Here is a 135,913-nt window from a genome sequence, read left to right as displayed (position 1 = left end):
AATTAACCAGTAGGACCCAGGTCTGCAGCATAAACAGTTTGTTTCCCAGATTCTGCCCAGGGAGAACAGTCTCACTCCCTGATTCTCAGGGCAGCACTATGGGTGTCTCTTTAAGATCACTCAGTCCTGAAAGTGTTTTTCAGCTTAAAGTAGACTAGGAAAAGCACTCCCTCTTTTCTAAAGACATAGATGATTTTTTTTTTTTTTTAAGTTTTCGACAAGGAGACTTTCTCACTCTGAGTTGTGTTTCCCTGGTGAATAATAAGCTACCTGGCACTTTTCTTAATAAGAGAGCGTATTACCTGACCCAGAACAACATTTCTGGGATCTGAATCATAGCCCTCTCCTGCAAGCTGGCTGTCATTGTTAATACGCATGTAAAATCACCCCAGGGTGAACCAGAACAACCCACTGGCCTCTGAAAAAGGATCAATTGTAACCTGATTTTTGAGACCCTCCCAAGTTCCCACATGGCCATAAAAACTATCCAAGTAACGAAAACAACAGGAAAAGCCATCTTATGTGGGTCCAGGTGTCATAATCCCCCAAGACGGGAGTGGGGTAAGACAGGCTTCAAAGGACTCTTGCATCATGGAAGATTCTAGATGATGAGGAGAGTCTAAATTATTATGTTCAGTGCTCAACAGAGCACCTAAAAAAACGGACTCCAGGGAAGGTTTTTACCCTTCATATTCAGGGGCACTAATAAAACATTCTGGCCATTGTTCCTTCATGGATTCCACAGTGTACTTCATTCAGGTCTCATTTCGGTCTTTTTGAAATGTTTCCTCTTCTCTCTGTCTGTTAGTATGTGGTGACCCTAATTAGGCCCAGGCAGAAATAGATCTGGAACCCACCACATGTTAACACACCTAACTGCATTATTACAAAGATCCTCAGGGGTCCCAAACCCAGGTAACTCCAGACTCCCATTTCCATTTTCCACGTGTCCATTACAAGGGCTACTTGGCAATAGATCACACCAGATTTTCAACCAGAAAATCAATACAACGTGTAAAAAGTTCCATAGAAAATACACATCCAAGAAGCTCTAAGGGCAAAATGGACAATTCCATAAAAGGGAAAAACAACAACAACACAAATAGGACAGATTCCTTTTCATCTAAATGTCTTGCTGCTACCCAAAACAGCTCCCAGAATTCAAACCTACAAAGACTCCTCTCACCAGGCAGTCTACCATACACAGCTTAACCCCACCTCCCTTTCTGGCCTTCTTAGGAAGGCAACCTACTTCCTACCCCAACAAAATCCTTGCTCTTCCATTGTACGTATTTCCATGAGTGAAGGGTAAACTGTCTTCTAGCATAATAACCTCCCTGAAAAAAGAGACCCACTCTGTTGTTTATTCTATATCCCTGGTGTGCTAACTGCATCCTCGTGGACCATTTTAAATGACTCTAAACACAGGCTGATGAAGCAAGAGCGTAAACAGGAGAACACAGGAAACCAATGTGTTTCAAACTTTTCTGTGACACACAGAAACGCATTGCCTAACACCTCCTAATACACTCACACACTCACACGTGTGTATACCTGAAGCAAGTGTCCAGAAACAATACTTACCCTTACCAAGTACAATGCTCTCTGATATTTTCTATTCTACTTCATTTTTTCTTAAATGATGGCCATGATCCACTGAAGTGATTTCCAACTAACCAATGGGACTCAGTTTGAATGGGAATTCAGTTTGAACTGCATCAAAACCTTACAGCTGCATTACACAAGCTACTAATGAACCCTTGAAAAAGCCAGCAGACAGCAGAGACACTGGTCAGCCACAAGAACCAGACACACCCAGGTAGGCAGTGTCCTTCCTCTGTCCAGCAGCCCAAGTTCAAGTATCTCCCAACTTCCCAGCTTTTCCCTAGTAACCCGAGGTGACTCTGTCATATGCTCTTTTGTACGGGAGTTACACACACACACACACACACACCCTCTCTCCTTCCTCTCTCTCTTCCTTCCAGCCTTAATCCCTGGCAGGTGCAGCCTCTGATGAAATGAGAAACCAGGGAAACCCCTGAAGCCAGGGTAGCCATTCATAGGCATGACAGTGAAAGCGGTGGACTCATTCTCCACACCACAGAAGCGCCTGACAAACGAGTCACAAAGTCATCTCAAGACCCAGATTGGGAAAGGAAAGGGAGAAACAGAGTAGACAAACCCGAGCAGCCGCGCCAGAGTGACCGGCCGAGGCCACCTCGTGAGACCTAGCGGCAGCCCGCCCAGTCCCCGGGAAGACAGGTGAGCGCAGGCCGGGGGCACGGGGTCGCAGGGGCCACCGGAGCCCTCGCCGCCCTTGGGGGATGCGAGGGAGGAGGGTCCGGGTTAGAGGACTCCTTCCCCGTCGGGACCCTCCCACTGCTCCTCCACCCCCAGAGGGCCCACGATCCTCGCACTCCGGCCCTTCCTCACCCATCCCGGAGCGTGCGCCACCCCTCCTGCGGGGAAGCAAGGGAGAGAGGAAGCAGAGAGTTAGGAGAGTGACGTCCCCTCCCCCCTCCACTCCATACCGCCTTCGCCGCCCTGGAATATCCTGCCGCGGGCCCCCACAGGCCCAGGGCCGCCTTCCCCCTACGCGGCCTCTCGCCCTGCGCCTGCGCGTCGGACCCAGCTACGTGGACGGCGATCTGAGAGTGCGCCCGCTCCTTGCGTGTGCCGGCGTGGGGGGAGGGACCTGCGCGGCCCCGCCCCCTCATCCTCCCCCTCCCTCCTCCCGCTCCCCCTCCCCCAGACACTGCCGCGGCCGCCGCAGGAGCCCGGAGCTCCAGCCGCCCAGCGACTCCCCTCCCCCTCCCCCAGCCCCGCCCCGCCCCAACCCGGGGCTCCAAGCCGGAGCTGAGTCTGCGCCTGGGGGTGAGTACGAGACCCTTCCCCAGCCCCCTCTCTTTTCTTTGAGGATCCCACCACCACCCAAAGAAAAACCCCGGTCCCAGCTGCGCGTCCCCTCCCTTCAACCTCCTGCGGGACCCAGAGGTGCCCGGGCCCGCGGGACCAGGGGTGCCGCGCGCTGCCTCCAACCCCGCACCGTCCTGAGCCTATCATGTGAGTGCTCCGACCCCTGCCGGGGGTCCAGAGGTACACCTACCTCTGTCCCCACCCCTCGAGAGATCTGAGGGGTGGGACCCCCGCCCCCGGCCCCCTAGCGCCACTCTTCTCCCACCTGCCCGGTCCAGGTGCGCGTCCCCTCCGTGGTTCCAGCAGCGCCCCATCAGCCGCCGCCGCTGTGGGGAATCTGCCGCCCCCGCCCCCGAGTTTTGAATTCCAGGGTCTCCAAGTCCAATGTCCTCGGTGTCTTTTATCTTTTCTCCTGCTCCAGGGGCCGAGTACCCCAGAAGCCGGCCCGGGGCAGGGATTCGGGCTTCGGCAAGGGCAGGGTTTGCGAGGCCGGCCGCTGCCCCCGGTCCGTCTGGGGACTGGTCGGAGGACTGGGGAGGCGACTGGCCCCGGGAGTGTGTCCTCTCCTTGCGCCCCATACAGTACAGTTCATTCATGAGCCGCCCGGGCCTGCGTTGGAGGGTGCGGTGGGGAAAGGATTCGGACTCGGAACCGGAGTGGGGCAAAGGCCCTGTTGGGGGGAGGAGGGGCGGTGTGCTTTGTCCCTCCTGGCCTGCTGGACCACCTAGGGAGGACAGTCCCAAAGCTTTGGCGCCTTCTTCCCCAGAAACGAAGGATGCTTGGGAAGTGGAGAGGAGAGGTCAGAGGGGCCGGCTGCCCTTGGGGCTCTGTGCTGCCTCCTGCCTGGGTCCCCTGGGTGGAGGTCTGGCCGCTCAGCACTCCACTTTCCTGGAGCGGGGGAGGGGGGCGCACAGGCGGGAGGGCCAGGACTTCTGTACCCAATACTACTCTCTAGCCTCTCCCTGGGTCTGCAGCAGCCCAGGAAGAGTAAGGCCACCCTAGCCCCTCCTGAGGAGGGGCCCCCAGACCTGCCTCCCAGGAACATGTGAGGAGGGGAGTGACAGTGTCTGTCAGGCTTTCAGCGGGGGGGGGCTGGGGGGGTGGGGTGCTGGCAGCATGACTGTCCGCCAGGGTACCAGAGGGTCCAGGCCCTGGCATGCCCCAGGTGGCACATGCTGGGGCCTGCTGTTGGCTCACCCAGTTGGGTCTTGGCCTATGGGTGGGTGGGTAGGGATGTGTCAAGGCAGAAGGCAGGTGGTGAGTAGCTAACAATCCCCTTCTGGACATCCTACAAGTTCCCTCCAATTACAACAGTTTTGGAGACCTGGGTTCAAATTCCAGCTCCGCCGTTCTTTAGCTGTACGACCTTGACAAGTTACTTAACTTGTCTGAACCTTAGTGTCAGTTAAAGAGTATGTTTACTACCATCTCCTTACGAGATTACTCATGGGCATCAAACTAGATAGTACAGGTAAAGAGCCTGGCACCCTGCCTGTTAGTGGATCAATAAGAGCTCTCTTCCCTGAACTTCTGACCCATCCTGGCATCGCACCACCCTCCCGTGCCCCCACCTCCCAGCCTGCTACAGATGGATCAGTTTGTTTGAAGAGTTTGGAAACATTCTCTGCCACTCGGTGGCAGAGTCCTGAAAGCAGTGTAAACCCTTAGGTCTAGACAAGAAGCCCATCCGGACTGAGGGGTTCTAGCATATTAAATTCTGTTTTATTTTGCTTTTTACCAGTTCTCCTTCATTAAACCAACCCCTTTTATTCCACACTTTATTGATAACAGTAGCTAATTTTTTTAGAATCCATTTGTACCTTGAACTGTGTTAAGAGCTTTACCTAAATCATCTTGTTTCATCTTCAAAACAACCACATGACTGAATTATTATCCCCATTTACAGACGAAGGAACTGAGGCCCAGGGTGGTGAGGTAGTGTCGCCAGGTCAGAAGCCAGATCTGTCTCATCCTAGAGCCTGTACTCTTAACCACTAGGCTCTGTTGCTGGTCCCCTACACCTGCCTCAGAACCTGAAATCACAAACCCAGGGTGGAAGGTCTGGGAGCTAGAAGCAAGAGGGAAGGCAAACAGGTAGAAATAGGATGTGGCATTTTCTCCAGAGCTGTAGGTGGCAACCCCCAGCCCCCAACCACCAGTATCCTGATGGAAGTGGCTCCTCTGTTGGCTGAGGCCGAAAAGTGCGGTGGTTAAAAGCATGGGCTTGAGCCAGGTTGCCTAGGTCCATACCCAGATCTATCACAGACTAGCTGTGTGCCACTGAACAGGTGATGTACACTCTCTGTACCTCAGTGTCCTCCTAGTGTTGTGATGGGGAGTAAACAAGATAACATTTGTAAAGCACTTAGAACAGTGCCTGGCACAAAATACGAGTTCAATAGGTATTTGATAAATGCATTCTTTTCCTACCACTTTTATCCTCATTTGTGGATGCATTTTTGACCATCTCTCTGAAGTTGGTAGGGATGGAGCATTAATATTTCTTTGTTACACATTGAAAGACTGAGGCCCAGGTTACATAGTAACAGAACTAGCCTCCGTCTTCATCTCCTCCCAACAGACCACACTGCCTTCCTATGATCCCAAGCCCTAAATTAAATCTTCCCTAATAACTCTTTAAGAAAAAAACTTTTAATTTATAGCTCCCTCCCCACCCCACCCCCACCATGCAAACACTTCTTGATGATAAAGTAACCATCAGTTAGCTAGAAATAAAATCCTCCATCACTTTCCCTGCACACTTCCAGCTAAAGCCTCAGTGTCAGGCTAGAGAAATTCTGGGATACCACTGCTTAGGCAACCCTGTGGAGTGGATAAACTGCCCCTCTCTTCCCCAAACATTTTGCCTCAGTCTCTTCCCTTCTCTCATCTGCTCTCAGTGAAGGCTTTGAGAGCAGCTGCTCCGGGTGAAATTGAGCCCAGCAACCCCGCCTCCACAATTAAGAGCTTGGAGTACCCTGTCAGCAAGCTGAGCCACCAGCCCTGGCTCCACCCTTTCCTGCCCTGTGACCTCCCTGTGAGTGGCTTCTCCACTGGAGTCCCTGCTTCCTGCCCTGTTGAATGGGGAGTGTGCCCTGCCTTCCTGTTGGTGCAGGTGGGAAGAGCAGTGCAGTTGCAGAGGGGAGAGTGCTTTGTGACTGTAAAGAGGGAGGCAGCAGATGGTCCTGGTGACTTCAGTTACTAAGCACGTACCTGGACCCTCACCTACTCTACTGGGTCCCCTTATGTAGGAGCTCCCAGAATGTTCCACCTTCCTTGGAGTGGAGAGGATAGAATGGAAGGGGGATGCTGCTCCAGGGGTTTGTACCCATTACATTCTGGCCTGGTGGAGCCTTGGAGTTTTGGAGAGAAACAGGCAAGGAGTGGGTATGGGCTGGATCGATTTCTGGAGTGCATTAGAGTTGGGACTTAAGGGAGGGGGGACTTGTGTAGAGGCCCCCCAGTTACCACAGCAAGATACCTATACCTACCTTTAACCTTTCCTGGTGCACCTTATGTTTACATACCCAGGTTCCCAGACACACCCACATACACACCCCCACTTAGAGACCGATGACTCTCTTCATTTCCGTGGATTGCCATGTAGTCACCCAGCTCTCCACCTCCCACCCCCCCCACACACAGATACACATATCAACACAAGTTTACACACCTAAACACACACATTCTCACAGTGCTGTGGTGTTCTCTAGCCAGGGAACACGTAATGAGTGTTCATCGAAGCTTCTGTAGTCTGCAGAGTCCTGTTCTAGGCGCATCAGAAAAGCATCAAGGTGCCCTGAAAAGTGTTAAAGCTCTAGAAAGAAGTTGACCTAGGTTTGATCCCCAGGTCCCTTATTTTATGAGCAGTATGACTTCGGGAAACCTACTTAACTTCTCTGAGCCTCTGAGCCCTCACCTTAAAATGACAATGACATCCAACTCTGGAGTGTCAATGATTAAATGAAAAATGTATATATTCTTGAAACAGTGGGCGCTCCATACATGGCACCTGCTACAATTACTAAGTTAATGGTTTTTTTTTTTAAGGCAACTTGGGCTGGAAAGGAAGAGGGAGGCATAACACACAGGGCAGTTATTCCCTTAGCCTTCCTAACCCAGGCTTTTCAGAGACTCCCTGGGACCAAGTGAGACACACAGACAACCCCAGCTTCCCTTCCATCTGAGAGCTAGTGCATCTTGCCCTGCAGTTGAAATGTTAGGAAGAGGCAGGGGAAGGTATGGGATTGGTGGGCAGGAGAAACCTTCCGAACCACCCCTGGGGGCTGGGGGACGCTTGCTTTCCAGAGTTGCAGTCACCGATTCTATGTTTGTTGTTCTCTCTCTTTGCCTGGTTTCCTTTCTTCCCTGGGGACCCCACGCACACACACCTACAAGGCAGAGCTTCAGTGTTGTCAGCAGAAGGGGCCCCCAGGGGCCCTCCAGTAGGATGGGGGTGGGGCCATGGTGCCACGGCCACACTTCTCCTCCGCCCCAGGAGCCTCCCCAGAACCGGGCTCAGCTCGGTCCCCAGGCACTTCCAGAATCCAGGCATCCAGGCTGGCTGCCCCTTTCCTCTTCCTCCCTACCCATCCACCAGACCGTAGAGGGCTGGACAACCAGACAGTGGCAGGGAACCAGGCCGGAGGACACTACCCTGGCTGCAGGGGGCTTGGGCCAGATGAGAGGCCCCCACCCACTCTCCCTTCCTTTGCCAATGGAGAAGCTCGCTGCAGGGCATGGCATTCCCAGCCTGCCCTGCTCCAGGGGCAGGAGCAGGGCACTCTGGGAGTTGTAGTCCTCACAACTCAGGTGCAAAGAAAATTGGAAAGAGGTGAGGAGGCTGGAGGGGGGGAAAGGTGTAGTTGCTGCCGTGGCCCAGGAAAAAGAATGAGGGTAAACAGGTGTAGCTGGGGCGAGTGAGGCAGGTCACACAAACCCAGAAGTCCTGCTTTTTTTTTTTTAATCTCTCAGAGATTACTTTTTTAAATAAATTTATTTATTTATTCTTGGCTGCATTGGGTTTTCGTTGCTGCAGCCTGCACGCAGGCTTCCTCTAGTTGTGGCGAGCGGGGGCTACTCTTCGTTGCAGTGCGTGTGCTTCTCATTGCAGCGGCTTCTCTTGTTGCAGAGCACAGGCTCTAGGCATGTGGACTTCAGTAGTTGTGGTGAGGGGGCTCAGTAGTTGTGGCTCGCGGGCTCTAGAGCGCAGGCTCGGTAGTTGTGGTGCACGGGCTTAGTTGCTCACAGCATGTGGAATGTTCCCGGACCAGGGCTCAAACCCGTGTCCCCTGCATTGGCAGGAGGATTCTCAACCACTGCGCCACCCGGGAAGCCCCAGAAGTCCTGCTTTTTAATGGACTTCCCACTCTGACTCCATCCTCAGACCCCTACTCTGAGGACAGAGGGACAACTCTAAAGCTGAACATCTTATTTTGAAGCCAATTATATTGGGAAGATGATTAACAGAGTTGAAAACTGAACAAATGAAACCATGCCATTTTTCTAATAGGGGTAGAAAGAAAAGATCAGGATTAGGTAACTGGCTCCTGACCCATCCTCCTCTGGTCTAGAGACCCCTCCACTTAGACCTAAGAACCCTCCCCATCTTCCCTCAGGCTCAGCTCTGCCCCCTGCCTGAGACAGACAGAGACAGAGGCAGAGAGTTTGTGTTGGGAAAGAGAGAGAGGGAAGGGAGAGGCGATGTGTGTGTAGGGAGGTAAATGCTAGAGACTCACAGACAGCTTCCAGCTTAGAAAAACCAGTCTCCCTAGTCCAGACCTGAGCCAAGTTCTCTAGATCCAGGGTGGGGTTGCATCCCGAGAGCCAGTGAAGGTAAATCCATGTGACTCAACCCTCTCCTCCCCAGGCCCTTATCTCCAGAGGCCACAGCTTCCACCCACCCAGGCAGCCCGGGGATCTGCCCTCACTGTCCCCTGCCCACGCCCATCCTGCCGGAGCCATGAACAGAACCGTGAGGGGGACAGGGGCCGAGCCCAGCTGACTGCTCTGCCCTCTTCCCAGGAGGACCATGCGGCAGTAGCAGCCATGCTGCCCTTCCTGCTGGCCACACTGGGCACCACAGCCCTCAACAACAGCAATCCCAAGGACTACTGCTACAGTGCCCGCATCCGCAGCACCGTCCTGCAGGGCCTGCCGTTCGGGGGCGTCCCCACCGTGCTGGCTCTGGACTTCATGTGCTTCCTTGTGAGTGCCCACGTGCCACCCTCCACCCTTGGCACTCACACCCTGTACGTAGCTGGCCAACACCTGCAGCTCTAACCACTCTCCCACCTGCCCCTGGCTCCCCAGGCATGACTGCAGGAGGGAATGCCCATCACCCAGCCCAAGCCTAGCCTCTGACCATTCTCCCCAGCCAGAGTCATCCCTTTCTAAGACAAAAATTCTGCCCCTCTGCCCTGCCGTCCCGGCTAGTCCAGGGGGTGAACAGCCTCTCCTCCTGCCAACCACCCTCTCCTTCCTCAGGCACTGCTGTTCTTGTTCTCTATCCTCCGGAAGGTGGCCTGGGACTATGGGCGGCTGGCCTTGGTGACAGATGCAGACAGGTAAGGCTCCGGGACCCGCCGCTACCCCTGCACACAGGCTTGCGTGTGCACGCACATGCGCGCACAGCACACGTGCACCCACACATCTCGTCCACACTCCTCGGGGAGAGGAGGAGAGCCAGCCCGTTCTCATCCTCTTTGGTGGGGGGATGAAGAGGGACTGGTCCCAGAGTGGGCATGAGGGCCCACAGCTGGGCCTTTGTCCCTTGCCAGTCCCTGGAGACACACCCCTGCCCCCGCTAACCCTGTCTGTTCTCTGTCCCCAGGCGCCAGCGGCAGGAGAGGGACCGAGTGGAACAGGAATAGTATGTGGGGCAGCAGCCCCCTCATCCCCACTAAACCAGCTTTCCGTTTTCTTCTCTTTCATGCTTCTCTTCTCTTCCTGCCACGTTGTCGGTTTCTCTTTTCAGCTTTCTCCTCTGCAGGCTCATGTTCGGATTAACGCAGGTGGTGTGCTTTGCAGAGCAGGGGGCTCCCCAGCTTGTCTCTGCCGCACTCCCCCGTCTCTCCCTCTGGCCCCCAGCCTGGGAGAAATCCCTCCCCTTGTGCCCCATACACACAGGCCTCAGCAGTCCTGGTTCGCTGGGGTGGGGGAGCCATCCTCCCGAGAACCCACAGTATAGTCGTCCTGTTGGTTGCAGAGACAAGATTGGGTGTCTCCGGTGGCTTCTCACCCCCTAACAGCTAGTTCTTCCTATTCCAGGGTTCCCTGCTCACCCCTTCTGGAGGCCTGGGAGGGGGGCTGCCAGAGAAGCTCTGAGTCTGGCCTTCTGTGTCCATCACCGTCTCTGTCTATAGGCCTGGCATTGGAGTTGCGGCAGCTGCTGGGGTCAGGGAACAGGGAGGGTGGAGGACACCCCCTCAGCCCCCCTCCCCCCCGGGCCTCCTAGGGCTCTCCTGGTCCAGCCTGTCCTTCACCACACCCCCTCCACTGCCCTGTGCCCGGTGTGGGATCTGCGCCCCCATCCCCCACTGGTCAGCTCCGGAACTGCAGGGCCAGCTCACATTCTTCCTTCAACCTCCACGGGGTGCTGATGAACACTACCCCCTCCCTTCACCCCCATGCCCTGCATCAGTGCCCCCCAGGTCCCCCGGGTCCCCTGAAGGGAAGGGGCGGGTTTAAGGGAGGCAGGGAGAGGGCAGTCACTCATCCCCGCTTCTGCCTCTGTGCTTTCTGTGCCTTGTCTGGACCCTGGAGCTCTGGAGTGGAAGCCCACCCACTTCACCTGGCTCCCCAGGGACTCGGACTCACCAGCTCTCTGATCTCTCATCTCCCCACCCCCAGTGTGGCCTCAGCTATGCACGGGGACAGTCATGACCGGTATGAGCGTCTCACGTCTGTCTCCAGCTCCGTCGACTTTGACCAAAGAGACAATGTGAGTGCCCTCCCCCCAACTTCTTATCACCCCTTCCTCCAGGGAAGGTGGGCTCAGCAGCCTGTAGCTTCCAGCGTTACGGAGTCAGGGGCCTATGGAGTGTGGCCTTTTCCTCAGCAAGGGTAATGCTTGTCCGAGAGCCACGGGGTAGCCCCTGAACCCAGAACTCCTGGCTCTGTCTTCTATGGCAGCCTCCAAACCAGCATAGGTTGAACATCTGTGATTTCTAAACGTCATTTGCCCCGATAGAGTTCTGTGCCTGCCTCCAGTGATCAATGCTAAAGACGACTGTTTCCTTAGATGTGGTTCTAGAAGTAACAATGAGCCTTCCAGGCCCACCTAGCAAAACACACAGTCCATTGTGCTGCTCAGAGGTGGCAGGCTGGCAGCCCCTGTCTGCCTGGGGCCAGCTGACCTGCTTGTAGGTTGGAGCTGAGGGGCAGGGGCCCCTGTAGACAAGGCATGTACTTGGTGATGCAAGGGGACCCCAGACCCCTTTCAGGTCAGACACCACACTCCTGCCTGGCCCTCTGTCATCCTGCCGGGGTCAGAACTCTAATCCTGGTCAGAACCTAATCCTTAGGCCCTAGGGTGGCACTGATCAGTCCAGCTTAGGCTGTGGGCCCTGGGGGCGGCAGCTCCTGTAGCCGCCGTAGCAGAAGCCCGTCAGCTTCCTGAGTTGGACTCACACTGGTAAGTGGCAAAGCGAAGCTATCACCCCTGCCAGCCAGCGGTGTCCAGATGATCCCCAGACTCAGGTGATGTTGGCAACAGGTGGCACAGTCCTGCATTTTAGCTGGAGGGCACCTCTCTCCCTCATCCCGGTAGGAAGTTGAGGGAGGGTCTCCCTGTCCAGCCCTGCCCCGCGTATCCCCACTCTGCCCTGAGTGGGGTCTTTGTCTGAAGACAAGCCTGGGGGCTTGAGAGCAGGACGTTGCAGCTCACGGTGACCCTGGGCTGGTCCCTCTGGGGCATCCTGGAAGGTAGGTGCAGGACCTTGGGCAGCGTAGCCCACCGCTCTGCTCTTGGCAGCCACGTCGCAAACTCGCCACGTTAGCTGCAGGCCTGAGGTCCCTTCCTAGAGCCCTGAACCCCACCCATCCCCACCCCGGCCCACACAACTGCAGGACTTTCTCCGGTTCTGCCGCCCCCTTGGGTGTTTGTGGGGATCTGCACTCTGGGCACGAGCGTCCGCCGATGACCCCCTTTGGCCTTGGTCCTTTTTCTTCTCTGAGGGCTGGCACCTTTCCTGTCCCCTTCTCTGGGGCTGAGCTAGTTTCTGTGGGGACTGTGGGAGCTGTGACAGGTGAGCCACAGCCTGCAGGTGGGTACGAGGTCGGGGTTGGCTGGAGGGCAGGCTTGAGGGGGAAGGGAGGCTCGGGCTGGTGGGGTGAGGACTCTAGCCTATAGCCCTCTGTCCCCACAGGGTTTCTGTTCCTGGCTGACAGCCATCTTCAGGATAAAGTAAGTGAACGGTCTTCAGGCTCTAAAGAAAGAAAGAAACAGAGAGAAACTTCAGACCTGTCATCTCCCTACAAAGTCCAGAGACCAGCAGCTTTGAGGGCCTTAGCGCTCCTAGCCAGCCCAGTACCCTCCTGCCTGCTCCAGGGAGCCAGGCCCCTGCTGCTCCTCCAAGCCGGCCTCGCTTTACCCCCTGACAGTCTCCTGTGCACCCGCCTGCCTGGGGTCCTGCTCTGCCCTCAGCTCTCCCCACCCCTGCCACCCCATGAGAGCAGGGGCTCACGCCGCCACCTCAGAGCCTCGGGCAGCTAGCGGGTGGGGGCATCAGGCAGGCTGGGAGCAGCCAGCCCGCAGCAGGCAGGAGCCAGTACTCCGCAGGCAGAGGTCAGGAGATGGAGCCAGAGTGTGGCAGGCAGGCAGTGAGCCCTGAGAGAGGCAGGAAGCGCGGACAGGTCAGCACCACCACCGCCCTCGGCCCTGGGCCCCTGGGGCCCCTCCCCAAGTCTAAAGGGCTTCGCCGGCACCCCTAAAGCACCACTGCTTCCCAGACCTCCCTCCTCCCTCCCGCCTCTGCCTCTTCCTGCCACCATCCTCGTCCTCCCTTTCCAGATTATCCTCTTACTTCCTTTTCTCCCCATTCCTCACTGTTCTTCCTCTCTGCAGTCTTCCTTCTTCTTTTCCTTCTTTCTTTCTCCCCTTCTTTTGCTTTCTTCCCCCCTCATCCCTCTCCTCCTCTATTTTCCCTTTCCCTCCCCTTCTCTCTGCATCCTTCCTTTTTCTCCCTCCCTTTCCCTCTCTCTCTTTCCTCCCTCCCCTCCCAGAACATGGGGGACCCAGAGCCCCCCCCTTTCAACCCCGTCCTGCTGCCAGACTGGCAGGGGCTAGGGCGGACGTGGGCTGGGATGGGCAAGGGCAGGTGAGCCGAGCGGCCCCTCTGTTGCCCTGGTCCTCACCGCATCCCTCTGTCTCCGGCGCCTGCAGGGATGACGAGATCCGGGATAAATGTGGTGGCGACGCTGTGCACTACCTGTCCTTCCAGCGACATATCATTGGGCTGCTGGTGGTCGTGGGCGTCCTCTCCGTAGGCATCGTGCTGCCCGTCAACTTCTCAGGGGACCTGCTGGGTCAGCGAGGGCCAGGATGGGCAGGGCGGGGAGAGGAGGGGGCAGGAGGGGATGTGCCCTGACCTCACTGTCGTCCTCGCCCTCCTCCCACCCCCCAGAGAACAATGCCTACAGCTTCGGGAGAACCACCATTGCCAACTTGAAATCAGGGTAAGGGTGGGAAGCTGGTCAGTGAGGCCTGAGTCTGCGGCCAGGGTCTGGGTGGGAACAGGGAGGAGAGGAAAAAGGGAGTGTTCAGGGGAGAGATGCTGAGGCTGCAGAGATGGCTGTGGGTCCCTGAGGGCTTAGGATGGAAACAGAAGGAGCAGATCCCAGGGATGGCCAGATAAAGAAGAGCCGTGTGCAACCCTGGGCCAAGGAGGGCTGATTGGTGATGGTTGGAGGGCAGTATAGCCAGCAGGTAGGGCATGAAGAGATGACTTCTTGGGGACGTTTCAGTTGGAATGGAACAATCTTGGGGTCTAGAGGATGTGGGGTGTGGGGCCCGCCTTGGGAGGGCGTCAGAAGTGCTCTAGGGGCCCTGTACCAGGGTTTAATTAACAGCGGGAGGTTGCGGGTGTCTGAGAGTGTTCCCAACCCCCGTGGCTCCATGTACCCCTCTGCCCTCCAGGAACAACCTGCTCTGGCTGCACACCTCCTTCGCCTTCCTGTACCTGCTGCTCACCGTCTACAGCATGCGCAGACACACCTCCAAGATGCGCTACAAGGAGGACGACCTGGTGAGTGGAGCAGAGCCCAGGTCCGCGCCCAAGCCCAGCCCCTCCCCTTCCCTCCAGGCCTCTCCTGCCCGAGTCCTAAGGGGTATCGGCTGGCTGGCTCCGGGTGAGGCCAGCTGGCTTTGAATCCTGGCTCAGCAGCTCAGGATTCCTCCGCCCCCACCATCCTGCCAGTTAAGTTACCTCTCCCAGCCTCAGTTTCCTCATCTGTGAAATGAGAGAACAGTCCCTCTCCCGAGGTAGGTGGGGGTGAGGTGAGGCTGTAAGGCACCGGGGCAGGAAATACCTGCGGTGGGTATTACGGGAGTGATTGTCCCTCTCTTTCAATATTCACTCCCCAAACCAGTACTGAATGCCCACTGCATGCCACCCACTGTGCTGGGGCCTCACAGCCTGAGGATCTGAGAGTAGAACCTCCTCTTCCCACTGTGTAACCCCTCAGGGAGCAAGGGGCCTGGGGCTCTCACTCTGTTCACTGCCTGATTTCTATTAGAAACACTCCCCCTGCTTTCCCTGGGCCTGGCTTCTCCCAAGGCCTCCTCCTACTCCTGTCTGCTCCTCTCTGCTCACCTGTTCCCCACCCCTCCCTGCATTCTCCCGGATCGGAGCCTCAGGAAGGCCAACCTGCCCCGTCTCACCCCAGGTGAAGCGGACTCTCTTCATCAACGGAATCTCCAAATATGCAGAGTCAGAGAAGATCAAGAAGCATTTTGAGTGAGCAGCTCCTCCACTCCCACCCCTAGGACCTGTGGACCCTTCTTTGCTTTCCATCTCCAAGGGCATCCTCACACGCCTCTCTCTCGGGAGGGTCAGGGGCTGCAGTGAGGGGTGGAGGTTAGGCTAAGGAAGAATTCTCTGACTCCAGGACGGTCTAGCACTTGGGCTAGACTTCAGAGCCCTCAAAGAGCAGGAGAAATACTTGAAAAATGAGTCCCCTGGGCCTCTCCTCCTGGCTTGAACGGGGTCATGGAGTGTCGACCCCAGGTCCACGGGCCCTTGGGGGTGTGTGGCTGTCTCAGAACTGTGCGTGGCATTCCAGAGCTTGTGTGCAGACCAGCAGGGAGAAGCTCCTCGGCTTTCAGTGGATCCTCAAGGAGCCCAGGAGAGCCTGGACTGCATGTTCTCCGAGACGCTCTTTAGCTGGAAGTCTGTCTTAGTGAAGGGTGGATATACACCTCCAGGTGGCCAGAACAGTGTACAGGATTAGGAATCCTATCACACATCCATCTGTCCATTCAGCAGACATTCTCAGGTGCTGTTGAGGTCCCTGTGATGGCCTGGGGACTATGAAAATGAGTACGAGGCCATCCAGCTCTCGGGGCATCCGTTGATCTGGTACACTGTTTATGGTACACTTACTGTGTGCTTCATCCCAGGAAGACAAAGAAGAGCCGGGCTTGATCGGTGGGGAGCTCACTGTCCAAGTTGTCTGTTTCAGGGGTCAGTGGGTGATTTTGTTTAGGAAACAGTCTGATTAAAATTAGCGGTCAGCCTATGAGCAGGGGTTGGGGAAACGGCAATCCTGACTGGAGTTTTTAGGGTCGGTACAGTGAGCATTACGGAACAGCCTTTTCATTGACCTGTTCATTCCACAGCACAGTGGATATTTACTGAGCACCTACTATGTGCAGGCTGTTGGCCCAGGCCTGGGTCCGTGGTGCTGAGCAGGACGCAGCCCTTGTCCTCGTGGAGCCCCTGGCTAGCTGTCAGCATCAGGCAGGGTCTGGGGTCCAGGTCTGCAGTCTGTCTGGGTTGGAGGACTGACCCAGCACAATCAGGGGTTATCCTGTGTACAAAATCAGGGAACCTGTGTGGTGGGGATTAGGGGATTAGAGATTAGTCAGGTGAAAATGAGGGCTCAGCCTGCCACAGGGCTAAAGGCCCTTCCGAAGAGGAACCCTAAAATGGTTTGAGCAATAGCAGTGTCTGGGGAAAGGTCTGAAGCCTCCTGGGAAGTGCTTTTCAAGGACCCCGTCCCAGATTTAAGTTTCCAAATTCTCATGGGTTTGGTCCATCTTGTTACTTTAGAACCATGTCTCCTGAATCTTTAACACTTGGTATTTCTTCTTTAAAAATTAAAAAAAAAGAAAGAAAAAGACAGGGACTCAGTTTAGATTAGGGATTAGGATCAAGGAGCCCTGTGTGATCAGGATGAAAAAGGAAGCGCTCCTCCACTTAGCCTGCAAGCATCACTTGAGCCCTGCCAGGTACCAGGCACTGAGAGTCTATCTGGTCAGTCTTAGGTCAAGGTGGGGTCAATCTCGGGTCAGGATTTCAGGGTCAGTATTGGGTCTGGGTTATGGATCAGTTTGGGTCAGGGTAAAGGATCAGTCTCCGGCCAGGGTTAGAGGTCAATCTCGGGTCAGGTTTCAGGATCAACCTCTGGTCGGTCTTGGGCCAGAGATCATTCTGTAGCCCAGGGTTGTGGGTTGGTTGGGGTCAGCTGATGGTCAAGGTTAAGTATTGGACTGTAATCAGGTCTTCTAGGAGCAGGGTTAGGAGAACAAGCATGCTAGAAACAGTTTCTCTCAACTTAAAGTTCACAGCCCCAGACCAGAATCAGGCCACAGCCGTGGTGTCCCCAGCACCCCGTAGGTATACATGCCCCCGCCTATGTGCGTACACTCCCCCCACTCGGATAAGCATGAGGAGGAATTTCGAAGTTTTATTCTCGGGAACTGTCATTTTTGCAGACTCAGAAAGAGGGAGCTTGCACTGGGGCTGTGTGTCTTGAAGGTGATGGGGTCACAGGGGAAAGTTGGGGGCGGGTGGGCAGGGTCCCTGCAGAGGATGATGGTGGACTGTGTTTCAGGGAGGCCTACCCCAACTGCACGGTTCTGGAAGCCCGCCCATGTTACAACGTGGCTCGCCTGATGTTCCTTGATGCAGAGAGGTAATGGGGCTGGGGGCGGGGGCAACACCCGAGGGCCCCCTGCCCTTTGTGGAGGGCATCTTGGCTGCCACTCAGGAACCTGGCTCCCCTTCCAGGTGTTTCCCGGGACATTTGATTTTCCACGCCTCGTGGCATGCAGGATCTTAGTTCCCCAACCAGAGATCGAACCTGTGTCCCCTGCAGTGGAAGTGCAGAGTCTTAACCACTGGATGGCCAGGGAATTCCCAAGGGGCGTTTGATTTTAATTCACCCCCTGGAGTGCCTGTCAGTTCAGCTCTGGAAAGAGCAAGGCCTGGAGGTTAGAGGAAAGGGGCCCACTGTCCCCACCCTATTTGAGGACATACCCTTCCTCAGCTACAGTGTGGGAAACTTAGGCCAGACTATAGGAAGCACTTCTGCCCCTCAAGGGATGGTGGGGAGACACTGGGCTGGGGACACATCTGAACTGTGCATCCTAAACAAACCAAAAGAGTAAGGTGGCCCCTGTCCTTGGGGAGTGGACTGCGTGACCCCCGAGCTGGGCTACTACCCATCCTCCAGCCAGACCCAGTTGGGCAGTAGGTGACCGGGCACCTGGGTCCCACAGGAAGAAGGCCGAGCGGGGAAAGCTTTACTTCACAAACCTCCAAAGCAAGGACAACGTCCCCACCATGATCAACCCCAAGCCCTGCGGCCACCTCTGCTGCTGTGTGGTGCAAGGCTGCGAGCAGGTACGGGGTATCCTGGCCTCAGCTCAGGCCTCAGGGCCCCGAGACTCCTGATGGGTGAGGGGGGAGTTGGAAGGTCCCGGGGAGACAGGTCACAGTGAAGGTGGATGCACCCCACGGTGGGGCCCGTCCCACATCCCCAGGAACATGCACACGCACGCCTTGCACATAAATACCCCAAGGTGAAGAGACTCCCAGAGGAAGCAAAGCTGGGGTGTGGACCGCAAACAGGTCCCCATCTGTTCCTGGAAGCCCTAGTCCCATTGTTGGGCTTGCCCCCTATCCCTACAGTGACCACGTTTTCAAACCCCAAATCAGAAGAGGTCAGCCAAGAGGACAGCTTGCTGTATTTACTAGCTCTGTGGCTTTAGGCAAGTTTCTGGACTGCTCCGTGCCTCAGTTTCCTCGTCTGTAGGACAGAGCTACTTGTCCCCACCTCCCAGTGTAGTTGTGAGGATACGCGAGTGGACGGAGAGCTTAAAGCAGTGCCTGGGCTGCAGTCAGCTCTGGGCAGTGCCCGCTGGGGGCTGCAGGGACCGGCGGCTCTGACCAGGGCCCTGCCTCACCCGACCTGGCAGGTGGAGGCCATTGAGTACTACACGAAGCTGGAGCAGAAGCTGAAGGAGGACTACAAGCGGGAGAAGGAGAAAGTGAACGAGAAGCCTCTCGGCATGGCTTTCGTCACCTTCCACAATGAGACCATCACCGCCATGTGAGCTCCACCCACCCGCCCCGGCCCCTAGGGACTAGCCAGGGCTCCAGGTCCCAGGTAACCGTGCCCCCCTCCCCCAGCATCCTGAAGGACTTCAACGTGTGTAAGTGCCAGGGCTGCGCCTGCCGCGGAGAGCCCCGCTCCTCCTCCTGCAGCGAGTCCCTGCACATCTCCAACTGGACCGTGTCTTACGCCCCTGACCCCCAGAACATCTACTGGTGAGCAAAGGGGATTGCGGGGTGGCTTCCTGGGGCCGGCGTGGGCTCCAGTGGGGAGAGGGAGGCCCTAGGTGTCGCTGGGGAAGGATCAGGCGTCCAGCCCTGGAGTGACGCCTCCGGACCTTCCCAGGGAGCACCTCTCCATCCGTGGCTTCATCTGGTGGCTGCGCTGCCTGGTCATCAATGTCGTCCTTTTCATCCTCCTCTTCTTCCTCACCACCCCGGCCATCATCATCACCACCATGGACAAGTTCAATGTCACCAAGCCCGTGGAGTACCTCAATGTAAGGCCCACACCCCGACCCTCCACACTGTGTCCCCAAACGCAGATACCAGGCCCCAAATCCCTCCTGGCAGCGGCAGGCGGGGGGTGGACCACATGCCCTCCAGTCCAGCTCCTGTTCCGCTTTTCTAGCCCAGCCCCGCTAAGAAGGTCCCACACGACCATGGGCTGCAAACCCCTCTGTGCACTTCCCTTGGGCTCCCTGCCAGCTTCCCCCTAGGAGAGCCCTCCCTTGGGTTTACATACGCCTAGAGGGGCTCTGAGGGAAGAGAGAGCCTGGGTCCATTCCAAACTGATCATGTGACCTTGAACAAGGTCCTTCTCCAAATCCCTCGGTCTCTCCAACCAAAGAGTGAAGGGTCAGACCAGACCAGACCCTTGGCTTCCAAACTTGGATTCTGATGGCCTTCCATCAAAAGGAATCTTACATGAAACCCAATGTAGGAAAGCGAGGTCGCTCAGATGGCGATGGGTGTGGGGGCATTTCTGCTGCTCTCCCCTCGCCTCTTTTGCAAACCTCCTTGGAACCTCAAAGTTCATGAGAAGGCACTTTGAAAATCATTGAGTGTTGATAGCATAATAGATAAGCCCCAGGCTGCCTGGGTTCAAATCCCCCCACCCACTGCTTACTAGCTAATTTATTGACTCTCATTTTGCTTCAGTTTACTCATCTGTAAAATGGGGTAATATCATTCACGTAAGAATCAATACATGAAAAGTACAGGATCAGTAGGTGTTCAGAGATGCTAACTACTAATATCATTCATGCTGGGATTGTACATATGGCCCTGGCCCCCAGATGTTCTGACATGAGGTCCTGAGCGCTGGGGGGCCCAGGGCTCACTGGGGGAGGGGGCAGGTAAGCAAAGCAAGCTGGGCCCACTAGACTGCCCCCACCTGACACATTCTGCCCCCCTCTGCCCTTTGCAGAACCCCATCATCACCCAGTTCTTCCCCACCCTGCTGTTGTGGTGCTTCTCGGCCCTGCTCCCCACCATCGTCTACTACTCTGCCTTCTTTGAAGCCCACTGGACACGGTGAGACACCCCCTACACACACACCACGCCTCACTGCGGTCCTCCTGGGCGCACACCCTCTGCCCTCAGGCTCCCTGCTCTGGGCAGTCCCAGAACTGGCAAGGGAGGGATGGTGACCAGCATCCTCACCTGGGGAAGCCCCCCTCCTTCCCTCCTGGGACATCATACGAGCTGGGGGAGCAGGCATGGGGGCTGGCTCATCTGACCTCTGCCCCCCCATGTCCCCCACCCCAGCTCCGGGGAGAACAGGACCACCATGCACAAGTGCTACACCTTCCTCATCTTCATGGTGCTGCTGCTGCCCTCGCTGGGACTGAGCAGGTGGGTTTCGGAGGAGGGGATGGGAGCTGGGGTCCGGGATTGCCCGAGGGGGAGGGGGAGCTCAGGCTCCCCCCTCCTCTACAGAGCCGGGGGGGGGGGCCATGTCTGGGGGGATCCCCAGAGCTTGTGGCTGGGCCTCCCCCTCCCCTGGTGTTCTGGGCCATTCCAGCTGCCCCACACCTCCCCCTCCTCTCTTCCCCTCTCCTCTCCTCCCCTTCCCTTCCCTCTCCTCTCCAGCCTGGACCTCTTCTTCCGCTGGCTCTTTGACAAGAAATTCTTAGCTGAGGCAGCTATTCGGTTTGAGTGAGTGACCGGGGTCCCCAGGGAAGGAGACCAGATGGTGGGGGTGGCTGTTCCCCCATGGGATGGTGCAACAAAGCTCCCACGCCTGCAGCGGGGAGGAGGAGGGGGCTTATATCACAGCCAGGGTCATCCCAAAGGTTGCCCCACGGGCTGTCTTGGGTGTATACAGGGACGTCCCGGGGCCTGTGTTGGGAACCTCTCTGGATTCTGAGGTCACCCCTGAGGTGTATTTGGGGCTTTGGGGCCCACACTTGGGGGGTTTCTATGGTGGGCTTTGGGGCTTGTATCCTGGGACTAACCATGGGAGTCGAGCTTCACCCGGGTGGTTTGGAGAGGTCTATGGTGGGATCTTGGTTGTACTGTGGGAGTGACATGGGGGTTCCTGGAGGTATCCCTGAAGGTCTCTGGAGGCACACCTTTGAGTATCTATGGAAGGCTCTCGGGCTCACACCTAAGAGTGCCTATGGGGGGACTCTGAGGCTCACACTTTGGGCTGTTTCTGGGGCACAAGTTCTGGGAACACCTCTGAAGTCTCGGGCTGTCATCCAGTTGTGCCTCTGCAGTTCTCTGGGAATCGCACCTTCCCCGGGAATCCCCTGTGAGGGGGTCTTGGGGGACACGAACCTTGGCTGTTTTTGTGGGCACCAGCTCTAGGGGTCTTGCTCTAGGCCATCTGTGGTAACCTTGGGCTCACACTTGGGGTGTCATGGGTACTGACAAAGGCCCCTGGGCTTCCCCCTCTGAAGATCTCTGGGGTAGGTTCTCTGGAGCTTCAGTTCTGGAGGGGTCCGAGGCTCACACTCCGGAAGTGACTCTGGGTTAAGGTCTAAGGCAGGGAGCCTTCTGGGTATTGCTGGGGGTCTTTGGGGTCACGGGGGGGTGGGGGGAGCCTCCGGCATCACACCCTGGACACTGGTGGCCTTAGGGGTCTCAAGCACTCTCTCCGGGGGTCTTTATGGGGCACAAGTTCTAGGGGTGCCTCTGGGCTCACTCACGCTGAAGGGGTCTGGGGCTTACTTTGGAGGCATCTGTGGACCCTCTGGCGTCTGCCTCTGGGGTTCACACTCGGGGCACTGGGACACAGGTGCTTTGAGGGCTGACCTGAAAGGTCCATGTGGAAGAAGGCACGTTGGGGGTGCTGGCACGCTGGCAGTGGGCAGGGGGCCACCGGGTCCCCCAAGGGTGCAGAGCTGGAGCACCCGGTGCCCGCAGGTGCGTGTTCCTGCCGGACAACGGCGCGTTCTTCGTGAACTACGTCATTGCCTCAGCCTTTATCGGCAACGCCATGGACCTGCTGCGCATCCCGGGCCTGCTCATGTATATGATCCGGCTCTGCCTGGCGCGCTCGGCCGCCGAGAGGCGCAACGTGAAGCGGGTAGGGCCACCCGGGGCAGCCGCGGTCCGCACAGCGCCCCCTAGTGGGCCCAACCAGAGACAGTGACCGCCGTGCTAGAGTGTGGGGGCGCCCCGGGGTGCTGAGACTTGGACAGCGAGTTCCGTGGCCCTGGGTTACCCTCTTCCCGTCTGGGGCCTCAGTTTTCCCATGTGTACAGTGACAGGTTGACACAGCTAACCCTGTAGGCCCCCGCCAGTTCTGACAGTCTAGTGTTCTGTGATGGGGGTTGGGGGAGGTCTGGGTCTAGACCTAGGGTCCCTCTGCCCTAACCCCACACAAGGGCTCTGGGCATCCCATTCCCAAGCCCACCAACCTGCCAGCCCCTCCTGCCTCGAAGGCCCCTCCTAATGCCCCATCACTGCGCCCACCCTGACCTCCGTCTCAGCCACAGACCCTCTCTCCATCGGCTTTGCCCTGCCCTGCCCTGGACATTGGGTGCCTTTTCCCCCCCCCCCGGCTTCTTTCCTGGCCCCCTCCCACTTCCCACCTGCCCTGAGCCCCTGCAGAGCGCCCCGCCGCTCCCGAGCTACCCTCCCTCCCATCTCGCCCCCTGCCCTGAGCCCCTGCAGGCCGCTCCCGAGCTACCCTCCCGCCCGTCTCCCCCCCAGCATCAGGCCTACGAGTTCCAGTTTGGCGCAGCCTACGCTTGGATGATGTGCGTCTTCACGGTGGTCATGACCTACAGTATCACCTGCCCCATCATCGTGCCCTTCGGTAGGCACCGCCGCGCCGGGACCTGGGCCCTGCTCGGGGGGACCCAGGACCTCTCCCGCTCCACTCTAGCAAGGCAGGCCACCCGAGTGGACAGGGCCCTGGCTGGGAGACCGGCCCCTCGGGCCTCCCGCCCGGTCCCTGGCTCAGTCTGGGGCTCGGCCAGGGGGGAGGAGGGGAAAAGCCATCTCAGCTCAGGCTGGAATCAGCTGGTGTGCTGGGCCCCTGGGCCAAGTCTCCCCAACACAGCCATGTTTGCTCACACCAGTGCCTTCACTCGGGTGGATATACTTGGACACACATCGCACGCCCACTGAGGTGTACGTACACACACACACACACAGACACACACACACACAGTCCTACACAGAATCCATGGGCACACTTGTACACAGCCCCGTAAACTCAGGAAAGACCTTTGGGTTTCAGCGTGGTCCTTACTACTCATGGAAATACCCTGCTGTAGCTGTACCATGTGACCTGGGCAAGTCCCTCTTCCTTCTGAAGAAATTTAGCAAAGTTTCTCTTCACCCCAATTATCACCCCCACTGGTGGCCTCTCCTTTCCCCCCACTAACATCCTAACCCCTCACCACCCTCCCTGGTTACTGAAGGCTTCAGACTCCCAAACTAACTACCTTGTCCTCATTTGAAATTTCCCATCCCCTCAACCTCCAGGAAAATGGAACTCGCCACCTAATTTATACTCATCTGTTTAAGGGCAGAGATAGGAAGAACGCTATGGGTTTTAAGAGGATGCTTGCTGACCCAGACAAATGGATTTCTAATAGTAGAATTCCTAGGGAGGGGCTGCAGAGTGAAGGGGTTGAAGCAGTGGAAGCTGAGGTTCTGTGGTCCTGCGAGGGGCTTGGGGCTCTATTCTCTACTGGGCCTGGGGCAGAAGAAGGGGGACCAGCCCTTCAGTGACCTCAAAAGGCCCAGGACAACCCGTGACAGACACACAAGGGTCCGGCAGCTCGAGGTCAGGGCCCATGTGGCTTCCCGCAGGGCTCATGTACATGTTGCTGAAGCACCTGGTAGACAGGTACAACCTCTACTACGCCTACCTGCCGGCCAAGCTGGACAAGAAGATCCACTCAGGGGCTGTGAACCAGGTGGTTGCTGCACCCATCCTGTGCCTCTTCTGGCTCCTCTTCTTCTCCACCATGCGTACGGGTGAGGGCCGCCGCCCGCCCTCGGGGACCGGTGTGGGCGGTGGGCAGAGGAGACTCCCGCCAGCGTCGAGGCAGAGCAGGCCACGGGAGGCCACGAGGGCCGGGGGTCACAGGCCCGGGGCCTGGGAGAGGCCCCAGCATATGCGAGTGTGGGAGTGCGTTCAGAGGGGGCAGAAGCCCGTGGGACGGGGACCCGGAGGAGAGGTAACGGCCCTTTCTCTGCCCGCCCCGACACCAGGGTTTCTAGCCCCCACGTCCATGTTCACATTCGTGGTCCTGGTCATCACCATTGTCATCTGTCTCTGCCACGTCTGCTTCGGACACTTCAAATACCTCAGTGCCCACAACTACAAGGTGTGGGGCAAGGGGGGCAGGGAGGTGGCCGAGGGCAGAGTCTCAGCAGGGTGGGGTTGGGGGATTGGGAGCTGAGGGCAGGGATGCCAAGAGAGAGTAGGGTCGTGATTATGGCTGAGGGCCAGGGCATTCCCCCCATTGCTTGACTCGTTCTGGGCCCCTCAAGATTGAGCACACGGAGACAGATACCGTGGACCCCAGAAGCAATGGACGGCCCCCCAGTGCTGCCGCTGTCCCCAAATCTGCGGTGAGTGCCCTGCTCCGTGGCCAAGTGCGGGGAAGAGCCTCTGGTGGAGATCCAGCCCCAAAGCAGGGTGTGCCGTTAGTCATCCGGAAAGGGAAGCCTGTTCCAGACCCCGGGCCGGGAGGGATCTGGCTTCAGCAGCTGGGGGCTGCCCCACCCCGCCCTAGGAAGAGGGTGACCGCCCCTCCCCTCTCAGGCCATGAGGTCCCCCCTCACCCCTTCCCCACGAGGGGCAGCTGTCGACCCTCACCCCCACCCTTCTCCCCCTTCAGAAATACATCGCTCAGGTGCTGCAGGACCCAGAAGTTGACGGGGATGGGGATGGGGGTCCTGGGAGCTCAGGGGACGAGCCCCCGTCATCCTCATCCCAAGATGAGGACCTGCTGATGCCGCCTGACGGCCTCACGGACACAGACTTCCAGTCTTGTGAGGACAGCCTCATAGAGAATGAGATTCACCAGTAAGGGGAGGGAGGGCCCTGGAGGCCACGCCCTGCCCCCACCCACCCCGCCCCCCCCACGGACACTAAAACGCTAATAATTTATTAGATCTAAAGCCCCTTCCTTCCCCATCCCCTGCTTTCATTAAGGTATTTAAACCTGGGGATTTCACCGCTCTCCCCCACCATGGAGGGAGGGAGGGAACCCCCCCAACGTCAGTGAGGAGAGCCCCGAGCCGGCCCCGGGGCAAAGAGGGGTGTGGACAGGGTTCCCCCCAGATCAGTGCCCCCCTGGGCTAGTAGTATGATCAGGAAAGGATTAATAAGAGCCAAGGGGGATACTGGCTGGAGACCTGCTGGGGGCAGGTGGATCAGGGGCTGCCCCCCCAGTTCTTACCTCCCTCCCCCCACCAAGTCCCCCTGGAATCTTGCACTCCAGGGAAGTACAGCCTCCAGCCCCTAAGGGGTTGCATGAGAGGGGAGGGGGTGCGGAGCGGGAGGAAGAGTCAGGCCCCAAGCCAGGGGGGGTGACCTGGGGGTGGGGGGTGGGCGTGGCTGACACTGGAAAATGGGGTTTTGCACTGTTGTTTTTTTTTTTTTTCCTTTAAAATAAAAATGGAAAGAAAAACTCCAAGGCAGGTGTCTGATTTGCACTGCTGCCCTGGACACATTGGCTGGCATCCGACCACCCTTCTGTTGGTCTGGAGGACCTATGAGGTCAGCATCCCCATGTGACCTGGGCAAGAGACTTCTTGTGTGGAGCCTCAGTTTCTCCATCAGGGAGAGGAGAGAGTAGCAAGAGGGGCCTGCTATATTCACAATGCCAGCCTCTCCACCACCCTCCCCCTACGTCCCTGTCACCTCTGCCTCTACCCCCTGCCCTGAGGAAATTGTGGGACCACTCAGAATGAGGAACAGGGACATGGGCGCACACTCTGAATTGCTGAGATCCACACAAATGGGACAGAGATTCAGGGGAGAAAGGCTGTGCAGAGCCACAAGTTCCACACTGGTCCAGGAAGGCTTCCTGGAGGGGGACGATCCCAGGACAGCTGCTTCCAGAGAGGCAGCTGCTCTGGAGGGGGAGAGGCAAGAAAATAGGGCCACAGTAGTCGACCAAACACTGTCATTATTATTTGTTGTCATTGTTGATGCAATTTATTGAGTGGTTATTATGTGCCTGGAATTACACTAAGTGACTTCTATGCTTTTTAAAGCATTTACTCCTCAGAGCTGTCTGTGATGTCAGGCGTGGGTTTGCTGTGAGAGTTACATGAGATAATATATGTCTAGTGCTCACTTGGCCCAGTGCCCAGCACATGGTAAACACCCCATAAACGTCAACTGTAATTAACACTATGCTCATTAATAGTACCTACAAAGCAGGTGTGGTTTTCCTCTTTGTATGAGTGAGGACACAGGCTCAGGGAGGGTATGGGGTTTGCCCAAGGATACCAGCCTGGGAGGGATCTCGGAGAGGTTCTCCTGAGGGAGACTGGAGAGGGAGGGAGACTGGAAAGGGAGGGTCTCCAGACCCTCAAGTCTGATCCATCCTCTAACATCCAACTCAAATTCACTTTCTAAGAAATTTCCTGTGACCATTGTAGCCCACCCTCCAGAGGCCCACAGAGTATACAGCGTGTATAACAGGAGCCAGACGACCTGGACTCCAGTCCTGGTTCTGCCGCCCACTTGCTGTGCATCCCCAGGGGAGACACCTCTCCTCTCTGGACCTGTTTCCGTATCAGTAAACTCAGGGAGCATGACCAGGTGACCCCCTAAGGCCCTGGAGCATCCTCCTGCCCACCTGCCACCCACCGCCCACTGCAGAAAACAAGAAAGAGAGTCAAAGAACTCCCAGAAGGGAGGGGAGACTCAGAGGAGGCGGAGAAGGAGGAAGAAGCAGGTACCCCAAAGGCCTGCAGACGGTCGGCAAGAAACGGCCAACAGTGGGGACAGCAAACAGAAAAGCCTGATAAAAATCACCCGGATGTCCTGTGTGTCAGATCCCCAGTCTTGGGAAATGTGGACCCCAGGGGGCAGGCATCCCGAAGTCCCAGGGCTGGAGTTGTCATCCAGCCAAGGGATGGAGCCAAGGGCAGGGGAGCAGAGAGCCAGCCGGTGGATGGGCAGAAATTGGCTGAGTTTCCAGCAGGGAGCACACACAGCAGTCCCCGGAGGCCACAAACAGCAGCCTCACCCTTGATCCCTCCATCAAACCATCCTGAGGACCTACTGTGCGCCGGTGACACAGTCACAGTGAGGAGCAAGGCTGCCTCCTGGGCACCCACAGCTGAGGGCACGACAAGCCAGACAGAGATGGGAGTGCTCGCCAGGGCCAGCACTGTTCTTAGCACTTTCTATGAGTGAACTACAGGCAGGCCGCAGAGATACTGGGGGTTCTGTTCCAGGCCCACCACAATAAAGCAAATATCGCAATAAAGCAAGTCAGACGAATTTTGGGGGTTCCCAGTGCACATAAAAGTTACGTTTACACTGTGGTCTATTCATGTGCAATAGCATTATGTCTCAAAAAGTGTACATACCTTAATTTAAAAATACTTTATTGCAAAATATGCTAGCCATCATCTGAGACTTCAGCAAGTTGTAATGTTTTTGCTGGTGGTAAGTTCTAAATACTAAAATGTGACCCAAAGACACAAGGTGAGCAAATGCTGTTGGAAATATGGCCCCGGTAGGCTTGCTTGATTGACACAGAGTTGCCACAAACCTTCAATTTGTAAAAAATGCAATGTCTTCGAAGCACAATACAATGAGATGGGCCTGTAATTGAGTCCTCAGAGGTGCCCTATTGCAAATTCATAGATGAGAAGCGTGAGGCCCATGGCCGAGATGTCTCTTGCCCCAGGTAACGCAACCTGTACACAGTGGAGCTAGGACAGGGTGAAAAACATCTTAGGATGTTATGGGAGCTTAAAGGCAGGACACCTTGCCTCATTCAAACATTTTAGTGTTCAGCTGAGAAAGTTGACATGGAGACTGATGACTCAAGGGCCCACAATTAGGCCAAAATGACTGGTGTGGTACCAGACACCTTCCCCCAGGGTCATGGAGTTAAGCCAGAAACACCCCCATCACCTGCTCTGAGGCAGGCCAGTGGCCTAACCATGCCAAGAAGAATGTGATGGGTTGAATTGCATCCCCCAAAAAGATTTGTTGAAATCCTAATCCCCAATACCTCAGCATGTGCCTTCGTTTGGAAATAGGGTCATTGCAGAACTAATAAGATAGGGTCATGCTGATCCCACTACTGGACATATACCCAGAGAAACCATAATTCAAAAAGATACATGCACCCCAATGTTCATTGCAGCACTATTTACAATAGCCAGGTCATGGAAGCAACTGAAATGCCCCTCGACAGACGAATGGATAAAGAAGATGTACATATATACAATGAAATATTAGTCATAAAAAGGAACAAAATTGGGTCATTTGTAGAGACATGGGTGGATCTAGAGACTGTCATACAGAGCGCCGTAAGTCAGAAAGAGAAAAACAAATATCGTATATTAACGCATATATGTGGAACCTAGAAAAATGGTACAGATGAACCGGTTTGCAGGGCAGAAATTGAGACACAGCTGCAGAGAACAAACATATGGACACCAAGCGGGGAAAGCCATTGGGGTGTGTGTGTGTGTGTGTGTGTGTGTGTGTGTGTGTGTGTGTGTGTGTGTGTGTGTGTGTGTGTGTGATGAATTGGGCGATTGGGATTGACATATATACACTAATATGTATAAAATGGATAACTAATAAGAACCTGCTGTATAAAAAATAAATCAAAATTTTTTAAAAAGATAGGGTCATGCTGGAAAAGGGTGATCCAATACAACTGGTGTCTTTATAAGAATAGGAGACAGACACAGAGAAGGCCATGTGAAGACACAGAGATGCACAGGAAGAACGCCATATCAGTGGCTTCTGGAAACGAGGAGGCTCTCAAGATAAAGAGGTCTGGTTGGGGTGTCAGAGACAGCCCCTTCCTGGCAACCCTGGGCAGAAGAAGAGGGTCTCAGTCTTATCCTGACGGGATGATACGGTGAGGACAGCCAGCCTCGTGGTGACCTCCAGAGTGCGGGTGCTGGGTCTCCTGTCCCCACAGGGAGATGGCCCTTGGACTGGTGGGTGGGGACCAGGCAGATGGAAGGGGCCAGCTTAGCGACAGCACCAGCTTGTGGGAGGACAAGTGGGAAGGAGGCAGCTGTTAAAAACGTGCCACTGGACTTCCCTGGTGGCGCAGTGGTTAAGAATCCGCCTGCCAATGCAGGGGACACAGGTTCGAGCCCTGGTCCGGGAAGATCCCATGTGTGGCGGAGCAGCGAAGCCCGTGTGCCACAACTACTGAGCCTGCGCCCTAGAGCCCGCGAGCCACAACTACTGAAGCCCGCACGCCTAGAGCCCATGCTCCGCAACAAGAGAAGCCACTGCAGTGAGAAGCCCGCGCACCACAACGAAGCGTAGACCCTGCTTGCCACAACTAGAGAAAGCTCACGTACAGCAACGAAGACCCAACGCAGCCAAAAATAATAAATAAATTAAAAAACAAAAACAAAAACGTGCCACTGGGGCTTCCCTGGTGGCGCAGTGGTTGAGAGTCCCCAGTCTGGGAAGATCCCACATGCCGCGGAGCAGCTGGGCCCGTGAGCCACGGCCGCTGAGCCTGCGCGTCCAGAGCCTGTGCTCCGCAACGGGAGAGGCCACAACAGTGAGGCCCGCGTACCGCAAAAAAAAAACCAAAAACAAAAAAAAGGTGCCACTGACCTAGGAATCCCACTGCAGTTGGAGAGTTCTGGGTGGGGGTGGGAGTCCTCCGGCCCCTCCCCCCAGAACCTTCAACTGTCAAGCACCATGCGAGCCACCAGCATGCTGCACTCCCCAGGTAGGCGTTGATGGGGTTTGTCCCACTCCTGTCCCTGGCAGACTAGGACCTCCCCCCAGGGAAGGGGCTGTGTCCCCTTGAGGGTGACTCCTCCATCAGACTGGGTGCTCCTGAGGCGCAGGAGCTAGGCCTCTTCCTCAGCTGGTTTGGGAAAGAAAGGGCCACGGATGGTCAGACCTGCAGGAGCCCAACCTCGTCACCACTGAGAGTTTGGAGTCGGGGAGAGGAGAGGGACCAGCCACCGCACTGTCACAGCCCCCTGGGAAACAGGCTTGTGTGAAGGAAGCCCCCGTGGCCATGGCCGTGGCTGTTAGAGAAATAAGGGGCACCCTAGGCCCAGCCTCCAGGCTTCTTGGGAAGTGCAGGCCGAAGGGGAGGCCCCAAGCCCAGTCTAGACAACATCTTTGTTTGCTCTCTGCTCTGGAAATCAAGCTGTCCCTAAACCTACAGGTCCCCAGTCTGATGGGGGAAGACAAGGCACGCCCTGTCTCGTCCAAAAATCGTCCTATACATTCACGCCTTGTTTTCACATATTGCTCTAGCAACCTGCCTGTCCTTCCCACAGCCAGCCTTGTCTGTCTGTCTGTCTCAGCTTGCCCATGCCCCTGGCCCTGAGACATTCTGGGAGATAACTGTGGTGAAGTGTGTGTGTGTGTGTGTGTGTGTGTGTGTGTGTGTGTGTGTGTGTCCTCCCTGCCAGCCACTGAGTCAGAAGCGCAGACCCGGCCGACGGATGCAGGACCTTAGGCAGGTTTGGAGTCAGCACAGTGAGCAATCACTCCTCAGCTGGGTGATGGTCCGGGGACGGACAGCTCCCGGAACGTGAGGGAGGTGACATTTAACCCTCATCGCCTGCCTTGGTCTGCCCTCAGATGTTCTCCAATTTTCTTAGACACCAGCACCTTCTGTGGTCCTTCCAGAACCCCTGGAGAGCTCGGCATGTTCACTCCTGGGGGCAGCCGGGCAGAGGGCAGCCCCATGGTGGAAGGGCACGGAGGGTTCCCTCCACCATGCGGGGTCTTGGGCCATTCACTTAGTCCAGGTTTCTCACCCTCCACACTCTTGACATTTGGGGGCAGGATAATTCTTTGTTGTAAGGTCTGTCCTGTGCACTGTGGGATGTTTAGCAGCTTCCCGGCCTCTACCCACTGGATGCCAGTAGCTCCCACACCCCAGTCCCCTGTTAGGACAATGAAAAATGTCTCCAGACATCGCCAAGTGTTCCCTGGGGATGCGATCACCCCCCACCCCTTGGTGAGAACCGCTGACTTACCTTCTCTGGGCGGGCCCTGGGTCGGCTGGCAACATGGGGTGAGGACCCAGCAGTGAAACAAAACAAGTTCTGGATTCTCTTCTCTCTTAGGGATGTTCTTTGTCCTTCCTCTCAGGACCCTGTCCTTATGCTCATTAAGTCCTGTGACAGAGGGGTATGCAGGGGGCTATGTGATCCTGCTAGGAGCTCAATAAATACTAACTAGTTGACCAGCCAGATCAGCGGGGAGAAGACAACTAACATTGTCTGAGCACCTATGGAACACCTGTCTTTTTCATGTATGTTGCATTATTTAATCCTGATACATACTTCAAGATAGGATATAGCAACCTCTTCATGCAAATGAGGAAACCGAGGCTCAGAGATGTTAAGCAACTTGCCCAAGGTCACACAGCTACCCACTCTGGCTTGGTGCAGCCCAGGGCACTAGCTCTGCTAAAGAGAAATAAGCTACCTCCTGACCCCTTTTCCAACACCATCCTCAACCTCTCCTCCCAGCCCAGGGAAGGAGCTTAAGAAAGGCCACCTAGAGGCTGTAGTAAGATGGAAGAAGGGCTGGCCCCAGACCTGCTGACCATTTGTCCTTCTCTCCAGCACAGCCTCTGCCCCTCCACCGAGGCTCCCTCCCTGAAAGGCAGTAAGGGTAATGGGTGAGAGCATGGACCAGCCTGCCCAGGTGTGACCCTGACTCTGCTGCCAGCCAGGTGTGCAGCCTTGAGGAAGTTCAGCCTGTGTGCCTCAGTTTCTCCCTCTGAAGCAGGGAGACGATAATAATAAACCTAACTAACAGGGCTGTTGTGAGGATTCAATGAGTTAATGCACATAAAGTGTTTAGAGCCATGCAGGCACGCGCTGAGTCCTCAAACTCTGTTAATTACTATTACTTTTACAAATGCTGTGTAAGTGCTAGTTACTTTCATAACTGAGGGAGGATTCCTACTATCTTCTCATCACGAGCCACAGGCTTTATGGAAGAAGCAAAGGACAGGATTCCAAGTTTTTCTTCAGCAAACTCACCCTAATCCTTACAGCCAATGAAATTTTCTTAGTGGGGGCCAGAAGCCTCCAGGCCTCAGGGACCCCAAGGGACCCCAGAGAGACCTCTCTGCTGTAGCCAAGACCTTTGTCATTCCCTGCACCAACACTCTGGCTTTCCTGGGCTGAGCTGGGCCCTTTTTGGTCCCCAGCCCAAGCATGGCCTGTGGACAGTGCTGGACTGGAGTCTGCAGGTCCCACCATTTACTGGGCACCTGCTGGGGGGCTCCCCCTAATGGATGGGGGTGTCCCAGGGATGAACCACACGCCCACCCATTCCTTTCACAGATTGTTATTGGACCCTCTTCCTGTGGGAGAAACTGAGATACACCGACCTCCTCCCTACGGAAGCTGCCAAGAACATCCTTCAAAATATTTTTTTTTTTTGCGGTACGCGGGCCTCTCACTGTTGTGGCCTCTCCTGTTGCGGAGCACAGGCTCTGGATGCACAGGCTCAGCGGCCATGGCTCACAGGCCCAGCCGCTCCGCGGCATGTGGGATCCTCCCGGACCGGGGCACGAACCCGCGTCCCCTGCATCGGCAGGCGGACTCTCAACCACTGCGCCACCAGGGAAGCCCCAAAATATTTATTGATCACCTACTATGTACACAATACAGCAGCAGGAATACAGCAGCAAACAAAACAGACCAAAATCCCTGCCTGCGTGAGCATTCATTCTATGAGGGAGGCAACCAGTAAACAAAATACATGTGGAGCTAGAGTGGAACAGGGAGTTGGGGAGCGGGGCAGGAGAGAGAAAACATAGATTTGCAAACATAGATGAAAAATTACTACTGTCTGCAAAGCAGACAGTCACTCATTCATCCCCTGAAAGCGTTTCTGAGCCCCTGCTGGGTCAGGTGCAGTGTAAGACTGAGGGAACCCAGCAGTGGACAGGAGACCCCACCTCCACCCTTGAGATCTCATCACCTCGGTGGTGGGGGGGGACAGACAGGCCAGGCAGGGATGGGTGTCATAATAAAGGAGAGTGTTGGACACCAGGGCAGCCCCGACTCTGCACAGGCGTCAGGGGAGGCTTCGCCGAGCCGGTGGCATTGAGCCAGGACTTTCCCAGTGGACAGATGTGTGTGTGGGATGAGGAATGATTCCAAGCAGAGGCACCAAGGCAGGAACAGTCAATGCAGCTGAAGAACAAAGGCAGCCTGTGCTCCAAGGCACTGGGCTGGTGCGTGGCAACCTGTGTGGGTTTGTCAGGCTAATAAGTGGAGGGAACGGGAGCCATTCCTGGAACCAGAGAAGTCCCAGGAGATGCTGGTGAGGGACGGGAGAATGGGTTTGCTTGCTTGGGTAATGGGAAGGGTAAGGGGGTATCAGATAAGCTGAGCTACACATGGCCCGTGACCTCCTTAGTTGACTAGGATGGGGAGATGGCTCTGGGTCCCCAGGCCTTCCCATGGTGGAGAGGCACCTCCTTCCAGGGCAGCGTAGGGTGAAGGTCACAAGCCCGATCTGGGGTCTGCGGTCAGGCTTAGTCCACTCCAGCCCTCACTCTGTGACCTTCGACCCACTACCGACCTCCGGGCTCAGGCTTCCGGTTCCGGTCACCGTGGGCACCGCGTGGCCCTCTCTTGGGGCCCTGCACAGAGCAGGCGCCCAGGACTGTTATCTCTGCTGTTCTAACTCTTCTCCCCTGTCCGCTCGAGGGAGGAAGCGTAACTGAGACCCCCTGCTCCCCCCTCTGCAGCTGCCCCCTTCTTTTCCTCACTCTGGATTCCTCCCACACCCCGGCCCCAACTGGGCTCTGTTTAACTTAGACCACATCCTTCCTCCCTTCCCCCAAGCACTTCCTTATTCCAGAGGCAGCTGAGAATGTGGGGAGACGGGGGGACGCAGGCCCCGGGTGCCTGGGTGGGGTAGGACTGGAGATTCAGAGTGACCTCCGCTCTTCTCGCCCCTCCTCCACGCTCTCCTCCTGGGTCCCCTGCTGGTGGCAGTGGGGAGTCAGTCCCACAGAGGGCTGACAGGTGTGGGCAGGCATACTCAGGAAGGGTGTAAGAGGTTGCAGTCCCTCTGGGGGAGGAGGGATCCTGGGTCCCCAGCTGCCAGCTGACTCAGGACCTGTCAGCCGGCCTGACTGTTCCTCTCAGAGACCCAGCCACCCCACGCCCTGGGCCGTTCCCTAACTGGACCCTCCCCCGCGAGCAGCCCCTTCCCCTCTGCCCTCCTGCCCGCTGCACTCCATTATTTCCACTCTCCCCAAAAGGCAGTGTCTGTTTGCATGGTCTGGAGGTCATTTTTTTAAACAGCTTTATTGAGCTATGACTCACATACCATACAAGTCACCCATTTAAAGTGCACCATCAGTGGTTTTCAGTACATTCACGGAGTTGTGCAACCATCACCACAATCGACTTTAGAACCTTTTCATTCTCCCGCAGAAGAAACCCCATACCCTTTAGCTACCAACTTCCAATCCCCCAGCCCTCTAAGCGCTAGGCAACCATGATTATACTTCCTGTCTCTATATAGATTGGCCTGTTTGGGGCATTTTACATAATCGAAATCATACAATATGTGATCCTTTGTGACTGCTGTCTTCACTTAGCATAATGTTTTCAAGGTTCATCCATGTCGTAACATGTCTCAGTACTTCATGTCTTTTTATTGGTGAGTAATATTCCGCCGTACGTGTATTCCTCATTTTGCTTGTCCATTCATCAGCTGATGGGCATTTGGGGTTTTCTCCACTTTCCGGCTATTGCGAGTGTTGCTGCTGCTATAAACATTTGTGCAGAATTTTTTTTTTTTTTTTTTTTTTGCTGTACGCGGGACTCTCACTGTCGTGGCCTCTCCCGTTGAGGAGCACAGGCTCCGGACGCGCAGGCTCAGCCGCTCCGCGGCATGTGGGATCTTCCTGGACCGGGGCACGAACCTGTGTCCCCTGCATCAGCAGGCAGACTCTCAACCACTGCGCCACCAGGGAAGCCCTGTGCAGAATTTTTTGTATGGACATATATTTTCATTTCCCTTGAGTATATATACCTAGAGGTGAAATTGCTGGATCACATGGCAATTCTGTGTTTAACTTAGGCACTGCCAGACTGTTTTCCAAAGTGGCTGCACCCTTTTACATCCCCAGCAGCAGTGCCCGAGCGCTCCAATTTCTCCACACCCTCGCCAGCACGTGTTGTTACCAGTCTTTTGGATTAGAGCCGTCCTAGTGGGTGTGAAGTAGTATCTCATTGTGACCTGGATTTACATTTGTCTGTTGACGAAGGATGTGGAGCAGTTTTCATATGATTATTGGTCACTTGTGTATCTTCTTCAGAAAAACACCTATTCAGATCCTTTGTCCATTTTTTGATTAGGTTATTTGTCTTTTTATTATTCAGCGGAGACCGTTTTCACCAACAAGGGGATGGCGGCTCACATAAGCCAGAACCGACTCAAGGCCAAGGGCATGGGCCAGCACCACAACGCCCAGAACTACAACAACCAGAGCTTTGAGGAGCTGCGAGCACTCTGCCTACGGAAGGGGCAGCTGTTCAAGGACCCCTTTTTCCCTGCTGAACCCAGCTCACTGGGCTTCAAGGAACTGGGCCCCAACTCCAAACACGTGCAGAACATCAGCTGGCAGCGGCCCCGTGTGGGCACTGGGAAGGGAGGCATGGACTCATGGGGGGTGGGGGTAGTAGTGACGTCCCAGTCACTTGGATAATCTCCAATCCCCCACCGCCCTATCTTGGCTCTGTACTAGACTCCATTTCCATCAAGGCAGGGGACGGTTCGGGACAAGCTTAAGTAAAACCTCTCAGAAAACCCCTGGGAAAGTCACTCACTGACCTTTGCCATCCCAGCCTACAATTAGGCCAAGTTCCCCCTGCCGCACCCCCATCCATGTTTCCCCTAGAACTCCAAGAGACAGCAGCATTCCCCAGGGAAGTGGGAGGGAGCTTGGGAGGGGGGTGTCCTGGGCTCTCTGAAACTTTTATTCCTTCATTGCAGCAAATCACAAGCAATCCTCAATTCATTGTGAATGGGGTCAGCCCGACTGACATCTGCCAGGGGGTGCTCGGTGAGTGGGGGGCAGGAAAGCTGGGGGCAGGGGGTGAATTGGGAGAGTGCCAGGGTGTCTCCTGAGGCTGGGGGACTGGCAGCCCTGGGTTCAGACAGCTCTTCTGTGTCCCTTTTCCTCCCCTAATCCGGATTCCACCCCTACCTGCTGCCATCTGGGTCTGGGAGTAAGCAGGGTGCTGTTTTAGTTATCAGTTGCTCCAAGAGTCAGTGACTGAAAGCAACAACCAACATCTATCATCTCACAGTTTCTCCGGGGCAGGAATTAGGAAGCAGCATAGCCTGGTTGGTCTGGCTCAGGGTTTCTCATGAGGTGCCACAGGAGCTGAAGGATTCCCTTCCAAGATGGTGCACTCACGTGGCAGGTGGCCCCAGGTCCTTGCCACATGAGCTTCTCCGTAGGACGCTTAAGTGTCCACACATGGTAGCTGGCCTCCCACTGAGTGAGCGGCCCGAGAGAGAGAACAAGGAGGAAGCCCGAATGCCTTCACCACCTGGTCTCAGGAGAAGCAGGCGGTAACTTCCCCATGTTCTGCTGTTAAAAGCGAGCTCGCGGGCTTCCCTGGTGGTGCAGTGGTTGAGAGTCCACCTGCCGATGCAGGGGACACGGGTTCGTGCCCCGGTCTGGGAAGATCCCACGTGCCGCGGAGTGGCTGGGCCCGTGAGCCATGGCCGCTGAGCCTGCACGTCCAGGGCCTGTGCTCCGCAACGGGAGAGGCCACAACAGTGAGAGGCCCGCATACCGCAAAAAGAAAAAAAAAAAGCAAGCTCGCAATCCGGCCTAAGGTCAAGGAAAGGGAAATTAGGCTTCCGCTAACCACTGCAAGTGACACGACTTCCTCAAGTCTGGGGTATCAGGTAAAGGAGAGGCCACTCTCCCGCAGGCTCCCACGGACAGCCCCCAGAGAGAACTTCCTCCCTAAGCCTGGTCCTATTCCCCGGTTTCCTCCAAACCCCTCATTGCATCTTAAGGAAGAAGGCCAGGGTGGGCTTCCTCTGGGCTGAATTGTGTCCCATTTGTGGCAGAGAAGAGGGCAGGGTGTGGGTAGGGCAGAGGCCAAGGAGACAGCAGGTCCCACAGCTGCCACTGGGGCTCACTGAGCTGGAGGGCCCAGGGTTACCGGAGGAAAAATTGCTTCTCCCTAGGTGTCCTTTCCACAATGGTGACGAGAGTGTCCTTAACATTCCTCTCCCCCCTTCTACCCCCCTCCAAGTGTTCCTCAGGCAGCAGAAGGCCTTGGTAATCACAGAAGCTTTGCCAGTGCCCTCAGCCACAGCCTGGCCCATGTACCCCCTCAGGGCACCACCCTGCCCCAAGCCCCACCCATGGTCTGAGATTCCCCAGGAGAGATGGCAACAGATGACCTCAGCCCAAGAATCCTGCCCCTGTGTCCCAGTGAGGGTACAGACTGAGCCCCTGGGGTCTCTAGTATTACGGGGCTGATCACCACACCACTGTAATCATGGGGTAGAAGTGGGGGGCCATGGGGAAGGGGATCGGCCTTGTTCAAGGGACAGGAGACGATTGGCTGTCCCCCAAAGATGGCAGGTCCCAGAGGGAGGAGTAAGACCAAGGCCAAAAACACCTTCTCCCCAAATCCCAGAACAAGAACGTCTGGCTCTGATTTGTGAGTCTCTCGCCTCACAGGAAAGGTGGAGAACTCACCCCCAGAGCTGGCCCTTCTGCAGTGGGAGGGCATCGGGGAGGGGGCCACAGAGCAGCTCCTGATCTTCTGGGGCTTGGACTCTGGGACCCACACACATGGGAGTGCTCAAACGGGGAGCCCTTCTGTCCTTCCAGGGGACTGCTGGCTGCTGGCTGCCATCGGCTCCCTTACAGTGTACCCCGAACTGCTGTACCGCGTGGTGCCCAGGGGGCAGAGCTTCAAGAAAAACTATGCTGGTATCTTCCATTTTCAGGTGAAGGGCGATTTGAAAGCCAGAGTTGATTTGTGTATGAGGGGTGGGTGTGTGTGTGTGTGTGTGTGTGTGTGTGTGTGTGTGTGCGTGTGTGAGAGAGAAAGAATTAGTACATGCTTTGAAGTTTACCTTTTTTCTTTCCTTTTTGAAAAAAACAACATTTATTAGGGTGGATTTTTGTCTAATTATCAGAGAAATATCCTCTCACTAAAGAAATTCTGTAAGCTAATTTTTTTTTTTTTTTTTTTTGGCGGTGCGCGGGCCTCTCACCGTTGTGGCCTCTCCCGTTGCGGAGCACAGGCTCCGGACGCGCAGGCTCAGCGGCCATGGCTCACGGGCCCAGCCGCTCCGCGGCATGTGGGATCTTCCCGGACCGGGGCACGAACCCGTGTCCCCTGCATCGGCAGGCGGACTCTCAACCACTGCGCCACCAGGGAAGCCCTAAGCTAATTTTTTAAAGCCCCCAAAGGAAATAGTTATCAGTTTGTGATTCATTCTCCTCCTCCTCTTCCTCCTGCTTCTCCCTCTGTCTCTGTCTTTCTCTCGGTAGATACACGCACATATGTATATGCACGTATACGTGTGTGTATGTGAATGTGCGCATATGACATTGGGAGTTTCTGTCATGTAATTTTTGTAATCTGCTCTTCAAATTATTCAACATGTGGACAAATTCCTCATGTCATAAAAATATTTCTGAAAGTCCCAAGAGTTTTTAAGACCTCAGAAGTCCTAAAAGTCCAGCCAAGGTCAAAAGGTGGGTGGGTCCCTCTGGAGGCCATGGCAGAACCTGGAGGTGAGGCTGGGGGGAGGTTCAGGCCTTTCACTGCCTTTCTTTGGCGGCGGCGGCGGCGGCGGAGGGGTGGGGGGCCCTCTGTTACTGGTGTGTCACTGAACCTGACACCAGGAGGCGCTCGTGTAACAGAGTCTTCATGCAAGAAGGGAGGGTGATGTGCGCGCGCGCGCGCGTGCGCGCATGTATGTGTGTCTGAGCTCGGAAGGGGGCCTGGGGCATACAGATGCCCCACGCCCCGCTGAGACCCACCTTGCCGCCCGCAGATTTGGCAATTTGGGCAGTGGATGGACGTGGTGGTGGATGACCGGCTGCCCACAAAGAATGGCAAGCTGGTGTTCGTGCATTCAGCCGAGCGCACCGAGTTCTGGAGTGCCCTGCTGGAGAAGGCGTACGCCAAGTGAGTGCCCCAGCCTGGCGATTTGCCTGGCCTCCAGGCTTGCTCTGACAGTCGGCAGTGACGGGGGCTAGGGGAGCAACTGGAATCAGGGGAAGAGGCAGGGGGACGGCAGGGCATCCCTCCCTTCCCTCACCTCACCCTCTGAGGTCCAAGCTCACGACTGCATCCCAGAGCCCAGACGGTGCCCTCTCTGTGCCCACAGGCTGAACGGATCCTATGAAGCCCTGTCAGGGGGCAACACGGTGGAGGGCTTTGAGGACTTCACGGGGGGCGTGACCCAGAGCTTCCAACTCCGGAAGCCCCCTCCGAACCTGCTGAGGATGCTTAGAAAGGCCATAGAGCGATCATCCCTCATGGGGTGCTCCATCGAAGTAAGCCGTGCTTGGTCCTGCTTCAGGGCCTTTGCACCTGCTGTTGCTTTCACCTAGAAAGTTCTTTCTCCAAATACCTGCATAACTAGCTCCTTCTCATTCATCTTTTAGTTCAAATGGCCCTTCCTCAGGCTAGCCTTCTAAATTAGCCGCTCCTGCCCCCCATTTCCTCTCTACTCTGTTTTGATTTTCTCCCCAACATTTATCATGATCAGAAACTGTCTTACTTATCGACGTGTATATTCACAACAAATCTTCTCCAGACAGTTTTCATATTCCATGAAGACAGTCACTTTATTTGTCTCATTCACTGCTGGGTCCTGGGACTTAAGATGGTACTTGGCATGCAATAGATACCCAACACATATTTGTTCAAATAAATAAATGAACCCAGAGTGCTACTGTAAGACCCAGCAATTGTATTCTTGGGCATTTATCCCAGAGAAATGAAGACTTATGTCCACACAAAAGCCTGTACCCAAGTGTTCAAAGCAGCTCTATTCATAATAACCAGAACCTGGAAACAACTTAGATGTCTTTCAAAGGGTGAATAGTTGGACAGGTGCGTACATACCAGAGGATACTACTCAGCAATAAGAAGAGATGAACTATTGACACACAAAACAACTTGGATGAATCTCAAGGAAATTATGCTGCATGGAAAAAGCCAATCCCGAAAGATTCCATACTGTATGATTCCATTTATATGACAGTCCTGAAATGACAAAGTTTTTTTAAATGGAGAACAGATTAGGAGTTGTCAGAGGTTAGGGAAGAGGGTCATAAGAGGTGGATGTTGCTTACAAAAGGGCAACACCAGGGATGCTACTGGTGATGGAAATGTTCTATATTGTGGTGATGGTGGTGGATGCAGAAAACTACACGTATGATAACAATGCATAAAACATACACAAATGAGTACGAGTAAAAGTGGAGGCATCTGTATAAGACTGACGAATTGTGTCAACATCTTCATCCTGGTTTTGATATTGTGCTATAGGGAATTCCCTGGCAGTCCAGTGGTTAGGACTCAGCGCTTCCACTGCCAGGGGGCAAGGGTTCGATCCCTCATTGGGAATCTAAGATCTTGCATGTGCGTGACATGGCCAAAAAAGAAAAAACATGATATTGTGCTATAGTTTTGCAAGATGTTACCACTGGGGGATACTGGATATGGGGTGCACGTATCTCTCTGTATTATTTCTTAAAACTGCATGTGAGGGAGCTCCCTGGTGGTCCAGTGGGTAAGACTCGGGGCTCCCAATGCAGGGTCCCGGGCTCAACCCTTGGTCAGGGAACTAGATCCTGCCTGCTGCAACTAAAAGATTCCCCATGCCACAACTAAAAAAAACAAAAACAAAAAAGGAACCTGCGTGTGAGTCTACAATCATTGGAAAATACAAAGTTTAATTAAAAAAAAAAAAATGAACCCAGAGAGTTGTCACCTCACTTCAGGTGCCCCCATCCCTCTGACCAGACCTTGAGTTCCTTTCCTTCCTCTCTGTTCTGCGTAGATCAACAGCCAAAGTGACTTGGAGTCATTGACGGAAAGGATGCTGGTGAAAGGACATGCTTACTCAGTGACCGGCCTTCAGGATGTGAGTCTGACCACTACACCCCACCCAGAGGGACAGGAGGAGGACTTCTGTGACCCTACACTCCTAACCTTTGCCCACAACCCACCCAGGTCCTGTACCGCGGCAGGATGGAAACACTGATTCGGGTCCGGAATCCCTGGGGCCGGATTGAGTGGAATGGAGCCTGGAGTGACAAGTAGGTGCCCAGAGCAGCCCTCTGGGGGGAGGGGCAGAGCACAGAGCAGGCCCACGAGCAAGGCCATGCCACAGAGGGACCGACTGGCATCCAGTCACCTGCGCCCAGTGTGAGCCCTTCCCCTCTAGATTCTCCATCTAACCAGGACCCCCAGTAGGCAGACATTCAGGGGTAAGGGCATCCCTGGGGGAGGACCGAGGTGCCTCCCGACCCCCTGCCCCTCCACTGCCTGTCTCTGCTCCAGTGCCAAGGAGTGGGAAGAGGTGGCCCCAGACGTCCAGAGGCAGCTGCTGCACAGGAAGGAGGACGGAGAGTTCTGGTCAGCGCCGCTTGAGAAGGACCACCTTCTGTCCCCATACCCAGTCCTTTCATCTCTCCTGCCACTGTCCCACCTGTGCCTTGGATGGGGAGGCTCTGGGGGTCGCCTACAGATGTGGGTGTGCTGCTGATGGGCTCTGGCCCATCTAGTTGCGGCAAGTGGGGGGCTACTCTTCATTGCGGTGCGTGGGCTTCTCATTGGGTGGCTTCTCGTTGTGGAGCACGGGCTCTAGGCGCGCGGGCTTCTTGCCGCTCCCCTCCACCACAGGATGTCCTACGGAGATTTCCTGGACAACTTCACCCTCCTGGAAATCTGCAACCTGATACCCGACACGCTTTGTGGGGACTACAAGAGGTGTTGGCACACCACCTTCTACGAGGGCAGCTGGAGGAGGGGCAGCACTGCAGGGGGCTGCCGGAGCTACATTGGTGGGCGAGGGGACTCAGGGGAGCAGGGAGCAAGGGCTGGGCCACTGACTCACCGCACACCTGGGCCCCGTTGAGGAGGCGGGCACTTGGCTGGGAAGCCCGTCCACCCTGGGAAGGGCAGGGCCATCCTGACCTGCTTCCTCCACAGACACATTCTGGACCAACCCACAGTTTAAGATCTCTCTCCCCGAGGAGGATGATGCCCCAGAAGACGACGAAGCCGTCTGCACCTGCCTGGTGGCCCTGATGCAGAAGAACTGGAGGCGGGCACGGCCCCAGGGAGCCCAGCTGCAGACCATCGGCTTTGTCATCTACTCCGTGTGTGCCCAGCTGGTCCCCCAGCCACTCTTGCTCTCCCCATGGCCTCACCCCTGGGACCACTGCACACCCCACCCCACCACCTGCCCCGGGACCAGGACACCCTCCAACTGCCTCCACACCCCTGTCTCTTTCCTTTTTCCTTTTTTTTTTTAATTGGAATATAGTTGATTTACAAGGTTTATCAGTTGTACTTATACATATATCCAGTTTTTTTTAAGGAATTTTGCCTTTTTTTAAAAAAAGTAATTAATTTATTAATTTATGGCTGTGTTGGCTCTTCGTTTCTGTGTGAGGGCTTCCTCTAGTTGCGGCAAGCGGGGGCCACTCTTCATCGCGGTGCGCGGGCCTCTTACTATCGCGGCTTCTCTGTTGCGGAGCACAGGCTCCAGATGCGCAGGCTCAGTAATTGTGGCTCACGGGGCTAGTTGCTCCGCGGCATGTGGGATCTTCCCAGACCAGAGCTCGAACCCGTGTCCCCTGCATTGGCAGGCAGATTCTCAACCACTGCGCCACCAGGGAAGCCCCACTTTTTTTTTTTTTAAGATTCTTTTCCCATATAGGTCATTGCAGAGTATTAAGTAGTTTTCCCTGTGCTATACAGTAGGTCCTTATTAGTTATCTATTTTTTAAATTTTTTAAAAATTTATTTGTTTATTTATTTATGTATTTTTGGCTGCGTTGGGTCTTCGTTGCTGCGCGTGGCTTCCTCTAGTTGCGGCAAGTGTGGGGCTACTCTTCGTTGCGGTGTGTGGGCTTCTCATTGGGTGGCTTCTCTTGTTGTGCCGCACCGGCTCTAGGCGCGCGGGCTTCAGTAGTTGTGGCACGCGGGCTCAGTAGTTGTGGCCTGCGGGGTCTAGAGCGTGGGCTCTGTAGTTGTGGCACACGGGCTTAGTTGCTCCATGGCGTGTGGGGATCTTCCTGGACCAGGGCTCGAACCCGTGTCCCCTGCATTGGCAGGCGGATTCTTAACCACTGTGCCACCAGGGAAGTCCTAGTTATCTATTTTATATATAGTAGTGTGTATATGTCAATCCCAATCTCCCAATTTAATCCTCGCTGGCCATCTCGGCCCTGTCTCTTTCTGGAGTGGTGCTTTGCGCTTTTGAGGCAGGGCTGACAGTTTTCTTTTTCAGATTTGTAAAATCTAAAACACTTAGGGAGCACTTCCTCTGTGCCAGGCATTGTTCCCAAGGCCTTTCGAATAGTAACGCCTTTAATGAAGAGGGAGGAGATTGGGAGCCAGAGAGGTGAGGTCACTTGTCCTAACTCACACCAGTTCCCACACACTCGGAGATTTCTCCACGGCCCCCAAGCCTCCCCACATGGGAGCATGGACTCCGGCCAAGAGAAACCTCTGACAAGCATTTCCCAAACGGTGCTTTGCAAAATCCTAGAAATGCCCGTTTGTCCATTCATTTACATAGTCAGTGATATTCACGGAGCACGTACTGCATGCCAGGCCCCAGTCAGTCTGCAGAGGTTCAAACGTGAACAGAAGCAGACACGAGCCTTGCCCTCCTCCTAGGCTGTGAGTCCCCCAGGTTAACAGACACACCTGAAGCCATTTCCAAGGTTAGACACAGCCCTGCCCGGAAAGGCTGTATTCTCTACCCCAACCCAGAGCTCCACGGGGCCATCAGTATATTAAAGGTTCTGGTCATCCCTGGAGGAGCCCAACCTATTTATCTTGGTTTATCTCACCTTTTTACAAACTTCTATGTGCTCATTCCTCGGTTTCAATAATCTCCTATTAACTTCCTGCAAGACATGAGCGCTCCATGGAAAATGCTCTCCTAGTTTTTTATCCCAGCTCTTCAACTGTTCAGCAGTGTGAGATTGGGCAAGTTATCTCACCTCTGGGGGGTTCTCTTTCCCATCCTTAACCTGCAGTGGCAAAAATCTCCCCTTCGCAAAACTTTGTGTAAACCGTACTTTGCCATCCAAAGCAGAAGGGTTATTGTTTTTTATTGGGGTGTAGTTGTTTTACAATGTTGTGTTAGTTTCTACTGTACAGCGAAGTGGAGTTCCCTGTGCTATACAGTACGTTCTCGTTAGTTATCTATTTTATACATATTAGTGTATATATGTCAATCCCAATCTCCCAATTCATCCCACCACCACCCCTTTCCCCCCTTGGTGTCCATACGTTTGTTCTGTACGTCTGTGTCTCTATTTCTGCCTTGCATACTGGTCCATCTGTGCCATTTTTCTAGATTCAAAGCGGAAGTGTTATTAACGCTGGGACTTTTAGCTCTTAGAGCCCACGCCCCTCCCCACCACCAGCATCCCAGTGCCCTTAGCACCCCCTGGCTTCCACAGGCCTGAGCCCTTTCACCATCCTGGGGATCTGACCCTCCTCTCTCTTCCCTTCCCAGGTCCCAAAGGAGGTACAGAAGACGTGGGGCTTGATTCTGGGCAGACATCCGCCCCGCTCCTGGCATGTGGATGGGCAAGGGGTGGAATTCGGGGAAGGGTTCTGGGGCCCACTGGGTCAGAGTTCCAGCCCCCTTGGGCCCTGAGTGAGGGTCAGGGAAGGAGACGACCACACTGGGGTTACCTGCCAGATGGGCAGGGTCCAGGCCCTCCCTAGCCCTGCCCAGCTGGGCATCACCGTGGGGGGTCCCTCCCTCCCTGCCCTCCCCTGTGGGCCCTGTACCCACCTCCAGGGCACGTACAGTTTCAGAACCTCCAGGACGTCCACTTGAAAAAGGACTTCTTCGTGAAGTATCAGGACCTGGGCTTCTCAGAGATCTTCACCAACTCACGGGAGGTTAGCAGCCACCTCCGGCTGCCTCCGGGGGAATACATCATCATTCCCTCCACCCTTGAGCCGCACAAGGATGCTGACTTCCTGCTCCGGGTCTTCACGGAGAAGCACAGCGAGTCCTGGTGAGGGGCCCCACCTCACTGCTCCAAGGCCACCTGCCCCAGAGCTGTAAGATTCAAGCTCAGGGGGCAGTCAGCTGGGTCCCCCCGCCCCCGTCCCTATTGTACAGTCAGGGAAACTTAGGCATGAGGCAGGGAAGTCCCAGGTAGTAGCAGAGCCAGAATCAGAAGCCAGATCGCACGGAGCCCGTTCCGTATTGCTGCAGACACACGACACGACCTCCCTGACCATCCCACTGGAATCCCTGTCTCCCTGACCCCTGCTCACTCCGAACCTTCATCCACCTCTGCCCAGGGAACTGGATGAAGCCAACATCGCTGAGCTTCTCCAAGAGGTGAGGGGAGGCTGTGGGGGGTGGGATTTGGGGGCGGCATGTAGGGGTGTGGAAGAACTTTCTGGACTGTGTCCCTCTCCCACTCCTTTCCCTCCAGGAGAACATCTCTGAGAATGACATAGACCAGGACTTCATACGTTTGTTTCACATAGTGGCCGGTGGAGAGGTGAGAGGCAGAGGGCTGGGGGATTGAAAGGAGGTGGTTTGGGGCTGAAGGGGCCAGAGCCGGGGTTTACGGTCCCCCTTTCTAGGACAAGGAGGTGGGCATATATGAGCTACAGAAGCTGCTCAACAAGGTGTTCTCCGAAGGTGAGTCTTCCATCCCCCACTCACAACCCTTCCCCCCACCCTTAATCACCCCCCACCTCTCCCCCCAAACCCCGACCACACCCTGCTCATCCCTCCCCTTCTTCCTGCCCCTTCCCTCCCTCACAGTCAAAAACCTCAAAACCAAGGGTTTCAGCCTGGACGTGTGCCGCTGTATGGTCAACCTCTTGGATGTATCTTCCTGTCCAGTGGGCAGTCCTGTCCAGTGCTCTCCTGCCCCAGCCCCCTACCCCTGAGCCTGGCCCTAAGGTGGCCATCTCTGACCAGCCATGCCCTCCTTCCGGGTGGGGATTAGGCGCTGGGGTAACAAAAGATGCCAGGTCTTCCGGCTGTTACCATGGTTACCATACAGGCCCCTTGGGTCTTGTGCCCTACCTCGGTGAGTCCCTCTGCTTCCCAGCCCCCAGGATGCCCTCCCCACCCTCCTCTTATATCCTTGACTACCTCCCAGAAAGATGGCTCTGGCAAACTGGGGCTTCAGGAGTTCCAGATCCTGTGGAGAAAAATCAAGAAATGGACGGTAAAGGGCATTGAGGGGGCAGTTTATGGAGGTAAGAAAGAGAGGTCCTCCGGAGGGAAGAGGACTAGTAAGGATGGAGCTGGAACAGGAGCCCCTGACTAGACACACACACACACACACACACACACACACACACACACACACACACACACACACACACACACACACACACACCAGGATGGAGCCGTTGATGTGTTGGCGTATTAACTAGTCAAAATATTCAATAACCAGCACAGTCCAGGTATCAGCCAGCGTAAAGGATACAGGCAGAGAGCCCCGGGCAGGGTGCCAGGAAGTAACCCCACAGTCACCAGGTGATAGGAATACTGGAGCTCAGCGGGTGGGCCAGCGTAGGGGGCCCCCGGGGTCTTGGGTAGCAGTCGTGAAGCATTTCATCACTTCAGCCACCGTGCCATGCACACGGCCCTACCACATCTGTCCTGTTGCTTCAGGACATCTTCCGAGAGTGTGACCAGGACCACTCAGGCACCTTGAACTCCTATGAGATGCGCTTGGCAATTGAGAAAGCAGGTGGCCAGGGGCAGGAGAGGGCTTTGGGGCAGGGACGGGGGAGGCAGCGGCGGTCAGAGGGCTGGACTCTCCCCCTCCACACTCCTCTCTCTCCCAGGCATCAAACTGAATAACAAGGTGACACAAGTGTTGGTGGCCAGGTATGCAAATGACGAAATGATCATGGATTTTGACAGCTTCATCAGCTGTTTCCTGAGGCTGAAGGCCATGTTCAGTGAGTCAGGCACCTGCCCACTCCCCACCCTGGGCCAGGGGATCGCCGGCCTTCCCCACATACCCACACGAAGAGCACTGCTCCAGAACCATTCCCCTCCACCAGGCACAGATGATCTGGGCTCAGATCCCAGCTCCACCACTTGCTGGCTCTGTTGCCTTGAGCAAGTCACTTTATCTCTCTGTGCCTCTGTTGCCTTACCTATAAATATAGATAACAGTACAGCCTGCATAGAATGGAGGCGGAGATTAAATGAGATAGTATTTGGAGAGCACTCAGAACAGGCCCTGGTTCAGAGCAAGGCTGTAGGAGTCCTTACCATTAATTCCCTGCTGGGCTGGGGGTTTGGCTGGGAAGAGGGAAGGAACGGCTTCTTACACCCTTTCTGACATCCTCCCTAGTCGGGAAGGGGTCTTGCAGACCACTGACTCAGCTCCCAACCCTTCTCCCTTGTCTCCTCCTTGAAACAGCGTACTTTCTAACCATGGACCCTAACAATACTGGCCAGATTTGCTTGAACCTGAACCAGGTACATGGAAAGGATCCTCAGGCACCCACCCCCACCGCCGCGGCTCCACTGGCCCTTCTCTTTCCCCAGACGTCATGCCCCACCACCACCTCACCCATCCTCTGATGTTCTTCTTGCCCCACAGTGGCTGCAGATAACCATGTGGGGTTAGTCACTGCGGGAGCCTGGCTTCCTACCGCCATCGGCCCCGCCCCCTGCCCCGCCCCGCCCCCCCACCACCCCGCCGCCGGGTTCTGGCCTGGGGGCCGGGGTGCTCCTTGTGGCGCTCAACTCTGCGGTCTCTGCTGATGGAACGGCCGAGATGCCGTGCTTATTCCAGCAGCAGGACCTCCAGGCCCACCCTCCCAGCGCAAAGTGTTTTTCCCCCACAGTCTCCCTCCCTCTCTGAGTACATTTCACTAAAGATTAAGTGACACTTCTGCGGTGTCCCCGGCTGGGGAGGCTGTCCACGTTTCCTACCCTACTCAACGCTGGCCTGTTTCATGGCTCCTCCCTTCTCCCCCCAACTCAAGGGCATTATTATAATGAACAACACATGCCACTGGCTTCTGTGTCTCTTGTGTTTCTATGCCAGAAAAAGACTGGCAGGGGTGTAAGTCATTTCCTCAGTACCAAAGAGGGGACACCCAGGAGCTCTCAGTTGGGGTGATACCACCCCCTATCCAGGGAGCATTTGGAAATGTGTGGTTGTCACAGAAGCTAGAGGGCGCTGTTGTCATTTATGGGCAGCGGCTGGGATGCTAAAGGCATAAGAGTCCCTGTCTGTTAACCTTACGCAGCGCGGTACCCAGAGCAGCATCCGACAGGAGGGCTGAGCCGCAGGACCCAGAACCGCCCCTCCCATCTCCTTCCTCAAACTGGAGTCTCCAAAGGTGACACTGCTGGTCTAGCAAAAGTCAAAAATCCTGCACCGGCAGGAGTCAGCCAGTCATAGAAAGGAACTGGCCCTCTTAGATGTGTGGCTGAGAGGGGTGGGGGACAGTGGCCGTGGGTGAGTTCATTCCTGCCTTAAAGGTGTTCAGATTCAAATCATTCTTACTGTTAAAAAACTGCTGACTGCCAGGCTATGGTCCTCACCGGAAGGGTGGAGGGATCCTTGGTTCACCAGTCCTTGACCTTGGAGTCTCCGCCTCAGATGCCCCGTTTCCAGCCCCCAGCCTCCTGCTGCAGTGCGAAAACTGAGACCACCAGCAGTGTCCCCCAACTGCACTTCTCCTGTCCTTCCAGATCGCTCCGTGGCTTCCCGCTCTGGGGAACTGTGCCTGCGAGCTTTTCAGCCTCTTGCATACAGACCACTTCCAAATTCCCTTAGATTAGGGTCGAATAAATCTAAACCCCAAAAGAATTGGGATCCGTCCTGGGTCTGTGTACTTTCAGCTTCCCAGCGTAGCTAGCTTCGTTTCCTCCTGCAGTAAGGACTCAAAGACTTCCTTCTATTTGCACTAAACACGCCCATTCCTCTTATGCTTGGGGGCGTGGGGGGCTTCCAGCCTTCCTGGGTCTGGTGACTGATTCCCTGCACCAGCCCTGCCCCCTGCCTCCTCTGTGATAACTGCCCATCACTGTCACTCCATTGCCTCCCCCACCACCTCCCGAGGAATCATTTCCAGCCCTGCCACTCTCTTCTCCCATCCTCTCCCCTCTGCAGTCTTGTCTGAGAGAGAAGGTCACACTCTGTTAATGAGGGTCTTAAGACTGATTCCTCCACCCTAATTTTCTACCACCACCTTTTCTCCTCAGAGCAGCGAAGGAGCAAAGGTCCCTGGGTGGGTCAGGGATCCTTTGGGAGAGGCCAGAAAACTAGCAGGTCCTTTGAGTTTTGAGAGAACCCGGCAGTGCCCAGTTGGTTCTGGGGAGCCCAGCAAGATGCTGACCCCACCCCATCCTTGTCCCTTGCCCTAGCGGAAGATGCTGCCAACTTCTGGCTGGATGGCCTTGGGCAAATTATTTTATTTCTCTAACAGAGTTTCCTTTTTCTCATCTGTCAGTTGGGGGTGACAGGGAGTTCACTGGTGGCCTAGAGGTTAGGACTCTGGGCTTTCACTACCATGGCCCAGGTTCAAGCCCTGGCCGGGGAACTGAGATATCCCACAAGCCGTGTGGCTCGGCCAAAAAAAAATGGGGGTGACAGTGCCTGTCTCAGGGGGCTGCTGTATGGACGACTGAGGTTATGAGGGTGAAGTACTGTGCTTCCCACAGATGGTAAACTCATTACTGTTACCTAAAAATTGGGTTCCCCTCTTGTTGGGTGTCGAGCCAGAAGACACAACCAAGCCAAAGAGCAGGAGAAGGGACGATTTATTACTTGCGGCGAGTAAGGAGGACCCTGGAGATCTTTCCCAAAGCAGTGTGTCCCCAACAGCCAAACTGGGGACGTTCTAAACTAAGGGTACATGCATATTCATGACGGGGCTTGAGCAGAGGAGAATTCAGCATGGAATTTGGGCAAAAGTCAACAGAGGCCAAGCTTCAGTTGACTGAAGTCACAAGGGCCAGAAAAGGTCAACATCACCATCTCTTAGGTTCCAGTCGAGCTGGTGGTTGAGTGCTTCAGGCTAATCTCTACCGCTGAACCAGAACTGGGAGTCTTTACAACTGATTTATCATCTCTGCCATTCTTACTTCTCTTGCCTAAGTCATTCCGTTCCTCTGTTCCCTCACGATCATTATTACTGAGACCTGTTCAAGGGCAAGCATTGTGGCCAGGCTTAGATCACAAAACGGTTTAGGCTTAAATGGCTTCTCTGACGTCCAAAAACTATATCTGGGGACTTCCCTGGTGGTCCGGTGGGTAACACTCCGCGCTCCCAATGCAGGGGCCCCGGGTTCGATCCCTGGTCGGGGAACTAGATCCTGCATGCATGCCGCAACTGGGAGTCCGCATGCCGCAACTAAGAAGTCTGCACGCTGCAACTAAAAGGTCCCGCATGCCAAAATAAGATCCTGCGCAGCCAAAATAAATAGATAAATGAATAAAAATAAAATCTTAAGAAAAAAAAACTATATCTGGATCCCCCTACCCTTTCTGCTTATACCGTCACCACACTTAGCAGAGCCCCATGTATAGTTTGTGCTCTGAACAACTAAAAGGGGCATCATTCACCCAGATTATGATGTGAGGGGCATCCCAGGATTTTAGCACGTGACTGCCCTGTATTGGAAAAGTGAGATGAACTAGCATACACTTAATAAACATATCTACTTCATGCATGCATCCAACATGTATGCAAACATGCCTACATCACCTTCCTCCACATCCAAACTCTAAAACAAAAGTTCCCCCCAGCTACAGCCAGGCCTGGCTGCTCCCTCCTCCTGCCTGTCAAGTCTGCTCTCTGCACACACACCCTCACCAGCCCCTTCCGACTCAATCTCGTTCAACTTCACTTGCCTCCTTCCCCAGCCTAATGCTTGGGAGACCTTTCTCGTGACGTCCTTGCCGTCTCCCAGTGGTGTGTAACCACATTTTCTGCTCTGCTCTTCTGGTCCTCAGCATGCGGCGTTTCCTCTGTTCACAGAGGTGGGGTTCTGCTGGGCAAGGGCACTAGACCATGCTGCCTGCACCCTGCACAACCCAAGCTGGGTGCCCTTGACTGAGGGCACATGGTAATCTAGAGCTCACCTCTGGATGACTCACTGCCACTGTCCACAGCAGCTGCCCCCGTTTCCTTTAGACCCCTCTCTACACCCTCCACCTGCACTGCAAAGACGAGGCCACATCAGGGAACGGAGGTCCCTTAGAATACATAGCTCCAGAGCTTCGTCCTCTGGTCTCTGAGAAAGTGGGGTCAAAATGTACTAGAAATCTTGCCATTTGCAACAAGACGGATGGACCCTGAGGGCACTATGCTAAATGGAATAACTCAGACAGAGAAAGACAAACACTATGATCTCACAAGTGGAATCTAAAAAAATTTTTTTAATAATTTAAAAACAACTCATAGGACTTCCCTGGTGGCCCAGTGGTTAAGAATCCGCCTGCCAATGCAGGGGACACGGGTTCGAGCCCTGGTCTGGGAAGCTCCCACATGCCACGGAGCAACTAAGCCCGTGCGCCACAACTACTGAGCCTGCGCTCTAGAGCCTGCGAGCTACAACTACTGAGCCCACGTGCCCGAACCACTGAAACCCACGCGCCTAGAGCCCGTGCTCTGCAACAAGACGAGCCACCGCAATGAGAAGCCCTTGCACCACAAATGAAGAGTAGCCCCCGCTCGCCACAACTAGAGAAAGCCCGCGTGCAGCAACGAAGACCCAACACAGCCAAAAATAATAAATAAATTAATTAATTTAAAAGAACAACTCATAGATACAGAGGACAGATTGGTGGTTGCCAGAGGTGGTGGTGAGGGCTGAGTGGAATATGTGAAAGTGGTCAAAAGGAACAAACTTCCAGTGATAAGTCATGGGGGGAATTCCCTGGCAGTCCAGTGGTTAGAATTTCGCGCTTCCACTGCCATGGGCCTGGGTTCAATCCCTGCTCAAGGAACTAAAATCCCACAAGCTGCGTGGTGTGGCCCAAAACAACAGCAACAAAAGAAGTCATGGGGATGTAATGTATGTGGCACAGTGACTATAGTTAATAATACTGTTTTGCATATTTGAAAGTTGCTAAGGCTGTAGATCTTAAAAGTTCTCATCACAAGAAAAATGAGAAGGAAATGTCTGAATCTAGGACTGGGGCAAGAAATATACGGGATGAACCTAGAGCGTCTTGTAGTGCCGGAAATGCTAAAAAAAAAGTAGTAAAAACAAAAAGCATGATGAGATTATGTCAAAGGTGGAGTGTAATTCCCCTCCCCTTAAGTGTGGGTAGCACATAGTGACTTTCTTCCAAAGAGAACAGTGTGGAAATCGAGAGAAAAGAGTAGCTTCGAGACAGAGAAACCTGGGAATTGCCTGGTGGTCCAGTGCTTAGGACTCCACGAGCAGTGAAAGCTGAGGGACCGAGTCCAATCCCTGGTCAGGGAACTAAGGTCCTACAAGCTGCGCGGTGTGGCCAAAAAAAAGAAAAAGTAGAGAAACCTGACAAACACGACTTCAGGCAGGTGATCAAGGTTAACACAAGAGAGATAAACCATGTGGATAGAATATACCCTTGGTATGATGTGATGAGAATGGCATTTTACTTCTGTGGTTTCCTTCCCCAAAACCCCAAACTCCAGTCTAATCATAAGAAAAACATCAGACAAATCCCACTTGAGGGACATTATACAAAACTCCTGACCAATACGCCTCAAAACTGTCAAGGTCATCAAAAACAAGGAAAGTCTGAGAAACTGTCACAGCCAAGAGGAGCCTAAGGAGGTAAGACAATTAAGTGTAATGCGGTGTTCTGGATGGGATCCTGGAACAGAAAAAGGGACATTAAGTAAAAACTAAGGAAATCTCAATAAGTGTGGGTTTTAGGTAATATTATTGTATCCATATTGGTTCCTTAATTGTAACAAATATACTGTACTAAGATATGATATTAATTACAGGGGAAATTGGGTGTGGATATACAGAAATTCTCTGGGCTATCTTCACAATTTTCTGTAAATTTAAAACTATTTGAAAATAAATAGTTTATTTTAAAAAGTAATTAAAAGCAACCCAAGTGCCAATCAATAAATGAATGGATAAAGAAGATGTGATATATATATATATGTGTGTGTGTGTGTGTGTGTGTGTATGTGTATACACACACACACACAGTGGAATATTACTCAGTCACAAAAAAGAATGAAATCTGGCCACTTGCGGCAACATGGATGAACTTAGAGGGTATTATGCTAAGTGCAACAAGTCACACAGAGAAAGACAAATACTGCATGAGTTCACTTATACGTGGAATCTAAACAATAAAACAAATGAACAAGCATAACAAAACAGAAACAGATGTATAGATACAGAGGACAAACAGGTGGTTGTTAGAGGGTAGAAAGGTGATATACCTACCTTGGAGATATTTTTCTATTAGTATACAGAGAGCTTCCTTATGATTTGTTATAGCTGCAGAGTATTCCACTGCAGCGAAGTCTCGACATTTATTTATGAGCTCTTTATTGAGTTGTTTCCAATCTTTTACTACTGTAAGCAATGCTAGAGTGAATAACACTGCACATATGTCATCTCATATAGTGGAAATATTTCTATAGGATAAATTTCTGAAAGTGGGATATTGAGCTAAAGAGTGTATACATCAGTAATTCAGATACATATTCAATTCCCCTCCATAAAGGTAATCCCAATTTACGCTCCCACTAGCAATATAAGAGTGTCTATTTCCCCATCAAGGCAGTGTGTCGTCAAACTTTTGCATATTTATAATGTGATAGAAGAAAAATGGTTTCTGACTGTCCTTGTAATTTGCATTTCTTTTTTTGCATTTGAAGCTGAGCAAATATTCATGTTTTCCTTTCATTTCATTTTCTGTGAGCGCATCATATTCTTTGCTCATTTTTATACTGGGCTTTTGTGTTTTTTCCTTATAAAATTCTAGGAGCTATTTATATTTTAGGAAGATTTGACCTTTCTCTGCATAGGGGCTGCAAATATTTTCCTTTGTCATCTGTGTTTCCACTAGGTTTTTAACGCTTGCCCATAGACTCTGCCCTTCGCCCCAGCAGAACCTCCCTCTCCAGGCCACCTGGCCCCTCTCACAGCCACATCCCAAAGCCCCTTTAGTTCCTCACTCTTCCAGGTGACATCTGACTCTATACTGAAGACTCCTCTTGTGTGTAAATAACATTTATTCTGTCCTTTATCGACTTTAGGGGTTACACATTCTCAGTAGAACGTAGAAAACACAGAAAAGCACACAGGAGAAAATCAAAACACCTTATATTCCATCCCTTAGGATAACCACTTCCTGTTTATCAGTGCCTATGCATGTTTTTAATTGCGTATATGTTTATTTATTTACAAAATAAATTTCTTACATTTACCCAGTTCCTTTGGGAGTGTATAACCGCACTTTCCTCCCTCTTGGATATCTCCTTGTCCCTATTCTGTCTCCACAAGGAGGTAAGCTCGAGGAGCTGACGTGGGGGGAACTTTTCCCTCCTGCCCATCCCCACAGCAGCCTCACTCTCTCTCCTGGACCCCTGGCCACGTTTCTCCTGCCCCATCCCCCACCCCCTCCAAGCTTAACCACTGCCCTCACTCCTGCCAGAGACGTCAAATTCCTGGTCTCATCGGGTCTTCAGACCCACCTTGGTGGAAACCTCGGATCATCACCCCATCACCCCAAAAGATGCTAGTTTCCCTCCTTCTGCTGGTGAAACCAGCCAAGTGGAACGTCCAAGACTCCCCCAAGCATTGTTTCCGGCCCACGTCTTGTCTCGCGTGCACCAAACATCTCCCGAATTCGCCGTGCTCTGTTTGGTCTCCTGTCTTTACTCATGCTCTTCCTCGCCGTCCCCTTCCTGCAGCAGGTCTCCCCACGACCTGTTCGTCACATTCTGCCCATCCTCTGCCCCAGCGCAGCCCCGCCTTCCCTTCCCTCCTGAATCTCCCCCTGCAGTCCTCCCCCTTTCCTGGCTCTGTGTTCCAGGAGGCCTCCTCTGAGAAGCTGCACGCACACACCCAGGCCACTTGCTGGCCAGGTGCCCCGGACTCCCAAGGTGCCAGTCACTTCCCCTGGCAGACCATTTATCTCTATTGTCATTTCCTGTTTATTCCTACTGACCATACGCTGGGGGCAGGACTGTCATTTTCATTGACGCATTTTGAATGCCCGCACGTATGAACATTAAATAAGTTTGTTGACCAAGGAAAGGAGTGGCTCTCCCAGCTAATGTGACCGCTCCCACATTGAACCTTCAAAGCTCTCCATCCAGGATGCCTCCTGGAGGGCCAACGTGGCCCAGCTGGAATTGGCATCCTCTTAGGTCTGATGTGCAAACTCCTCCATCTCGACTGACAGTCTTCCTATCACCCTTTTCTGATTGTCACTGAGGCCATCTCTGAACCTCAGTTTACTCATCTGTCTAGAGAAGAGAACGCTCGGGAAAACTGTGAGGACCAAAGGAATGACATACTTTGTAAATGGCAATGTGAGGCATGAATACGAGGTGTGGGTACATCATAAAAAAGAGTGCTACCGTTCACTCAGCGTGTTTTCTATACCAGGCACTGTTCTAACATCTAACTATTAATGCCTTTCATGCAAACAAATTAGCTCCCCTTTCACAGAGAAGTATACTGAGGCACAGAGCGGTTAATGACTTATTTGCCTGGGATTCCACACTAGCAGTAGAGCAGCTGGGATTTGAATCCAGACCACATAGCTCCACTTGCCTAACCACCACCCTATATTGTCTGTCTATTAAATAATAGTATCATTTGGTCTGACAGCTGCCCTATTCAATTCATTAATTAATTGGGTTTTGTGACCCAATCATACAACCACGTTCTCCCAGCGTGATTCTAACTCCAATGGTAAATCTGTAGATAGATCTTCGTGTAGATAACCACTTATCTCCCAAGGATGGAGACATGTTCAAAATGTAGCTCTTTAAAAAGCACCATGCCTAGGGGCCTCCCTGGCAGTCCAGTGGTTAAGATTCTGTACTTCCACTGCAAGGGGCATGGGTTAGATCCCTGGTCGGGGAACTCCCACATGTTCCACGGTGCAGCCAAAAAAAAAAGAATCACGCCCATATTTTTTGTTCTTTGACATTTGTATTATCAGATTCAAATAGAATAAATACTCATCAGCTGAATTAAACACAGAGAAGTTTAAAGGCATCTGTTTTGTCATACTTGACATGGACTTACCTTCAGTGGTACTGACAGATATATATCCCCAATCCCACCATTCCAGGCCCTCCAAGCATTCTGAGGATGAGGTTTCCATTCCCTTCCCTTGTTTTCAGAATCTCCTCACCAAGAGAGAGATGGGGATGAAGAAGGGGAGGGAAGAGGCCACCCTGGGTACAGGAGAAGAGAGACAGAGTTTTGGTGGATCCTTCTGTGTCTGTGGCTCAGGGGACAGGCTCTGCTCCCCTGGACTGCCTGGGGGGGCGGGCATAGCAAGGTCACATCCATGTACGTAGTTTCCCTGGCCCTCCTCCTTTGCCCGTCCTGTTCCCCCTCCCCTGATGCCAGCCTCATCCTTGACACAAAGCACTATGGGAGCCAGAGAAAGGAGAGGGGGCAGAAAGAGCCCAGCGCTGGATACCCAAGGAGAGACTGAGGACAGAAAAGAGGATGCCCGCCCCCAGGTGACAGCTAGAAGCAAGAGGCCTGCCTCCTGGCACCATGCCCCCTAACTGCCAGGACGCACAGCCTTTACTTCTGGGGGGCCAGAAACTTGTGGGAGGTTGGGAGGGAAAGAGAGGGCAAAAGATGGAAGAGACTTAGAGAGGTCCAGAGAAAAAGGGTAGAGGTGAAGGGGACCAATGTATGTTCCATTATTAAATGATAGATATGGAGAATAAAAAAAGATGCAGAGGACAGCAATTCTGTAGTGTAACAGAATTCATCCATGTACTCACCACCAAGATTAGACAGTGTTAACATTTTGCCGTATTTCCTTTAGCTTTCTTCATTTTTAAATTTTTGTTTGTTGATTTATTTATTGGCCGCACTGTGCAGCATGCAGGCTCTTAGTTTCCTGACCCGGGCTCGAACCCATGCCCCCTGCAGTGGAAGCGAAGAGTCTCAACCACTGGACCGCCACGGAAGTCCCTAGTTTTCTTCATGTTTTTTTTTTTTAAAGGGATAATACATTAGAGACACTGCTATAATCCCCTCCCCACACCTATCATTTCCTGTCCCTTCTCCCCTAGAGGGAGCTATTCCTCTGGAGTCCTGTCTCTCCCATCTATGTTTTTACTTTTACTACACGGGCATACGTAGGTATGTACCCACAAGAACATATCCTATTGCTCGTGTGTCCTGCATTTTTACATACCTGGTATGATTTGACCCATATTCTTTTGCCACTTGGTTTTACCTTAACATCACATTTTTTTTTTAACATCACATTTTTGAAACATATCCCTGTTGATACATGAGTTAGTGCATTCATTTCATCTGCTGTATAGTACTCCACTTTGATTACGTTTGCATTTCTGTTCTCCTGTAGGTAGACATTGAAGTTGTTTCCAGTTTTTGTTGTTGTTATTACAAAAACCATGAAGGGACATCCTCATACATGTCTCCCCGTGCACATCTGTGAGAATTCCACTAGAGTCACACCTAGAAGTAGAATTGCTGAGTTCCAAAGGAAATGTGTGTTTCCAGCTTTACCAGATATTGCCAAATTGCCCTCTAAAACAGTTGTGTCCAATACTCCATGAATTTCTGCTTCTGAGGGGTGTGAAATGAGAGCTCTTTCTGGATATATTTGAACTTTCCCATGAGCTAATGTGGATAAGTAGCTTTTCACATTTACGGACCACTCATGTTTCCTCTTCAGGAAATGACCTGCCCATATCTTCCGTTCACTTTTCTGTGGGGGGTGTGTGTGTGTCCTTTTCTTACTGATTATAAAAGTACTTTATTTATGATTGATACTGAATCTTTTTCAGTTATGTGGATTGCAAATCTCTTCTCCCAGTCTGTGGGGGACTGTCTTTCACTCTGTGGTGTCTTTTGTTATTTAAAAGTTTTTAATTATTACTGAAGCTGGGTGATTGACACAGGGGGGTTCATTATACTGTTATCTCTATTTTTGTATAATTTTGAAAATTACCCTAACAAAAAGATTTGTAAAAATCTATAGAACAAATAATTCCCTATCATCCCAAATTCCTAAAGATCATGTCCTATATTTCATAGTTCTACTTTCCGCATTCAGGTCTCTAATGCCACTGGAATTTATTTTTGTAGTCGGTGTGCCAGAGTCAAATATTATCTTTCCCTCATAGATGGCCAACTGTCCCAGTTCTATTTCTGATCCTGTATTTCCCTTCTCCTCTGACCAGAAATTTCTCCTCTGACCAGAAATTTCTCCTCTGCACCGTATATCCTTAGGTCTGTTTCTATGCTCTCTATTCTGTTCCTTAGTCACTGCGTCGATTCTTACATTTTGCCAGTTTTAATTCCCATATTACCAGATTGGCCAGAGTAGTACCTCTCAGGCCAAATTGGTATCCCTTCTTTTCCTTCTTCACATCACGCGGCTCTTCTTGGCCCTTTTTCTTCCCATATAAATTTTATGATCAGCTTACCCAATTCCAGAAAGGAAAAACACAACACTGTTGGGTTAGTTGGAATCGTGTCGAATTTCCAGATTCATCTGGGGGAGAACCAACATCTTTTTAACCCAATACCTTCCTGACCATTACCTTGGCATGTCCATGTACGAGGTCTTCTTTTTTGGTCCCTATGTAAGAATTTGTATCTGTTTTCTCCATGAGGGTTTTGCTCAGTCTTTGTTAGATTTGTGCCTGGGGCCTGGGGGGTTTACTGCTCTCCCCCTTCACTGTGCCCACATCAACTACGCCAGGCACGTCTGTCCTCACCCCCTACCCCTGCCCTTTGGTCCACGCCCTCCCCTCCCACTGTCCAGGGGGCAGCTGTCCTGCTCCAACAGCTGACTAGTCCTGTGAGGGCTTGCAAAGTGGACACGGCTCCCACCTCCCACCTCGGGGCCCGTCAGCTGAGTCTGGGGCAAGGCACAGTTGTTTCCGTGGGGGCAATGAGCTCCATTCTGTCCGGGCCCCTCTCTGGGCTTCCCTCTCCCCGGCCAGAGCAGCTGTTCTTGTGGGTAAGGAAGGGCCCCACCTGTCAGCTCTAGTTACTCTTTCAGGCAACATCCAACTCCCTGACCCCTTTTCTTTGTGTCTTATGAGCCTGTCTAGTGTGCGTCTTATGGCCCAATTGCCTGTTCATGGGTCTGTCGTTGCCTGGAACTGGTGGGCAGCGGAATGGTGGTCATGGGAAGGGACCGTCCCTCTCTAACCTCAGAGGACCTGCCGTTCCCACAGTTTTCTCTTAGTTGTCACCATGTTCAGGCCTCAAATCCTAAAATTGCCCCACTCAGGTAGATTAATGACTACAGTTCCAGGGAGAGAGGTGTGGTGATAGGGCTGGCACTCTGCCCTTCCCCACAGACACGTTCTATACCTGGCTGGCCTCCACACCTGCTCCCCGGCACCTGCTCCCCGCAGTGCTGCCTGCCCTGGATGAGGCCTCCCTGGCCTCTTCTCAGAACCTTTGTTTGGGGGTCAGCACTGCCCTCAACCTCCCACAACAGGGAAGGGCTGCAGGCCAGTGCTGATCCCCCAGGGGTGATGACAGGGCACTGGAACATGTCAGAGCCAGAACGCACACCTCCATTGCTTCTTCAGGCGTTACCTGAGCCCCAGCACCCACTCTCAGTAGCTGTTCATGAGTGTCAGGGTGCCTCATAGCAGGTCTTCAAGGAGCAGCCAGTAGGGCTGGGCTCAGACATAGGATGTGCTGGGAGGGACAACCCAAAAATATGGAAGGAAGGCAACTTGTTTTCTGTAAATTTTTTAAAAATCTTTGGGATTTCCCTGGCAGTCCAGTGGTTAAGACCCCACACTTCCAACGCAGGGGGTGTGAGTTTGGGGAACTAAGATCCCACATCTTAGTGTGGCAAAAAAAAAAAAAAAAAATTATGGAAATATAGTTGATTTACATTGTGTTCATTTCTGCTGTACAGCAAAGCGATTCAGTTATACAGTACATATATATATATTCTTTTTCATATTCTTTTCCATTATGGTTTATCACAGGATAGTGAATATAGTCCCCTGTGCTATACAGTAGGACCTTGTTGTTTATCCATCCTATATATAATAGTTTGCATCTGCTAATCCCAAACTCCCAATCAGGAAGGAAACTCTTGTTTATTGAACACTTTCTAGAAGCCAAGCTCTGGACTTGGTAATCTCCCATCTCTTGATCCTGTCAGAGGCAGGTTCTATGATGATTCGCATTCTAGGGAGGAGGCCCGCTGCACAGCACAACTCCAGGGGGGTCACTCCTGCCCCCAGTTGCACAGCGTGCAGTCTGTGCTCCAGCCTCCAGAGTAGCCCGGAGAGGGTCGCAGAGCTGGCACGTGAATCCAGATTGGAGTGACCATCAGAAGCACTCTTCACCTCCCTGCTTGGGTCCAGGCAGAGTGAGTGGCTGTGCGGTACAATGGTTTGAACCCCTGGATGGAGACAGCAGAAAGGGGCGGGAGGAGTGGAAGGCCCAGTGTTCTCAGGTCTCGCGAGAACCTATTAGCTCTATTAACAGCTCTCACCACCGCCTCCTGTTTGCCCATCTGTTTGTCTGTCACGCTGCTGACTGCTGGTGTGTGAGTCCTGTGTCCTCGTCACCAGGTACACACTTGTTGTTGACATGAATGACCCAATTAAATGATGTCTATGTATGGAGGGGGGGTCCCCAGGACACCTCTGTGCGGCCCTGAGGATCTGGGGAGAGGACCATGAAGGAGGACCTCAGGGGTCACTTACTGCTCAGCCCACAGGCCTCAACTTCACAAGTTGGCGCCCAAACACATTTTTTTTTTTTAATTGCCTTTGAGGAACAGGAGGTTTGACCAGTTTCCTCCCTGGCCAGCAGAGTGTTGGAGGCAGGGGTCAGAACCGTGCGTGAAAGATCCATTACACAAGGCTAAGTCAGGAACTAGAAGGAACTGCTGCTCTCTGGTAGCTTTGTTGCCGGAAGGGATGGTTATCTTTCCAGCAAAGGCTGAGGAAATCCTTTTCTGCCTTGGGGCGGGCCGGGGGATGGGATTAATCCCAGGTGAAGGTGGGAAGGAGATGAAGAAGTGAGTTAATCCCAGGGGGGGACGAGGGGTAGAGAATAAACTAAAACCAGATCCAGGCCCTGGACACAGCCGCTGCCCCTCCCCCACCTCCCTTCCCAACTCCCTCTGGGGTTTCCTATTGTTACCAGAGACGACATCCTGTTTCCTTTACCTGCCTTACTGTCCCAGGCCCCTGGCGTCCCCTACTGTCTCAGGGAGCAGGGGTGGGACAGAGGTCTGGCCCCAGACGCAGAGTCCAAGGATCTCACAGCTGGAAGATCTCACAGCAATGGAAACTGACCTGGGAGGTATGGGGTGCAACTTACCCAAGGTCACAGCATTGCAGATCTGGGTCAGCACTTGGGGGGGGCCTCCGCGGTTCTCTCGAGATTACATACTTTGTAGGTTCCCAGGGGGAACCTGACTTCCCCTCCCTTAGGCTCAGTGTGGTGGTCAGTTCCTCCTCTCCAAATGCCTCTCTCCAGCTGACTGTGGCCCACAGGACTCACACACATCCTAGGAATGTGTTTGGATCCACAGAGTTCTGGGGCTCAGTAGCACAGGCTCTAGGACAAGCAGGCCTGGGTTTGGATCCCATCACAGAACCTTTATTTATTTATTTATTCTGACAAGGAATGTTTATTGCCGAGCACTAGGGACAGAGCAGCAGACAAAATAGACATAAGTCCCTACTCTCATGGAGTTTACATTCTAGTGAGGGAGGCAGATAATCAGCAAGGTAAGGAAGGAAGATACACAGCCTGTCAGAAGGATTTGCTGAGGAGATAAATAAAGCAGAGGAGGGGATGGAGAGAAGGCAGCAGGAGATGGGGTGGAGGGAATGTACTGTTAAATAGGATGGATGGGTAACATCTGGGTGAAGACTTAAAGGAGGTGAGAGGTGGAGCCACATGTGGATACCTGGAGAAAGCTTTGTAGGCAGGAGCAATAGTACGTGCAAAGGCCCTGAGGCGGAAACACGTCTGGCACAGTTAAGAGCAGCAGGAGGCCAGCGGGGCAGGCAGGGTGAGAGAGGAAAGGACTAGAAGTTGAATCAGGAAGCCAGGGGGAGGTCAGACACCGAGGGCCTTACAGGTCACAATTAAAGCCTTTGGCTTTAACTCTGAATGAAAAGGGAGCCAAAAGGACAGGATCTGACTCATGTTTTAGAAAGATCATTCTGGTCACTGTGTGGAAAAGGGAAACAGGAACACCAATTAGGAGGCTAATACAATAATTCAGATGAAAGATGACAAATGCTCAGTCGAGGGTAGTCAGGGCAGCACTCGTGAGAAGTGGGGAGATTCTGAATATTTTGAAAGCAGAGCCACCAGGATTTACGAATGTGGGTAGTGAACTGTGATAAGAAGAGAGAGGTCAAGGATAAATTCCAGGATTTGGGCCAGAAGTAACTAGAAAGAGGCAGTTGCCACTTACAGATAAGGGGAAAGCCTGAGGGAGGGGCAGGTCTGAGGGGGAGACTCGGCCATTTATTTGCTGTAATTCTGGGTAAGTTGCTTAACCCCTCTAAACCTCAGTTTCCTTATCTGTACAAAGGTCATAATAATCATTCCCCTGCAGAGTGATGGTGAGAATTGAGTGAGATCATGAACTCACAGGCGTGACGCACATACATACTCAATACACGTTCCACCCACAGCCCAGGGATGACCATCACAGCTCCTCAGGAAGGGACAGGAGGGAAAGGAAGACCAAACCCACACATCTGTACTTTGGCTCCTCTCCCGGCCCAGCTTCCTCCAGGAAGAAGGGGGACAGACCTTTTCGACAAAATTGAAAGTTTTCTTTCTTCAAGGCCTTTGATGGTTTAGGAGATGGTGATGATGCTAATGGGGGATGGTGGTGGGTTGATGATAAACGATCATATTCCCATGTCCTTATTCTTATAAAACCCTTTCATGGCCATTATCTCATGTGAGTCCATCAAGGCAGAAATTATACCCATTTTATGAAGTAGAAGAATGAGGGTGTGGTTAAGACTCTGTGCTTCCAATGCAGGGGGTGCGGGTTTGATCCCTGATCAGGGAACTTGGATCCCACATGCTGGGCGGCCAAAAACAAACAAACAAAAAAAAGAGGTATTTTTAAAAATTTATTTATTTTTTTAAATTTTTATATTATATTGGAGTATAGTTGATAAACAATGTTGTGTTAGTTTCAGGTGTACAGCAAAGTGGTTCATTTATACGTATACATGTACCCACTCTTTTTCAAATTCTTTTCCCATTTAGGTTATTACAGAATATTGAGCAGAGTTCCCTGTGCTATACAGTAGGTCCTTGCTGGTTATCTATTTTATTTTGTTTTATTTTAAAATATTGATTGATTGATTGATTGATTGATGTACTGTGTGGCATGTGGGATCTTTGTTCCCCGACCAGGGATCGAACCCGTGCCCCCTGTATTGGAAACGCAGGGTCTTAACCACTGGACTGCCAGAGAAGTCCCTGGTTATCTATTTTAAATATAGCAGTGTGTACATGTCAGAATGAGGTATTTAAAAACAAAATAAAACAAACCTGGGCCATCTCTCCCTCACTATCTCATGGAACTCCATTTAATCTTTGGGAGAAAACGTGGGTGAAGAGGGTCCTGACGTGGGTATCTCTCTTCCCGTCCCTGAGTGGGAGTGCTGCCCAGCTGTGTCCAGCTATGATATGGACTGTGACCTCACGCCTCTATTCCAGGAGAGGGCCCACAATGCCTGCCCCGATCCATTCTCCATCTCGGCCACTCTGAGCATGCCCGGTGTGTGGGTTGCAACCTTACTGCTTCTGAGGTTTGGGTCAGTGGGTCTCATACATTGTCTCATTCCAGTCACTCCTCCCAATTACTGAGGTAACAGACGAGGGGACTGGAACCCAGAAGAATCAACGTGCCTCAGATCACACCATTAGAAAGTGCAGTGCAGACTCTGAGGTCTGCACCCAGCAGGAGGAATTCCTGCATCACTTCTTCCAGCCCAGCTGCCCCCATCCCTCCACATACCAGGTGCCAGAACACAGCTGTCTCTTCCTTGCTCCCCCAACCCAGGCAAGCTGTCCTGGGTGGGGCTGAGCTGGGTGGGGCCGCCCTGGGTAGTGTCCAGTGAGACTGTAGCCCCTGCAGGCAAATTCAGCTGGACACTGATGCTAAGCGGCAGTCCCTGCTGGTGAGAGCTGGGCTGCTGTGGGCGGTGGGGCACTGGGAGGGTAGGAAGTGTCTGGTTTGGGTGGATCAAGGTCCCTGAAAAGAAAACTTAGAATTGCCCAGGGAAGAACTCCTGTTGGATTGAGGGAGAGGGGTTAGGGAATGTCAGGTGACTGAGAGTGCACAGGAGGAGGGGGTGACTAGAGGAAGGGAGGGTTTAAGGGACAGTAAGAGCCCCTGGAGGCTGGGAATGGAGAGCTGTAGGTCCCAGCCCCGAATTTACTCTTGCCTTCGCTGTTTGTCTCCATCTGGGCTATGGTGAGTGTCCTCCTGACCCAGCCACCCTTCCCAAAGCAAGGGCATCTGGAAAGCAAAAATGACCCGTGAATTGGTATCTGGGGGCAGGAGGGTATAAACTGAAGTGGGGGTTAAATCCTGCCCACCTCATGTCTTTGCCAGGTGAGGAGGGAGCAGGAAAGGCAAGCCTAGAGTCCAGATCGCCTTGGAAGTCACTGGCCATGCCCACTCTGCTGCTCCCGCTGCTGCTGCGGACGCTGCTGGCCCGCCTGCTGCTGCCTGCTGCCCGCCTTGCCCGCCGGCACTTCCTGCCCCTGCTGCGCCGGCTGGTCCACCGCCTGGGCTCTCAGGATATGCGAGAGGCTTTGCTGGGCTGTCTGTTGTTTGTCCTCAGCCAGAGACACCCGCCGGATGCTGGGGAGGCCTCCAGAGTGGCCCGCCTGGAGAGGAGGGACAGGCTAGCCTCCCAAAAATGAGGCCATGAATCCTGGTAGCAGCTGTATCCACTGAAACGCTTTCTTTTGGAGTAAGACAGTCCTGGCCCCATCACTGACTGCAGCCTGCCCAGTGGGCAGAAGACATGGTGGGGGACAGAGCATGAGAGGGGTCCGGCCAGGACATGCCTCCCCACGCCCCCGACTCCCAGCAGAGATGATTGGAAGGATGCTCTGCATTTAGCAGAAAACCCATCATTATCCCTCCCTCCCTGCCCCTGCATTCTTCCCAAGAACTTTTCTTTTCTTTTTTTTTTGGCCACACAGCATGTGGGATCTTAGTTTCGGACCAGGGATCGAATCTGCACCCCCTGCATTGGAAGTGCAGACTCTTAAACCACTGGACCGCCAGGGAAGTCCCATCTTTTTAATTTTTTTTCCAAGAACGTTTCTAATTACCTCTGGCCTGTGAGGGGAGAGGAACTGACTCTCCTCCCTCTGCCACCCCCACCCGCAGGCAAATGGGGACATGAGGTCCAATGAGGGACAATGCTTAACCTAGCTAATCCAGACTGTCTGTCTTTGACTCGTGATTTACCAAGTAGTAAGACCTTGGTTCCCTAGGGAGTCAGTCCTGCCTCCAAAGCCCAGCATACATACAGCAGGTGCTCAATAAATATTTGTTGCTTTGAATGCCTGGGATGTCTTTGACAGTCTTTGTCACACTCCTGCACTGCATGACAGTCGAACCTGTCCAGAGGGTGGGATGGGGAAACAATTCAAGGCTTCCTTTTGCTACCTATTCCATTGTCCCTCTCGGTTTGTACGTCCACTTGCCTAATTTGAGTATATTACACTGTAAACCAGCAGTCTTGGGTCTGCCTGGCCAGCTCAGGGTAAGGAGGTAAACGTCCTCCAGCAAGCGTGGACACTCTTCGCAGCTAGTGGTGTGGGAAGAGGGAGATTTGTTTGCTGAGGGACCCTGTGGGCAGCCGCCCAGAGGAGCAGTGTAGAAATGCATACCCCTGAGGGGTCCTCTGCTCAGGATGGGATCTAAGGGGTAGCGGGTGGGTGGGGTGTGATCTGAGGAATTCACCTATTTCCCCTCCCCAGTGGGAGGCCCCTCGGGGATCAAATAAGAGCTGTCAGAGGTATTTGCATGCCAGCCTCCGGATAATTTGCTTACGGTTCCCATGCAATACTCCTCCCTCCCACCCTCCTCCAGCGAGTCCTGGGCTCTCGGTTCAAAGTGGGAAAGTGAGGAGTACAGGCTCCTTTCAGGACCCTCACCCCGTTAGCATACCCCTCAGAAGGTTGGCCTGGGGGAAGAACCGAGACCAGAGCTGTGGGCCCCCAAGCCGGCCCAGCGGGCTTTTCCGCCAGACCCCCGCCTCCCCACACCCCGGCACCATCTGCTTCCTCCCGGAGTCCTGAAAAGCCAGTGCACGTGCTCGACCTCTTCGGGAAGGTGGCCCGGGGGAGGGGCGGGGTGAAGGGGATTCGAACCCCTGGTCCCCTCCAGGGTCACGGGCGCCTTTATTTATTTCGCCCGCTCCGGGCCTCCCCTCCCGCCGGCCTTCCGGAGCGCTCCTCACTCCCGAGCGGCGCCGGCGGGACCGAGCCAGCCGCGAGGCGCGGGGCTGGCGCCGGCATCGCCCGTTGCAGCCCCTTTGCCGCCCGGCGGTATAGACCGGTCAGACGCGGCGCGGACTGCGGTTTCCGGCCACGACGACGGCCCCAGTCCCGAAGTGAGGAGGCCAAATGGAGGCCTGTGAATTTCCGTCCGCGCTCCCTGACTCTGGATGAGCCCTCCGCAGTCCCTGCAGGTGCGCTGGGAGCAGAGGCGGGGCCGCGGCGAGGGGGCGGGGTCTGCGCTGTGGGGCGGGGGAAATCAACGGAGTCTGCAACTGAGGTTTGTGGCGGAGGAGATCATTTTCCCAGACTTTGGAGGCCGTGGTGAGATGACTACCCTACCCTAACCACATTCAGTTGTCTCCAAGGTCGGAGACTTTCCCAGAGCAGAGGATAGGGGCAGAGGTCTGAGAAATGAAGCTGGAAAACCAAGCCCAGTCTTCCTGAACCCTGATCCCCGTACACACCCACAAGAAAGGTGAGGGACTTGAGGGTGTCCGACCCTGAGAGGGCCGGATTCTGGCTTTAGTTTAGTTGATGTTTTGTTCATCATGGATTTTTTTCTCTTTTTTTTTTTGTATTAACTTTGATTTAAAAAAATATTGCCTTTAAACGTTATTTATCTGGATTCTGGAATACTTGGGCGCCCCCTTAAATATTGCAACTCAGGCAAGTTGCCTCTCTGGCCTCTCCCTAGTCCCAGCCTGCCAGAGGGCCACAGAGATAGAGTCGCAAACAGGACTAAGAACATAACAGTCACGAGACGAGTTGGTGACAAACTGCGGAGCCAAGCAAATCCACTTCCAGCAAACACAGATGGAGGCAGGGCTGGGGAAGGATAGGACTGGTTGTGTGAGGTGATGAGGAAGGCTTGGGGCCTGGAAGGGGGAGGAGGGAATCAGGGCAAGCCACAGGCTCAAATAGGTGGGGGATCCAGTGGGGGTGGGGTGCAGCTGGATCAGCCCTTCACACCCTACCCCTGTACCCGGGACCTGAGGGAGCCAAAAGATTGGGCAGAGGGTGACAAGGACTGGCTGGGCCTGGAGGGCACAGGCCACTGTGAGTCGGGGCTGTCCAGCAGAGGGCCCTGGCACCCAGCAACCATCTCTGCGTAGGGAGGTGGCTCTGGCGGGGTGTGGGTGCTGGCTGGGGGCCCAGGCAGGGAGAGTGCCAGACAGGCTTCTGTCCAGCAATAACAGCCCTGGCTGTTGCCATCTAGCGAGCAGGCTGAGCTTCAGCGGGGGTGGGGAGGGAAACCAGCCTTCCGCTGTCTGGCCTGTGACCCTCACCACTTCCCTCCAGTTTCTTTCCACTTCCAGCCCCCTTTGCACACAGCTGCAGCCAATGGCCACCAGCCTGGGGGATCCATTTGACCACGAAGGCCTGCCACCTCCACAAACTTAGAGACGGGAAGTGAGGATGGGGAGAGAGACAGGGGCCGAGCAAAAGGGGAGAAGAGGGCCAGGAGAGGAAGAGAGAGGCTGGACAAACACAGGGTAGGAATGGGGGGAGGGAGACCCAGACATGAAGCTGCCCTCAAGGCATGGGGCAGTGCCTAGAAAAATACCACTCATACCCCTCTTCCTGCCCTCTGTTTGGTTAAGACCAGGAGATGTTGGTATGTCATGTCTCTGTGGGTCCCTGAGCCAGTAGGCTGGGAACAGCCCTTCTGAGTATCTTGGGGTGCATCCACGGATCAATCCTAAGTAGAAAAACTACCCTTCCCGTCAGAGCCCAGTCTGTTCTCTGCAGAGAAGGCGTGACTCTGCCTTATCCCTACGATGTTAGTACTGCTAATTGTTAATTAGTGCCTATGGCTTCTCCAGGGTACAGGCCTCTTGGGTAACTGGGGCAAGGGTGTGGGGGGTGAATTGGATTTTCTGTCCTCAGCATCTCTCTAGCCTTTGGATTGTTCTCCTATAGTGAGGGCTGCTGTAGGGGCAGTGATCCCCCCATCCCCTAGATTTACTGACCAACGAAAAAGGAGAGAATCCTTCCCCCTCCCTTGGAGGTACAAGAAGGACTGATCATTCCTCAGCATGCCCACCCCCTTCCTCCTCAGCCAGGGAGGACATGGGGCTCCGCAAGGCTTCCACCTCTGAGTATCAGGACCATAGGATTCACTCAGGCTATAAAGCTGTTACGGGCTTTTTCTCTTCCCGTTGCCAGCTGTGCCTCAGCTTTTCCAATGTTCTGGATTTAGAAAGGGTGAATCATGAGAGGGCTACAGGGCTGTGGCTCCCCCCACCACGCCACACACATCGCTAAGTCAAAGTTGTCGGTGAGCGGATCTGTGTGGGAAAACCCAGGTCACACATCATGCTGATTCCGTCGGAGGGATCCCCGGCGTGGGGTCTGGGGAGAGGAAAGGAAAGTCTGACTCGAAGAAAGTGGCACTGAAAAGGGAAGGGGGCGCTGGAAAGGAAAACGGTGCAGTGTGAAAGAGATGGTGTGGGAGGGGGCTTGGGGAGCCATAACAGAACGTCTGAGATGGTGTAGGGGCGACGCGGGGGCCGACCGGATCTGTCTGAGCGGGTTTGTCGCTGGGAGAGTCTCGAGACAGCTGTGTAGGAGTTTGTGTAACCCCAGCGCGGAGACCGGGGGTACCCAGTGTGCTGCTATACCCTCCAGCCCCACGTGCTCCGTGATGGGGCAGGGTTTGGCGTGGCAGCGCCCCCCAGAGGTCCTATCTACAGAAATAGTGCAAGGTGTAGGCCAGGCGGCGGAGGGTCTCGGGTCGGGGGTCCCTCTGAGCCGGCAGCCGGCGTGCGGGGGGCGGGGGCGGGGGCTGGGCCTCGGCGGACGCCGGAGAGCGGGCGCGGGCCGGGGCGGGGCGAACGGAGGGCGGGTTTGAATGTGCTTTGGCGGGCGCGGGAACTGGCAGGGAAAGCGCGCAAACCCCACGCGGGAGGACTCCTTCCCAGCAGGTGCTACCCGGGGACTGGGGGCCGGGGAACCGGGGGCCGGGGGTCGCCGGGGTGGAAGGCGCCGCTTGCCGCCTGCCACGAGAGCAGGGAGGCCGGGCCTGGCAGCTGAGCGGCCGGGGGAGGGGACGCGGGGTGGGCCCCACCTGAGCCCCACCGCGCCCCCGCGCTGAGCGTGCGGAGCCGCGCAGCACGTGGCGCGCCGAGGCACGGGCGCAGGGGCACCTTGCGGGGACCCGGACCCGAGCGGGCGTGGACGACTTGGCTCCCGGGCCTGAAACCGGTTGTCGCGGAGCTGACCTCTGCAAGGGGCGGGCGAGTTGAAGGTTAATCTCGATCAATTCTTGTCGTTGGTACTGGGGAGGGGCCGCGCCGTTAACTGCGTTGGGTGCAGGGAATGGGAGTGGAGGAGCTGTCTCTTTAACCACCGCCTTCTATTGGCCGAACTCGTGTACCTGGCCTCCCTTCCTGGGCGCGTCCTCATTTATTCCCGGAGAGAGGACCCTTGCTTCACTCAGAGAAAGAACAAAGACATACCCCAGATTTTCTTCCCAGGGGAGAGCTGTGGTGGAGGAGGGCTGGTCCCACCCCTGCCCCTCACCCCTCTTGGGGCCGTCCCTTTGCCCATTCCTCTCAATCACCTCCAGACCTTCCTGCCTTGTCCTCCTGCCAGTGTAAGCTCTCCTGGCCAGGATGTGTGTGTAATGGGGTGGGGGAGTGCCTTACAGCTGACACTTAGTTCAGGCTGGAGGTGACCTCGACCCCTACCTTATTTTTAATCCCTTACTTGGAGTAGAGTTACCCTGTCTCCCAGTATAAGAGGCTGGCTGGGAAACAGCCTTTATACCTTCCTCCCCACCCAGGAAGGAGCCTAGGGTAAGCTGCACATTGAGTTTGAATTCCAGCTCACCCATTCACTAGCTCTGTTACCTTTGGCAAATGACTCAACCTCTGTGAACTTCAGCTGTCTTCGTCTGTTCTCGTGGAGACAGTCTTGTACTAGCTTGTGGTGGTTGCAAGGGCAGCCGAGGGCAGGAGAAGGTATCTGCAGGTGGTGGCCCCATGTGGGATCCAAGGAGGTGGTGAATTTGATGCCACCACACGGGTGTCTCTGGAAGCTGGGGTCATGAGAGGTGTTTGGGGCCTGGGGTTGGGGAGGTGCTCAGTTTGGTGGCTGCTGTCAAGGCCTCATCTCGGCAGGCCAAGGCATGGCTGAGGAGCACCAGATGCTCTGAGCTGGTCTCAAATCCCCAATTGCTGCCGGGCAAAGGCAGACAAAAACAAAATACCTGGGCTGGTGGGCTGAACGTCAGGATGTGGGCAGGGGCAGCGGGCTGCCCCTGGAGTTGAATTGTGCCCAGGACTGGGGTGAGGACAGTTGAGAACAGAGAGCAGGGGTGTAGCAGAAAGAAATACTCCTCTGAGCCTAGAGAGATTTTACTGAGGAAGGGGAGATACTCTATTCTCCGCACCCCCCCCCCCCATCTCCCGCCTGCGCGTTGAAGCTGCACGTGCTCTTTACTGCCAGGAATCTTGCCTGTGGAGGGTGAGGATGGAGCACAGGTTAGGGTGAGGTGAGAAGCTGGGGATTCCCCTCACTTCCTCTGCCCACACCCCAGTGTAGAGCCCTCTCGTCCCCATCCTTCTGGAAAATGTATAAACTGTCATTCACCACTGTCCCAAGTGCCTAGAACAGTGCCTGGCTGGCATGCAGAGGTCTTCGGTAAATATTTGTGAAAAGGAAGAGCGCCTCCATCTGGAGCTATGTGGGTCTGCCCCTCCCCTCCTTGTCCTATGGCCCAGATGTGGGCTGTGGGGCTGAGGAAGGCCTTGGAGAGGCTGGAGTTTACCCAGGGAGGGGTTGAGAGGAATTATTGGAGGGGGGGGTAGAAAGGCCCATCGCGGTCCTTTCTTGGGGTCCCCAGGGCTGTGGTCTCAGGCTGGGGCCTGGAGCACTGGCTGCACCTGTGAGTTGACCCACCCCCTCAGCTCCCTGCCGAGACTGCTGGCTGTCTTATCTCCCAAGCTACAGGGCTGGGTTTTATCTCCCTGGTTGTGTTTGTGGGGAGGCTTCTCAGAATGGGGCTGCTCCCTCCCACAGTGAGGCCTGGGGGGTTCTCTCCTGATATGCCCTGTGCCGCCACGTTCATTCTAGACCCTTACTCTGGAGGAGCCCATGGACAAGGCCTGCTGCCTGAGCCTGAGCTAGGACCACCTCCCACAGACCGCCCGGGCCCCCTCTGCCCCCACCCTTCTGCTGGCAAGTCTGGGCAAGTCTGAGTGCTGGTCCTGGTGGGCAAGGAAGCCAGTCCTCGCCCAGAACGGTAGAGCTGGCTCCAGAGCTAGGCCCACACGTTGGGGACACACCAGCACACGCCTGCCTGGCTTTCTATGCCATCCGAGGGAAAGCTGTTTCCTCTGCTGGTGCCAGGGAGCCTCTCCCTGCCTGAGCAGGGAAGGGATACTGAGGGAGGAGGCTGGATGCCTGGGGACTAGGCAGCCTCTGCTCCCATCCCTCCAGTCTTCCCTCCAACTTTGTTCTCAGAAAGGGGAAGAGGACATGGGAGTGAGTCAGAGAGGAATCCGGGGGGGATGGGATGACCCTGTGGCCAGGACTGGGGGTCAGGGGAGAGGCTGGGTCCCCACACACATCCTGAAGTATGTTCCTGGAAGACTGGCCAGGAACCAGGGAGCCTCTGGGCAGTGGCTGGAAAGGATGGTTAGGGTGCCACCAGCAGAGAGGCTGGAGTCTGGGGTGCCCCCAGGAGGGGACAGGCTCTCCAAATCCCACCCTAACCATGAGCCCAGGGGCTCCCTGGGAGTGCAGAGAGGTCAGACTTGCAGAGAGAGCTGGGGAGGGAGGCCTCGCTGGTTTGGCCTCGGTCGTCACCCCTGAGGCTGCTGCTTCTGCGGATCTGTTTGTTTTGTGTCCTCCCTCTTCCCTCCCCCTATCCTCTCGCTCTTATCTCCTTTCTGTTTCCCTCCTTCTGTCCCCACTTCATTGTCATCACTGTCCCTGACCCCTCCCGCTGTCTCCCCTGCGTTTAGCTGTTCTTCTCTCCCTCTCAACCATACCTCCTCCTCCTTCCCTCCTGCGCTCCACCCTCCTGTTTCCCTGCTTACAAACTGCTTCAACTGCTGGATAAAAATAGCGGTGGCAGCGGCCAGGCCAGGCCGGGAGCCAGGTAGAGCCTGAGCAGGCAGGGGGGCCCAGCGGGCCAGGCCCAAGGGGTCAGAGGGAGCAGTCCTGAGAGGCAGGGCCGGGAGTGGGGCTTTCCGGACTCTTCAGCCTGCCCGTTCTGTCTGCCCTGCCCTCCTCACCCCCCAACCAAGAGTCTGAAGAGGCCTGTGGGGAAGCAGGGCCGAGACAGGACCTCATACTGCTTCTGCCCCCAGCAAGCACCGAGGGAGGAGGCTATCAGCCAGGCATAACCAAGAACACCGTCACCATGACAACCAGTCACCAGCCTCAGGACAGGTACTGGGGGACCTGGGCTGTGAATCCAGGGGAGTGGAAAGGGGTCTCCAGGAGGCTGGATGCCATATGCCTTGGAATTTGGGGTTGCCACCACTGGCGGGCCTTCCGGCTATGAGGTAGCTATGAGTCGGGTCTGCATCAGGGGTGGGGGCCCTTCGTGCTGTGGCTGGGTGCTGATGGGTGCTGATGGGGGCAGCAGCCCCTCCCTGGCCTGTCAGAGTTTCCAGTGCTCAGCAGCTTCCAGCTCCTGCCAGCACCGTGGGGAGACATCTGGCAGCACCCCTCGTTTCTGAGCTGGCCTCTGCCTCACCCTGATCCTCACTCTGACCTCCCTTTCACTTCCCCACCTCCGGAGCCGAGGAGTTCCCTCCGGTTAGACCTGCATCCATGATCACGCATGTGTGTTTTGGGGGAAGAGGTTGTAGCTGGATGCAAGTTCTCCCAGGAGTCTAGGCCCCCAAAAAGTTGATGAAGCCGTGCCTGGGGTCCAAAACAGCCTTCCACCCGGGCCCCCCAATCCTATCACCGCTCCCCTGCCCATCCTGTCCCCCTGTGCCAAAGGCCATGGAACTAGGCCACTTCTAGCTGTGGGACCTTGGGCACTTAGCTTTATGTCTCTGAAACCATCTCCCACCTGTAAAAGAGACGTGAGGTTTACTTGGGTGGGAGGGAATTTAAGGACACATAGTAAGTACAGGCCCCAAGCTGTTTGGTTGATTCCCTCCGCAGTGTCTTTTGTTCCCAGGCTGCCTGCCGCCCTATCCCAGCACCCCCATCTGGTGGCAGCTCTCTGAACCCCTTCCCCTTCTCCACTGGCCTTGTGGCACTCACCCAGCCCCACTCTGGCCCTCTGTCCTCTGGGACCTTGGCTGGGAATGCTCCCTTCCTTTGGGCCTCTCGATCAAGGCCTCACCTCTCTTCCTCAAGGTGGGGAATATATGAGGGAGTTGGGGGGGCTGAACTTGTCAGGGCTCAGACCTGCCCACTTGGAGTGCCTACCCAGGCCTCCAGCTGGTGCGGCCAGGCCCTGCGCTCTGGCTAGACCCGTCTGCTCGTTGCCTTGGGCTTGTCCCTGCCAGCTCTGTGAAGAAAGCGGGTGTGGGCTCTGGGGAAAGTATGGCAGACACAGGTGGAGACCACAGTGGGAGCGCCCAGGGCCGTCTGGGGAAAGCTGTCCCCGTCGCAAACAGGCCCTGAGGGGTGGGGCTTGGGGCAGTGACCTGGCCTAGGCTGGGTGGTGCTTATTTACCCTCGGGGGCCCAGATGATGTCCAGTGGCCTGGTCCCTCCTGGCCTCTCCTACGTGGTGCAAACTACAAAGCTGGTCCTGTCTAGGCCAGGAAAAAACAGCTCCCTCACTTCCCAGATGTCCCAAGGCTCCCTGCCTGCCTGCCCTCCTAGATCCAGAATGGTCTGGGAGTTTCCTGACCTCAGAATCCTCTTTGGAGAGCCACGCAGCCCTGCCCTGACAGTGTAATCACTTCCAGCCTGCCTGGCGGGGGTGGAAGAATTGTGTTTGCTTTCTCACTCACCCTCCCACCCCTAGCCTTTAGCAGGATTTCCAAAACCACCTCCGGATGTGTGGGTCACACTGGTTCCCAAGCCTGCAGCGTCCCCTGAGTCTTTGGGGCTGAGAATGGTCCTTTGGGCCATGCCCTTCGGTCCTATGTCCCTGGTCCCCTTCCCTCTCGGGACTCATCTGTGCCCTCTCCCCCATCCCAGGCCACCTCTCGCTCCACATACATACACAAATAGGAGGACGCATGCCCTGTGCCCTGGGACAGCTGGAGAGATGGAAGGGGAGGGGGCTGCCCCAGGTTTGATTTGGGAAGGAGGGTGGGATGGTGAGTCACCTGGCCTCACTTTCCTCTCCCATCCCCAGGTACAAAGCCGTCTGGCTTATCTTCTTCATGCTGGGTCTGGGGACGCTGCTGCCCTGGAATTTTTTCATGACAGCCACTGCGGTGAGATGTGGGGGATGGGCTCCCAGGGGCATGTCCACTGGGCACGTAGGGCCTGGATCTGTGCTGTGGGCACGGGGAGAGAGGTTCTAACACTCCTCTATGCAACCCTCACAGTATTTCACAAACCGCCTGGACATGTCCCAGAACGCGTCCTTGGTCCCTGCTGAACCGAGCGAGGACGTCCAGGCTTCGGCCGGCCCCTCAGCACCCTTGCCAGAGCGCAGCTATCTCAGCGCCATCTTCAACAACGTCATGACCTTATGTGCCATGCTGCCCCTACTGCTGTTCACCTGCCTCAACTCCTTCCTGCATCAGAGGTGAGTGCCCGGGCCCCCACCCTGACCGCTCGCTGCCTCGTGCCCTCCCTGGGCTGAGCCCCTGGCTTTACCACCCGTCTCTGCCGTCGTGGCCTCTCTGGCAGGATCCCCCAGGCTGTGCGGATCCTGGGCAGCCTGGTGGCCATCCTGTTGGTGTTCCTGATCACTGCCATCCTGGTGAAGGTGCCCATGGATGCTCTGCCCTTCTTTGTCGTCACCATGATGAAGATCATGCTCATTAATTGTAAGCCGGGCTGGGTGGGGACCTGGGGCAGAGATCTTCCCACATACCTGCCCTTTCTTTCACACCCACAGTTGGCCAGAGAGACATCTCTTCCTCCCTCTGGGTGGTCAGGATTCAGAAGCCTGAGCGGGCATGGACCAGGTGTGGGAGAGGAGGCCCTGGGAGTGGGGAGAGAAGGGCCGCTCAGCGTCAAGACTTACTGGGAGTAAAGCAGGAATTGCAGGGGCCCCGGCCACCCACCCGGCTCCTCCCTCCCCTGCTGATGCCCACCCTGTTCCCCAGCGTTCGGTGCCATCCTGCAGGGCAGCCTGTTTGGCCTGGCCGGCCTCCTGCCCGCCAGCTACACAGCCCCCATCATGAGTGGTCAGGGCCTGGCAGGCTTCTTTGCCTCTGTGGCCATGATCTGCGCCATCGCCAGTAAGTCTTGCCATCTGTCTGCCTGTCGCCCTGGCTGTTGTGGGGAGAAGGGAGGGGGCCTGTCTCTGATCGCTGGCACCCTCCACCCCAGGTGGCTCGGAGCTGTCGGAAAGTGCCTTTGGCTATTTTATCACAGCCTGTGGGGTTATCATTCTGACGATCGCCTGTTATCTGGGCCTGCCGAGGCTGGTGAGCTCTTGGAGAACACTGGGTTTGGGGTCTAGGGCGGGTCCAGGACTCCAGATCAAGGGTGTTATGGGTGTGAAACCTGGGGGAGGTGGAGATTCTGGAGATTCCGCTTCTGAATCCACCTTCCTGGTCTCCCTCACTTGATAGGAATTCTACCGCTATTACCAGCAACTCAAGCTCGAAGGGCCCGGGGAGCAGGAGACCAAGCTGGACCTCATTAGCAAAGGTCTGAAGCGACTGAGGAAGCTGGGGTGGAGGACAGTCTGCCCAGCAGGGAGGCAGCATGAGCTGAGGGCAAGAATGAGCGTGCTGCAGTGATGCCAGAGGCGAGAGGGATCAGGGATGGGGTGAGGGGTCACAGTAGTAAATAGGGGCTGGGATAGAGAAGCTGGGGGGAGATCCTGGGTGGCCTTGAACGCCTGAGGACATTGGGAAGCAATTTCAGATTCTCGGACAGGGCGTAACCTGACCTGAGGCTCCTGGGAGAGGTCAGGGGACTTGCACAGTGGGAGTTCGAAGGCCGTCTGGGCTAAGTGTCAGGGCGCGGCTGTGCACTGGTTAAGGGAATGTCCACCCTCAGCTGACCCCAGCCCTTTCGGGGATTGTGTCATCTGTTGCTCTCTCCTTCCCACAACTTGAAGATCCTTCCACCACCTGTCACCCCCCAGGAGACAAGTCAAAAGCAGGCCAAGAGGAGGCCGGAGTTTCAGCCCCCAACTCTCAGCCCGCCGACGGAAGCCACTCTGTCTGCGCCATCCTCAAAAACGTATGTGGGGCTTGGGCATCCTGCCTTCTACCCCTCACCCTCTTTCTCTCCTTTTGTTCCTTTCCCCACCCCACCCTCCCCCTTCCCGGCACTGCCCATCCTCTCCCTTTCTTTTTTTTTTTTTAATTTATTAATTATTTATTTATTTTGGCTGCTCCAGGTCTTAGTTGCGGCACATGGGATCTTTGTTGCATCATGCAGGCTTCTTAGTTGCATCATGCATGCGGGATCTAGTTCCCCGACCAGGGATGGAACCCGGGCCCCCTGCATTGGGAGCACGGAGTCTTACACACTGGACCACCTGGGAAGACCCCATCCCCTCCCTTTCTGACTGGAGACTGGCCACTTTCCTGGATTCTCGTGTGTGTGTGTGTGTGTCTGTGTGTGTGTGTCTGTGTGTCTGTGTGTGTGTTGGGGAATCTTGGTTCTTTCATGACGCACAACCGCCATGAAGACACAGACCTGAGTCCCTTTCCTCCAGATCTTAGTCCCGGCTCTCTCCGTCTGCTTCGTCTTCACCATCACTATTGGGATGTTTCCTGCCGTGGCTGCCGAGGTCAAGTCCAGCATTGCGGGCACCAGCGCCTGGAGTGAGGACCCTATGGGTTCCCAGGATGGGGAAGGACAGGGGCTCCAGCAGGGCTAGGACTCCAGGGAAGGGGAGCTTGGACTGCTGTCTCCCCAGCCAGGCTCTCCTGGTCCATTTGCCCTTCCCTGGGCTGGAAGCATCTTCTCCATTTTATAGCTGGGAAAACTGAGTCCCAGTGAGGGTCAGGGTTGTAGAGTCTGCCTCTCTTGGACCTGCTAACGGTTCCCTAATCTACTCTTTCTCTTCCAGGAGACTACTTCATTCCTGTGTCCTGTTTCCTGACTTTCAATATCTTTGACTGGCTGGGCCGGAGCCTCACAGCCTTCACCATGTGGGTAAGTGAAGGAAGGGGGCACCAAGACCCTGTGAGAGGGGAGAGTCCAGCTTGAGACCCAGAGAGGGAACCAAGAAAGTATGGTGGAAAGGCGACCATGCTTTTTTAAAAACCAAGACACAATCTACGTACAGTAAGGCGTACAAGTTGTAGGTGTACAGTTTAATGACTGTATATACACACACAAGCAAACATACACACCCCCCTGATAAGCACCACCCAGGTCAAGATATAGAACATGGCCAGCACTCTAGAAGGCTCTTTCATGCCCCCTCCCAGGCAGTACCCCTGAAGGGTAACTAGGCTTTGAGATTTCAGTTCAGATCCTGAGGGACCCCAAATGGAGCCCTGGGGGCCTTGGTTGGGGGCCTGGGTGTGCCCTGGGGGCTGGCGCAGCCTGACTGAGACACTGCCTGGTCTCCGCAGCCTGGGAAGGACAGCCGCTGGCTGCCGATCCTGGTGCTGGCCCGGCTGGCCTTCGTGCCTCTGCTGCTGCTGTGTAACGTCCATCCCCGCCACAACCTGGCCGTGGTCTTTGAGCACGATGCCTGGTTCATCTTCTTCATGGCTGCCTTCGCCTTCTCCAACGGCTATCTCGCCAGTCTCTGCATGTGCTTTGGGCCCAAGTGAGTGGGGAGTGTGGTGGTCTCAGGAGGGGGCTAGTGCTCCAGTGGGGGACACTCAGTAGAGGGAGAGAGGGCAAAAGAAGATTCCTGATCCTGGAGCTCAGGGTTTCCAGGCTGAGAGGAGCCCGCTGGCCCTAGGGTCCCAGGCAGTGGTGGGTAGGAGAGGGGTCGGGTGAGGGAGGGGCTCCCAGGGAAAGGTAGAGACAGCCCCAGTACACATCCCCCCAAGAGGGGAAGTACGACAGGTGGGTAAGCAGAATTAGATGCTCTGGGTGGAGCTGGGGTAGGGGCCATCCTAAGGTAGGCTCGCCCTCCCTCCTTTAGGAAAGTGAAGCCAGCCGAGGCAGAGACGGCCGGAGCCATCATGGCCTTCTTTTTGTCTCTGGGCCTGGCGCTGGGGGCTGTCTTCTCCTTCCTGTTCCGGGCAATCGTGTGACCGAGGATGGACGGAAGGATGGCACCGGCTGCCTGCTCCTGCCCTCCTTCTCCTTCAGGGATGGGCAGGGGTCCTCTGGAGGTTTTCTTTCCTAGCCGACTTCTGCTGTCTCACGGCCTGTGCTGGGCCCAGCATCCAGGCCTGGAGGAGAGAGCCTCTGAGGATGGACGGTGGGGACACTGTGGGCCTGAGAGTCAGAGTTGAGGGAGGGGACACGGCCTCTGTGTCTGCTCATGTGCTCCCCCCACCCGCCCCCGCATTTGGCTCTGATCAATCCCTGCCTGGCAGAGCGGCAGAGGCTCCTAGTCTCAGTGTGTGTCATGTGTCTACCTGTTTGCCTGTACCAGGGGTGGCTAGGGGTCAGGACTGCTTGTTCTGAAGTCTTATCTGATACTTCTGCCCCCTTCTCCCCATGTGCCTCTTCCCTCCACCTCCCCATGTTCTTGCCCATCATGAACCGTGTACAGTCGCCATTTTACTGACTTTTTTTTTTACACTCAAACCAGGTGCCTTCAAAGGCTCTCTGATTAAATAAACTCTTTTTTTTTTTTTTTTCCCCCTCTCCATGGCTCCCTGTGTGCTCCAGCCATGGCTTCATGCCCTGGAGAGTCTGGGGGGATGAGCCTGACCCAGATGGGCCTTGGCCAGCACTGGGCCGGGGTCCAAGACAGGGGGGTGAGGGTGGGTGTTGGTCCTCTTAGTTTCAGAGTGACTACAGTACCTCCTGCTGGGGCCGCAGAGGAGGGACAGGCCTGGAGCCAGGACACCCAGACTGTTGGCCGAGACAGAGGAAGGCCATTTTCCTTTGCCGGTTCATCCCTTGTTTCATAGGCCTGGGGGTGGAGACAGTGCCCCATCTTCCTTTTGTCTTCAGTGTCACCCCCTCTACTCTGTCCTCACCCCGCAGCCCGGGGACTGAGTTCTCTACAAATGACCAGCTCTACCACCCTGTCCCCCCAAGCTCCTGGCTGCGCTCCCACCTTCCCAGCAGGAAGAGGCTGCAGCCCAAAGGTTCTGCCCTGCCTGGCACTCGGCCCTGACACCGAAGTCAAGGCAGACTTCTTGGCGAACAAGGGGCCTGTGTGTCCTCAGGGAAGCTGGGCCCCCTTTCTCTTCCCAAACTTTGGCCAAGGGAGGTGTGCGGTGGCTTGGGACCATGAGAGGCATCGGTGGAGGGGGCCATACTGCTGGGTCCCCCTTCTCAAAAAGGACTCTTGCAGATAGGAAATGAAACCGGAGCTCTGGCCTCTGGGCTGCCACCGCCCCCACCCCCCACACCCTTGGCACTGCTGTCCGGGCTTTATTTCTGACAGTTTAATTGAAGGCGTCAGGCTTCATTAAGGGCTGTTAGCACATTTTTAAGGGCTTTTGATGAGCTCTGAAGTCCTAACAGGGGAGTTAAATATATCATCATAGGGGGAACTGGAGTCCACAGAAATACCCCAGGGTACACGCCAAACCAGGGTACAGAATCTGAGGTTGGTGGAAAACAAGGTGTTCTTTCCTATCAGTTTCAAAAGCAGAGGGCGCCCTGAGTGTTCTCTCGTCCCTGCGGTGCCCTTTGCCCACGAGGCGGAGAGACAACTGCACCCTTGCTCTGCTCCCTCTCACTCCATCTCAACTTCCGAGAGTCCTACTGCGTTCCTTCCTCAGCACCACAGCCCCTCAGGGACCCTGTGCTTCTTCCCTGGGTCGCTTCTTGCCTCCTGCCTGGCCTTTCAGGACTCCTGCCAGGTCTCCTGCAGCCCATCCCACACACGGCAGCAGAATAAGCTGAAAACATATTTAGTCACAGGCGGGTCTCTCCCTGGGGCGCGCCAAACATTTCCTGATTACCACCACCAGCGACAGCCAGTTTCTACCATTGCTTCTCCCTCTGCACCTCAGAACTTTTGTAACTGTGACTATGCTCTTAACTCCAGTTACCAGACTGTCATGTTTTTCAGGTTTGGGTCTACATTCTCTGTTTTCACTCTTTAAGCTCCCAGAGGTACTCGAAGATGTTTGCTTCCTTGCATCTGTTTGTCCAGCCTCACAGTCTTCACAGGCCAGATTCCAGCTGTGTGGTAGCACTCATTTCAATGCCTGTTCCCATGAGATAGAGATGGGTGTTAAGTAGGTTTCTCACAACTCCAGCAATGGCTTGAAGGACAAATTTAGATTACAGTCGCATCTTTCTGAACTGGAATTGATGAAGAAAGTGACTAGACTCTTCCAATTTTTTTTCTAATGCAAATGCCAAAAAATATGAGTCTCACTCGTGTCACTCACGCCCTCAGTGTCCTCACCTGAGAATGGGGAGCTCTGAGGGGTTAGGAAAAGTAGCTCCTGCCAGGGCTTCCCTGGTGGCGCAGTGGTTGAGAGTCCACCTGCCGATGCAGGGGTCACGGGTTCGTGCCCCGGTCCGGGAAGATCCCACATGCCGCGGAGCGGTTGGGGCCGTGAGCCATGGCCGCTGAGCCTGCGCGTCCGGAGCCTGTGCTCCGCAACGGGAGAGGCCACAGCAGTGAGAGGCCGGCGTACCGCAAAAAAAAAAAAAAAAAAAAAGTAGCTCCTGCCGACCCAACTGCAGTGATAGCCCCCGGCCACAGGGGGGCGCTCTGCAGACAACACCGCCTGTGGGAAGCAGGCCCCTCTGGGGCCTCACCACTTTTCCCCTGTAAGGTGGGCAAGGGCTAAACTTGTGCTGGTCGTCACCTTCCTCCCGTGCGACATTTCTGCCCCATGTATTGGGCGGCTGTATTCCCTGGAGTGGCTGCCACTGCAACACAAATTTCCCTCTTGTTTAATCTTAATATGGTGAATTGTTGCAGCTTCAAACTTGAAAAGCTAAGAGCCCCAGTAAAATTAGCAGTCGTCCTTAAAAATAGAAGTGAAGCGTCGGGTATAACGGATGAATTGCAATATACCTGTGTTTGTATTCTTTGGGGTGAACATGGAAAGAGTATGGTGGGAGCAGGTGCTTGACAGGAAACCCCCAATTATTGGGAAAATTATCCTCAGGATGTTAAACTCTGATAGGGATTCAAAATGGATGTGAGCAGAGAAGTGCAGAGTCACCTTAAAGAGATAGCCCGGCTGTGGCCGGCAGGCCCCGCCTGAAACCCAAGTCCTGACACTGGAAGAGTGGCAGTCGGAGGGAGAGGGGCCAGGCTGGTTCTTGGGGCAGGTCGGCAGTGAGTGTGGAGATGGGCAAAGCCGGCATTCCCCCTGCTCCGCCCCCCAACGCATCAGGGGCCTTTGTCGCAGCTTGGCTTCTCCAGCTCATCTCCGCCCGACCTGGCTTCCTGCACGGGTGCCCTCTGGGAGAACATGTGCTCACTAGAGCCCCTCACAGCTTCGGCGGTCCTGGTGCTACCTGCCAGTCAGCCCCTGACGTTCTGGCTCCAGACAGCCGGGCAAGTGCTAAATGAGTCGGCGGGACCCCACAAAGCAGGGGCTTCTGCTCATGACAGCTACCCCCTCCCATGCCTTCCTGCGGGTTGGGTGATGGTTCAGATTCAGAGCCTAGGATTCCATTTTGGGCCTGCCAAGTACCAGTTGTGTCACCTTGCACGAGCCACCTATATCCTCTGTGGCCCAGATCCCTTGTTCTTTAAACGGGGTAACATGTACGGCTTGCTAAGGAAATTAAGGGGGTCTGCGGCAGAGCCTGGGTGCAGGAGATGAGGACCCTAGAGACACGTGGTGCCAAGAGTCATTAGGATGACCTCAGCCTGGTGGGCTCGCTGCTCCCCTTGCATGCCGTTCAGCCCCCTCCCCCGCATCTTCAGCCCCCAAAGCTTCGAGAACCAGGCCTCATTTCCTTCACCCCAGCCAAGTGCAAACGGCCACAGCCTTCGGGCGGGACAGCCGAGAACCTCAGGACCGGGGCGCGAACGAGGGGAACCTGGGTTCTGCTCAGCCCCGGCCGCCGCTAGAGGGGGAAGTGACGTCACCCGTGACGCGCGCTCCCCCTGGCCGGAACGCAGCCTCTATCCACGCAGCCCCTCTCATCTGACCCCTGGCAGATGGGGGTCCAGACTCTACTGACCCTTAAGTCCGGGTGACCTTGAGCCAGGCACTTTCCATCTCGGAGCCGCTTAATTGTAAAGCAGGGGTAATACTACTTGCCTTGCCTACCTCTCCCGGTTGTGAAACTCCACTGAGTTAATGAATAACGTTCACCTGTCGCTACTCGTACATATACTGACTCCACTGATCTAATAATCCTATGGAGTGCTGACTATTGCCATGCCTGTTTTAGTCCAGAAAATCGAGGCTGAAAAGTTTAAAGGATAGAAAAATATTTTGTAAACTGCAAAGCACCAGGTAAGTTTAAGTTTCTGTTTCTCTGTGTGTCTCAGTCCTCGTCTTTCTCCCTCTCCGTCTCCCTCCCTCCCTCCCACTGTCTCTCACACACACACACACACACACACACACACACACCCCTCCCTCCCTCTCTCTCTCTCACACACACTCCCTCCCTCCCTCTGTCACACACACACATACACACACATACACACACACACACACACACACGACTTCCCAGGCAGTGAAGAGCATGGAAAGGTACATGAGATAGGGGGGCCTGTAATGCAGGCTTGGTGCACCTGCCTCCCAGCCTCCAGAACATTCCAGAGAGGCATCTTCTCTTTTCACATCCCAGCCTCCTAGGATCCTGAACTCGCTTGACATCCTTCCCAGCTGAAACCAGCAAGGTCCTTCCTGATGTGTAACCTCAGTGCCTCCTGTTCGTGAGTTCCTCACCACCCACCAGCAGTAAGTACCACAGCCCTACCGGTCCTTTATCTGGTGCAGGTGGGCCAGGCAGGCACTGGGCCCAGTGGATGACCTAGAAATCCAGCCAGTTGAGACCTGCACATTGAGCAGTGACTTGTGCCTCAGGCAGGACAGGTGGCAGGCAGAACAGTTAAGTAGGTCAGGGTTGTTTGTGGTGTCACCCGCCCCCTGCACCTTTCTCTGCCTATAATCTGCTCTGGGCTGAACCAATTTAGGGTTACGTTTTAGCTTCTTAGTCAAAGGGGGCCTGGAACACTAAATAACGCCCAAGACAGAAAGCGCTGCCTGGTGGGTGTGACGGCAGGAGGAGGACAGACGTTTCTGGGCTGGGCTGACAACGGCAGGTAGGCAGGACTCAGTCACACCCCCAGGCCACAGATACTATGCCATTAGAGTCAAGACACGCTGATATGGGTATTAAAGAGGAGGTTACCAAAGGTACTCCATTTACAATTCCGGAATGGCTTAGACCACAATTTCTGGCTTTCTCACCCCACTCCCCTGAGAGATTTTGTTCTTGCCCATGACTTCAGCCATCAGCCTCTGCCTCCTGGACATCTCTCCTTGGTGCCCCACAATGCCTAAAACAGACTTCTTGACCCCTCCAGCCCAGAGTGGTCCTCCCCTCCCCTCAGCCCCACTTTTATCATCCTACCTCAGAGAATGTGTACACCGTGCCTCCCCACCCCTGTGTGAGCTCCACACCTCCAGCCTCTCCCTTCTCCAAGCTTCGTCCCGGGGAGTCTCCAAGTGGGATTTTTGTTTGTTTGGAACAACACAATTAACTGGCTTGATTTAATAGATTTAACATATTTAGACCTATCCAACAACTAGGTAATATCAATAGATATTTTTCTCAAGCGCACATGGGGTGTTTATAAATATTAACCACATCCTAGATTACAAAGGATGTCTCAAATACAAAAGTTCAGTATCATACACACCATTGTATGTCTACAACATAATGAAAAGATAATATAAAAATAACTGAACATTTTAAACAGATACCACTGATCTCTGATCAACAGAGATACCATAAGGGGAATCAAAATCCTTAAAACTGAATTATAATAAAAAATTCTACATATTGAAACTTGTGGGATATAGCTAAAATAGTACTTGAAAAGAAATGTATAGTCTTAAATCCTTATGTCTGAAAAGGGGAAAGGATGAAATTTAATGTGCTAAGTATTAAAGTTAAGAAAATAGAAAAAGAACAACAGACCTGACCCTCAAAAAGTAGAAATAATGAGAAAAAGTTTAGCAGAAATTTAAAAAAAAGAAAGGAATAAAGTAATTAAAGAATTAAAGAAGCAGAAAACAAATTATGTAATAAAATAGATAAATCGTTGGTGAAACTGATCAGGAAAAAAGGGAAAAGACATGAAAAACAATTTTAGGAGTGAAAAAAGGGGACATACTTGAGATAGAACAGAGACTAAAAAGATAGTCAAAGGAAATAGTATGCCATAATCTTTAAAGCTTTCAAGGAACATCCAGAAAAATTATTAAAATTCACTCAAGAAGTAGTAGAAAACCTGAATGGACCTATGCCATTAAAAAATTTGAGTTCCTAGTTAAAATATTTTCATATAGGAAACAACAGAAACAGGCATTTTTATAGGTGAGTTCTACAAAACTTTAAAGAAATGGATAATTTCAGTCTAATGTTAGTCTATTAACAAATTAAACACAAATAGATTAAGGAAATTTTAAAAACAATATTCTCAACAGATGCAGAAAATAATTTTGACACCCATTCAGATTAAGATGTATAACAAGTTAGGAGCAGAAAGAAAATATGCTCAATGATGAAGTGTTCCTTTTCCGATCAGAAAGACAGGGATGAAAAAAAAAATAAAAATAAATTAAAAAAATAAAAAAAAATAAAAAAAAAAAGAAAGACAGGGATGCCCAGAATCAGTTTCCACACGTCATTGTTCTGCTGGTCCTAGCTGCTGCAGTGTAACAAGAAATCTGAGATACAAGGGTTAGAAAGGCAGAAACCAAGCTATCATTGTTCTCAGATGATAGCTAGGGTTGTACCAGAAAACAACAAAAGACTGACAGACAAATTAAAAATTAGTAAGGTAGCCTACCAAGTTGTGGCATCGATACACAACAATCGTTTTTCAAACTCTCCAGGAAACAGAAAATGAAGGCAAATTTCCATGTGCCATTGCATCAAAAAATAACATACTAACAATCAAATGAGCAAAAGTGGTGCAGAGAGACATGTCCCCGTAGAACATGGAAACTGAGGCAAAGAGATGGAGCCCTCGTTGGCCATGCAGACCTGCTCAGCTGTCCAACATATCTGAACGTCAGGTCTGTTGGCCCAGGAGGATGTCAGCTCAGGAATTCAGAGATGTAAGCCTGGTGGAACTGGGAAGACCAGAACTGACAGGGCACGCCTGGCAGGCCCTGAGCTTGGAAGGCTGCTTGTTCTGGGGGTTAAGGAGCCAGAGCTACTCCCCATGCTTAAATAGGCCCTGACGTCCTGATGCCTCCGGTTGCTTGATTCATCCATGGCCCCTTATCTAAGCTCCCCTCAGTGGCCCCCTGACCTCCTTGAAAGGCCAGTGGTGCTTCCTAACTAGAAGTCCCAGTCCGAGCGGCAGCCGGAGGCCTCTCTGTCCAGGCTGAGTCTGTGCTCCCTCCGAGGCCCTACTTAGCTTTAGCTAGATCAGGGGTCAGCAAAGCTTTTCTGTAAAAGGTAAGGGGGTAAATATTTTAGACTTTGCAAGCTACATGGTCTCTGTCACAACTATCAACTCCCTCATTACAGTGTGAAACCAGCCAAAGACAACGTGTAAACAAATAAGTAGAGCTTGTTTCAGTAAAACTTTACGGACGTAAATTCAAATTTCCTATACTTTTCACATGCCAGAATATGATCTTCCCTTTGATGTTTTTTCAACCATTAAACAATGTAAAAACCATTCTTATCCACAGGCCATACAAAAACAAGTGATCAGCCCACCAACTGCAGGCCATAGTTTATCAGTCCTTGCTTCACCCGGCTGCCCTCCAAACAGCAGAAGGTTGGGCTGGGTCTTTGAGGCCTGGTCGGGAATAAAGGGTATCTTGGGAACATCAAGGGTTGCAAATGCTGCTGGGAATAGGCTTCTGGGGATTCAGGGGGGGTTAAGTCATCTTGAATAGCCTTCAGTGGCTTCCCTGACCCTAAGTTAAGGTCAGAACTACTTAGCATGGCATTGTGGCCCTCTGTGACCTAATCCCTGCCTGCAGGGCCACTTTCAGTGACTCCTGCCTCCCTTGAGGGTTCCTGGGCTGTGGTCCCTCTGGCAGGGCTGTGCCTTTCCCATGCTTTCCCTTTGCTGGGGAGTAGACCTGTGCCACGTAGCCCTGAGCCTGCCCCCTTGCCCGGGCTGAGCTGGGAAACTGAGGCTTCTCCCTCGCTGCCAGCTGCTCTGATTCGCACTTGGTCTGCTGCAGCTCCCCCTAGTGGGCTAAGGGCTCCTTGTCCTGTTTATGCATCTCTGTATCAGACAAGGCTCACAGGGGATTAGTGAGTGTCAATGAGCTGGAGAAGTCATCCTGAAGATTTCTGGAAGAGAAAGCAGAATTTCTGTGCTGGTGCGAGATTTGAGATTTTCCCATTAGGAAACCCCCAAGGAATCTCTGGTCCTGACACTGGTCCACAGGAGTGATTCTTGCTCTGCTTTGGGCTTGAGTCCTGGGAGAAGAAACAGCATTCCCACTCCATTTCTGGCTCAGGGAGCAAGGGAGTTAGTGGAGCAAAGGCTCTGAGCTGACCCAGCCTGGGGTACTCACTGAAGCCTTCCTCGCCCAGTTTCTAGAATGTGCAGATTCACTCCCACCTCTTCACAGGACTGTGAGATGTTGTGAATCCTCTTTGTGAACCAGGGAGCAGGTGTTTAATTAACTAGCCCCCTTCTGCCCAGGGGGAGGGAGGGTGTGTTGGGGGGTGACGCTCCTGGTTTGAGGTTTCCATCAGGAACACAGCATCCGGGGGGCCTCCTAGCAGCAGCACCACGGCCCTTCCCCCACTCACTGACTCCTCCCAGACCATAAAGAAGGGGAGTGGAAGTGTAAGGAGAGGAAATTGAGGTAGTGATGGCAGGGTTGATGAGGTCTGGAGTGTGGGACGAGGAAAAAGAAAGCAAGGGTCCTTTGTTCCTTGAAACTGAACACATAAACCAAGAAGATACGAAAGAATAAGACTGGGCACCAGGGCTGCTGAGGGAGGTCCGCGGGTGGTAGTGGGGGAAGCCCTCCACAGCAAGCCAGGGGCCGACAAAGTGGGCCACGAAGGGAGTTGCTGGACATCCACAAGGTCACAGCGTAGGGGGTGGCCATTATCTCCTGGAGGGTCTGTGGGTCCAGTAGGCTTCCAAGATGAGGCCTTGGAAAGGCAAGGACAGCTCACCAGCCGGAGGAAACGCAAAAGGGGCAGAGCCAGAAGAGGCACGGCGTCCCGCAGCTCGCTGGGCAGGCCCATGGCTTGGAGCTTCCGGCGCCACCGCTGAAGAGGAACGACGTGGTTCCAACCGCCTGGAGCGGGCTACACTCTGGCCAGAGTCTTCATGCTGCTTCCAAGAACTTCTGCCACCCCGCAGAGGGGTCCTTGGAGACCAGACCCTCCCCAGATCTAAGCAGCTGCAGAAAGAAGAGTGGGGGAAAAAAAAAGAAAAGAAACCAGACTGAGAACTCGATGTGCACGTCTCTGCGCTCCACACCTGTGGGAGGCTGCAGAAGCTGGGGAGGGTCTGTCGCGTAGCGACCCCATCCCCAGTTTCCGCTCTCTGAAGGCGGCGCCCTTAGATCTGCCCCAACAGCCCGTGTGATTGATGGGGTAGAAGTGGGGTCAATCCCAACCCCAGACGCAGTGCTGGGCTAGCTGGGCCTGGCAGGTGGGGTAAAGGGTGCCCCCTGCAGTTTCCTACAGTAAACGGGATTAGAGCAGCCCACTTCAACCCCAGGATCCTAGCAGAACGGTCGCAGGGCGGAGCCGCCGCAGAGGCACAGCCCAGGCCGCAGAGGGAGGGGCGGAGCCTCGAGGGAAGGGGGCGGGGCGGGACCGCCTAGGCGGGCCTGGAACCTGCTGGAAGCATCGCAGTACCGCCGCCGTGGCTCCTTCCGCCGCATGCAGGCAAAGAGTCCCCCGCCAGCCGGAGCCACGCCCGCGGCGAAACGCTGGCCCTGCCCCCGGGAGGGCCGGGATTCCCCGGGCTGCCCGGGATTCCCCGGGCTGCCCAGAGTTGGGCTTCCGATTCCACACCGCCCGCGGAAAAGACCCCCTTCCCCTTATCGGGCTGTTGGAATGTGTAGCGAAGATTCTAAAGGGAGATCGAGCCTGGGAGCGTAGGTGGGAGTGGTTGGCCACTTTTTAGGCGTCCTTCGAGGCCGGGACTCTTGGGTGTGGAGACGCCTGCACTACAGGTTTCTACGGAGGTCAGTGGGGATCCTCTCCCCTGATCCGCCGCTTACGTTATGAGAGCATTCCCAACATCTATTTTTGATGGTGTCCTGTCTTGGAAGCGCAGAGACGGGTCTATGAAAACGAGTGCGCTCCCCGTGCAGACTGACGCCGGCTGCTCGCGTTCTTCACCGCCCCTCCCCTATTTTGGACCATGACGTCAAGGTGGGCGGGCGGCGGCAGGTGCGGTGCTGACAGGCATCCTCCTTTAAGGCGGAGGGATCCGGGGGCGGGCAGCTAGGCTGTGCTTCGTCTTATATAAGGCGACTGGGGGCGCACAGCCGTTCTCTTGAGTCACCCCCGTGCGCCCTTGTTGCGGCGTGTGCGGTTGAGGCAGTCCTTGCCCGCTCAGCTCTCTAGTGTCTGCGATTCTTATTCTTCAAGGTAAGGCTGCAGTCTTCGGGCTTTTCAGGTTAGATTGGTCTTCTGAGTTGTTTTCGTCTCTCGTGTCCTTTCCGACTCCCACATTTTGTTGTGTTGGGGCGGCTTTGGGGATAACGCTCCCATTTTTTGTTGAGGGTGGGAGGGAGCTGTTGAGTTCAGCCTTTTTTCGGTGTTGGTGGCGGGGCTGCTTCTAGGCAGGTATTAGCCATGGGTGAGGTGGGCCGCGGAGTGGGTCTGGGCTAGTGGGCAGCTGCACGTGGTGGCCGCGCCGGCCCGGGACGCTGCCATGTTTGTCTCTCCACTTCCGGACGCGGCTACGGGGCGCCGGAGGGTCCCCAAGGGTTGTGGGTGTGCGCGCTCGGTGTGACTCAGCACAGCCCGGTCCTGATCAGGTTTTGCCATCTCTTCTGTTGGACGCGGTTTTTAAGTTTTTTCGGGTGCCTTCCGGGAGGGTCTGCGGCGAGAGATGTTTTCCGTCGCCTCTGGCCTGCGGTCTTGGTGCAGGAGGAGGGATGGGAGAGGGGAGGGGGCAGGCTCTGGGATTCATGGGTTTATTCCTCCCCCGCCCCTTCTCGAGAGCTGAGATTGTTCTGGAAGCTTCTGGAGCCCAGTGCCCCGCCCTGGTGCCCGGATGCTGGGGCGAAGGGAGGCTGCGCGGTGGCGCCCCCTTCCCGCGCGGTCCTGGCCGACGCATGTCCGGCAAGGACTAGAGTCGCCCCAGCCGATTACGGCCACCATCTTAGTTGTGTTTGGTTTGGACCTGCATTTCACTCACGTGTGCTCAGGGATCAAGGAGGAGCTTTTGCTTTATCGGTTCTTTGTCTTAATAGCCACCCTGGGTGGGCATCCCACCGATCTATCGAGTTAGCTTTCCCTATCACGTGAGGCAGTAATCCTACATCTGCTTGGAGATGCCTCATGGGAGAGCAGTTTCAAGTCATTGCCCTTTAATGTAAAACTAGTCATGTTGGAGGTCCCCCCCACCCAAAATGGTAGAACTGTAGTGATTTGCATATTTAAGTGTGTGTGTGAATTAACCGGGGTTATTACTTGCATTCGACATACCTGGGTTAGGGGCGATACTCTGCATGCCTAACAAATTACCAGGTGATGCTGATCCAGGGATCATTTTAACAGTGGTTTGGTTCCAAAGTACAAGAAACCTGAACACGTTTAATCGAGTGTGTTAGGCGCACCCCCTCTCCCCATTGTTTTCCGTCTAAGGATGCAGCCTGAAATTTTTACAGGAAAGGATTTTGTCTCAGTACACAGCTCAAAACAGTTTGAATTGAATCTCTTAATGTTTTTACTGTAACCGGGGTGAACTCTAGTAGACTTAAATTTTTGAGTTTTCTTATTTTAGATGCCTGAGGAAGTGCACCATGGAGAGGAGGAGGTGGAGACTTTTGCTTTCCAGGCAGAAATTGCCCAACTCATGTCTCTTATTATCAATACCTTCTATTCCAACAAGGAAATTTTTCTTCGGGAGTTGATCAGTAATGCTTCTGATGTGAGTGCCTTGGGTGTTTTCATTGGCGTTTGTTTCTTGTTTTTCAAGTAGTCCACACACAAAAAAGGAGAAGGGGTGGTTTGGCATTTTGTTGTGTTCAGTGTTGAAGGGGATATAAATTTGCTGCAGTTACAAAAAAGTTTGCTTTATTCCATGGTGGGTAGGTGGATAGAGACTATAGTTTGATGTGGTGGTCAAACTACGAGTTAAATGGGTAATCAGATTGAGGGTATTTGGGAATTAAAAAAAAGTTTTCTCTTTTGGGTGAAATGGGCTTTAAGGAAGCAGAATTGTAAAATTGAAATTTGTATTTCCAGGCCTTGGACAAGATTCGTTATGAGAGCCTGACAGACCCTTCCAAATTGGACAGTGGTAAAGAGTTGAAAATTGACATCATCCCCAACCCCCAGGAGCGCACCCTGACTCTGGTAGACACTGGCATTGGCATGACCAAAGCTGATCTTGTAAATAATTTGGGAACTATTGCCAAGTCTGGTACTAAAGCATTTATGGAGGCTCTTCAGGTATGTGGTATTTTAGCTGGGCACACTCCATTCGTATTTTTTTTTGGTATCTGGTTTGCTGTTTCTTTGAAACTTGCATTCGACTTCCTTAAACTTCTTGGCAGGCTGGTGCAGACATTTCCATGATTGGGCAATTTGGTGTTGGTTTCTATTCTGCCTACCTAGTGGCAGAGAAAGTGGTTGTGATCACAAAGCACAATGATGACGAACAGTATGCCTGGGAGTCTTCTGCTGGGGGTTCCTTCACTGTACGTGCTGACCATGGTAAGTTAGCTTTCCTCTTAAGGTGTCTGGGTGAGAATTCTGGGGAAACAGTAACAAAGATCTTGAGCATTTTATCTGTAAAGCAGTTGTTTTTATAGTTTTGCGTTTAGTTTCATTTTTTATTCCATTTGGATTGATTTTTTTCTAGGTGAGCCCATTGGGCGGGGTACCAAAGTGATTCTCCACCTTAAGGAAGACCAGACAGAGTACTTAGAAGAAAGGCGGGTCAAAGAAGTGGTGAAGAAGCACTCACAGTTCATAGGTTATCCCATCACACTCTATGTAAGTATGGACTGGTAACTCAAGTGAAGATACTTTAGAGAATCTAAATGGAACTTTGATTTTTTGCTTTCTGTATTCTGCATTTATCATCTTTGATACTTTTAGCTGGAGAAGGAACGCGAGAAGGAAATCAGTGATGATGAGGCAGAAGAAGAGAAAGGTGAGAAAGAAGAGGAAGATAAAGATGATGAGGAGAAGCCCAAGATTGAGGATGTGGGCTCAGATGAGGAGGATGATAGTGGCAAAGATAAGAAAAAGAAGACGAAGAAGATCAAGGAGAAATATATTGATCAGGAAGAACTGAACAAGACCAAGCCCATTTGGACCAGAAACCCTGATGACATCACCCAGGAGGAATATGGAGAGTTCTATAAGAGCCTCACCAATGACTGGGAAGATCACTTGGCAGTGAAGGTAAGAAGCCTTGCTTGCTGGCTCGATAGGAGGAGCCAATAATGGGCAAATGCAACTTACCCAACTGGTTGGTAGCTGGGAGCTGTGAATGCCATGAGTTCAGTTGCTAATGGACCCTTCCAGGGTGGAGAAATGACATTTTTCCCAGTTACCTCACTTGTTCTGTGGCAGCTTTACCCATCTGGGGTCCTGGTTTGACGATTTCCTCATTGACCCAGGGATTATACAGAGCTTGTACCACGTTGGGTTCATTTAGGGCGTTAGAGCTTAAATTTTCTCAACAGTTGCCTTAGTGTCCACTCTATTCCTGGTGCTTAGGGGGAAGATTTTAGTTCCAAATATTGGGTAGTTTGGGGTTGGGACAAAAAGCCACCCTTATTTTGAAATACACAGTTGGATTATCTTGGATTTCTTTCAGCACTTCTCTGTAGAAGGTCAGTTGGAATTCAGAGCATTGCTGTTCATCCCTCGTCGGGCTCCTTTTGACCTCTTTGAGAACAAAAAGAAGAAGAACAACATTAAACTCTATGTCCGCCGTGTGTTTATCATGGACAGCTGTGATGAATTAATACCAGAATATCTCAGTGAGTATCTTTTTGGCCTAATGTACTTGCGTTCAGCATTCTCATGGGGACTGAAGTCTTTATCTTAGATTAAGGATCCTCTGCAACATAACAAGTGAAGGTTCAGTGAGAAAATTGGTCCTGTTGGATCCAGATAACCCTGTCTATGTACCTTTATCTTTATCCTCTCCACTCCCCTTTTTTAAACTGAGCTTACGTACTTGATTTCAGACTTCATCCGTGGTGTGGTTGACTCTGAAGACCTTCCCCTGAACATCTCCCGAGAAATGCTCCAGCAGAGCAAAATCTTGAAGGTCATTCGCAAAAACATTGTTAAGAAGTGCCTTGAGCTCTTCTCGGAGCTGGCAGAAGACAAGGAGAACTACAGGAAATTCTATGAGGCGTTCTCTAAGAACCTAAAGGTAAAGAGGCAGCAAGTACTTTTTTACTTAATAATTATGATGGATTATTTTTTACTCACATAGAGGATAAATGATTTCTTAGCAAGATTGTATTTTTCTTTCCACCCTTAAAGCTTGGAATCCATGAGGACTCCACTAACCGGCGACGCCTTTCTGAGCTGCTGCGCTATCACACCTCCCAGTCTGGAGATGAGATGACTTCTCTCTCAGAATACGTGTCTCGCATGAAGGAGACCCAGAAGTCCATCTATTACATCACTGGTGCGTTGGAGTCTGCATCTAATCAATGATCAAAGCCTCTCCTTAGAGGTGTGGGGAGAAGGGGAGGGCACTCGAGGATACCTGGGAACTGGCAGGTTGAGGCATTCTGGCCCTTGAGTCACACTGAGTAATCCTACAGGTGAGAGCAAAGAGCAGGTTGCCAACTCTGCATTTGTGGAGCGAGTGCGGAAGCGGGGCTTCGAGGTGGTGTACATGACAGAGCCGATAGATGAGTACTGTGTGCAACAGCTCAAGGAGTTTGATGGGAAGAGTCTGGTCTCAGTTACCAAGGAGGGCTTGGAGCTACCTGAGGATGAGGAGGAGAAGAAGAAGATGGAGGAGAGCAAGGCTAAGTTTGAGAACCTCTGCAAACTCATGAAAGAGATCTTGGATAAGAAGGTGGAGAAGGTAAGCAACTCTGGAACTAAGTTACTTGTAACAGATGCCTTCAGGGCTATTTACCTCAGTCTCTGGTTGCTATACAATTAGTGGTTTGGGGCAGCATAATTTGTTTAGTGCCAATCCTACCCTTTGTTTTCTTGACCAGGCAGATTTTAAGGTTGCTGTTTCTATTAAACTTAACCAAAGATGAGGTATTTTTTTCCCCCAAGAACAGAACTTCAAGTATCACGTTTGCCTCAAGGTAGCAATTTGATTTAATATGAACCCAAGGTTTTTGTGACTGTCCACAGGTGACAATCTCCAATAGGCTTGTGTCTTCACCCTGCTGCATCGTGACAAGCACCTATGGCTGGACTGCCAACATGGAGCGCATCATGAAAGCCCAGGCACTTCGGGACAACTCGACCATGGGCTATATGATGGCCAAAAAGCACCTGGAGATCAATCCTGACCACCCCATTGTGGAGACCCTGCGGCAGAAGGCAGAGGCAGACAAGAATGACAAGGCTGTTAAGGACCTGGTGGTGCTGCTGTTCGAAACTGCACTGCTCTCTTCCGGCTTCTCGCTTGAGGATCCCCAGACCCACTCCAACCGCATCTACCGCATGATCAAGCTAGGCTTGGGTGAGTATTCTTGAGTGTGGCAAGGAGATGAGGAACTGGTCTGGTGGGTAGATTGGACTGCTTTTTGGGTCAGATCTCAAGTGGCATTCTTCCTACTTTTAGGCATTGATGAAGATGAAGTGACAGCAGAGGAGCCCAGTACTGCTGTTCCTGATGAGATCCCCCCCCTTGAGGGTGATGAGGATGCCTCTCGCATGGAAGAAGTAGATTAGGAATTTCTACCTGCAGACTTTGTTCCCTCTGTATAGTGTCCCCATGGCTCCCCCAGCAGCAGCCCCAGTGGCCTTGGCCCACTTGGTTCTTTCTGCTGATGTCTAGAGGTTTTATTTCTGTTCTTCTGTCTAAGGCAGGATATAAGGGCCTCAAGCCCTATTCCTTTCCACATTTGACATGGGGTTTGAATGTTGTGTATTGTGTTTTTTTTGTTTGTTTTGTTCTGAAATTAAAGTATGCAAAATAAAGATGATGCAGGTTTTTTATACGCTTCTTTCTCAAATCATGTGGACGCCCCCCCCCGCCCCGCCAAGTATGTATAATGCTGCCTTTGGAGTTTCCCTAGTTTCTGTTTCCCAAGTCTTAACCTGCCATCATCCCGAGTATAGATAACGCGATACATGGTAGGACTTTAAAAGTTTTTAAAAGGTTACTGATAAGTTTAGAAGTCACACAAATGGGATCTAATGAAACTTGAAACCATAAAACAAAAAGAAAACCTACAGAATGGGAGAAAATATTTGCAAATGATGTGACCGACAAGGGCTTAATTTCCAAAATAACACAAACAGCTCATACAAGTTAATTAAAAAAAAATCGAGTTAAAAAATGGGCAGAAGACCTAAATAGACCTCTCTCCAAAGAAGACATACACATGGCCAATAGGCACATGAAAAGATGTTCAACATAGTTACTGGAGAAATGCAAATCAAAATGATGATGAGGTACCGCCTCACATTAAAAAGTAAGCAAATAACAGGACTTCCTGGCAGTCCAGCGATTAAGACTGCTGCTACTGCAGTGGGCACAGGTTCAGGAACTAAGATCCTTGCATGCTGCGTGGTCAAAAACCAAAACCAAACAAAAAAGTCTGCAAGTAACAAAAGCTTGGAGAGGGTGTGGAGAAAAGGGAACCCTCCTACACTGTTGGTGGGAATGCAGGTTGGTGCAGCCACCGAGGAAAACAGTATGGAGGTTCCTCAGAAAACTAAGAATAGAATTACATATCCAGTAATCCACTCCTGGGCATGTATCCAGACAAAACTAATTCAAATAGATGCACCCCTATGTCTGCAGCAGCACTAACAATAGCCAAGACATGGAAACAAACGTCTGTTGACAGATGATAAGATGTGGTGCATATATACAAGGGAATACTACTCAGCCATAAAAAAGAACGAAATCATGCCATTTGCAGCAACATGGATGCAATTAGAGATTACCATGCTAAGTAAAAAATACCATATGATAATCACATGTGGAATGTAAAATATGACACAAATAAACCTCTGAATCAAATCAAGGAGAGAACAGACCGGTGGTTGCCAAGGGGGATGAGGGAGGCATGGAATGGGAGGTTGGGGTTAGCAGATGGAAGCTTTTATATGAACAAGGTCCTACTGTATAGTGCACAATTCTATTCAGTATCTTATGATAAACCATAATGGAAAACAGTACTTTAAAAAAATGTAACAATCACTTTCCTGTACAGCAGAAATTAACACTGTAAATCAACTATACTTCAATTTTAAAAAATATTGATTAAAAGAAAAACGCTGAAGGTATAAATGGTATCTTTGAACTACCATATAACACTTTAAAAAGTCCCTTTCCTAGAGCACGTAGAGGGTCTTCCACTGAGAGTTTTTTGACTTACTGTGCTGAAACAAAAGCACACACATGCAGCAGGAACTACTTTTGATCTTTTCCTGGCCTGACAGTATGAGGTACCTTCACTGGTGTGGCTGGGTGCTGAGCTGCAGTTCCCAGCCACCTGGCCACAAACAAGTGGTAGACGTAACCACCACTGTCTTTTCGTTTCCAGTATTGAACAAGTTAAATGAGATATTTGACGCCTGTTAAACAGCAACTGTAGGATGTTTTGAGCTGATGGACGTTTTAGGTAGGGTAAGCTATGGCAGGTGTATTAAACACATTTTCAGCTTCTGATGGGTTTATCGGACATAGCCCATCTGAAGTTGAAAGTCTGTACTTCAGTCAACCAAAACACAGGACCGAGCCCGCTGCAGCAATTTAATTTAATAAAATAAAATTATAAGAGCAAAAGTTACATTTCCAAAGTACCAAAACCTGCAACTGGCTCATGGAGCAGAGCCTAGGGATCCAGGAGCAGAGGGCGGGGGTGGTGCTGGGCGGGACTCCCCACACCCTCCCGCAGCACAGCACCGTCTTTCACTTACTCTCCTGGGAAAGCAGCATTTGGAGTCTACAACACTTGTGCTTCTCTCTCCAGAGTAAGAAACGCAGGTCCCTCAGAGTCTGAAAGGGTGGGTATTCAAGGTAGAGGACAAGCACAGGTGAGGCGTTGGCCGAGCCTACAGGGCAAGACTTCAGGGAATTGGAGGAGGGAGGGGCTTTGGAAGGTGCCTCTGCCTTCTCAATACTGCCCCCTGCCCCTTCCCACTGTCATTGCCACCCTGGGAAGAATCCTGCCCACTAGAGGATGGGGGACTTAAGGCAAAGGGGAAGGCTGCCTCCTGGGCTCCCTACCCCCAACTGCAGAGCTGGTCTGTGACACTGAGAAACCTGCATTTTGCCCTAGAGCCTGCCGCCTCCGAGAAGTTACAGTAGGACAGGAAAACTGGTACAGTGAGAGGGTCCTAGTCACTTCATCGCTCAGGCCCCTCAAACCTTCTGCACAGATGACTCGACTGGCACGACCTTCTTTCCCCGCTGCTTTAGACGGCCCCGGGCGTAGACTCGGAGCAGGAGGGCAGCAAAGACCACAGCCACCCCCAGGCCCCCCACCACAGTGACAGTGTGGCCGTAGAGAAGGCAGGAGAGGAGGATGGCAAAAGCCTGGCGGAGGGTCATGATGATGGTGAAGACGGCAGCCCCAAACTGCCCAATGGTGTAGAAGATGAAGAGCTGGCCACATGCAGAGCAGATGGACAGCAGCAGGGTGTGGGCGGCAAACTCGCTGTGTCGCCCCATGAAGCGGACGCCCTCCAGGAGAGCCCCCTGCTCTAGCAGGGAGCCCACTGTGAAGAGGCAGGAGAAGAAGTTGACCCCAAACATCATCTGCACCGATGACATCTTATAGGCAAACAGGGCATCCTGCCAGTTGGAGGTGAAGCTGTCAAAGGCAATGTAACCTGCCAACAGGATGAGGCCTGAGAGCGTGGTGGCCGGGGAGCTGTGGGGCTCCGGTCCGCTGGACAGGAGAAACATGCTGACCCCGATGGAGACGAGGCCGGCGGTCAGATATTCCCAGTGCTCATAGCTGCGCCGAGACACCAATTTTCCCATCAGCATAACAGGGATCACCTTGGAGGCCTTGGCCAGCACCTGGGTGGGGAAGCTGACGAACTTGAGAGCTTCATACTGGCACCAGCTGCTGAGCACATTCGACAGGCTGGCAAAGGAGTACCGGTACATGGGTGCCCCATGCCGGGGCTGCTTGCATAAGATGCAGTAGAGGCCAGACACCATCAGTGCCAGCACGCGGTTCATTAGCACCAGGAACTGTGAGTCCGAGAAGCGCTCACCTGGCAATGTGGCCGTGGCCCCGTAGCTGCGGGTCATCACTCTTTCCTGCAGCACTCCCCACGTCAGATAAGACACCTGGATGGGGAAGGGCGGAGGGAGAGGAGATAAGCAAGAGAAGGAAAAGGCAGGCCAAAAAGCGCAACAAGCTCCTCCTTCCTCAGGATGATATCGAAAATGATGAGGATGGACAGCGTAAATATCTGTAGTAACTAGAAGTTACTTTCCTCTTCTCTCCCAAATCTGGATTCATCTTGCAGGCAATCAAGTGTGTGTGAAACGCCAACAACAAATGCTTTAGAACTGACCAGACCCTGTCTGTCCCCACAGTAGGGATGTTAGAGCCGACTCCATCCCAAGTATTTTCTTCTCTATTTTCAACCAACTGTGGGGGGAAGAGTTCTTCTTTTTTTTTTTTTTTGCAGTACGCGGGCCTCTCACTGCCGCGGCCTCTCCCGCTGCGGAGCACAGGCTCCGGACGCGCAGGCCCAGCGGCCATGACTCACGGGCCCAGCCGCTCCGCGGGATCCTTCCGTACCGCGACACGAACCCGCGCCCCCTGCATCAGCAGGCAGACTCCCAACCACTGCGCCACCAGGGAAGCCCATGGGAGGAAGAGTTCTTAAAGAAGACTGCACACCTGTTAGTTCAACATGGTACACTAGGTGGAACCAGAAGTGCCCACTCCAAAATGCCATGAGGTCAGCATCTAAGCACCCCTCTCACACGCCGTAGTGGGTAAGGCTGAAACTTTTAACAGTGGGTTTATGGTATATGAGACATCATTACAAGGGGATGGGAGAAATCACAGAGGGTAGAGACAGGAGGACAGAAAAGACAGCGTTTCCTCCAACCACCCCCAATAAGATGGTGTGCCTCGGGGAGGAGGAGGACACACAACACAACCACCAGCAAACTGTTGGGACCGGCGGGGTGAAAGCTCTGGTTCCACAAAGTCCCTGTCCGCGGGGACCGACCCAGGAAGAGCCGCAGAGCCTGCCTACTTACCTGGAGCCCCGCAGCACAAAAGAGCAGCTTCAGGGCCTGCCAAGTGGGACTGGTCTCTGCTGGTTCTGCCCGGGGAGCCAGAGGAACCTCATCCGGGGCCTTGGGCTCGTTGCCAAACACACAAGTTTTCACCAGGGGGAAGCAGAGACCCCTGCCTGGAGAAAGCACACAAGGTGAAACCCCAAACTTCTCCCTAGCACCTCATCTCTCCCACAGCTGCCAGCCCGCCCTGCTGGCCGCCCTTCCTCCCGTGCCACGCCACCTCCCCTTTGCACTGCTGGCCAACACTCGTAATACAGACTGAGCAAACTTCCCCACACACCTGTCTCCAGGTAGTTCTTCCGCCTGAAGTACTGCACCAGCAGGTAGCCAGGTACCATAAAGCTCGCATAGCCAGCCGCGTTCACCAAAAAGCGGAAGAACCATAGCTGGGTCCATGACTCCAGAGGGCCTTCGGGGTTCTCTCCACCTGCCCCGAGGGAGGGGAGCGCAGCCAGCAGCACCACTGCCCACCACCTGCGGGGACCGCGGGCAGAAGGATCAGGGTCCAGCTCCTCACCCTCTGGGCCCTCCGGAGGGGACGACACTGGAGAAGGGCCCGGAGTTCCTCCCCGCCCCCCTCAGCTGCAGCCCGGCGCGGACAAAGAGCCTCTCTCTCTCCTGGGGTGGCCGGCGCGAGCCAGGCAGGGATCCCTCCATCCCCGAGAGCGGACCCGCCCCTCCGGCCACACAGGTTCTCTCTGTTCCCTCCAGCGCTCCCTGACCCCGCCCTCGGGGCTCGCGGAGACCCAGGGTCCCCCGATTTCTTCGCCCGACACTCCCGGAGCCCCCGAAGAGCACAACGCCACGGCGCCCGCCTCCACCACCACCCCCCGCCCCCACGCCGGGTCCGGGCAGCGCTAGGCTGGCCTCCTGCCGGGCATATGGGACCCCACCCGTCCCCCCGCGCTGAGGAGCGGCGGTCACGTGGCGCGGGGCTCGGTCACGTGGGCTCGCCACTCCCCCTAGCCCCCCACCTGGCGTCCATGGTCCCGGCCGCGTGGGGCGGAGCGGGGCCGGGGAATGCGGGTCCCCGGGCCGCGCGCTCCCACCACTCCCGCAGTCGCCTCCAGGAGCAGCAGGCTAGCGGAAATGCCGCGCTCTTCCCGCCTCCCTCCCCGCGGCCGCCCCTCCGCCCCCGGCCGCGACCACGCAGCGCCCCGGGCCGCCGCCGGGCCACAGCGCCCCCTCGCGGCCCGGCGGGAGACGCGGCTCGGCGCGCAGGAGGCAGGCTGCCTCTGTGGGCGGGTGGGGTCGGGTGGGGTGGGGTCGGGGGAGTGGGAGCTCCAGCCCGGTGCCGCCCCTGCTTCGTCATCGCCCTTAGCCCTCACCACCGGCCCGGAGGTGGTGCTGACCACTGCCATCCTAGGAACGGGGACACAGCTTCTGCATCCCAGGCACATCCCCTTATGTTACCATTTCCCCGTTTTCTGGCAGGAAGATGTCTCCTTCCTTCGGGGGCTGGGCAGCAGTTCTGTCCCCGCATCCTCATGACCTTCGGAGGTTCTTTCTGCGTGACCTGGCCCCCGTCTACCTTGCCCCCTCACCCACCCTGCAGAGCCCCACTGCTCTCAGTTCTTCTAATTCACCAAAAGCCTTCCCCTGAAAGCTCTCCCCTAAACCCCTACTCAGGCCTCCCCTGACCACCCAAAGTATGGCCCTACACCCACTCCACTGCTCTCCCTCCCACGATTCTTTGCCTTCCATCGCGACTTGCAATTACATATTTATTTGGATGTTTATGATTTTAATGGCTGCCTCACTAGACTAGGTCTCCAAGGGGCCAGAAACGGTTTTATTCCCACATATTCTATCCCAGCATAGGCTTGACCTAACAGGTGCCTCAAACATATGTGGAATGAGAGAAAACAACATACGAAGCCACGCTCCCTCGTGTCACCCTCCACAGGCTAGCCCTTCTCTCCAGGGTCCTCCAGGGCCGTGGTGAGGCCTCCCACTTGCATCTTCTCACTCCTCTTTCTCTTCCTCCATCCAACTGCATTTCCACAGAAAGGGCAAGAGACTGTGCTGGACAGAGAGGCCTGAGGACCATTAGGCTCCCTACCCTCCCTACAAGGCCCTACCTTGCTCAAGTGACAATTTCCTTCTCTCTGCCTCCACCACAAGGTCACAGGGCAGGCCTGTCTCAAAATCCCCAATGCACACAAACAGGCACACGCACAAAACAACTCGGGGCGGGAGTGGGGCGGGGGGTGTGTGTTTAAGTCTCTGCTGTTTTAGTGTCATGTTCTTGAAACTTCCCCATCCCCAAAGGCTCAGTTCAGGGCCTTCTGTGTGAAGTCTTTAAACAACAGTGTTTCAAAGTCCTCCTCAGCAGTGAGATGGAACCCTTTAGGGCCCTGCTCACTCACAGTTCAGTGTCTCTCCTCACTCAGGAGAGTCCATGTTGCCTACCGGCTGGCAGCTTCAAGCTGACCCCACGTGGGTAGAGGCAAGAGCCCCGCCATCTTCAACAGAGGTAAACAGGCTTCGCCCAGGTTGCCTGGGGCTTTGGGGGTCCTTCCATCCACCTGGAAGCTCTTCCTTCCAGACTGGCTCTCTTATTTGCGGTCCCTCCTCTCAGCTCGGGACTGTGCTGGCCCCAGGCTCTGGCCTCAGCAGTCCCCAGGGCACATGGCCTGGGCCCAGACTGTAGCAGCTGTGGCTCCAGCTTTCAGATGGGAAGGGGAGGAGCGTCCGGGGCCCTAGAGCCTGTCCCGGCTTCAGTCAGCACACAGCAGTGGCTTCCCGGAGATCTTCAGGTCATCAAAGGGCAAAAGGGCAAAGGGCTGAGGAAGAGGATGGAGAGAAGCAAGATCAGGGCCTGTGGACAAAGGCAGTGGTGGGGGAAGGGGGCTGGGAGACCTATTGGGCCCTTTCCTCCCCACCAAGTGTCGTTGAAGGACATCAGGGAACAAATCTTCCTACTAACCCCCAAAACAGTGGTCCCCCAGGGCTTCTAGGGCCTGTTTTTGTTTTGGGAGGAGGGTGTTGGGAAAGGGTACTCACAAAACATTTTAAATATTTTTTTAAATCAAACATTTAAAAATGGGAAAGATTCTACAGAAAACCTAGGTTTCATCTGTCTTAAAAAATTCCAAGACCTGGGAATATTGGGCCCACATTCCTCCTCTACAAGTATCTGCTGAAGTTGAGTAGAGTGACCTTCAGACAAAAGACTGTCTGGTCTCCCGCAGGCCCCACCACCTGGCTCTCTTACACCCAGCCTGCTTCTCTGATGCGCTTTAGCTGCACGGCTCCTGTAGGAGTCCAAGTTTGGGCCCCTGGTCCTGACCAATTAAGAACACAGACTGCGAGAGGGGCAGAGGCTTGCCCAAGGTCCCACAGCTGGTGAGCGGCAGAGCCGTGATTTACACCCTGGGCTCCTAACTCCTTGACCCTTTCAGCTATTACAGCGCCTGTCTCCACAAGGGAGGTCCTGGACAGCAGAGCTGAGTGTCTGCCTCTTACATCCTCAGCCAGGTCCTGGGGAGTCTCGTCCTCCACGTTTCTCAGCAGGGAGTCGGCACCTGCCTCGCACAGGGTGGATGAGATGCTTCTGAGGCCCCGGCCCGCGGCGAGGTGCAGGGGTGTGCACCCGTTGAGCATGCGGGCGTCCACCCGGGCCCCAGCCTGGAGAAGGAACTGCACCAGACCCCGCTCGTGGGTCTCCACGGCCAGATGCAGCGCTGTCTTCCCGCTCGTGCCCTCCTGGCGGGGAAGAAGGGTGTCAGCCAAGGCCCTCAAGAGAAAGCATCCCGGGCCTGGGCCCTGGGCTGGACAGCACCTTGATTGGCTGCCTCACCTGTGCGTTGATGTCAGCTCCGTTCTGCAGCAGCAGTTCCATAAGTGGCCAGTTCCTCTGCAGGGTGGCGATGTGGAGACAGGCCAGACCTGGGATGGGGTGAGGGTGGGGGCTGCATCCACCAGCTAGCTCTCTCTCCCCTTCTTCAGGGGCCTCCCTTACCCCTCAGTCCCAAGGGACCCCCTGCCCACTCAGTGCCTCTGATCACAGGACTGTTAAACCCAAAAACCCCCTCAAAAGTCTGGGGGGAAAGGAACTCAAAGTTTCCACCTTTTCAGTGTCATGTTATTGAAACTTTCACGCTTCAGGGGTCAGGTTGCTGAGTGACACCCCCACACACACACCGTCCCCCAACACACACACCCTCCCCCATGCACACACACTCCCCCAACACACACCCCCTCCCCCATGCACACCCCCTCCCCCAACACACACCCCCTCCCCATGCACACACTCCCTCAACACATACTCCCTTCCCCCATACACACACACACTCTCCCCCAACACACACCCCCTCTCCCATGCACACACCCTCCCCAACACACACACCCTCCCCCATGCACACACACACTCCCCCAACGCATACTCCCCCCCCATACACACACACCCTCCCCCATACACCCTCCCCAACACACCCCCCTGCCCCCCCACACCCCCATACACACACTTCCCTCCCCCCCCCCAACACACACACACACTCACTCACTCACTCACTTTTCCTAAAACTCTACCTGCCTTCAGGCCGCATCCAAAAGCCACCTTCTTGAGAGCTCTCTGGATCCTCAGGCCCCCAGCCCCTCCCCAGGGGCCACCTCCTCCCGTGAGCTCCCCTAGCCTTTTTGCTAGCTCCTTTCTGGCCTGGGCCCCTCTCTGCTTAGAGAAGTAGATTCAGATTCACACCCCTCACCTCTTTCAAATCTCTGCTCAAATGTCCGGGCTCCACGAGGGTTTCCGTGACCACCCTGTTTAAAAATCACATCACCCCCCGCCACTCCAGTCCCCTCACTCGGCTCTACTGTCTCCACAGCAGTGACTGCCCGTTAACCTCCTAGAGGACTCACTTCTTATGTTTATTGTTTGCCTCAGACATTCTCTGTTTTTCTCACAGATGCAAGCCTGGCTCCTACAAGTGTCTGGCACATAGAAAGCCCTCAGTACATTTTTGTTGAATAAATTAATGAGTTCATCTAATCTCTATTAAACTGAATATCTTGAGGGAAAAGTTTAGCTCTCTGCTTAGCATACAGTAAGTTCTCAATAAATTCGAAATAGAACCCATTCATTCACTCATTTGTCCATTCATTCTTTCTTTAAGCAAAGGTATTCTGAGTACCTATGTGCTTAGAACTGGAGATGCATCATCAATGGACAAGCTGTGACCCTCCCTTCCCCAAGAGTGGGGTCCCTGTCTCCTGTCCCCTCCTCATCTCATGGGCCCTGAGGCTGCCCGCACCTTGCCAGTTTTGCAGCTGGAGGTCCAGGGAGTGAGGCGGTCCTCTGCCTAGCTCTGGCTGCCCTTCCAGCAGGCAGCGGGCACAGGCCAGGTGCTGGCGCTGGCAGGCCACATGCAGGGCCGTGTCGCCGTGTCGGTCCTGTAGCACCCGGCTGGCCCCCTTCAGCACCAGGGCCCGAACTGCACCTGGCTGGTCCAGATGTACGGCCAGATGGAGTGCTGTCTGCAGGCACAGAGAGAGGGTCACAGGGCCACTGCAGCATGCTCCCACTTCCAGGAACATGCTAGCGTGGGCACAGAAATTGCCAGAGGCCAGCACCCTCTTTGAGGACTGCTTATAAAGGCTATGGTCCTGGTCTTCCTTCGGTTACCCCCCACCAAGTTCTTGGGACCCCAATTCTGGAGGCAAGGTGAGGGGAGTGGCCCCCTGCTCTCCTTTTAGGTCGCTTAAGCCCCTGGAGAAAGGATGGAGTGGGGGGCAGTGTCTAGTATCTCACCTTCTGGGGAGACCTCTGTTACCTTAGGTGATGGGGAGAGGTTGGGGGGAGGAGACAGAGGCACCAGGCAGTCTCCACCTGGCAAACTCCTCCTTGAATGCTCTATGAAGAGTCACCTCTCATATTAAGCCTTCCCTGGCTGCTTCCCACAGACGTTGGTTCCCACAGCAGCTGGCACGCATCTCCATCACAACTCTTGTCACCATGCTGTGTAATTAGGTATTGACACGAGTCCCCTAGCCCAGGCTTGAGCACCTTGTGGGCAGAGGCTGTTTCTTACTCCTCTCTGCATCCTCAGCTTCTAGCCCAGTGTCTGGCATATGATTTCCTGAGAGAGCAGCCTAAGGATGCTGTGCTGCTGCTGGGGATGGCTGCTGGGACAGACACAGGTATCTGGGCTCAGCCCACTCTTTCCACCCACCTGGTAAAGGTTGTTCTGAATGTCCAGGACCTCCTGAGGCAGCAAAGCCAGGCAATAGAGCAGCACAGCCGGGGCCTCATGAATCACCGCCAGGTGGATCAGCCTGGGAGGAAGAGCCAAGGTTTGGGGTCAGGGCCCAGGCCACAGAGAGTGGGCTGGGGTCCTGGGGTTAGAAGGAACACATCAATGTCTAAGCTGCCACCCATACGGGAGGTGCGGGAAGTGAGAGTTTGGGCCAGGAAGTGAGGGTTGGTGCGGGAAGCCAGGATCCTGGGGGTGGGAGCTCCAAGTTCCCATCTCTGGCCTTCAGGAGGGCCTTGGCTGAGGGAGAGTGCGGGCAGGGTGCTGACGGGACAAGGTCCTTCCTGTCCAGCCTGCCCACACCCCGCTCCCCTCTGGCTCCAGGGCCCTGCCGGGCAGCTGCAGGCTCAAAGCCAAACTGAAAGCTGCTGGGGTGGTGCAGAGGGGGTTTCCAGGGCTGGGCTCCCCATCTCTGCCCGCCTCAGCGGGGAGGACAGAGAGGGCAGGGGTGGGATCACTCCCCGCCCCCCTCAGAAACACATTCCAAGAGACAGAAGCTCTTGGCAGAGGAGCAGGAAGCAGGGCAGAACCCTATCCTGCTGCCCTCCACGGGGCGGCCAGAGGGCCACTCTTCAGACGGCGGGGCGTGGGAGGGGCCTGACCTAGGGCCCCCGCTCCCGTGCGCGCCTCCGAGGGGAGGTCTGGCAGTGCAGAAAATGTGTGCTTGGTGGGGGATAAAGAGCCGTAACCTGGGGGGCGGGGGGTGGCTAGGAGGGGAAGTTCCAGCCTTGGGGTTTCCCCACATCAGGTGGGGAAAATGAAAGCCGGAGCTGGAGGGTCTAGGCCAGGGACAGCTGCCTCGGGGCATTCGACAGGCGGGTAGCTCAGCTGAAAGGCCCGTCTGGGCTGGGGAGGGGGCTGCTCGGGTGGGAGGGGCGCTGGCTCTGGTGGCAGGCGAGGCCCAGGAGAGAGTGACGGAGGGAGGGAGGAACCACGATGGAAATCCCCTCGGCCAGGGCCTGCTCTCTGGTCACATTCCTGCAGCCACCTCCCTCTCTCCCTCAGTCTCCCCTCCTCCCACTTCCTCTTCCCATTTCCATATGTCCCACAGCCCAGACACCTCTGGAGGGAAGAAGGTGCCCCCTCCTCTCAGGGAACCCCCAGGGGAGTCTTGACACCTCTCCCCCCAACCTCCCTAGGGTCTAGACACCACATCTGTCTCTACTAGAGATGGTCAAGGCAGGGGCTGGGAGGTTAACAAAGGAGGGCGGGCTCAGAAACCGCCACTCCCTGGGTCAAAGGTCAGCCATAGGTATTCTGCACGGAGCTCGCACAATCTTGGTTGTGGGCCTGAGGGCTGGTGATCTGGACACAGAGTACAAAAAGGCCTAGGGTCACCCACTGAGTCAAGAGACTATCTTTCTCAAAGGCCACCCAGGACCCTTGCATCTCCAAAAAAGCAGGTCAAGACAGATATCTCCTGCCTCCTCAGCCCCGTTCATTCCAGCATCCCAGATCTGGGACCCCAGCTCCCCTCCACTCTGTTTCTCACCCCCCCAAATCCCAGCCACCCCCTCTCCTGTCGGTGTTTTCTTCTCCCCGAGGGGCAAATCCTCAACTGGCCAGTCCCTGCCACATAACTGTCTCTTACTTCAACTGCCCCCCAGCCCAGTCTCCACCAAGCTCCACCTGGGCCTGGGGAGGAAGGATGAAGTAAAGGGGTCACACAGGACAGTGAGGGGGACTTGTGGGGCTCAGGAGGTGAAGAGTGTCGGTAAGGCTGACTCTAGCCCTCACTTCCCCTTTCTCAGCAGAGGAGGAAGTTAGCTGGGGCAGCCAGCCGCCTGTCTGTCTGCTGGGGCAAGAGTGCCCCAGCCTGGCTCACCTCCTCCTCCTTAGGGCCAGCCTCAGCAATGCACCCTGGCAGCACCCCCAACCCCAGCTTCCTGGGCCCACTGGCAGCCTGTAACTGGCCCCTCTTGTTCCTTGAGACAGGGCATTCTGCGGTCAGAGGCCGGGAATCCCAGATATTGAGCAAACAAGGACGCCCTGTCCCCCAGTAAGGAAAAAACAAAACAAAACAAAACAAAACTGGGCTGGTCAGGGGAATTTTCTCTTCCTAGGGATGGGTTACTGATAGATTTCCAAGATGCTAGCTGTGTTTCCAGGTGCCTGGTAAGGGCCCTGCCAAAAGGTGGGGCATGCAGATGATGCCAGGTCCTCCGGACTGGTCCTGGCTACAGAAAGTGGGTTGAGGGTTAAGTTTGAAAGAGAGAGTGGGGACGGCCCCTTCCAGGGCTGGTGCCTTGAGGGATTCTCACATAGGGGGTTGCGGCTCCTGGGGGAGATCCCGAGTTAGCATTGGGAGGGAGGAAGGGATCCTATCTTAGCCTAGCCCCCATACTCACGTGTCTCCGTCCTCGGAGATGTAAGTGAGTGCTTCCAGCTGCTGAGGGCTCAGCGCCCCCGCGGCGGGAAGCCGCGAGTCTGGGGCTGGGTCCTCGGTCTTGGGGTCCCCCAACAAGGACAGGGGCTCAGTGAGCGATGAGGAGCCATAGGTAGAGTCAGCCCGCTCCCCATCTGTATCTTCCTTCTCCTCTGGCTCCTTGGCGGTTCCCGGAGGATGAGTCCAGGGCTGGGGTCCCCCTCCGTCTGAGGGCCCAGAGGCTGGGGCCGGGGTGGGCTCGGGCAGAGAGCGCAGAGAGCGCAGAGAGCGCAGAGACTCGATGCCCGAGTCATACTGGCTCTCATCAGTCTCGTCCGGCCCCTTCCGCGCCTCAGACATCCCCGCGGCGCCGGCCCGCCGGGGCCCGGTCCGAGCAGAATCCGACTCCGCGCCGCCTTTCCGGGTTGCAGGTCCGCCTTGCTGAGCGGGTGCTGGGCCCGGAGTGGCCTTCTTCCCGGGCTGCGGGGGCCCGAGGGGTCGGCGAGAAGCGTGGAGAGGCTTGGAACGCTGGCGGGGTCCTCGGCATCCGCTACTCCGGGCAGCTGGGTAGCCCAGTCTGAGGCGCTCGCTCGCCCCGCCCTCAGGCCCCGCCCCCGGCAGGCGCCGCGCTTCCGGACCGAGGCCCCGCCCTTCGGAATCCCCCTTACCCCGCCCTCTGCGTTGGCTCCGAGTCAGGGGTTCCCCGGTCCTGACTCACTCGTGCGTTAATTCACCCATTCATTCATTCATTCATTTATCCAACCATCCATTCATTCTTTCCCCCTTCCTTCTTCATTCCATTTGTTAATTCCATGCATTCTTTCTTTCCTTCACTTCCTGTTTCTTCATTCATTTTTCTCATTCATTCATTTATTCTTTTTTTTTAAATGCTTCCTAGGATCTTTTTTTTAATTAATTATTTATTTATTTAGGCTGCACCGCGTCTTAGTGGCGGCGCGCGGGATCTTCGTTGTGGCACTCGGGGTCTTTAGTTGCAGCATGCGTACTCTTAGTTGGGGCATGCCGACTCTATGCGGGCTTCTTAGTTGAGGCATGCATGCGGGATCTAGTTCCCCAACCAGGGATCGAACTGGGCCCCCTGCATTAGGAGCACATAGTCTTACCCATTGGACCACCAGGTAAGACCCCATTAGTTTGTTTTTAAAGGAATATTTATTAATCATCTGCACAAGCTGGGCATCCTCTGGGGAGGGCACGTGGGAGGTGGGACGGGGAAGCGTTGCTACCTGTCTCCTGACCATTGCTCTCAATTTCTCTTGCTTTTCCAGGAGATAAAGGGGACACCCATGTCTTTAAAGGAGAACTTCTCCCTTTGGGTCCTGGATAGAGAGTCTCCTGTGTCAACTTCCCAGATCACATAGAATCGGACATGAGGATGTGCTTTTTTTAAAAAAAAAAAATTTATTTATTTTTGGCTGCGTTGTGTCTTGTGCTGCACGCAGGCTTTTTAGTTGCGGCGAGCAGGGGTTACTCTTCGTTGCGGTGCGGTGCGCAGGCCTCTCATTGCGGTGGCTTCTCTTGTGGAGCACTAGGCTCTAAGTGCGCGGGCTCAGTAGCTGTGGCCCACGGGCTTAGTTGCACCGGGGCATGTGGGATCTTCCCCGACCAGGGCTCAAACCCGTGTCCCCTGCATTGGCAGGCGGATTCTTAACCACTGCACCACCAGGAAAGCCCAGGATGTGCTTTTTGAAAGTGATTTTTTTCAGGAAAACTGTTGTCTAAAAAAGCAGAGGGGTCATTCCTCACAGGGATGAAACAGTGGCCTCGGGTGGTGACATCGGGTTAGGGAAGTTTAGTTCCTTATTGTGGGACCAGGATGGGGAAGCCCGAGATATGCTGGGCAGCACTCTGCTGAGGTTCCCTCAGCAGCCCCAGCCCCAGCACATCTTTCCTCCTTCCCCATCCCTACTCTCCCTGGGGCTAAGGAGGATGTAGGCAAACCCCACTCACGTGGTGATCACTGCCCCATGATTTATCCCCTACCCCAAGTTCCAGCAATGCACTGAGAAGGTCATCCCCAAGAAAACATCTCCCTTTTCCATCTCTGGCATTGGGGGAAGGAAGCTGGGGTGTGCACGGGCAGCTGCTAAGCAGCTTCCCTACCACCATCCCCATGAAACCTCATTTTATTCATTCACTTGAAAAACATGTATGGAGATTCTCCTAAATGCCTGACATCGTTCTCTCTGCTGGAAGCAAAACCGAGTATCACAGTAACAGTAATAACCAACAACACTCCTCCCCAACAAAAAAATTTTCCCATGGTTCCAGCCTTCAAAAAGCCCCCTCAAAGTTACAACACAGAGTGATTGGGCTAAGATAGGAGTGAAAACAGGGTGCTAGAGAGGCACAGCATGGGGCCAACTACCCAGTGGGGTGAGAGGAAGGGGAGGTTCCATTTGAACTGGAGATGGGAAGGGAAGCGGGCTGGGAGAAGTACCTAGTCTCTGTTTGGGGAGGGCGTGAGTGGATGGAGAAGGGAGGGGGAAGGGCAGAAGGGAGGAGATGACCCACTGCTCTCCATCCCCACCGATGACCAGAGTGGGGAGGATGTGTTGAGCATGAGGCAGTGAGGAGCCGTGAGGGGAAAGCCCAAGGAAATTGAGGCATCTCCTTCCCTTGGAGTCAGTGTGACTACAGATGTTCTCAACTTCCTCCCCTGACCTGTTCCTCTCCCAACCTCAAAGGCTGGAGCAAAAAGTACAACCCTAACCACTTGGGTTCAAAATCACCTCCATTTTAAAGTTGGAAGCTGAGTCCCAGAGAGGTGAGTTGGCTTGCCCAAGGTCAAACAATCTGAAGTGTAGAGCTGCGTTTTCCTGTTCCTAATCCAAAACTTTAAAAATGTTTTCAGTGAAACTTTCTTTCCTTTTTGAAGGTCTAAGGGGTTGGGGACATCTGAGCTCTCTGCAAGGACACAGGAACTCAGGAGTGTGCAGGGACCGCCTCTCTCATACGTACAGAGGCTGATTTTAAGGAAAAACATACCCCAATCCAGTCCAGTGTCTGGCTCTAAACCGTAACAGGTGTTTGGCAGCCCCTTTTCTGGCCACATGAGGTCAGCATTGAGTCGCTGACTACTTCTAGAATGTAGCCTGTACTAGGACAGGAAGCCCTTGTGGGGAAAATTTAGGAATGGGAACAGGGACCATGGCAGTGTCATCTGGAAAGATGACCTGGGGACTTTGACTCAGGTCACAGCATGGTCAGGGTCCTGACTTCACTCTCTCAGCTCCAATCTTCAAGGCTGGGCCCCTCCAGTCCTCTTCTCTGTTTTCTGGTTCCCTCTGTGGTGCTCTCACTTCCCATCTATGCCCACTCCATCCAGGCTCATCTTCAGGAAACAGGCCCAGTTGCCAAGGTGACCAGCCGGTTAGCTGGCTCCTTCCACAGCCCCCTCCTTTCACCCCTCTTTTCTCGGGGCTTCCAAGGAGGGGGCATGTGTGTGTATGGAGAAAGGGGAGGTGGTCTTTTATCTCTTGGGAGCTCTGGGGTTGGCCAAAAGAACTTGGGCTACCTCTCTTCCAAAGCCCCCTGAAATGGAGTCAGGAAGGCAGTGGGGCTGGGGGACAGGAGGAAGATTAGAACAACTAAATGGTGAATGTGAAGATCCCATCTGGGTTAGGAAACGCCAGGGTTAGGACCTCTGCTCTCCATCTGCAGTAAGCACTGAACTAGGTGGAGTGAACTGATACCAGAAGAAGGGTTGGAGTTAGCTGTAGGCAGGACTTCCCAAAAATCATGGGTAGGAGAGAGACACTGGAATGAGCCATCAAGTGAGATTCTTCCTCTGCCATGGGGATGAAGGAGAACCATGCCTTTTGGGACCACACCCTCCCCCTGTTTTGGCAGGGAGGATGGACTCACTGAGCTGGGGAGGATCATGTAGGCTGGATAGTTCTGAAGTGACAGTCAGGCTGAGCCCCCTTCACCTTCCCTGGAAAGGGAAGAGTAGGAAAATGGAGGCAGGACCAGGAGTGGGAGGTGGGTGTGTGGGTGGAGGCAGAGGCTGTTCTGTCCCAGAGGAGAGGCAGGACCATCAGTGGCCTTTTCCTCTATTCCCAAAGATCAGATATCCAGGCTTTGCCTCAAGCTGACTTCTGACCCCCAAAGATCCCTATGGAAAGGTCTGGATTCTAGGACCACTCTTTGAGTACTAGCAAGTGACCTTGAATAAGTCACTAACCCTCCTTCTGCCTTGGTTTCTTGTGGGTAAATGGGGAAAGTCACTATATGTCAAAGACTTTAATGTAACACATGACACACAACAGGATTCCGCAGTGACTGTGCACACATAGATTGATCAAGTGTAGCCTTTATCCTATTCTATCATAATGATTGGTTTCCATGTCCTCCCTATCCCCATTAGACTTTGTGCTCCTTGAGGACAGGAAATTGTATGTTTGCATTTCTGTACAGGGCACACAGTAGGTATTTAATACCTTTTTTTTTAAGTTAAATGTGATTTTTTAAAAATATATATTTATTTTATTTATTAATTGAGGCTGCGCCGGGTCTTCATCAGGACATACGGGATCTTTAGTTGAGGTATGTGGATTCTTAGTTGTGGCATGCATGCGGGATCTAGTTCCCAAACTAGGGATCGAACCCAGACCCCCTGCATTGGGAGCATGGAGTCTTACCCACTGGACCACTGGGGAAGTCCCTTAATACCTGTTTATTGAATGGATGCATTCAGGAATGAATGAATGGCAGTTTCCTTTCTGCCCCTAAGCGGGACAGGGAAAAACACTGTGCGTGGATGGCATGAAGGGACAGGCGACCTGCAGTCACTCAGCCTGGCCTGTGGCCTGTGACTTTGCCTCCTACACCCACAGAAGAAAGTCAGAGCCTTAGAGATTGTCCAGTCAACTTTCTCACTGCCCAGATGAGGAAACTAAGGCTCAGAGAGGGGAAGGCACTCGCCCAAGGTCACACAGCTAATGAGAGAGCCAGGATTAAGAATCTGTACTCAGGTTTCCTGATCTCCAGCCTAGGGCTATGTACACACTTCATTGCTTCTCTGGGGCTGTTGTCCTAGGGTAGGAAGATGATTCAGTGAAGGCTGGTTTCAAAGTCCCCTCTTCTGCCCTCTGTTAGTCCCTTCTCACATCTAGCTCTAATCCTTTCCTTTTCACCCTATCCCATCCTTGTTCAGATGGGTCTGGCCTCTGAAGTCTGGCTCCTGCCTTAACCCTTTACCATCCAACTGGGAATAAGGCTGTTCCCTAGGGTTCCAAGACTCAATTTCCTTTCCCCACTCTCAGCCCCGGGAACTTGCGGGAACCAAAGATGGGGAGGGATGTTGGTTGAACCGCTGGCGCCCCCTCCACAAACAGACCGAGAGGAGTTTCGGCTTAGATCTTCCTGGGATGGGGATGGTGCGTGTGCGTGTGCTGAGCAGGGCTGGGAGTGGAGAAGGGGTGCGCGGAGCCCCTGTTGCTTTTCCCCTTTGGGGTGGCCATTAGGTAGGCTTGGGGAAGGCGGAGTTTGGGGGGCCGGGGGCGGGGCTCTTGCGCTGGGAGGAAGGGGGGGGCGCGCTGGCTCCAGCTCGGCTCAGACAAAAGGCGGCGGCGGGAGCGGGCGGGAGGCGGAGCGGCGCCGCGAGGGCCTCAAGGTGACACCCACCCCCGGCCCCGGCCCCCCCCGGCCCGGCCCCCCAGTCCGCCTCCCCATCCCCATCCCCGAGCCCCTTACCCGTGGTGCCCTTTCCCGGCCCCCTCCCCCCGGCGGGGGGTGGGGAGCAGCGAGGGCCCCGCCCCCTCCCGCCCCTTCCCCAGAGCCGGCGCAGGATGCCCCCGGCCCCCGGCAGCCCCCCGGGAGGCCCTGAGCTCGACGCGCCCCCTCTACGCCATGTCCCCCCCTGGCTCGGCCGCGGGTGAGAGCGGCGGCGGCGGCGGCGGCGGCGGTGGTGGCCCCGGGGTCCCGGAGGAGCCCACGGCGGCGGCGGTGGACGAGGGCCCCGCCCGAGAGGAGGTGAGAGCCGGCGGCGCCCCTTCCCCCGGCGCGGCCGCAGCCTGACCCCCATCCCCCGCCGCGCGCGGCCCCCGCCGGTTCCGCCGCAGCGCGACCGGCGCCCCGCACCCCGAGCCGGCCGCCGCAGCCGCAGTCCCGCCTCGCTGCCCCCACCCGGCGGCCGGAGCTGTCCGCGGTGGCAGGGAAGGGGCCGCGCCGGGGGCGGGGCTCGGGGGTCCCGGGCAGGGGGAGGGGCCTAGGGGCGGAGCCTCGCGGATCCCGGGCTGGTGGGGGTGGGGATGGTGTCCGGGATCCCATTTCGCGGAGGGGATGCTATCTCGAAGGCCAGGCAGGGTGACTTGTAGGGGCTGCGGAGGCAGGAGAGTACCTGCCAGTTCCACGGGGGAAATGGTAGTGTTAACGTGAGTTGGGGCCCTAAAAAGGTCAACTGTGTGCAGAGGCGATCTCCCCCCTGGAGTCACTGGGAGTGTGTGCGTGGGGGATGTGCGCCTCTCTCTCCCCATATCCATGCAGGCCCCCCTCCAGGGGGCCCTGAGCCCAGGAATCCTTCCCAGTTTTGGTAACCAGCACATCCCTTGTTGGGGGTCCTACTCTTCAGTCCTCTGAATCTGGAGACAAAAGAAATGGAGGAGAGTACCAGGGGCTCCTCCATCTCCCATGCACACTCGTGCACACATTGCACACGGCACTGGGGCAGAAGCACACAGGCAGGACCCGCAGGCAGAGCCCCTTCCACACGCCCTCTCACTGGGACAAGTGCACACTCAGGCACACCAAGGGGCACATATGCTCCCCTCGCAGGACAAGGCTCTCTGAAAGGCACACGTCCCCTAATCTTGTTTGCATGTGCTGAGTACTGTTTCCCAGCGCACCTACCTATCTGTACTTCCAGATCTTTCCTCGGATTTCACACCGGGTCCAGGGCCTGCTGTCTGTTACTGTGCCCTTCCTCTCCACCTTTCTCTCCCTTCCCTTGGCTAGCCTCCAGGTCCGGCCTGGGGAATTGAAAGAAAAAGTCAGGATCTCAGCAGGAGGGTGTGTGGAGGGTTCCTAAAGCTAGACAGTGGGGGGAGGAGAGGGAAAGCCCAGGCTGCCACCAGAAATCCGACTCAGTACTCATCATTGAGCGGCTGTGGGCGCCAGCACCCAGGATGCACAGGGAATGAGGCCCTGCCCTCAGGAGCACCCAGTCTAGTGGAGGAGCCACACACGTAAATAACTCACCGGGACAACTGGGGGCCAGAGCGTGATCAGTGCTTTAATAGACCCCCGCACCAAAAATCGTTTTCTCTTGACAAATGGCTGGGCTGCAAACATCTCCCTCCCTGCCCCCCCCAGCCCTGTCCCACATCCCCTCTCCCCAGCCACATGCCTCTGCCCTTCTGGATATATCCTCCTGGACCACTTGCTGCTCAGGGACACAAACCCCCCTGCCTTTTATCTTAGAACAGGGGTAGATGTTAGGGAGACTCACAGGGGACCTGGGGTCCAGAGTATGGGGAAGGAGACAGGGCTTGGGGTTTCCTGGGAGGTATGAGGCTAATTGTCTGTGAGGGACCGGGAGGCGGATGGGTCAGAGGAATTGGCTCCTCCTAGGTTCTGGAAGAAGGGAGGGCCCCACCTGTGAAGTGGGAAGGTGATGTCAGTGGGCCCCTCTCCCCTTTCCTGGAATACCTGGAAGGGGTCCAGGCTGGGGACCTGCCTTCTCTGATGCCTATCTGTCCTCCCTGTCTTCCCTATGCACACCTTCTCCTGTTTCATTGCCATCTCTGTGTCTGTCTTTGGACTCTGTTTCTCTGGGTGCCATCCTATCCATCTGTGTCTTCTCTGCTACCTGGGCCTTCTCCCTCCATCTCTGGCTCTGATCCCTCTGCCTCTGCACTTCTCTGTACTGGTATTCCGTCCCTCTTTCCTGTCCTCATGGCTCACTCTGCGTTACTTCTGTGTTAATCTCTGGTCCTGGCCTCCCATCTTGGTCTGACTCTCTCTGCACATTCCTGTCTGTCTCTGCCTGTCATCGCCGGTGTCGGCCTCTGGCCCCGCCATCCATCTCTGTGCTGGGCCTTGCCACTCCGTCTCACTCCGCACTCATCTTGGCCCCTTTGCCTGCCCTTCTGAGCAGCAGCGTCCCATCCAGCCCTCTTTCACCAAGTCCCTCTGCCGTGAGTCCCACTGGAAGTGCCTGCTCCTCTCGCTGCTCATGTACGGCTGCCTGGGGGCCGTGGCCTGGTGCCACGTCACCACGGTGACCCGCCTCACCTTCAGCAGCGCCTACCAGGGCAACAGCCTCATGTACCACGACAGCCCCTGCTCCAACGGCTATGTCTACATCCCCCTGGCTTTCCTGCTCATGCTGTACGCTGTCTACCTGGTGGAGTGCTGGCATTGCCAAGCCCGCCACGAGCTGCAGCACCGCGTGGATGTGAGCAGCGTGCGGGAGCGCGTGGGCCGCATGCAGCAGGCCACGCCATGTATCTGGTGGAAGGCCATCAGCTACCACTATGTCCGCCGCACCCGCCAGGTCACCCGATACCGCAATGGAGACGCCTACACCACCACCCAGGTGAGGAACTGGAGGGGAGCAGAGGCCAGTCCAGGTGGGAGGGGGTGCTGGGACCCTGCTCGACTGTCCTGAAGGGGAGGAGCACAGGCAGCAGTGAGTTCTTGTGGGCACTGCAACAGGAGGACAATAACACCCACCGTAATTATAACGGCAAACACTTACTAGCAGCCAGGGTCTGCTCTAACTACTTTACAAATGTCAAATCATTTATTTAACCCTCATGATAACCCTATGAGGTAGGTAACTATTACCCCCATTTTACAGATGAGGAAACTGAGGCTTGGAGAGGTTCAGTAACTTACCTAAGGTCAAACAGCTAGTGTGTGGTGGAGCTGGGATTTGAACCCTGGCAGTCTGGCTCCAGGGTCTGTATGGTTTAGTGCTTAATGGTTGGAGGTGTTTCACATGCACAGCCTCACAGGCTGATTAGTGAGGCGCCTGCTACCAAGTCCTCTTTCACAGTTAAAGAGACCTGAGCTCAGTGACTTGCCCAAGTTCTGCAGCTTCTAAGTGGTAGTGCTAGACGCAAACTCAGGGCTGTGGATCCCAAGTGTGAGGCTCCCAGAGGTGGGGGTCAGCTGGCAAAAAGGTGGAGGTAGGCCTGGGCGGCATGGAGGGGGTGTCAAGCAGCACTCCGTATACCTGCTGGGATTAGGCATATTAGAGCCGTGGTGGAAGAGATTTTCCCAGATAAGGGGGACCTCTCCACTGTCTCAGGATTGGGCTGGGTAGACAAAGCTTGGGCCCTGTGAGGATCAGGAGGGAGGCCGGGTACTAGCTAAAGGTGGCAGCAGGGAGACCAGAGACAAAGGGGGTCCACAGGGACCTCCTCTGGGGGGCCCATTTGGAAACACACTTGTAAAAGGGAAGACGGGTAGGCTGTTTGGCGTGATGAGGGGGCAGCGTGGGACAAAAGATGCAGTGGCAAAAGGATCAGGCAAGCCGGAGGGACAATGCAGGGCCTGGGACTGACCCCTAGACGGAGCAGGGCTTAGTTAAAGTGAGAAGGCACATAAGTAGGGATGAGTTCCTAGACCCGCCCTCATCTCTAACTCACTGAGGAAGCTGAGGGCCTCAATGTCTCTATAAACCCGGTAAGATCTTACCTGGCCCCAACCGGGAGCTAAACCAGGACAGGCTGAGGATTTGATCAAGAGCAGTGATGGGGCGGAGGAGGGTAAGCGGAGAGAAGCGACTCCTGCCGCCTTCCCCGGCGCCACAGGTCTACCATGAGCGCGTCAACACGCACGTGGCCGAGGCCGAGTTCGACTACGAGCGCTGTGGCGTCCGCGACGTGTCCAAGGCGCTGGTGGGGCTGGAGGGCGCGCCTGCCACGCGCCTGCGCTTCACCAAGTGCTTCAGTTTCGCCAGCGTGGAGGCCGAGAACGCGTACCTGTGCCAGCGCGCGCGCTTCTTCGCCGAGAACGAGGGCTTGGACGACTACATGGAGGCGCGCGAGGGCATGCACCTAAAGAATGTGGACTTCCGCGAATTCATGGTGGCCTTCCCCGACCCGGCCAGGCCACCTTGGTACGCCTGCTCGTCGGCGTTCTGGGCTGCGGCGCTGCTCACGCTGTCGTGGCCGCTGCGCGTGCTGGCCGAGTACCGCACGGCCTATGCGCACTACCACGTGGAGAAGCTTTTCGGCCTGGAGGGCCCGAGCTCGGCCAGCGGCAGCGCGGGCGGCGGCCTCAGCCCCAGCGACGAGCTGTTGCCCCCGCTCACGCACCGCCTGCCGCGGGTCAACACGGTGGACAGCACGGAGCTCGAGTGGCACATCCGCTCCAACCAGCAGCTGGTGCCCAGCTACTCGGAGGCGGTGCTCATGGACCTGGCGGGGCTGGGCGCGCGCTGTGCTGGGGGCGCGGCGGGCGGCTACGCGCGCACGTGCCGCTACGGTGGGGTGGGTGGCCCAGGCGCAGCGGGCCTGGCCCCGTACAGGCGCAGCTGCGAGCACTGCCAGCGCGCCGTCAGTAGCTCGTCCATCTTCTCGCGCAGCGCTCTTAGCATCTGCGCCAGCCCTCGGGCCGGACCGGGGCCTGGCGGCGGGGCGGGCTGCGGGGGCAGCCGCTTCTCCCTGGGCCGCCTCTACGGCTCCCGGCGCAGCTGCCTGTGGCGCAGCCGGAGCGGGAGCGTCAACGAGGCGAGCTGCCCCACCGAGCAGACGCGGCTGTCCAGCCAGGCCAGCATGGGGGACGACGAGGACGACGAAGACGAGGAGGAGGGCGGGCCGCCGCCGCCCTACCACGACGCCCTCTACTTCCCCGTGCTCATCGTGCACCGGCAGGAGGGATGTCTGGGCCACGGCCACCGGCCGTTGCACCGCCACGGCTCCTGCGTAGAGACCTCACTGTGACCCCGGGGCCCTGGTCCGGCCCAACGGCCTCCTCACTGCCCCTCGCCGGATGGTGCTCCCTGCGTGTAGCAGGGGGAGTCGAGAATGTGGCCGAGGCTGTGCTGGGCACGGTGCGGGTGGGGTGGGGGGAGGCGAGGGGGCAAGGGACAGACCCCGAAGGGGCCGATTCGAGCACCCCCCCACACCCGCCTTTCCTGAACATAGACAGCTGTGGGGAGGGGAGGGAATCCCGCCCCGGCAGAGTTGTCTCTTCCAGCCCCGCCCCTGAGTTCCTAGGGGGACACCTCCACTTCCCACACGCATACTCGCACCCTCGGAATTTCCAGTCCCGCCTTTCAACGGATCTAATGACTGTTACGTGGAGACAGCCGTGGCACCCGCGTTGGGCCTCGCCTCAAGGGAGAGGCCCTCGCTTTGCAGCTGGGGAGGTTTACAGGCCAGGGGAAGGGCAATTGGGGCTTTCCTTCCTCCGCAGCCTGGCTCCGCTGGGGCCTCTCTCTACCGAGGGGGCAGTGGTTTGGAGAAGAGCAGGGCTGGTTTCCATCCAAGCTAATGAATTCAGTGGGTCTGAGGCCTGGGCAGGTGTCAGCCGCGATACTCCATCTCAAAGCCATGGAAATGTTGATCTCTTCTTGGCGCTGGCCCGGGGTTTCCTCTCTGCCACTCCCTCTGCTGTGTTTAGCTCCCTGGGCCCTGGGAGGCTGGGTCCTGGAGGGGACTGTGCTCACCACGCAGATTTCACACCTCTCCCTCCCCTCCTGCTCCCTGGCTCTGAAGAGCTGTTGCCAGGGGTGAGGGGCAAGGCAAACTGTGGAGGGCAGTGCACCTCAGTCCTTTAAACTGTAGCCTCGTCACCTGCGTTCTGGGAGGGCACTCCCTTCAGAGAGGGTGGGAGACCACCCAGGCAGCATTCCTTCAAGCTGACCAAGGTGAATGAATGACTAAGTGGGGAGAGCAGGAGATAGGCCTGGGTGACAAGGGGGAACTCAGGAAGCTAGTGGGAGTCACAGAGGAGAGGGTCGTGAAAAGACCCCCCAAAGGTCGGGGTGTCTGTGGGGGACGGCCCTTGCCTCCCCCGAACTTGTGGGGAAGAGTGGAGAGTGGTCGTGTGCAAGCAGAGCCTCTGCAGGGCTGAGGACCTTGTCAGGAACCCCAGCTGGAGAAAGACTCATTTCCAGTGGCAGGGTCAGAGGCAGGAATTCTCTAAATCTTGCCCGACCCCTCTGTCCTCCCCTAGCCCATGAGCTGAAGCCCTGCTGTGTGTCCCAGGGTCTTCAAAGGGGCAAACTGCCACGGCCGCAGGGCGCTGGCCCTGTGCGCTGTTCCCCCACTACTCCTACCCTGATGTGCTTCCGTGTGCATGTCTGTGTGCAAACCCCCTGCCCTCCCAAATCCCCTGGCTAATGTTTTCCCAGCTGACAGTGCCCAGGGAAGGGGCTCACATTTCCAGCTGGAGAGGAAAACCCTCAGGCCTCCAACATGGCTCACCCCTGATGCTCCTCATGTCACCTGAGCCATCAGAGCTGCCCCTTTCCCTCCTCCAGCCTCTCCCCTCTTCCTCCAGCCTAGCCAGGCCTGTACGCCCCAAGGCTATGGCCTCCACCTATGCAACATCTCCTCTGGCTCCCCTAAGCTCCTTTCCTGGGGGACTGGGGACCACAGATTGTGGGGACACCACGGCCTGTGGCCCATCAGGGTTGAGCCTAACTTTCAGGTGGAGATGGCTGAGTGGGAAGAGAGAGAAGGCCGGAGAAGAGGAGGCTTGGGGAGGAGGGGAACAGCTGCGCACTAGGTTTCCCTGGGCAGCAGTGCCACCTACCCGCCAGCACTGTGCTCTCCAGGGGCCTGGGGGTTGGAGCACCCGTTTCCTCTGAACGGACATCTTCAAGGTACAGGTGGTGAGCTGTGGCCTCAGGACCCAGTTCTTGGCCAGCTGGCACCCAGATGTCACGCCCTTGTGTGGGGCATCCTGGCCACCTCATGGCTCCAAGGAGGGAGGAACTCGGCTCCTCCTGCCTCCGGGCCATTCCTGAGACAGAACCTGAGCTGGGAGGAGGGGGAAAGGGGAGGGGCTGTTATTATTTTTGCCTGTATTGACCATTTCTGCCTAGGTCTTCTCACACAGACAGCCTCACACCTCCCACATATGCACAGACTTAGAGAGAAACCAATTCTGTGGTCTGTTTTCTTGGTAGCTTTATTGATTGCCAGGGAAAACAAACCAGAAAATTAACTAATCTCTAAAATTAAACTTTACACTGAATGTTCTTGTTTCTCTAATTAGACCCTCTGCTAGCAGCTGTGGCTATGTACACACACACTCACACACCCTCACACCTACACGTTTGCACTCGGAACTGTTAGAGGGTGTCAGGCACAGACGGACTCAAGGTTGCCCAGACAGGCACACACGTGCGGTCACTGCCAAGCCCCCTTTGGTGCTCTGCTTGTTGGAAGGAGTCCCTGGAAAGCGCCCCAAGGCTGTGGGTGCAGCCCATGACACACCCTCTGGAAACACAGGGCTGGAGGTTCAGCCCGAGGAGGATGGGAGATGGGGCTCTGCCTGAATCCATCATCAGGGCCTCTTGTGGCCCTGTGGGTAGATGTGATTCCCGTGGGTGTGGCCCCAAGGCGGGCGGCCACAGAGTGACGGGGACTCATGGAGGATGCCTGGAAGGTTTCATGTGTCCTGGGGACAAGGGCTTGTGGGGTGGGCTGGGCCTGGCTGGGGAGAAGACAGGTCTCTGTCAACTGGGTGCATCACACTGTGGCCTTTCTGTCGTGGATTTCCAAGCGCAAAGATTGTATAAATCAAACTGGTGGATAATAAAGTTGCAGATGACTCACTGACTTCCCTTCCCAGTGTCGCACCTCTCTCGCCATCTGCCCGTCCGTGAGCAGCAATCTGGGGAGGCCGATGGGTCTGAGCCCCTCCTGTCACCTCTGTTTCCCCCTTCCCAGGTTGAAGGGAATGGATTAGGGATGGTGTGGCTTGTAGAACTGGATGACTTAAGCAGGAGTTAAGCAAGAGGGAGGTGGCACCGGCAGGGGTGATGGTGGAAGAGCCAGGCAAAGCTATGCTGTAGCCTGGCGGGGGGTGGGTGGGGGTGGAGAGAGAGAGTGTGTTTGAAGGTCAAGAGGTCAAGGATCTGTTTGGTAGAGAGAAAAATGGTGGGGAGGAGGGTGGTCAGGGAGATGGGCGACCCCTGTGGGAGAGTCTGGGCCGGCACAGTCCCTTAGAGTCTGCTTTGCCTTCCCCATTCTTGGGAGAAGTCAGTCATTTCAGTGAGTCCGGTAATATCCTCTCCCTGCGTACCAGGGCTAAGTCCTATTTCCTACCCCTATCCCAGGCCCCTTCCTCTCCTCACATCTTTATCTGCACAACCCTTGATCACTCATCCCAAAGATATTCTTGGTCTCCCTCCCCACTCCCTCCAGACCAGTGTGACACTGTGCAGCAGGCATGGCAGGGGCATGAAATGAGGGATGGGGCTAGGGCAGTGACCCAGGTCTGCTCACTGCCCCAGCCCTGTCCCCATCTTATCCCGCCAGGTTCTCAGGGCCCTTGGCCGTGGCTGGAACTCAGGGCCCGCTGGCGGGCTGCTTCACGGTTGGCACAGAGGGCCTGGCCGATGAGATACTCGCTCTCCTGGGCGATACCTGACAGGCGCAAATCAAACTCCAGGAGGGTCTTGTTGTCTGACATGCCTTCTAGAAGCTGCTTCCCGCCATCCTGGTTCAGGAATACAAAGGAAAGCATCACTTTCCGCCACTACCCAGGATCACACACGCGGGTGTGTACGCACATACACATGTTTATACAGATGTGACTGAAACAACAGGTTCACAAAACAATTCTTAACCTATTTGTGTGGCACTGACATTTTCTATCCTATTCTATCCTGTTCCATCCTATTCCCGGAGAAAAATGGTGCTCAAAGTTCACTAAATTGATTTTTCAACCCCAGTGGTTTGAAAAACATGGCGCTATGTCAGTGATGGTGATTCCGCTCCTCTGGTTCAGCCATGAGCACGTGAGACAAATCTGGCTTGTGAGATATGAGGAGGATGTTTGGAGGGAGTGACTTCTGGGAAGTTTCTCCTCATAAAAGAGAACAAAAGAGAGTGGTGGTCTCCCTTTTTCTGCCTCTGAGCGTGGCCCAATGGAAAATGCAGCCACCGTCTTGGGCTCCTGAGAGTCGCACAAGAGAGGACGTGGCTGTGTGGTTAGGTGGGCAGAGCAGAGGACGGTGCTGAGCCAAGGATCTCACCAACCCCAGAGCCCCCTTCCCCCAGGCTTCTGATTATGGGACACAATGAATATTCCTCTTGTTTAAGCCATTTCCCGATTAAGCTTTCTGTTACTTGTAGCCAAGAGCGCCCCCTCTGGAGACAGTGTCTATGTGAGTAAGACTGTCCTTGGGGGAGGTTTGGTAGAGGGTGCAGGGCCCTAACTGGAGTACATGGAGGGCTGTCCTCGCTAGTTCCTACAGCTCCAGCCCCTTCTGGGTTGGGTGGGCCAGGCCTAATGTGAAAAATTCCACATTGGGAGGCAGAATGCTGCTCTTCTAAGGTTGTGATCCAACAGCGTGTTGCAAAGTCAATTCAATGGGTCACAGAGCATTTTTGTTTTTAATGAAGCCGTGTACATTACAAAGGAAATCATCAGTATACATCACAAGCAGTACAAGTAACTTTCAATTATGTTATATTGATGTATACATTCACTAGGTGTTCATGTTAATTGCATTTGTTACTCTGAGACTTGGTCAAGATTTGAAAGACATTGTCTATTGGAAAGGATCCAGGCTTTCAACCTGACTGGATGCTCTCGGGCAACTCACTAACCTCTCTGAGGTTCAGTTTTCCATCTGTAAAGTGGGGTTAAGAATACACATTTTACTAGATAACTGCGAGGGTTAAAGAACAACGAATGGATACTGGGTGCCTAGCATAGGCACCCAGTATCCATACTATAGAACCCCGAGTAATAGTAACAGCTAGCAATTACTGAGGACCTAGCCAGTGCCTGCAATGGATAACTGCTTTACAAGCATAACTCATTTAATCCTCCCAGTAACAACACTTAGAAGTAGATGCTATTGTTATTATTCCCATTTTACAGAGGAGGAGATGGAGGCCCCAAAAGGTTAAGTAACTTAACCAAGTGCTAAATGGCAGAGCTGGGCTGATAACCGGGTAAAGGCTGTGATCCTAACAATTATCCGCTACGTACCCCACAGCAATCGGATTCCACTCCCGCCTCCCAAGGCCCCAGGGCCTCCCCTTGGCCCTGCCTGTCCCAGAAGCGGTGGCTCACCAGCCCGATGTGGTTGCAGGACAGGTTGATGCTAGTGAGCGTGGTGTTGATGGACAGCACCTGGGAGAGGAGCGTGGCAGTGGGCTCGGACAGCTCGTTGCCCCCGAGGTGCAGTGTGGTGAGGCACTTGTTGGTCTGCAGGGCGTGGGCGAGCGCCTGGCCGCCCTCATCCTCGATGCAGTTGAGGCGCAGGCTGAGGGAGACGAGGTTGCTGTTGTGCGCCAGGGCGTGAGCCAGCGACTGGGCGCCGGGCGCGCGCACCTGGTTGTTGGCGAGGTTGAGCACGCGCAGGCGGCTGTGGCCCAGCAGCTTGGCGGCGGCGCGCGCGCCCCGGTCTCCGATGAGGTTGTGTGACAGGTCCAGCTCCTCTAGGGCCGCGTGGTCCAGGAGGCTGCAGATGAGGATGCGGGCCTTGTCGTCGTCCACCTTGCTTCGGGTCAGCCTGAAGATCTGTGGGCAGGCAGAGGGCCCACAGCACCCTGCAACCAGGAATCATCTGCCTGCCTGCCTACCTCCTGCAGGTAGAGGAGGGAGCCCCAGGGAGGAGGAGTTCTTCTCTTTCAAGAACTTGGCTGGGAAGGGGGAGAAAGGTAGAGCGGTAATGGATGAGGGGTTCGGCCACCTGGCTGGCTCTTGGGCAGGGCAGGCCTACCCAGCGTGACACGGTGGTGCAGAATTGGTGGCACCTAGTAGGGGGAAAAGACTACCACTTATTGAGAAATGACTATGTGCTGGGCATGCTGCTAGAACATTCCATAGCCATATCCCTAACCCTCAGCATCCCAGTGAGATGGAACAAGTTCTCTCCGTTTTACAGTAGAAAATGGAGGCTTTGAGCGGATACATCATTTGCCCAGAGTCGCACAACGATTAAGCTGTGGAGGCAGGTTTTGAATCCAGGCCTGTTGGATGCCGCAGCCCCTCACTGCACCCTCCTCAGCCAGCTAAGCTCCACCGTGGCAAGGAGAGGAACTCTTTGAAGGAGAGTGCCAGGGTAAGAACCAGGGAGAACGTGGGAAACGTTGAGAAACAGTAAATGGATGGGATGAAGAAAAAGGATAAAAGAAAGGAGGTGGGACTAGCATTATGAATATCGGAGGTGGGACCCCTGTCCCTTTGCTTTTCACTGGCTTGGCCTGCTGCTCCCTCTGCCTTGAGACCTCTGAGTGGCTGGCCTCCCCGTCCTTCAGTCCTCTCCTCTCTCTACATCCCTCTTAGCCAGCTCTGAATCTTTTGTCCCTCTTTTTTATTGCCTCTATCTGGCAAAGCTCCAACTGTGGATCAACCCCACTCTATCTCCTGTACGTCTGGGCCCAAGCAACTGACATGATGGAAAACGTCACATCACAGGACTGGCTGGTATCACTGGAACCACCAATAGGCCCTCAGTGCTGAGTGCCAGCTCAACGCTGCTTCTCTGGACAATATACTCTCTCATAATCTACAACAACAACGATTTCAACCTTCTCCAGCCCCTCACCCTACGGCCTGAGGTGGGTCTCCTCAGCCATTGAGTAGGAACCCTTTCTTTTCCTAATCCCAAACATAAATCCACTGCAACCCACCACATCCACTCTCCCCTCTGCCTGGAGCCAACCGCCCTACCTCACCTCTAGACCCCATTCTTCCTGTCTTCTCAGGAACCTTCCTTGGTCAATGAACCTGTGCCTCTCTCCTGTACTCAGCTCCTTTCTTGCAATTGGGTGGAGCTTTACATTGGTTTCATTTTTTACTTTTGTTTTTTTTATTTTTCATTATTTTATTGAAGTATAGTTGATTTATAATGTTGTGTTAGTTTCTGGTATACAGCAAAGTGATTCTTTTTCATATTCTTTTCCATTATGGTTTGTCACAGGATATTGAATATAGTTTCCTGAGCTATACAGTAGGACCTTATCTATTTTATATATAATAGTGTGTATCTGTTAATCCCAAACTCCTAATTTATCCCTCCCACACCCCTTCTCCTTTGGTAACCATAAGTTTGTTTTCAATGTCTGTGAGTCTATTTCTGTCTTGTAAATATCTTGTATCATATTTTAGATTCCACATGTAAGTGATATCATATGGTATGTCTTTGTTTGACTTACTTCACTTAGCATGATAATCTCTAGGTCCATCCATGTAGCTGCAAATGGCATTATTTTATTCTTTTTTATGGCTAAGTAGTATTCCATTGTTTATATATACCACATCTTCTTTATTCATTCATTTAGGTTGCTTCCATGTCTTGGCTATTGTAGATAATGCAACTGTGAACACTGGGGTGCATATATCTTTTCGAATTAGAGTTTTCTCTGGATATATGCCCAAGAGTGGGACTGCTGAATCATATGGTAACTGTATTTTTAGGTTTTAAAGGAACCTCCATACTGTTCTCCACAGTGGCTGTACCAATTTACATTCCCACCAGCAATGAATGTAGGAGTGTTCTCTTTTCTTCATACCCTCTCCAGCATTTATTATTTGTAGACTTTTAAATGATGGCCATGCTGACTGGTGTGAGGTGATACCTCACTGTAGTTTTGATTTCATTTCTCTAATAATTAGAAAAGTTGAGCATCTTTTCATGTGTCTGTTGGCCATCTGTATGTCTTCTTTGGAGAAATGTCTTTTTAGGTCTTCTGCCCATTTTTTGATTGGGTTGTTTTTTTGGTTATTAAGTTGTATGAGCTGTTTGTATATTTTGGAAATTAAGCCCTTGTTGGTTGCATCATTTGCAAATATTTTCTCCCAGTCTGTAGGTTGTCTTTTCATTTTGTTTATGGTTTCCTTTGCTGTGCAAAAGCCTATACATTTGATTATTTGTTTATTTTTGTTTTTATACATTGTTTTTAAACACATGCAAATTTCTTCTTAAGAAAACCTAACCCCCTCATCTGTTACTGCTCTACCTTTCTCCCCCATTCACAGCCAAGTTCTTGAAAAACCTGATCATGGTCATTCCGTTTCCTCACTTCCCACTCTCTCCATAAACCACTCCAATCTGGCCTCTGCTCCTGGCATTCCATTGACACAGCTTCCACCCAGTGACCTCCAAGTTTGCTAAATCCGGTCCTCAGCTCCATCCCACTTCCCTGCTGCTCACCCCTTTCTTGAAAAGCATCCCTCGGCTCTGGGACACAGTGCTGTGTCCTTCTTCTCTCCCACCTCTGATTTCTTGGCAGGCTCTCTCCCAACCAGAATATTTGGGACATGCTTAAACTAAAAAAATATTCATTGTGTATCTGAAATTCAAATTTAACTGGATGTCCTATATTCCTATTTGGTAAATCTGGCAACTCTGTTCGAGTTGCAATTTTACATTTATATGATTGCTGATTACTGCCTTTTATCCTCACCAGACTGTTAGCTGGAGGGCACAAATGGTATAATTGTGCTCATGATTGAATCTTCAGCACCTAGGACAGGGCCTGGAGTGCAGATGTGTGTTGGATGACTAAATGGCTGGTGAATGGGCAGGGCAGTGCCTTGTGCATCTCTGCATCCCCAGAACCCAGCTTGGTGCAGAGTGCATAAGAGGACACTTGGTCAGGGACTTCCCTGGTGGCGCAGTGGTTAAGAATCCGCCTGCCAATGCAGGGGACACGGGTTTGAGCCCTGGTCCGGGAAGATCCCACATGCCGAGGAGCAACTAAGCCCGTGCGCCACAACTACTGAGCCTGCGCTCTAGGGCCCATGTGTCGCAACTACTAAGCCCGAGTGCTGCAACTACTGAAGCCTGCGTGCCTAGAGCCTGTGCTCCGCAACAAAAGAAGCCACCGCAATGAGAAGCCCACGCACCGCAACGAAGAGCAGCCCCTGCTCACTGCAACTAGAGAAAGCCCGCGCCCAGTGACGAAGACCCAACGCAGCCAAAAAAAAAAAAAAGAAAGAAAAAGGACACTTGGTCAATGAGCGAGAAGGAAATAGGAGAAGAAGGTGGGGATACAAGAGGAAGGGAAGGGAAGAGGGAATCAAATCAGAGAGATGCTGAGAATGGCAGGTGGTACCTTGAGCGTGTGGCATGCCTTGACTGTGGCTGCCAGGGAGTGGCAGTCGCGGTAGGTGAAGAGGAAGAGGTTCCACTCGAAGTTCATGCCACAGTCCTTGACACCGTACACCAGGTCCAGCTCCTCCAGGTGGCTCAGGCCAGCCACCAGGTCGCCCAGTTGGTAGTGGCCCATGGCCAGCTCCTCCTCCATCTCTCCTTCACTGCTGGAGTCGGACTGATCCCCGCCCCGAAGTGGGGTCAGGAGCTGCACGGGCGGAAGGAACTGATCCACCCGGATCGTGCGCACGTAGTTCCTGCAGAGCGGCAGCAGGCTGAGGATCACCTCGGGGTCCGTGGTGCCGGGGATGAAGTGCTTCAGCAGGTTCTCCAGGTGCAGCTCGAAGAACATGCGCTTCCAGCTGCCGCCGTGCTCGTCCACGTGGCACACGGGCCAGCGTTGCGTGCAGCAGCGGCGCCAGTAGTTCTCATCCTCTATCAGGTTGGCGGTCACAGCCAGCGGCAGGTCGGGGGACAGTTGGTTCAGGACCTTCTTCTGATGCTCTGGGAGCAGCTGCTTCAGGATAGGGTTGTCTTTGGGAACAGAAATAGGAGTCACAGTGTTGGGGATGCTGTGCATGCTACCCTGAGCTGAGCCTGTCTGGGGGCACCCAGGAAAGAGAAGACCCCTGCCTTTAGGGAAGCCCAGTCTGAGAGAGGAGGCAGACTTTATTCTCAGGGAGGCTCAACCTGAGGAGGGAGATATCACCCCTGACTCTGGGTTGTTCCCAGTTGAAGGTAGATATCTTAGCATTTGGTCTCAGGGAGCTCCCAGTCTGAGGCAGAATCTCAGGTCCAGCCCTCAGTTATTCCTTAATCTAGTAGAGGAGACAATCCCTGACTTCAGAGGCTCCCAGTTTGATTTGATTCATTCATTTCAAAACAAAATGTTTTTTTGAGCACCTACTATGCACCACACACTGTTCTAAGTGCTGAGGATACAAGAGTGAACAAAACAGAGGAAGCTGCTCCATCTCATGAGCAGAGGCGACTCTAAACAAGTCAAACGAATGTATTGTAGGTCTGGTGGTGACAAGTGCTGTAGACAAAATGATGGCCCTGTCCTCACAGAGCTCCCCATCTGGTAAGAGAGGTTGGCAACTCATCTTTGAAAAGGATGAACATTTACAGAGACTAAAGTACAGAACAAACCAAGAACCTGTACACGCCATGGAAGACTCCGAGAGAGTGGAGGACGATCAATCAGGGAGGGCTTTCTGGAGGAGGAGGTAGGTATGGCTTGGGCTGGGCTTTGTTGGAGAGAGTGGGACAGTCGAGAAACAGGCATAGGCATGGAGGGCACAGTGTGTGGGGGAGCCTGGTGGGACCTGCAAGTGGGGACGGCCAGAGAAACTGTCTTGGCCTCTGGGGAGGGGGGAAGGGAGGTGCTGAGTGGGGATGAGGATGCTGTGTGGGAGGGCAGGGGCTGCCCCAGGACCCAGCTCTGAGGCCTCACCTCCAGGCAGTCCCCGCCCACTGGGCCCCACTCCTGGCCTTGTCTCCCGACTGAGGCAGGGACAGACTCACTCTGGAAGTTCTTGACAATGTGTTGAATACAGAGTTCTGTGAGGAGGGGCACAATGGCCACTGACCACTCAGCATCCTCAGCGATGATCCTGCGCATCCGACGTACCCCAGCCCCGGAACTCGGGCCCTTGGACTTCACTGGGGGTGGGATGACAGAGGACTTTGAGGGCTGTGGGCCTGTGCTTGAAGCTTGGCCGGCAGTGAAGGACTGGTCCTGGGTGGAGGTTGAGGACCAGCTGGGGACCGACGGTGGGGGTGTTATCTGGGTTTCCTCCATGCTGGGGACTGACAACACAGGGACAAGTGGCCTCTTGGTGATGGCCTTGTGACAGGGAGTTTCTCAGACAGGCGGGTCCTGGATGCCGGCGGGAACCTGGAGCAAGAGGAAGGGATGGAGTTGTTACTTTGGACGGTCTCGGTGGGCTTTTACCAAGAGACGTAGCAGGGGTGGTTGTTAAGGGTCAGTCTCTGGATTAGAGCAAATCCAGGTGCAAATCCCACTAGCTGGGCGGCTTTGGGCCAGTTACTGAAACTTTCTGAGTTTCAGATGCTTCCTCTGTGAAATGAGGATAACAATTACCAATAAGCTGATTGGGAGGAGTGAATAAAAATAATGCATCCAAGGAGGCATAGCATACTGTGACACACAAAACTGTAGCAAGCAACAGCCCCACATTTTAGACAGTAATAGCTGTACAGCAATTACAAGCAATTGCTGTATGCTGGACCCTTTTTTTAGTTTTTTATGCATATCGGCTCATTTGATTCTCACAAAAGCCTTTTTGAGATAGGCACTGATAGACTCATTTTTCTGATGTGAAACTGAAGCACAGAGAGGTTAACTGACGTGCCCAATGTCACAAAGCTTATAAATAACACAGGTGGATTTAAACTCAGTCTATCAAGTTTGGCCAAAAGACTGAGGTATGATAAAGAACCATTTAGTTCAAAACAGCTCCCTGCACTAAGTATTTTACAGAACAGCAACGGCCTGACCAGGAGGATGGGGTCGAGAACAGCACTGGCCAATAGAAACATACAAATAGAAATATAATGAATGCCAAGATGCAAGCCACATATACTATTTAAAAATTTCTCGTACAGACATTAAAAAAGGAAAGAGAAAACAAGTGAAATTAGTTTTATGTTTAACCCAATATGAACAAAATATTATCGCTTAAATATGTAATCAATATAAAAATTATTAATGAGATATTATATATGTATTTATATTAAGCCTTCAAAATCTGATGGCTAGTGGCTACTGTTCTGGGTGGTACAGGAGAGAGGGGAAGGAGAAGGGGAACTGGACTCATGCCCTGCCCAGGGTGCCAGCACCTTTTCCTCTACCCTCTGAGGGCTCCAGCTCAGCCCCCTCCCTTCAATCTCCCCATCCTAGTCTTCCTAGTTGTCCCAGCCTCCGGGCATTCCAGACGGCAGCGGGAAGGAGTGGGAGGCGACAAGGCAGCTAAATCTGGGGCTGAAGTCAGAAGACAGAGAATGTGTCCGGGGCTGCCTCCGCCCCTCCATTTGTCCATTCCTGCACCCTTGCTGCAGGTGTCCCTGCCCCGAGACTGCAGGCGGAACAGGGGCCGCTCGGCCTGGCACACACCTCGTGCTCTGGGTTTGCTCCCTGACTCGATGCACTGTGTAGTGTCCGGTGGGAAGGAACAATCTGAACCAGCAAAGGTGTCCTTGGCAGATGGAGGGGACCAGATGGTGCTCCCTGGTCCTCCAGGCATCTCAAGGAGGAAGAGCCTGGCTCTGTGTGTGTGTGTTAGAGAGAGAGAGAGGAGGGAGAGAGTAGAGGCAGGAGGGGGCAGTGTAAGGAAGATACCTAGGTATTTTTGTGGCACACTTATGGAAATCAAATGCAAATTGACAAACAGATTGGGTCCAGAATTGTGGAATAAGCAGCTGGTGCTTTTTGACTAACGTCCTTCAGAGGGTGTGGCTGGGAGGGGCTGCTGCTTGGAAGCACCAGATGACTTTGCATTTCTGGCTTTGCCAATGACTTGCTGTGTGACCCCGGCCAAGTTACTTAGTTTATCTGAGCTCCAGTTTCCTTATCTGTAAAAGGGGATAGTAATATCTTCCTATGCAGGCTGTGGTGGAGATTCCCCCGAGGTATTTGAATCATACTGATAATATTTGACAAGAGTACTGGAGGGGGCGCGTGGAGGATAAAGGCGTCCTGAGGGACAGGGGTCTTGGGCTGGGGAGGGAAAGCCCTGGAGACCTGCTTCTTGAGTGCCGATCTCAGATGGTGTCTTTGTCTTTGAGTGAGACCCTTCCCTGTCTCCAGGGGACACGTGAAGGGCAAGGTGGTGGTGGTGTTCGGGTCTGGATAGAAGGACGAGGGCCTTGGCAGTCTGGGCAAGAGGAGGAGGAAAGGGACAACAGGCCAGCCCTGTTCCTGCCAGCTCCGCACCTGGACGCCTGGGGCTCCCTCCACAGTTCTGGCCTAAGACATGCCGGTATTCCCCTTGGTCCCAGATGCATCCCAGGACACCCTGTGGGCCACGCCCAAGGGAGCAGAACCCAGCTTGGCCCGGGGAGCTGGCTCTCCAGGCATTTCTCACAGCACTGCCAGGCCTCACCGTCCTGGTTGGTGGTCCCTTCTTCCTCTCAGGAAGCCACACATTGGGAGACCCCACCTGGGGCCTGGTGGGGTGCTCTCTGGAACGGGATGGCTCTGCTCTCACTGCCTATTGCCTTAGGCATTAGGGCCTGGCAGCCCTTCCTAAGGTCCGGGCCTAATCGCTCTGGCCGGGCAGGGCGCTGCAGGACACCCCCCAGGGCTGGTCCAGGGCCCTGAACCCCGTCCTCGGAAAGAAGGGGCAGGGCGGCCCTCCATGTGCTCAGCATGCTTCACTGGTAGAAAAAAGCCCCTATTGTCCTGCAACGTTTACAGAGACTCCATACCACGAGGTCTGATGTCATTTTTTAAGGCAAATATTGACAACATTAACCTCATAATTAGGTCAGAGTTGATAGTTTTCACTCATCACTTCCTGATTTTTTTTTTTAAAGTCAACATTACAAAAATATTTTTGGCAAGCAAATTGTTACCAGAAAGAGGATTCTTCTAAGAAGGATTTTAGTTCCAAAAGTTGCTTTAAAAAAACACTTAAAAGAACCAATCAGATATAAAGCAAAGTATGTTTCAAAGGTTAATGAACAAGACGAACTCCTTGCCTCCCAGTTACTAATGTTACAAAGATGATATCAAGTCCCATGCCCGACCCTGCCCTTCTCAACCACTGCGCGGCTGCCACTCTCTCAACTCTCCTCGGGGCCTCCGGGTCATTCTCCAAAAGCCTCCGTTGCAGGCCCCTCTGACTCGGCCCAACCCTCAGGGTTTAGCTGTGGCTGCCCGGCGGCCTCACTCCGTCCTCTTGCTAGGCTGCAGCTCTCCCGTCTCCTCTGAGCTCCAGACTCAGGGCCACTGGCCTGCCTCCCGGCTCCCGCAGATTCAACCTGCCCCTCAAGAGAACGCAGTGCCTCCTGCGAGCTGCTGCTCCTCTTGGCTCCCTACCTCGGCCAGGGGTACCAGGAGCCCTCCAGGTGCCTGAACCCCGGAGCTGGGAACCACCTCTCTCCTTCAGGCCCCCCCACCTGGTTACTGCTGTTTCCCCTCAGTTCTGCTTCTCCCACCCCAGCGTCCCTCCGCTCCCTTCCTGCTGCAGCCTTAGCTCAGGGCCTCAATGTCCACCTGGATTGTAGGGGCAGCTGCCCAGCACTGGGTGTGTCATCCAGCATCTAGCCTTCCCAGAGCTGCCGTGGCAGGCCTCCGTGTAAGCCCGCCACTCATGGGGTGCAGGCCAGCTTCCCCAGCTCCGTGTAGAAGGCCCTCCGTGACCAGACGCTCTGTTTGAAATAAACTCCTCTCTGTATCTGGAACACCGCAGACCAGTCTATGCCGCCCGGCCTTTGCTCATGCTCCTTCTTCCTGGAATGCCTTTCTCACGGTCTTGGCCTGGAAAACGGACCCTCAATGGTCTTGTGAGCCTGGGCTCAAGCACCATTTTCCCTCTGAAGCCTTTTAGCTTCTCTCGTGCCCCACCTTCCCTTTGTCAGACCCCCCCCCACCCCAGCACCTGTGTCACTTCGGTGGTGACTGACCACCCTCTCCCCACACCCACACTGGACTGTGGGTTCCTCCCGGTGTGGGGACAATTTCTTACTCATTTTCGTCTCTAATCCCTAACCCCGTGTCAGGTCTGCTGGGGAGGCAGCTGTGTTTGGGGCCACCCCACCTCCTTCTGATCATAAATTCTGGCCAATAGGAGCGCCCTGTATTGGTCAGAGTGATTGGTTCAGGGGTGCACCTGATGTAAGCCAATCAGAGTCCTTCTTGGGATTTGTCCAAGTGGAGGTAGACAAAAGGACATATGTCCTTGAAGGATACGGATCCCCTGCTGCTGGAAGCTGTTTCCCTGCACACGGAAAAGGCCTTTCTGAGGCAGGAGGAAATGCTGCCTGGTGAGACCGGTAGGAATGGGAGGTGGACAGAGCACGCTGGGCACCTCTGGTCCCCAGGCCTCGTCCCCGAGGGCCCTCTGAGGGCTTCCTTCAATTCTGAGACCTAACTCGACAGCCTTCTGACAAGTCCCTTTTGCTGAAGCTAAGAGTTGGATTTCTGCCCCTTTGTGACCAAAGGGTCCTGACCGTTTGGGTGGTTCACCATTTGGTGAATGAAATTACAGGAAAAATCCTAAATTGGTAGATGAACTACTTCAATGGGTTGGCCAGGGGCCGCCAGGCTATTAACTCACCTGGCCTGATGTCTAACTCCGGAGGCCTGTTCCTCTCCCCACCACCCGAGCCTCCGACCTCATCTCCCATCTCTCCAACCACAGGACAGTATCAGCACTTAACAGTTACAGGTTTCTTTCAGAACGCTTCTCTCGTTGGAGTCTTATAACCACTTTATACTGGAGTCAGGGCAGGCTTCTCACCCCCATTTTATGGATGAAGAAACTGAAGACCAGACCAGGAAGTAATGGGCCCCCGGATATCTAGGAGGGCTGGGGCCAGGGTCAGGGCCTTGGCTGCCTCTATCCACAGTTCCCTGCTCTTCCAGTCACTTCCCCTGCCTCCACTAGGAAAGAAAAAGCCTGTTCTTGTTCCCTGGGAAGCAGGCGTCCCAGGGATCTGTCAGGGAGAGTCTCCCCAGGCTGGGTTTTGGGACCCCACTATGGGAATTTCAGGTCCCTAACATAAGGCTTTCATCCCTGTTATATTAAAATGCATTTCCTCCCTAATGAAATGAAATCTTAACAGTCCATACATGCGTGTGTATATATCCCTATGTTAACCTTGAACTGCTATTTACTTACTTATTTATTTATTTTATTTTTTGGCTGGGCCATGCCGCTAGCGTAATCTTAGTTCCCCAACCAGGGATTGAACCTGGGCCATGGCAGTGAAAAAGCGCTGAGTCCTAACCAC

At 54.3% G+C, this 135,913-nt stretch overlaps 10 protein-coding genes across 16 annotated transcripts in view; 6 read left to right on the top strand and 4 right to left on the bottom strand.

Moving 5' to 3' along the window:
- MRPL14 (mitochondrial ribosomal protein L14) overlaps positions 1-2,679 on the bottom strand; it is a 10,821-nt gene extending 8,142 nt beyond the window's left edge. The window contains exon 1 of one of the 3 annotated variants that reach the window (XM_060021743.1): positions 2,532-2,679. The gene's annotated coding sequence lies outside the window, so the exon portion shown is untranslated. Of the gene's footprint in view, positions 1-2,433; positions 2,475-2,531 lie in introns of those variants that run through there. The other 2 variants (XM_060021746.1, XM_060021744.1) reach the window with 2 other exon arrangements.
- Positions 2,680-2,769: 90 nt separating this feature from the next.
- On the top strand, positions 2,770-25,468 carry TMEM63B (transmembrane protein 63B). 2 transcript variants are annotated; one of them, XM_060021741.1, is made up of 24 exons: positions 2,770-2,874; positions 8,941-9,123; positions 9,403-9,482; positions 9,749-9,787; positions 10,768-10,858; positions 12,285-12,322; positions 13,301-13,443; positions 13,542-13,593; positions 14,054-14,162; positions 14,803-14,873; positions 16,972-17,052; positions 17,639-17,762; positions 18,338-18,471; positions 18,552-18,689; positions 18,820-18,973; positions 19,903-20,009; positions 20,244-20,330; positions 20,568-20,633; positions 21,846-22,008; positions 22,638-22,743; positions 23,748-23,915; positions 24,153-24,268; positions 24,435-24,515; positions 24,785-25,468. In XM_060021741.1, exons 2-24 carry the CDS (start codon positions 8,965-8,967, stop codon positions 24,974-24,976), a joined length of 2,499 nt encoding a protein of 832 aa, XP_059877724.1. In that variant the 5' UTR covers positions 2,770-2,874; positions 8,941-8,964; the 3' UTR covers positions 24,977-25,468. The 2 variants fall into 2 exon arrangements, with proteins under 2 accessions (XP_059877724.1, XP_059877725.1); XM_060021742.1 differs by lacking the exon at positions 9,749-9,787.
- Positions 25,469-35,533: 10,065 nt separating this feature from the next.
- Positions 35,534-48,016, top strand: CAPN11 (calpain 11). The gene is made up of 21 exons (XM_060021266.1): positions 35,534-35,770; positions 36,130-36,199; positions 38,000-38,118; positions 39,178-39,311; positions 39,514-39,682; positions 41,197-41,280; positions 41,370-41,455; positions 41,700-41,774; positions 42,042-42,202; positions 42,351-42,520; positions 44,899-44,910; positions 45,201-45,412; positions 45,705-45,744; positions 45,842-45,910; positions 45,996-46,053; positions 46,180-46,244; positions 46,523-46,591; positions 47,044-47,122; positions 47,220-47,336; positions 47,807-47,865; positions 47,990-48,016. Exons 1-21 carry the CDS (start codon positions 35,543-35,545, stop codon positions 48,014-48,016), a joined length of 2,103 nt encoding a protein of 700 aa, XP_059877249.1. The 5' UTR covers positions 35,534-35,542.
- A 17,165-nt stretch (positions 48,017-65,181) lies between these two features.
- MYMX (myomixer, myoblast fusion factor) lies at positions 65,182-65,508 on the top strand. Its single transcript, XM_060021265.1, has one exon. It carries the CDS (start codon positions 65,182-65,184, stop codon positions 65,506-65,508), a length of 327 nt encoding a protein of 108 aa, XP_059877248.1.
- A 1,883-nt stretch (positions 65,509-67,391) lies between these two features.
- Positions 67,392-79,958, top strand: SLC29A1 (solute carrier family 29 member 1 (Augustine blood group)). Of its 4 annotated transcripts, none has more exons than XM_060021737.1 (13): positions 67,392-67,422; positions 73,419-73,500; positions 75,382-75,463; positions 75,578-75,780; positions 75,885-76,024; positions 76,307-76,441; positions 76,533-76,630; positions 76,778-76,856; positions 77,299-77,396; positions 77,878-77,986; positions 78,235-78,320; positions 78,746-78,945; positions 79,270-79,958. In XM_060021737.1, the coding sequence occupies exons 2-13, from the start codon at positions 73,472-73,474 to the stop codon at positions 79,379-79,381; spliced, it is 1,371 nt and encodes a 456-aa protein (XP_059877720.1). In that variant the 5' UTR covers positions 67,392-67,422; positions 73,419-73,471; the 3' UTR covers positions 79,382-79,958. The 4 variants fall into 4 exon arrangements, with proteins under 4 accessions (XP_059877720.1, XP_059877719.1, XP_059877722.1 ...); XM_060021736.1 differs by lacking the exon at positions 67,392-67,422 and adding an exon at positions 69,942-70,025; XM_060021739.1 differs by lacking the exon at positions 67,392-67,422 and adding an exon at positions 70,162-70,348.
- Positions 79,959-89,880: 9,922 nt separating this feature from the next.
- On the top strand, positions 89,881-95,758 carry HSP90AB1 (heat shock protein 90 alpha family class B member 1). Its single transcript, XM_060021734.1, has 12 exons — positions 89,881-90,011; positions 91,375-91,521; positions 91,839-92,045; positions 92,150-92,309; positions 92,458-92,591; positions 92,697-93,005; positions 93,424-93,589; positions 93,800-93,990; positions 94,104-94,251; positions 94,391-94,659; positions 94,944-95,277; positions 95,380-95,758. The coding sequence occupies exons 2-12, from the start codon at positions 91,375-91,377 to the stop codon at positions 95,487-95,489; spliced, it is 2,175 nt and encodes a 724-aa protein (XP_059877717.1). The 5' UTR covers positions 89,881-90,011; the 3' UTR covers positions 95,490-95,758.
- A 240-nt stretch (positions 95,759-95,998) lies between these two features.
- Positions 95,999-101,149, bottom strand: SLC35B2 (solute carrier family 35 member B2). The gene is made up of 4 exons (XM_060021735.2): positions 101,022-101,149; positions 100,328-100,521; positions 100,006-100,160; positions 95,999-99,075 (listed from the first exon to the last, which is right to left on the bottom strand). Exons 1-4 carry the CDS (start codon positions 101,030-101,032, stop codon positions 98,137-98,139), a joined length of 1,299 nt encoding a protein of 432 aa, XP_059877718.1. The 5' UTR covers positions 101,033-101,149; the 3' UTR covers positions 95,999-98,136.
- A 621-nt stretch (positions 101,150-101,770) lies between these two features.
- On the bottom strand, positions 101,771-109,233 carry NFKBIE (NFKB inhibitor epsilon). The gene is made up of 6 exons (XM_060021264.1): positions 108,650-109,233; positions 106,221-106,323; positions 105,303-105,525; positions 103,850-103,938; positions 103,516-103,755; positions 101,771-102,833 (listed from the first exon to the last, which is right to left on the bottom strand). The coding sequence occupies exons 1-6, from the start codon at positions 109,024-109,026 to the stop codon at positions 102,768-102,770; spliced, it is 1,098 nt and encodes a 365-aa protein (XP_059877247.1). The 5' UTR covers positions 109,027-109,233; the 3' UTR covers positions 101,771-102,767.
- A 5,143-nt stretch (positions 109,234-114,376) lies between these two features.
- TMEM151B (transmembrane protein 151B) lies at positions 114,377-122,426 on the top strand. Its single transcript, XM_060021263.1, has 3 exons — positions 114,377-114,663; positions 116,786-117,226; positions 118,449-122,426. The coding sequence occupies exons 1-3, from the start codon at positions 114,541-114,543 to the stop codon at positions 119,580-119,582; spliced, it is 1,698 nt and encodes a 565-aa protein (XP_059877246.1). The 5' UTR covers positions 114,377-114,540; the 3' UTR covers positions 119,583-122,426.
- A 712-nt stretch (positions 122,427-123,138) lies between these two features.
- On the bottom strand, positions 123,139-130,736 carry TCTE1 (t-complex-associated-testis-expressed 1). Its single transcript, XM_060021628.1, has 4 exons — positions 130,460-130,736; positions 128,895-129,466; positions 124,903-125,352; positions 123,139-123,315 (listed from the first exon to the last, which is right to left on the bottom strand). The coding sequence occupies exons 1-4, from the start codon at positions 130,734-130,736 to the stop codon at positions 123,139-123,141; spliced, it is 1,476 nt and encodes a 491-aa protein (XP_059877611.1).
- Positions 130,737-135,913: the final 5,177 nt, after the last annotated feature.

This window comes from Delphinus delphis, chromosome 10 (assembly GCF_949987515.2).
Source record: "Delphinus delphis chromosome 10, mDelDel1.2, whole genome shotgun sequence".
Classification (NCBI taxonomy): domain Eukaryota; kingdom Metazoa; phylum Chordata; class Mammalia; order Artiodactyla; family Delphinidae; genus Delphinus; species Delphinus delphis.
Note: the sequence above shows the minus strand (reverse complement) of the source record. Positions and strands in the feature narration are given on the sequence as shown.

Excerpts from the sequence above, each read along its gene's own strand:
- TMEM63B (XM_060021741.1), top strand. The coding sequence starts at position 8,965 with ATGCTGCCCTTCCTGCTGGCCACACTGGGCACCACAGCCCTCAACAAC. Across the intron at positions 22,009-22,637 it reads AGAGGCGCAACGTGAAGCGG|CATCAGGCCTACGAGTTCCA; the intron begins GTAGGGCCACCC and ends TCTCCCCCCCAG. Across the intron at positions 24,516-24,784 it reads CCGCTGTCCCCAAATCTGCG|AAATACATCGCTCAGGTGCT; the intron begins GTGAGTGCCCTG and ends CTCCCCCTTCAG.
- CAPN11 (XM_060021266.1), top strand. The coding sequence starts at position 35,543 with ATGGCGGCTCACATAAGCCAGAACCGACTCAAGGCCAAGGGCATGGGC. Across the intron at positions 41,456-41,699 it reads AATGGAGCCTGGAGTGACAA|TGCCAAGGAGTGGGAAGAGG; the intron begins GTAGGTGCCCAG and ends TCTCTGCTCCAG. Across the intron at positions 47,123-47,219 it reads CTTGGCAATTGAGAAAGCAG|GCATCAAACTGAATAACAAG; the intron begins GTGGCCAGGGGC and ends TCTCTCTCCCAG.
- MYMX (XM_060021265.1), top strand. The coding sequence starts at position 65,182 with ATGTCTTTGCCAGGTGAGGAGGGAGCAGGAAAGGCAAGCCTAGAGTCC.
- SLC29A1 (XM_060021736.1), top strand. The coding sequence starts at position 69,953 with ATGTGCTTTGGCGGGCGCGGGAACTGGCAGGGAAAGCGCGCAAACCCC. Across the intron at positions 76,025-76,306 it reads GAAGATCATGCTCATTAATT|CGTTCGGTGCCATCCTGCAG; the intron begins GTAAGCCGGGCT and ends CCTGTTCCCCAG. Across the intron at positions 78,946-79,269 it reads TGCATGTGCTTTGGGCCCAA|GAAAGTGAAGCCAGCCGAGG; the intron begins GTGAGTGGGGAG and ends TCCCTCCTTTAG.
- HSP90AB1 (XM_060021734.1), top strand. The coding sequence starts at position 91,375 with ATGCCTGAGGAAGTGCACCATGGAGAGGAGGAGGTGGAGACTTTTGCT. Across the intron at positions 92,046-92,149 it reads CATTTATGGAGGCTCTTCAG|GCTGGTGCAGACATTTCCAT; the intron begins GTATGTGGTATT and ends ACTTCTTGGCAG. Across the intron at positions 93,006-93,423 it reads AAGATCACTTGGCAGTGAAG|CACTTCTCTGTAGAAGGTCA; the intron begins GTAAGAAGCCTT and ends GATTTCTTTCAG.
- SLC35B2 (XM_060021735.2), bottom strand. Across the intron at positions 100,161-100,327 it reads GAAGAACTACCTGGAGACAG|GCAGGGGTCTCTGCTTCCCC; the intron begins GTGTGTGGGGAA and ends TGCTTTCTCCAG. Across the intron at positions 99,076-100,005 it reads TTTGTGCTGCGGGGCTCCAG|GTGTCTTATCTGACGTGGGG; the intron begins GTAAGTAGGCAG and ends TTCCCCATCCAG.
- NFKBIE (XM_060021264.1), bottom strand. The coding sequence starts at position 109,026 with ATGTCTGAGGCGCGGAAGGGGCCGGACGAGACTGATGAGAGCCAGTAT. Across the intron at positions 106,324-108,649 it reads ATCTCCGAGGACGGAGACAC|GCTGATCCACCTGGCGGTGA; the intron begins GTGAGTATGGGG and ends TCTTCCTCCCAG. Across the intron at positions 103,756-103,849 it reads GAGCTGACATCAACGCACAG|GAGGGCACGAGCGGGAAGAC; the intron begins GTGAGGCAGCCA and ends CTTCCCCGCCAG.
- TMEM151B (XM_060021263.1), top strand. The coding sequence starts at position 114,541 with ATGTCCCCCCCTGGCTCGGCCGCGGGTGAGAGCGGCGGCGGCGGCGGC. Across the intron at positions 114,664-116,785 it reads AGGGCCCCGCCCGAGAGGAG|CAGCGTCCCATCCAGCCCTC; the intron begins GTGAGAGCCGGC and ends CCTTCTGAGCAG. Across the intron at positions 117,227-118,448 it reads ACGCCTACACCACCACCCAG|GTCTACCATGAGCGCGTCAA; the intron begins GTGAGGAACTGG and ends CCGGCGCCACAG.
- TCTE1 (XM_060021628.1), bottom strand. The coding sequence starts at position 130,736 with ATGGAGGAAACCCAGATAACACCCCCACCGTCGGTCCCCAGCTGGTCC. Across the intron at positions 125,353-128,894 it reads AGGCATGCCACACGCTCAAG|ATCTTCAGGCTGACCCGAAG; the intron begins GTACCACCTGCC and ends GCCTGCCCACAG. Across the intron at positions 123,316-124,902 it reads CCTGCAACCACATCGGGCTG|GATGGCGGGAAGCAGCTTCT; the intron begins GTGAGCCACCGC and ends TTCCTGAACCAG.